The 144179-nt window shown below is 42.8% G+C and overlaps 1 long non-coding RNA gene across 1 annotated transcript; it reads right to left on the reverse strand.

Annotated features, from left to right (window-relative positions):
• Nucleotides 1–7261: 7261 nt before the first annotated feature.
• On the reverse strand, nt 7262–74053 carry LOC127210095 (uncharacterized). Its single transcript, XR_007833262.1, has 3 exons — nt 73924–74053; nt 7663–7816; nt 7262–7337 (listed from the first exon to the last, which is right to left on the reverse strand). It is a non-coding gene; the product is annotated as an uncharacterized LOC127210095 (long non-coding RNA).
• Between the last annotated feature and the right edge of the window lie 70126 nt (nt 74054–144179).

The following is a 144179-nucleotide window of genomic DNA, read 5'->3' on the forward strand; positions in this document are numbered from 1 at the left end:
AAGACAGAAACAAACTTTCCAAAGCTATAGGGAAGGGCTTTAATTCAGTTCACTGCACAGAAATTATCTTAAAAGTTAAATATTTTAAAGCATGAGATAATCAGCCCGTGATGAAGCCAGATTGTTCCACACATTTGGGAAGACGCTGATTGCTCACATGCTTTAGGAAGTTAGAAACACGTCTGATGGGTCAAGTCGTTCCTGCTGTAAGCTTTGATTATGTAGATTTGATGTTTTTAAACTTCCCACCACTTTTTTTGGAGTATCTCCCTAATAAATTCCTTTTCTCCTGAGATGGCACAGGCACTGACTTCAATCCTTAGGGACTACATGGTAGATTATAATCAACTCTAGCAAGTTGCCTTTGACAACATCCATGCACACATGCAGTGTGACATAGACATGTGCAACACACACACACATACACACACACTAAATAAATGTAATGAAAATTTTAAAAGAAATAAAATGTAAACTCATTTTCTGCCCCTTACAACCAAAACTGCTAAATGATGTTTGTTATTTTTTTAACATTGGTAAAACATAAAAAAAAGAAGAAGAAGAAAACTGAGCATCAGTGATGTAATTAATGAGAAACTTTAAATGAAATTTCAAATTCTGATTAATAGGAAGGAAAAGCCAGAAACTCAGAGTAAAAGGCTTTCCATAGAGGGAACATCAGCTCCTTGAAAACAGGACACACTTTCCTCATCCATGGCAATGGCTGAGCCCTTCACCACAGACGGGCTTCCAGTCCACGAACCAGCATTTGGTGGCCACAGTATGCACTGAAAGTCTAACACAAGGTAGGCTCTCTCTGGCGCCTGTGTGACTCTATAACTCACTGGAGTAGACACAGTAAATCATATTTCTGTTGCAGCGTATTTTCAAGGAACTTCAGAAAAGAGTTTTAAACTCCGTCTTGGGTTGGGTAATTTGCCAAGTAGAAGAGAGATGGGTTTGTTTGTGATTATTCACTTGTTTGTTTGCTTCCTGGGAGGAGGACTCAACTTCACAATTACGTTTGTCATGTGAAAAGGCCTATACATTCAGCAAGGACGGTACACTCTCCCTTGCCCCACTCAACACTCTCAGATTTTCACCCCATCCCTGTGCTGTCTATAGAGCTCTGCCACATTCACTTCCTTCTTCCCTTCCCAGATAACACATTCCTGGGCCAAGAGGATTCTGGCTTTGCTTTAAGTTTTGCAGGGAAGACATTGCGCCGTAGATTGAGTATAAAGGCTTCCCAAGGGTTGCTGGGCATTCTGAGTGTGGGTTGCACTTTCTTTTTTCTTTCTTTCTTTCTTTCTTTTTTATTTTTTCATTTGTTTTCTTTATTAATTCATTCATATTACATCTCAATAGTTATCCCATCCCTTGTATACTCCCATTCCTCCCTCCCTCCCATTTTCCCCTTATTCCCTTCCCCTATGACTGTGACTAAGGGGGACCTCCTCCCCCTGTATATGCTCATAGGGTATCAAGTCTCTTCTTGGTAGCCTGCTATCCTTCCTCTGAGTGCCACCAGGCCTCCCCATCCAGGGGACGTGGTCAAATATGGCTGCACTTTCAAGGCATAGTTTTCCACAAGAATGGGATAATAACCTGATTACAAAAGGAAACAAGACAAAGAAGAAAAAAGAGATTGAAATGGCTGGTTTCTTATGAGCTATCAAATCACATCCTGAAATCTATTTGTGATGCTTTCTTCTAGTGACAGAACAAAAATTTCTGCTCTTCGTCATCATTATTAAACTATATTTATTAACCTTTAGTTAGCATAAAGAGTGATGGGCTTTTTAAGACACACATACATGCATGCATAAATACATACATATATACATGCATACATACACATAGCCTTGTTCTCATGCAGCCCCCATGTCCCCACCCTCCTCTTGCAGATGCCCTTCTTCCTTCCCAATGGCCTCCTCTTCTGCTTTCATGCCACATGCATTCCATCACTCCACACACACAAGCTGGAGACCTCTTCCTTCCCTCTTCTGGTCCTCGCTCTACTATTACGACATACACACATATACACACACAAAAGCAGACACATTTGTAAGTTTAAATCTAGAGTTTGCAAATGAGATGAAACATGCTATTTATCTTTCTAAGCCTGACTTGTTTTTCTCTAACAAGTAATTTTTAGAAGTGTTATGGTAGTATGCCTGGATGATCACTAAAATCCTGTTATCTCTGAGAAAGAAAAAGAGAAGAAAGAATGAATCAGAGTCATGACTTAACTGAAAAAAAGCAACAATAAAATAATAAGAAAAGGAACAACAAATTCAATAGACTTTACCACTGGAACTTGGGTTTTAAAAATGTATAACACTTACACTCAAAGATAGATTAATATTTTGTTTAAATACAAAGAAATATAAAGCTCAAAATGTGGGGAGAGCCATGTCAAAGAAACCCCTTTCAGTTTTTTTGTTTTTGTTTTTTTTTTTGAAAGGGTGTCACTATGGAAGCAAGTGCTTTGATTCTTTTAAAATTCTGACAAAATGTACACAATGTAAAGATTGACCATCTTAGCCATCTATAAGTTGATGTGCACAGAGTACATGCACAGTTTACGGTGTCAAGCATATTCACTGTAACCAATCTGTTTTCATTCAGCTATGTGCCTGCCCATCCTCCCCTGCCTCTTGAAATTGCACCGTATATGGCTGCAATAGGGCTACACTCCAGGTCCACAGTTGTGGCATAACATAAAATCTGTTGCCTTCTTGCTGGCTTATTTCACTTAGCATAATGTCAGCAAGGCTCACCACAGTTTAGTGTGCATCAGAATTCCTACCCCCTTTAAGTCTGAATAACACCCCAATGCAAGGGCAGACCATATTTTATTAATCTGAAAATGGATCTGGGGTTGCCTCCACTTTCTTTGACTTCCCACTAAACACATTTAACCCGGGGGCTCTAGAGCTAGTTAGGTTGCCTGGTTCAGATCTCAAGGCCCCAAGGTAGTGTAGAAACCAAAAAGGTCTTACAAAAAAAAGTAATGAAGGAGGGCTGGTGGGCACAATACTGAATGAAGCAAATGAAAATGCTGGCAGTTCTAGGGTCCAAAGGGAATTTTTAGAGACCATAAACACATTCTAAGATAGATCTGGTCAGATATTTCTAGATCCTAAAATCAGAGACCATGTCTCTTATGAACTCAATGATGCCCAAACTACGGTATATAATAAGTAGATCAATGCCAACGATGAAGGAAATAAAATAATAAAAAAAAATCAGAAAGACCCTATTCACAGGGGATTCCTCCCACAAGCTCCACCACTCCTTATCCAGTTGAGCCCCAAGAAAGGCTGGAGAGTGAGAAGGATACAAAGGGAGGGAAGTCCCACATACAGGAGCCATCAGAACAAGTCCTGATGATGAGAGTGAAACATGGTCTTGAAACAGGAAATGACCCTGACGGGAAGGGAGCAAAAACCAATCAAGTGTCAACCAGAATAAACGAAAGTCTAGTAGAAGGTGCACATCATCTCCAACAAACCCACTCTAGTGAACTTTGAGCATCTTCCTCTATTGTTCTCCTCCATTCTTGAGACAGAGTATCTCATTAAATCTAGAACTTGCTCTTTCTAGCTGGACTTGCTAGCCAGAAAGAAAGCTCTGGGATTTAGAGGATGTACAGTTTAGAGCCTGACTATTAAGTGAGTGCTGGGGATCCATACTGAGATACCCATGCCACAAGTCCCTTTACCCATTGAGACATCTTCCCAGCCCCCAAGTGACATAATCTCCCAGGACCACCTTTGTCACAGCGACAATGTCGTCATGAAGCATGTAATTATACTTACTTCTAAGACCTACTTTGTCTTCCACTCCATGCTACTGGGTAGTTGTGTTTTATGATCTTGTGGAAGACCAGCAAAGACCTGCAAGGTTAGATGCCTCCAAACAGAAGCCCTGTCTCCAAGAAATTACTGGAAGAGCTGAGCCACAGAAATGATAAAGGGCAGAGTGGGCTCAGAACAGCACTGTGTAAGCAGTGGGGCAACGTGCCCACGAACAGAACATAAAAGGTGTTACATAGATATTTCTTCTCAACTGAAACATTCTCTCTTGGAGGAATGATAGGGCATCATAAGGGTTAAAACAAAGAAAAAACTAAGCCTGGGGAAACTTAGAAAGTCATAAAATTCCCAAGTCTCCCTCCATAAGGTTAGGTAAACAGTAAGCAATTGCTGAGGGAGAGGAGACTCTTCCGTGAAGATGACTGCTGCTTGTGCAGGAAACCACCAGGATGTGGCTTCAGAGTCATCACTCTTTCTCCGGTGGCTTTTTGGTGATGCAGCTACATATGAGTCACTACTGTCCTGTATGTGACCTGTCACCCTTTATTCCTGCAAGTCATTCCAATAAGCTCCTTGGTTTGCCAAGCAAGACTTGGAGGGGGGGATTCAAGTTTGTTTGTTCCGACATTGCTGTTTTACCTAGGATAAACAGATGCTTATTTATGTCTCCCCGGGGAGAAGACACAACAAAGTGTCAAGGGAACACGATTGACAGGAAGCTTGTTCGGGTGTGAGTTGTCCCTTCATCAACTTTTCCGTTCACTCACTCCTCCACTTGGCCCCGCCCAGGAGCTGTAGTCTGGTTGTCAGCTCCAAGCAATGCCAGTGACCGGATGCTTCCCTTTGTGGACTGCTGCGGAGGTGAGCTTTAAAGGGTAAGTGCTCCCTGAGGAGTTACAAGGTGTCAGCATCCCACAAGCTACAACATAACATCCCAGTGGGAAGAGTAGTGTGGACGTCAACAGCTGCAAACAAACATGAGTAGGGGAAGAATAGACAAGAGAAGAAATCGGAAGGTGGGAAGACAAGACCTAAGACCCGTGTGACCAGGAGCATGAAGGTGTGAACAGAGGTAGGGGCAACACTCAGAGAAAAGAGAATTTCTCTTCTTGGCAGGAAGAAGGGCATTATGGGAGTGGGAATTCAGGTGCAGGAAATATATCAGTGAGCCGTGGCAAGCACCGTGTGAGGATAAAAATGTGGCAGGGGACCATGTTAGGGCAAGCTCCAGGATGAAGGTATGTAGGACTTAGTTACGGTTGGATTGTGCAACGCCCTCATCAGCACCAGTATATTTGGACACTTGATCACCATCTCGTATTATCTGTGAGGTTGTGAGATCTTTTGGCTATAGAGTCTTGGTTTTGATCCCTAGGGGTAGGGATTATGGGATATACACCTCTCAGGTTCCTACCCCAGTTCTCTGCTTCCTGACTGCCTCTGTAATATAACCATCCAATTGACACTCCTATGGCCACAGCCATAGCATCTTCCACCACCATACCTTCCCCACCACAATAGACTGCATGCTGTGATCCATGTGCCAGCATCAACCCTTCCTCTCTTACGACGTTTGGACAGTTATTCCATCACCACCACAAGAGGAGTAATACAGGACTAAAGGATATTTCTGCTGTTAAACATGAATGTCCCAGTGCTATTAAACATCTGGCACAAGAATTAGCGCCTTCCACATGGGATTCCATGATGAGCAGCCATGTGCTATGTGGGACACCCACCCATCACTGCTGCCAGATGTTCAAGCCTGAGTCAGTAAAAGTGAGGAGCAGCAGCTGGCAACTTTCCCAAGTTAGCGCTCACCCAGCAGGCCCCCTAGCTCCTGAGCACTGTATCCTGTACCAGGTTTCGACAGAATTACAACTGCTATTCATGTCCGATGTATGCTCTACAGCCTGCCCTCCACAACCCGCGTACAACCCGTGTACAGCCCCAGGCTCGCTTTACAACACAGACAGCCTTGACTTTGCATCTCCCCACGTAGACTTTGGATCAGCTTTTGATTGCTTCCCCCTGTTGATTTTTCACCCTGGCTCCCTTCTTCTACTGTCATCTCAAGGCTTTAGCAGTTATGGCACACGTGGTTCTTAAATGACCGTGTTCTCTTTTACACCATCGAAGTTATTCTTGAAAAAAAAAAAAAAAATCCTAAGACTCAAGGCGAGAGCCGTTCTCTGCGCACCAATGCTTGGCCCTAATCAGTCTCCTTAGCCCTCACTTGCTACACAGAGAAAAATTTATGAAGACTCAATCTCCAATTATAGTGTTCGTATCACTCACTTTTCCTGAGGTTGTTTATATTTTTTTTTAATTATAAGCAGCTCAAATATGGTCCCACATTCTCTATCATCTTAGCACACTAATGTAAAATCAAGTCGTGTAACGTAACTTCCACTTTTTCTCCTAATCAGGGTACCAATGCTAGAACAAACCCAACCCCCCCCCCCCATTCTCAACAATGCAAAAGCATGCTGAAAGCTCTATTAACATCGGATACAGAGAAAACAGCACTTTTCAAAGACAAAGGTGTCTGCCAGGCACAGCTCACCTGTAATTTCTGTCTCTACCTTTCATTGGCATTTCTACAGAAAAATAAAAAAAGACCTCACTGCTGAAAACAGGAAGCATATGCACAATTTTCCATTCCCTCTCTCCCCAGCTCTTGTTTATGCTGAGGCAGATCTCCTGCAGCCCACACCGGCCGGCACACTGCTAGGAAGGTAAGAATGACCCTGGACTCCTAATTCTCCTGTCTCCATTTCTCAAGTTCTGGACTTAACATTTTTTTTTTCTTCATCTTGCCAGTTGTAATTATGTATTTTATAGCAAAGAGACCCCAAATTATTGGTTACAAGTACAAAACAAGCTATCAGGGATATTACATTTATCCAAGGCCTAAACCAACAGCGTAGATTCATAAGGAAGCTAGTCTCAAATAGTTCCAGTGAACACTCCTAGAAATGCGATGAGGAGGATGGAGCTCCCCAAACCATTTTCCTTTATCAATTATGTTGTAGCTTGATCAAAAACCACGGTGCCCGTTTGGTTGCAGAATGACAGTTTCATAAAGGTGGGCAATATTTTTATAGAGATTTATAAAGTTCTTTTCACTGCGCTGTTGGTTCACAAGTGCTCTAAGAAGACAGAATTTAAAAAAAAAAAAAAAAAGAGAGAGAGAAAGAAAGAATACCAAAAGAGTTTTGAAAGTGAAATAGAGATTGAAGCCGGCGGATGAGAGGATCCAAAGCAAAGCAGTTGAGCTACTTAAACAAATAGCTATCTTGAGATAAGTTTGCATTAATGTAGCTATTAAAGGTAAAATGAAGTGAACACGTTTTGTATATAGCTCGGATGTCCCGATGATGCAGACTATGTAAGGTTTGCTCTCTAAGTCACCTGGGACAAAAGACTCGCTTACCTGCAAGAAGAAGTGCTACATAAGTCCTTCACTGGCTAAAGATGGTCTTGGCTTCTTTCCATGTAATGGAAAACAGGACTCTAAAATGGTAAGAAGAAAAAAAAATAGTAGGTTACCCCTGTAAATTTCCATCCTTTAAATATAAGTGAGATTTAATAAGGGTAAAATATTTGTTATTTAGTACATAACACACAATTCATCTGAACGTCTTACCCACCCACCCACCCCCGCCAAGCAGCCAAGCAGGAGAGTACCCCCACTCCTTCTTTAAATAAGTAAAATGCAAATTTTTTTTTTTTTTTAACGAAACCGTCAATATTTAAAAGCGCGACAGCCTCGCTGAGGACGGAGGAAGGCAAAACACCGCACTTCCACGTGGAAAAGAACAAATCTAAACAAGCTAACCTGGGCAGAAAGAAAGGCGCACAGCTGCTCCGCTGCCACAGCTGCTTCTCCTTAGTGACTGCGCTGGAGTCTGGAGTCTCATTCACTTGGCTCCCAAGTCAGGGTCCAGAGGGAAAGTACCGCCCCCTTCTGCTAGCACAGCTCAGCGCCACCACTGGGGGGGAAAAATTCATGCAATGAAGAGTTAACAGTGAAAGAGAAAATTCCTCACCTGAGTTTTCCCGGAGAGGAGAAAATCCACATGCTGCAAGGGCTCCCTTTGGGAGTCGTATCGCAGCCCCCGCGCAGCACAGAGCCAGCCTGCTGCAGAGCCCAGAGGGGCATGCTAAGCTGGCAGGATAGCAGGGACGCCTGCAGCACAGCAGGCAGGACAGTAAGACCTTCGTCGCCTGCCTTGGAGCCCAGAATGCTGGAGAGGATGGACCAGGTGCTGTTGATCGTCACCAGGTTGCCCACGCCATCCGAGGGCAAGAACCTTTGCCCATCTTGCCCTCACTAAGGTGACGGTGGGGTGAGTTATGGATGGACCCCATGCTGCCGTTGACCAAATAGATTGTGTCAGCTGAGATACAAGCAGAATATGAAGATGTTCAGACCAAAGACTCCTTGTGAGAAAGCCAGTGAGAAAGATTCTGGAAAAAAAACACTTAAGGTCCTCATGTCAAGCCTGTATATACTGTTTTCAATTAACTAACTCGGGCCTCACTTCCCCAAGAGTTGTCCTTATTTTTATCCCACCTGTCCCATAATTCAACTAACTGACATAATATATCCATGTGTGTGTATACACTGCCATTTCCATTTCATGTGCAGGAATAATAAAATGTCCACTATGGTTTATACAAGGCCAAAGAAAAGATTGATAAGCCACTCAAATCTATAGATTGCTTGCTGGTCCACCCTGTGTCCATGGGGACAGCCTGCCAGCAACTAAGTTTGATTTTTTTTTTTCCTTTTGCTTTTTGTTTTTTCCTGACTCGTTGGTATTAACAAAGTCAGTAGGCACGCACAGCATATTTCTGTAGAAGTAGAGTCGGTTTTCTGTCCACACTCTCTCACCCAGGGTTGCTGTGGGCTTAACAATGAAAGTGGGTTGTCATCTTTTGGGGGCGGGAGTCGGGGGGGGGGGGCAAGTCTCCAGACCTCCAACTTGGACACTACTACAGCAGAGCAGCCTGCTTCCTCCTGCTCTCCCAGCCCACAGCCCCCTCTGCCAGCCTAATTAATCTATGTCTGCATGGAGCTGCAGTTGGCAGAGAGGCAGCAGTGTCACCGTGGAATAATCATTGGACCTGAATCTGAGTTGTTTTCCACCCCTGACAACAAATAGTGCTACATCCCAGCCTGCAGGCCAAGAGCTGAAATGGGTTTATAATTTGCCTTCCTAGCAATCTCTCATTCTCTCTTGGCCCCTTAAGTTTTCTTCTCTGTCTTTCAGCATGCAGGGACTAGCCTCAGAGACTCAGTCACCAGCATGGCCTTCATTGATACCCTTAATGCATATCCTGTGCCTCCTAAGTAAAAAGGTGGAAATCTGCATAATCTCAGACCACCACGCTGGTTTACATAATTAAAACAAATAGACTGTCAACTCGTAGCTCCGCAAGATCATTAATAAACTCAGTCACTCTCTCAGGCCAGCTGCTGGCACGGAAACCTGCCGTCATTTCAAATGCACACAGCCATCCACGTTCAGCCAGCTTTGAGACCCTGATACTAGGCAGGTTGGAGGGGAGGACAAACAGCTCAGCTCCTTCCTCTTTTCCTAATAAAAGAACTCATTAAAACTCTGCTCCTGGGCTCTGGGAAGTGTATGGTCTCCTTAGTAATTCCAAGCCTCTTGCTCCTCCAAAGAGGGAGTCTCCAGCGAGGAAGGAAAAGTACAACACAAGAATGCAGAATCTCCAGCAAAGCCAAGAGCAGTGACCAGGAAGGAAACAAAACAGCACAGTGAAAAAATTTCAGATTAACAGAGACTATGCAGAAGAGAGGGGGATGTGCTCAACCCAGACACAGGCGACAAACGTGCCCTCTGTCACACTACTGTCATGCTTAGGATTCCATCGAATAGCCACAAGACTGAGGATACGCGCATTAATATTTTCCATCTTTACTGTGAGGCAGACAAGGGTTAAGAAATCTGCATGGTTAATATATGGTAAAGCCAGGAATCTTTTTTTGTTTTTTTTAACTCTCAAAGACAAAACACTGAAGAAAAAAAAGCAAGCCTGCTTCTTTCCAATATTTGACACTGCCCATGAAGGCCCTGGCTGTGATTTAAATGTGAAATGCACCCCGCCCCTATCATAGACTGACATGTCTAAATACTTGGCCCCAGCTGTCAACTCTATTTTGGGAAGGTTATAGGATTTTTAGAAAGTAGGGATTCACTAGAGGAAGTGGATGCCTGTGTGGGGAACTTGAGGATTTATGGCCCAGTCCCGTTTCCTGTTCACTCTGCTTTCTTGGTGTAGATAAAATGTGACCTGCCAGCTGCTAGCGCCTGCACCATGGTTTCCCTGCCTGTTTCCATGATGCCCTGCTATGATGGACTATACACCTCTGGAACTATAAACCAAAACAAAACCCATCTCCCTTAAATTGCTTTTGTTGGGATGTTTTATCCCAGTAAGAAGAAAAGAAATGATGACATTAGTCTCTTGTGTGGGTCTTTAGTAGTGGAGACAGGGTCCATAGGCTAGTAGTTGCGGAGGAACAGTGATCAGGTGTGTATGCCACCAGCATCTAAAGACTGTCACTGAGGCCTTGAGAACACAGTCTTCCCTGGAGCTATCTGGTATTTCTCCCCAACCCCACTCCCCTCCCACCCACCCACCCACAACCAAACATAAGTAAACAAATGAAAATCTCAATGACAAAATCAAATCTTTGTATAAGTCTTTCTTAATATCAAAGAATAAGACAGTATGAATATGTGCTAGAAGTAAAAATGAAATCCAGTGACCGAGAAGTGTAGACACAAAGGCTTGCTTGTGCTGATAGTGGCAAGGAACCATCCCTTAGCCTTCGTAATTTTGTCTGGGTTTGGGTTCTCTTCCTCACCATCTGTAACCCACTGTGCTCTTGACAGGTCAGCACAGAAAGTAAGGATGAAGGAGGACCTGATGAGGCTTCACTTGATTAAGTGACGGTGAGGCAAAAGCTGGTGTACTTGAGTGGGGGCTGGGAGAAATCCACAGGAAAACTGCGAGTGCAGGATTTTACAGTTTTCCATCTGGGACTGTACAGATCAGGATATGCACTGCCTCCCTGGGAAAAAAAATAGAATATGCCAATCATTGATTACCACACTCCCCTCAAATAGTCCAGCTTTTAATCATGTTACATGAAGACTACTTAAGAATTGTGACCACAAATACATCAACAGCGATGCTATCTCCATAACCTAGAAGCCAGGCTACTCAATACATCATTCTTAAGACACGTCCAGGCCACGATTTGCTTCTGAAGAGCTTAAAAAACACAGCTTCATTGTAAGACTAAACCATCTGGTCTTCAACCCCATCAGAGACTCGAGAAGGAATAAAATTTAATTACCGAATGAACCGGAAATGCAGGTTAGCACTTCCAAAACTAAGAAATGACTGAGACAATTTACTGCTTACTGCCTGAACAATCACCCAAAACTCTGTGTAATGTTGGAGCATCCTCTTCAGCCTTCTGGCCCAATACACCTGACAGACGTATGTGCGAGGCAGAGCTATTGAGGACTAGCTTACCGTGTCTTTGCAGAGTTCTGCAGTTGACTCTGCCTTGGCGATAAGATGTTTTTAGATCAAGATAAATTTTTTAAGTTAATGGAGAGAAGATATGATAGATATTGATTTTCATTCAGAAATTTAGACCCAACAAAAGAGGAAAGATGTTTGCTTCAAGTTTGCCAAATACAAATAGCCAAATCACTATGAATGTAACATTTATATAGTTCCTGAAATTGTCTCGTGGTTCTTCCTGCTGTATGTAGTTTATTTTATTCATATGTAATAATATAAATGTATATGTTAAAAGAGAAACATAATAAAAAAATGTTCACGAGAAAAAACAAAAACAAAACACAGCTGCTTGCCCAAGACTGTGGAGATGCCTGAAGCTGTAAGGCTTCCTCACTTTCCTCAAATTAAACATTCACACATTCCATTCATCTAAGCCATCATGTGTGTCAAACCCTCTGATTGGTACAATAAGAAGGAAGGACTTCAAGGCCTCCCCCCCTAAACGTGGGCAATATAGCAGAGAAAACACACCGATAACCCACCCAGGAGTCCTACTGAGATTCCCATAATACACTTGTAGCTATGATCATATACTTTGAACCCTGAGCGACAACTTTTAAAATACGAATCAGTGGAGTTTTTTGCTCTTGGTACTGGGAGCCAGAGCTGGGGACAGGATCAGCACTGTGTCCAGCTTCTAAGTCTTTCTCAAAACTTTGTTTCAGAAAAGAAAAGCGCCCTTGGATGCTAAGCACTGCAAGAAGCAGGCTACCCTATTCTTAACTGCATTCCTTCCATGTTGAATAATTTCACTATAAATAGTGTGATTTGGGGGCACGACTGATTTCCAAAACCAATCCCCACCCCCAGAGGTTACTCTTTTGTTACTCTGTGAAATGGAAAAAAAAAAAAAAAAAACCAGGATGAACTTTGTGTCGCTAGTCCAGAAAGCACAGTTGTGCCTTGAGAAAATATCTTCTTCCTGATCCTTCCATTGCACTTATTTTCCTCATTGCAATGCCTCATTTTGATCAACGGAGATAATCTTGTGGAACACAATTATGCTGTTTAATCATCTGCTTTTCCTTTAATATATAGGATTGGGGCCCAGACAAATGGCTCAGCAGTTAGGAGCACTGTTGCCTGCCCCTGCGAAGGACGTGCACTCAGCTCCCAAGCACCTATCTGATAACTCCCAACCATTCACAACTCCAGTGTAGGGAATCTGATACCTTCTCCTGGCCTCTCAGGCACCAGGCGTGCATATGGTACACACACATATATATATGCAAGAAAAACATTCATTTACATGAAACAAAATAAATAAATCTAAAAGATTAAAAATAATAAAATGTGCGCTATCTTCATACTTTCAACATATGAATAAGGCACTAGTATGTAGAAAATGGAAGTGTTTCCAATCACATGACAATGAGAAACACAAATTTGGGGGGGTGGGGCTGGATGAGTCCCTAATTAAAGAGTAACTGACACCTTAGTCAGTTATAACTAGTTTTTGTGGGGAGTTTTGTTTGTTTTGTTTTGTTTTGTTTTGTTTTGTTTTTGAAGAAACTATGGCTCTCTGTTTGTGTTAGGTAAGACCAACACAATCTCCCTTTCAAATCAGTTAAGATAAAGATAAGTAAATGTTCCTTTTAAAGAGAGATGTCTCACAGTAGACAGTCTGCAATATTAGCTGTGCTCACATGTAACCACTCATTGAACTAGACATACTCTGCCAGAGAACCCTTCTGGGCTGACCCTGCTCAGCTTAACAGCATCCAAGATGTTAACGAGGCATGAACAGTGGCTGGCAAGGGGAGGGGAAATCTGTAACATTTAATCCAATCCAAAACAAGAGATCTGGCCTGTCCTCTTCTGTGGGTGACTGGGGCTTTAAGCAAGCCCCATTAGTGTCCAGTTCAAGATCTGTGAAATGAAGGCATGGGACAGCATCACTGATTCTCAGTGATGAAGCACGATCCTTGACTGTTGACCCCGCCCAGCTGAGGATTCTTGTGTAAGATTAGTTCCGGGGAGGGGACAAGCTGAAAGAAGAAGAGGGATGTGTGACAGTATCATGACTCAGTTGTAAAGACTAGGAACGAGAGGCTTGGGAAGAGTTCACGCTCCTGAACACTTAACATTATAGACCTTGTAAATATAAATATTTATTCAGATTTACTGACACAGAGAAGACAATCCTAACACATTCGTCCATTAACCAAATACACCTCTCATATTGTTTTCTCTATTTCACAAAGACAAGTCATCCCACAGAAGACACAATGATCAACAACAGCTCAGCTAGCGTGCAATGACCCAGGCAACAGAGACAACCCAAAGAAAACACAATACACAGTACACAATACACATGGAGGGCCAATACAGCAGGAGGCACAATGGGGAGAGGGTAATATGGGACTATGGTCAAAGTGTACCAGGCCTAGGCTTCAGAGGTTGCTCAGTTGACAAACTTGCCACAGAAGCATAAGGACTAGTTCAGATCCTCAGCACACACACAAAACCAAGAATACCTGCCTATAATCCCAGCCCTGGAGAGATGAAGACAGGAGGATCACTGTAACTTGCTGGCTTTGGGTTCCAAGAGAAACCCTATTTTTAAAAGTAAGGTAGATCTGGGTGTGGTGACACATGTTGGCAGATCTCTGAGAGTTTGAGGCTAGCCTGGTCTACAAAGTGAGCCCAGGGACAGCTATGGCTACACAGAGAAACCCTGTCTCAGGAAACAAAAAATAATAATAAGGTAGAAAGGTATTGAGGAAGATAGCCAACATTGACTTCTGCCACCCACAGATATCTGAACAGCCATACAAAAACAAGCATATAAAATTACAAAACAAACAATAAAAGTTGAGGCACTGTTTTACTTTTACCATTAGGTCATCCATCATGGAACACTGAGGAAGTCACTTGCGAACTACACCCTGGATCAGACAGATCACCCTCAAATCCCTCCCAGGACAAAAACACACACTTGCTTCTTATGGCTCCACACACAGTCTATATGCTAGCAGAATCCTTGCTGCATCTCTCAGGTCAGCATAGGCATCTCCACGGGCTCTGCTTTCCAGTCCCAGCATTCTCAGGTGTAAGCATGCAGGACAAGAGCCCAGTGCAGGAGTTTCAGATAGGATGGATGCAGTTTGTTTTCTCTGGTTTCTTTATGATTTCTTCTGATTCCATGCTACCAAGACTCTTCTACGGGCACTGAAGCTTGAATTATTACTGTATTCACAGGGCTGGTGAGGCAGATAGATGAAGAAATTCAACCTTTCAGCAAAGCTGAAAAGACTTATTTTGAGTGTCAATTTTTGCCATCATTCTAGATGTGGGCATGTCCCTGATGATAGCCAAAAAGAAAGAAAAATCACTACAGTAATATGCTTGCATCCTTATGAGCTATCATTAGTCTGAGAATGCATTCGGTTTTGCTGTACCTGTTTCCCAGTTTATTTCATGTTGTGCTCCAACTTCTAAAGGATTGAGAACACTCCATCCATGTTTTCAGAAATGGATTGTGACATTACAAAATATATATTTCATCATGAAAATACAAACCCTGTGTAAATGTTTATTTAATAGACTTTATTCAATTAATCCACTGGATTGGGCTGTTGGAAGGATTTAAAGGGAGTTGTGGAGTTTACACCAGAGATGCAGGGGAAAAATTGTCTCACGTTTCAAATAAATAAACAGTAATATCGCTTGTACATACGCATCATTTAACAAAACTGCACAGAAAATGCAAATGAATATTGCCATAGGGAATCTATAATTTCTGTATAGTGCTTACTATGTATAAAAGATAGCAATGAAATTATACGTAAGCACAGAGACCATGAATGTTAATCAATAAATTTTCAAATCATTAAAATGTGTTTTCAGCCCTGGCTAGATCCAACTAAAAAGAAGAGGTAAGAGAGATTCCCCAGAAAAGTCATTCTTTTAAAACAGCAACTAAATTGTGTTTAAACAATAGTCTTCACCAACAAAGTGTACAGAGTTTTGGGCCATTGAGATGGCTTTGTGGGTAAATGTTTTACTTCCAAACTTAGTGGCCTAAGTTTAATCCTCAGGATCCATTTGGTAGGAGGAAAAAACTGTCTCTCTGTAATTTGTCCTCTGACCCCCACTTGTATACGTGGCCTATAATATGTGGTCACCCACCCCTTCCAATAATACATGGACATAATAACTTTTTTTTTAAATACAGTACTAATTTCCTTAAAATTTGGGGCCTAAGTCATTTTAACTTCCCTCAAGATTAAAAAGATATAATTTATATTGAGTGCCTTCGATAAGGCAAGGCTCCATCTAAAGGATTGTTTCAAATAATTTCAACCAACAAATCTACAAAGTGGGGACAGATACAAAGCTGCAGTGTGCAGAACTCTGGAGTTCAGAGAGTTCAGATAACTAGCTTAGGGTCACCCGCTATTCCAGGGAGTATGACAACACGGTTGGATGCTGGAAATTAAGCTTCTGCCTTCTGGTGGACAAACAAAGAAAGCAAACATGGGATCCTGGCGCTGTATTTTATGACTTGCTGACTCATGCCTCTCGTGGCTTCAAGAGGCTCTTTGTGCATTAATGAGCCGCCAGCTCGACTTCAAAGCTGGAAGTTAGTCATCTGTATGGTTATAGAAGAAGAGGCCAGTAGTGGAGCCATCATGGAAGACTAGGGTGCTGCAGAGAGGCACGGAGGCAACAGAATGGGCAGAAATTCTCAGGGATGCCTTTGGCTGTGTCCTACCTAGTGACTGTAAATGTGGGCAAGCATTTCCATCCTTGGATCTGCTTTCTCCTTAGCAAAACTTTAAGGTCTTTGGACTAAGAGTTCAAGACTCCTTCAAGTCCTCCTCCAAGGAGTCCATCCCACATTTGTTACTTGAGTCAACAAGTAATGGTATCTCTACAACAACAATACATGCCAAAGCCTTCTCCGTTCCCCCAGAAACGTGGAGTTCTCCCATACTTCACATGATTCTTGTCATTTTTCAAAAGTAATCTGTTCCTAATGAACGCCTCAAAAGGAAGAGGGTACCCACCCAGGGACTGCCATGCCATCCTGGTACCCTACCAATGCTTCTCATTTCAAAAATCTCTCAAGTGTCCATTTAAACCTTCTGAGGATGAGAAAAAGGAATGTGAGACCTACCCCTTCCTCTCCCACATCCCAACCAGCAGCTCATCCTGTGCTCCCTGGTGCTTGGGTTGTGCTATGGTTACCTTGTATTTCCAGTCCTGTTGGGTCTCTCACATGTCTAATTCACTCTTTGCACTGAAAAAAATGCATTATTTTTTCCTTTTAAGTGGATGGATTTTGCAGCCCTTCAGAAAGGGAGAGAAAGGGGAGAAAGAGAGAGAGAGAGAGAGAGAGAGAGAGAGAGAGAGAGAGAGAGAGAGAGAGAGAAGATTGTAAAACATCTCAGCATGTAGAAAGCCTTTCCTTTTATCATGGAAAAAAAAAAAAAAAAAGAAGGATATAAAGCTTGAGGGGAAAAACAGCAGCAGCTGACTTGGAGCTTGTTCTCTGAGAACAACTTCTCTCATGAATTTTCATTTCACTATTTTGGGGATTTAGCCAAACCGAAAAATTATTCTTGGAAAAAGCATTTCTTCTGTGTGGTAACTACTTTCACGATACATGGATTGCTCCAACTCCAAAGTCACAAGGAGCATAGTCTCTGAGCATAATGTCTTGTAAACACTGCTTTTATCTCTGAACATTCGGTTTACGAGTTTGCATTCCTTGATGGACTTAGTCAGCAATTATGAAACTATTATGAACTAACCCTTAAAATGTAGATCCCACCTTTCCTGCAGTAAAGCAGTGATTTACAGTTCACTGCCAACCTTTATCACTGTGTGACCATGTTTCATGTGTCCGGCATTCACCATGGGCACACTATTTTCTAATTTTTTGCTTGACTTCTCTACGTATCTACTTAGGCCATATATCTGTCACTTTCAAAGGAGCAATAACCCAATGTGTTGCTAAAAGACTGTTTAATTAACCATCTTTCAGTGAGTTGTTTCCAGGCTTTATTATAACCCAGTCAAGCATTTTTAAGTAAATAAATCTTATGTTTTTGTTGAGCTATTTCCTTGGGCAACAAACTGAAATGTGGAATTAACAGCTTAAAAACCATAATCAGCTCTGTGGCTTATTACAAATCGCCAGGTGGTTCGTTCTCTCTCTCTCCCTCTCTCTCTCCCTCCCTCCCTCTCTCTCTCTCTCTCTCTCTCAAAAAAAAAAAAAAAAATACTAGCAATTAACAATGTCATCAGTAAAATTTGTCTTCCCTTTCCTTCATAGTCTCTTTAACACTGAGGTTTCTAGGTTTTATTGACTGTGGAGTGATTTCAAAAGAGTGATGGAAGTCTTTTGAGTTCCTTGAAACTGACTCCTGCCTGTGTCTTTTTAAAAGTTTCTTTTTAAAAGTACCAATCAGCCAACTATCAGGTGCCTTCTGCACTCTATCCCTCACTCAGTACTATCAAGGACTTTACTAAGTAAGCTTTAGACATTCTTCTTTTACCAGCTGAGATTCACCGGGTTAAATAATGGGCCTGAGACTCCAAGGCTATTGGGGGCTGCCATGTTACCACCCACTTTTTGTGGGTTTCCCGTCGTGCCATCCAGCCTCAAATACAACCTTTCAACATCTTGACAATTTAGTTTTTACACAAATCTGTAAAGCATGCCTCCACAGCTTATCTCAGGGGCATTTTACATATTTTGTAAGTACATATCCACCATATGGATTGGGACACAGGACATTGGGTCAGCTCACAATCTTTTATCCTGCTTTTTAAAAACATGTATCAGAATGGTTGGAGAGATGGCTCAGCATTCAATAGACACAGCACTTATGTCAGGGGGTCTACTACTGCTTGTAATGATAGCTTCAGGGAGATCTGATGAGCATGGCCTCTGAGGGCACCTGTACTCACCTGCACACAAACACATACACATACACACACACACACACACACACACACAAACACATACACATGCACACACACACACATGTACACACACACAAACACATGCATATACACACTCACACACTTCAAAATAAAAGTACATATAATTATATTTTAATATATTTATAAAATATATATTATACATAGCAGCATAATATATTGTATAACATGTATACATATATGTGTATATGTATATATGTATTTTATATTATATATAAAAGTACATATACAGTATGGCATTTGTGTTTCTTGTTCTATATGAAGCTTGACCCTGAAGCTATTCCAATACATACTTAATGAATTTTTCATCACAGAAGATTAAAACTAGAAGTGATGTGATAAGTGACACATATGTCCAAAACTCTTAAACTTTGTGATGAGAAACTGAGTCCAAGAAATAAAAAGATTGATAAGAGGTCTGGCAAGTCAGTGAAATGTCCACCTTATCAGCTGTCCTTGCTGGATCTTCACTGGTTACTGTCCATTATCAATATAATAGAGAACTCAGTGAAAAAGACTGAAGGGTAAAAAACAGAGACAGAGGTGGGCCAGGGCATCCATAATTATTGTTTTTATTTTAGAGTCTTCAAGTAAACAATGGGTCAATGTGCTCTACCAACGATACATGGTTTGCTCAAACTCAAAAATCACAAGCTTTATAATCTCTGTTTTATCCTCTACCTATACAGTTTTTGTGTTTTACATGCCATTTTCCTAAACAGTTTTATCCCTGAACATATAATTTATGCATTTGCATTTCTTAATGGATTTATGTAATAATCATGATGCTATTATGAACCAAATATCAAAGTGTAGAGCCTACCTTTCTTATATTAAAGAAGCAATTTACAATTCACTGTGAACCTTTATTGTGACATAAACATGATTTATGCATTCAGCATTCACTATGGGTACAAAGGGTTATTTGGTGGAGCAATGTCATCTGTTTTGTTTTGGGTTATTGTTGGGAGATGGTCTGATGTATTCTGATGCTAATAACTGCTTGCTGTTTGTGTGACCCACCTTTTGTCTAATAAAAAGCCATCCCACCTGTGCAGGGCAAGAGATGGGTGGGGCTAGGAGAGAGAGGAATTCTGGGAAGAAAAAAGACTGCCAAGAGGAGAAAGGAGAGAGACCTGAGGAGAGGAGAGGAAAGCTGCCATGGGCTAGCCAGTGGCATGGATGGAGAACCCAGCCCAGATGAAGAACATTAGCAAGTATTTGAGATTATGGACGGGAGGTAGCTTGAGAGAGGTTATTGGAAGCAGATGGCATGGGATTGAGACAGGGATCCCATGCCTGCCCCACTATGGGAGGTAGTTTAGAGGATTGATATCTGCTCTGCCCCAGGTTAACTAAGGCTATTTTAAAGTATAACAAATGTCTGTGTCCTGATTGATTGCTAGCTGGGCCTACAGGTAATACAGATAATTTAAAAAACAATAGGTTATTTTTTGTTTGGTTTTGGTGTGTGTTTGTTTATTTGTATGAGACAGAGATTCTCCATGTAATAGTCCTAGCTGTCCTGGACTCACTTTGTAGACCAGGCTTGCCTCAAACTCACGATGATTCACTTGCCTCTGTCTCCCAAGTGCTGGGATTAAAGGCATGTGCCACCACGCCCAGCAAACAATGTGTATTTAAGATGGCCTTCATAGATACTACTTCTTATATTGTGCATTGTGACCCCACATGAGGTTATGATATTGAGCATAGGAGCCACAAAAATTTGGCAACTATAAAACATTTTGTGATATATAATGACCAAAAATTAACTCTAAATCAACCCCAAAGTGAATCTGAAGTGTCCCCGGCATTGCCCCTTTGCCCACCAGTGTAGAATCACATGACCGCACTGCAACCTTGTTCTGAGCACAGGACAGGAGCAGGTTTGTAAGATGGATTCCTTCAAGACCAACATTACCACCAAATCCTGCCTGGATCACCTCAGCTGGATTCAAGATTACAGGATGATATGAATTGAAGTGTTTTTACTGTATATATATCAAGCTCTTTTTTTTTTTTTTTTTTTTTTTGCTCATGTGGAAACATTATGGTTTAATTATCTTAATTTTAATGTTTTCCTATTGTCATTTCTCAGCATGTAAGCATCAAACTAATATATCTCCAGATCATATGTGTTAGTCTTAGATGTCTGATTTTAAAAACTGCTGTTTGAGGAGCTGAATTAAGGCTCATGAAAAATATTGATAAAATAAATTTTGCTTGAGACTCGAAAAAGGATTTCATACTACCATCATTTTTAACTGTGTTTATGCAAAGCATTGTTCTCAGTACTGTCAATTATTGAAAGTATCAATCAACTGAAAAGTGTTCAAGACTCTCCATGTCCCACGGTACCAAAGATCCATCAAAGATCCGATGTGCTATTTAATACAAGCAAGCACTTCCATCTAATTTTGGAAAATCATATAGTCTACCAAAAAAATGCTTTAAACCATATTTCTTTATGATTAATTACCAATAACATTTGGCTTGCATGCCTATGTTAGACAGCTATTTACCTGGAGCCATGTAAAAGTTTATTGAGTGTAAAGAAAACCTAAGTAAGAAAATTTTAAGAAGCCCTGATATATAGCACTTTTTTTTCCACATAAAAAAAAAATGTCAACAGTTTTAAATCAAATGAGTTTTGCCCTTAAGAGCAGACTTCTTGTAAGAACTGGTGCTTACTCCAACAATGCCCCACTGCTCCTGGTTTCTTTTGCACCCCCTTTTTGAGATTAACCTTCAGAGATAATATGAGTCAATACAATTTTTATTTGTTTTATAGGGTAAGACAGGGTCTCATGTAGCCCTGTCTGGCCTCAAATTCACTGTGCAGCAACGGCTAGCCATGGAATGCTGATCCCTCTGCCGTTACTCCAAAATACTATAGGTAGGCACTACCACATCCAACTGCATGTTTCTGTATTAAAAGAATAAAATTGGTACCATCACATCGAACATCAGATGTGTACCTTCCACATTACCAAAAAAGGAACACAAATATAGTCTAGATAACAAGCAGGAAACACGTAAAGTAAAAACGGTTTATTAAAAACCAAGCTCTTAGCCATAATAAGTATGTGCAGGTTAATGCCCCTGTCAAAGACAGGGCATCCTGGTGCTATTATTTATGCTTTTTATAAGAGATGCTTACAACCACATGTCTTGGAAACATAGAGAAAAAAACAGAAAAAAAAATCTATCTAGAAAAACATGAACGACCAGAAGAATATTTGGGTGACAATATTTATATTGAATAAAGCAGAATTTGAGACAGAAGCATAAGATGAAGAACGCATGAAAAATGTCAACTTTGCTAAAAGTTCCAATTTTTTTTAATTAAAAAAAAGTTTGTCTTGCCAGGCATGATGGTGCATACCTTTAATCCCAGCCCTGGGAGGTAGAGGCAAGCAAATCACTATGAGTTTGTCTTAAATTGGCCAGTGTGTTTTCTTATGTGAAAGCTAAAAAATATTGATTTACTTCTGTTTATTTTCAGTGTTTACAACAGCATGTACAATACCTGTCCAAGCTTAAGCCACTCGCAACCCAGCATGGAGAGGGTAGTTGAACACAAAGTTTCACCCCTACCAAGGAGGTTTTGGAAATTGTTAGCTGCTGGAAGACATAAGCCCTAATAAGTGGGCATACTCTAGTAGTGGGCCACCCACCCAAAAATATTTGGGCAGCACAAAGTTGGCCTTTATGGGATGGGGACACAAAGGTAGGTAAGGAGTTGGATCTTGGAAGAGATGTCGGGGAAGAGGGTGAGCATAATTAAGACACACTGTATGAAATTCTCCAAGAACTAATAAAATATGCAGGCATAATAAAATATTTAATAAAATGGCAATGTATTCATTACATGATATTAAGTTAAATAGGTAAACGTATAAGGCACACAAAACCTAATTTCATCTTACTACAATATGCACATGATATGAGACAGTCTCTTTGCTTTACTGCTAAGGGGCGGTTCATGTTTCCTATGGTTTTTATTTACATACGGTATTTAATACTATGTATTCACAATACTGGCTTTTGCCTGAAATATTTTTTCCTATATAGAAGATATATATATATATATATATATATATATATATATATAATTATATATTATATTATGAGGTTCTATAAATGTAATATTGAATAAGGTTCATTTATTTTTATTTGCTTTCAACTCACGAAGTTTTCTTCAAACTGGAAAAAGGGCATTTCAAAGTAATATTCTATTTAAATTAAGGTATATTTTGGTTATCCATTATGCTAATTTTCTCTACTAAGGAACGGGGGTTATCAGAAGTCTAAAACAAATTAAAGATAACCTTAGAAGACACAGGCTCTCCAAAATGATTGCAGAATCCAGAGATGGAGGTGAGACAAATCTACCCGCAAAGAACTCACACGGTAATTTCAGAAAAGTCACTGGGCAAGTATTTTCCATTGTCCTCAAGCTCTCAACTCTTAAATTCTTAAAATGAGATTTATACAGATTATTATGAACAGGAAATAATCAGATCTTTCAGCGGCCTCGATAACACACATATGTTGAAATATGTTAAGAATGACAGTAAAGATGAGCATGAACTCTGTGGTAGGTATGTAGACCTGAAAGATCTTTGATGATCCTGACATCTAAGTTCCCACTCTCTTGGACGGCATGGTCCAGAAGACTGGCATACCCAGGTTCTCAGCAGATACTTTTTCCTGGCACAGCTGCACCTGTAATTACTCTTGACATTTCTCCCTTCTGTTGCATTTCATAATGTAATTATCACCGCCATCCATTTTCTTCCACAGAACTCCTCACCTCTCAGACAGACATTTTTTTAGGGTGGACATTGTGATTGAACAGGCAAACCTCATCCCTTATTCATCCCACAGAAATGTACTGAGTATGTCCAATAATGTCACCTCTCTGGCAAGGTTGTGCTCAGTCATTCCACCACCACCACCCCACCCAAGCTCATGGAGTACCTCCCTGGTGCAGAAAATAAAGAAAAAGAAAACACCACTATCCCTACAGTGTTCAATGTAGAAGACCAAGGTCCTTGAAAAGGCATGAGTACGGAAAGGGCACTGATCTTGATCATGCTGACCCAGCACGAGAGCAGTCGGCAGACAAAGGGAAGTACAGATGAGGGAAGAAAGAGGAGGTGGGGAATGAGGGCTCTAGGCAGGGAGCTGGCGATAAAAAGCAGAGATCTGAGAAGTCATGATGGGTAGAGCCTGGGACCTGTAAGGCACCCAGTGTGACTGGAGTTCCAGACACCCGTGGGGACTAGAAGTTGAAAAACAAACATGCAGAGAAGGAAGCACATCTTCATGTAAGCAGAGCCTCTTAGTGTGGAACCAAGGAAGAAGGGAGGGCCTGCCTTGAGGAGCCCAAGTATTAGGGATAAGAAGGAGATTAAACTCAGTGTAGTGGCCTTGGTCATGTGCTGACGATGATCTGGAGAAAGGGGAACAATCCTACATTACTGGTGGGAGTGCAAACTTGTACAACCACTTTGGAAATCAATCTGGTGCTTTCTCGGGAAATTGGGGACAATTCTTCCTCAAGACCCAGCCATACCATTCCTGGGCATATACCCAAAAGATGTTCCACCCTACAACAAGGATATCTGCTCAACTATGTTCATAGTAGCTTTATTCATAAGAGCCAGAATCTGGAAACACTAGATATCCCTCAACTGAAGAATGGATAAAGAAACTGTGCATTTACACAATGCAATATTACTTGGCTATTAAAATCAAGGAAATCTTGAAATTTGGAGGCAAATGGATAGAACTAGAAAAAATTATTCTGAGTGAGGCAACCCAGACCCAGAAAGACACATATGCTATATACTCACTCATAAGCCGATACTAGCCACATAATACATGATAACCACACTACAACACAGAGACTGGTGTACCAACCAAGGACCTAGGCCCTCTACTCAGATGTAGCACATAGGCAGGACAATCTCCTTGTGGGTCCCACAATATGGGAGGTAGGGACTACTTCTGATATGGACTTTGGCCCCTCAACATTCACTTCCGCCTGGCAACATTCACTTCCCCCAGTCCACAGCGGAAGAGGGTACAGGTGGTACAGATGAGATTTGATAGGCTGAAGGTAGAGGTTAGGAGAGAAGGATTACACTTTCTAAGGACAAGGGGAAGGAGGGAGAGAGTAGGAGGGAGGGAGGATGGGATAGGGAGGCAATGAGGGAAGGGGCTCCAATCAGAATGTAAAGAATTCACATTTCAGAGCAAGCAGGTAACTTATATTGCTAATCCCACTACATGGGAATAGCTCTGCTGAGACAACAAAGTCTATGCATAGACAATGTTCCTTGTTGGTCACAGAATCCCTGTGACTTATTATTAGATGCCATTCTTCATACGGCATGAATCAAGATTTACAGATGTCTTTCTTCTGCTCATAAAAAGAACAGAACCAATTGTTCTGTGCATCCTTCAAACCTCATATATTTATAATTTTAGGACTGTATAATGCTTGTGAGAATTTGTATATTTTCAGAACAAAAGAACTGGACACTGACGCTGCATCAGACCTGACAAGATTCATTTCTCTCAGCATGCTGGACACCGACATCCTACATCCTTCATAGTCCAGCCCCAAGCACTTCAATTGCTCGTCTTCATCAGAACAGGACAGCTCCCAAGACAGCTTCAAAGAAAGCTTTGGATCCCAATTGGTCCAGCACTTCAGACTGTCCCACACAGGACTTGTATTAATCCTGGGATTTCACAACATTTAAAAACTGGACCACAAATGCTATTCCTAGCTTGTTTGACCATTTCCCCAATTTTATTTGTGCCCCTACAAAGGTATTATTTGCCCCAAATGAGCTGGAAGAAACCTTAAGATAACAACGCCCCATTTCCCTTAAGGGAGGTTTTTGGTGGGTAGGTTTTTGGTTGCTCATTTTAGCTACAGAGGTTTATTTTCATTGGGAGTTGGTTATAAGCTATTATTGGTCTTATTCGGAGAGAAAGCAAGGTTGGACTCAGGGATGTCTCTTCCTTTATCTTTCTATTGTAGGTATGGAGATAAGGGCTGAAAAGAAAGAAGGGGGAATATAGAACTATATAGGGGTGATAGAACAAAAAAATAGATTATTGAATCTACTCAACGTAAGGCCTTGATTGTTACTCACAAATAAGGTTATTTTGAACTCATTGTTATAGAATTTTGTATATTACACAAAATAAGTTTAATTTTGCTATATTGGTATAAAATTAAAATTTAAGACCATTCTTCACACACATTAGATATATTTCTACTCTAATATGAGGTATTGTACCCATACAAGTCAATTGTAACACAAGGTTTACTCCCGATGCTTTGAAAGTGCTATTGCAGGCTGTTTAGGATGATTAAGTAACACAAGTTAGTCGTTAGTTGATCAAATCATGGTCATGTCAATTACTAGTATATTTTTATCACAAGAATATACATCCCATGTTTTACTGATAGATATACTTCTACAAATAGTTAAGGTAAAATAGATAAGGTCTTCCAAAACTGCAGAGGCCTACAGAATATGACATTTAAAGATTTTTAAAATTATGTTTAAGATTCTTTGAAAACAAGACAGGTTAACTCCTGACAACGCCTAGGCTACCTCAGTGAAGGTGATGAGCATCAAAGAACCTCATTTTGGAGATGGCTTCAAATGTGGCAAACAAGCCACTGGGGAAAATGTCCTGGTTTCAGCTACAGGCAGAATTCTGCCTAAAAACGGGCAAGCTTGGATTCAGGGAAAGTCAACAGCTACCCTGCCAAGATATGGTAAGCAAGTCCCCAATAGTTCCTGCCTCAAAAATATGTCTGTCAGATATAGTGGGCGAGAAGGCTGAAGATGATGCTCCAATGCAATGGAGAGTTTTGGGTGACTGTTCAGGCAGCAAATTGTCTCTGCCATTTTTTTCATTTGGAAGCTGCTAATCTGCACTTTCGGTTTACTCAGGTAATTAATTTTTATTCCTTCTCAAATCTCCAATAGGGTTGAGGACCAGATAGCTTAGTTCTACAATTTAGATTAGTTGTTTAGAGGTTAAGATGTTTTTAGGTCTAGATGGATGTTTTAAGTTGATAGAGATGAGATATGATAGATATTGATTTACATTCAGAATTTTAGGCTCACCAAGCTAGGATAGATGTTTTCTTCAAGGTTGCCAAATTCAAATAGCCAAAACATTATGAATATGACATTTTTATAATTCCTAATTGTTTTGTACTTCTTCTTGCTGTATGTAGTTTATTGTATATATGTGCAACAAGATAAATGTGTATGTAAAAAGGAAAAGTAATAATAAAAAGGAAAAATAAATAAATTCATATCATATAGTATGGAGTATTTCTAGGGCTGAAAAGAAATCAAGTCTTGGTTTTTAAAATATTAATTTTTGTTTTGATAATACTCTGTTGTGGGCAAGAAGCAAATCAGCAACACCCAGGGAAGTAAGAGTGTCTGCAGATGTTCCCTTTCAGTTCCTACCAGAGTCATTAGGAGGGAGCACAGGCACCTCAGATGGAGGGTACAAGACAGTCTTGTACCCAAGTCAGCCAGAAGAACCTTAGGAAGCAAGAGCTTCAAGAAGGAGGTCATTACATTAATTAGAAATGCTTTTTTTTTTTTTTACAAAGGACAGAGAACAATGCATGTGGCATTATAAGGAGACAAGCAGAGAGACTCTTAAAGAGGTAAAGATTCTCTGAAAAGATGGAAGCCTTGTAGCTTTTATAGGAATAAGGAGAGGAAAAGTTCAAAATGTAAGAAAACGCTCTTCAAGAAATTGGTAAAGACACTATTGCCATATTTAAGGCAGGAATAATTGTTAAGCTTTGACCTAAACTTCTTGAGAACTCCATATATAAAATAACAAGCCATCTACCTGTAGTTTCATGGGAATGAGAGTGGCAGTGTCATGGTAGATGCGTACCAGCCAGATCATCAGTGAAGGAAACATGAATATCCATAGGCACTCATATAACCAATGTGTTGCATACAACTTTTAACTAACAAATATGTAATATCTTTATATTAAATTTGAATATCCTTTTGGTTCTTTAGGTTTTTGCCACATTCTATTGACAATAAATTTAGAGAAATTTTAATCTAGGAACATGGCTACTCTGGTAAGGGATCACATCCACAGACCTTCTAGATCCACATGACCTAGGTCTATGCAGACATGCTCTGAATTACAGTGTGATGTGGCTGGAATGCAGACACACTCTAGATTACAGTACGATCTGCTTGAAATAGAGACATGCCCTTAGTACACACCTTTAATCCCAAACAACAAAGGTAATATTAGTTTAAAGACAAAAACATCCATGTTTGAAAGTGACGTCTAATTGAAGGACAGATAAAGAGACAAATCAGAGAAAGATTTGACAAAATATAGGATTTGACAAGATATGGTATACACCCAATTCTGGTGAGAACAAGATAAGAAAGAGAAGCTATTTAAGAGCAGCGTGCATGCATGCGTGCACATGTGAGCGTGTGCGCATGCACACGCACACACACATGCACACAGAGAGGGGGGAGAGGGAGGGAAGGGGAGAGAGAGAGAGAGAGAGAGAGAGAGAGAGAGAGAGAGAGAGAAGAAGAAGAAGAAGAAGAAGAAGAAGAAGAAGAAGAAGAAGAAGAAGAAGAAGAAGAAGTTGTTTTTACCAAGAGTTTCTTAGTGGGACAGTTTAACAGAGACAGAACTAGAGGACTAGCCAGGGAATGAGAAGGAGCCATGAGATTAAAGCATATTGCCAGAACTGGTTTGAGGTCAGGCAGAGCAGCTCAGTTAGAAGCCATGAGAAGTGAGTATGAACCTGCTTAGAGAAGAGCTTAAACCAGAACAGCTGGGCTGAGCCAGCCAGTTAGAGTTCAGAAAGAGCAGGAAAGGATCGAGACTGTCTCTCACCTCCTCTCATCACTGGAGGACATAAAAACAACCTTTACAAGGAAACCCATGGTTGAAATTAGTGTAGGAGCAGGGTCGCACCATGGATGCTTGCTGATATCTTCCTTCATATTGACACTAAAATGTCATTCACCCAAGGTTTCAAAAGTGACCCTCCTAAGCCTGATTGTTTTCTACTATGAAAAGATTGTCCAACGGAGTGCTTCTACAGTTCATTACATAATGCTGCAAACAGGTGACACGATTCACTTTAACCTTCAATCTTCACCATCTTTTTTAAGTCTAGATGACAGAACAATAAATCAAACTTGATGTATAGTCAATGCTACGGTGAGGTAAATAGTCCGTTGTGGCCAATTCTGAGCTATAGCACAACCACTGGGCTTGTGGGAAACGCATAGTAGCATGCCTTTGTGCAGAATTTCCTCCAAGCACCTCACTGCTGGACATTTATTGATACCCAGTCCCCTCAGGTCCTCATTCACATCATGAGGACAGATGTACTCCTGTGTCCTGAACTGCATGAAACATAGTCTACTGTTATTTAGAGATCTTTAATATCCATGTATAGATACTGGAAAGTAACTCAAATGTTGTTGTTGTTGTTATTTTTATTATTATTATTATTATTATTATTATTATTATTATTATTATTATTAAAAAACTTTGCTACAGCTACAAGAAATTCTGTCATTCAGTGCTACAAATTAGCATGATTTTTAAGATTTATTTTTATTTCATGTATAGGAATATTTCTTCACCTGTACTTATGTGCACTCACGTGTGTGTGTGTGTGTGTGTGTGTGTGTGTGTGTGTGTGTGTGTGCCTGGTGCTTCTGGAAAGCCAGAAGAGGGTATTAGATCCCCTGTAAAGAAAGTTCTAGTCAGTTATGAACCAACATGAGGCTACTGGGAACAAAATCCTCGTCTTCTGAGGAAGCAGCCAGTGTTCTTAATTGCTGAGCCAGCTCCCCAACTTCTAAAATAGCTCTTAATGTTGACCATTTTATAAAGGTGCCAAAAGCTGTAATATGTACCACCTGCTCACCTGTCACAGGAACAATGCAAGCATACTCATCCCAGAAAAAAGAAACGACCATATTATGTATCAAATCTATTCACTAAAAAAGTAGCACCTAATACATTAGATTGTGAGCTCTTTAGGGCACAGAGCATATTCCATAAATCTTGTATGTGAAAAAACACAACACTTTCCCTATACTAAGTATGTTGTTATATGTGAATAAGTCAACTTATTCATCTTAAATGTTCATCAGAGTTATCAGACAAAAATACATGACAGCACAATTAACTGGTTCTGGGATGAGTGTATTTAGCTAAAACAACTACTGATACATTTCATTTTTATTTCTAAATTTTTTCATCAAACTGTGAACGTTTAATTGCATTGTCTGGAACTTCCATCCCAAGGTTAATAAAACCACATTTGGGGATTAAAAAACAATAGACAGGAAATAAGAATTTGAGAATTTAATTTAAAGTTTAAAAAAGAAAAGAAAAAAATCATAAGAGCGTGTGAAAAGAAGCCACAGTTTTTAAGATTTATAAACCATATTTTTGAGAAGTTCACACATAGGCGCACTGTATTTACATCATTTTACAGAACGCATAGAATACTTATAGCAACTGTCTATTTGTAGGGTCAGAGTGATTTCTATGAATCTCTAAAGACTTCAACTTTATACACAGGGGGGTTCACTCTGAACTCAGTAGAATTAAGCCAAAAATCAATTAATAGAAAGATAAATGGGTGTCCCCAGGTGGTGGGCATTAACCAGTAAAGTTTTAAATAATTCATGAGTCTACACTATTTATTTAGAACTTGGGGACAATAAAAACAGAAGCCCTTTCAAAAGGGAACATTTGAGCCAAGAAGAGTCTCACTGGATGATTACTGCTCTGTGGTAACCTGAAATGCACTCTGTCATTAAAGGACAGTTCACTTGCACAAGAAGGGAACTTGAGGACAGGTAGAATGGCTTACTGGGTGAAGGTATTTGACGTGCAAACCTGGATGTCTTAATTTGGCACCTAGAATCCACATAAAGGTAGAAAAAGGGAACCAATTTCACACACTTGTTCTCTGACCTTCACACATTCACCATGGTATGCGCACTCCCACGCACAATAGTCATGTGTAACGTTTTCAAAGTAAAGCAGTGATTTCTACCTAGTCCTTGATCTAAGAGGTCATTTGAGGCAAATGGTGAAATATTTTAAATCTGGGCCCTGGAAAACTACCTCATTGAATGCAAAAATACTCTGTTTCACAGTGAAAAGCAGTGTCAGTGGGCATATGTGGCAGACCCTTTGCCTTTCCCTCTAGTGTCTAGCTCTACCCTCCCAATGGTAGGACGTTCACCCCTTGTAGACTATGGGGACTACCTTCTCACTAGTCTAGACCCTCCGAGATTCTGTATTTATATCCTTTGCCACATCTGTTTCTGACAATCCTTCTTGGGACTTGAGTCTGGTGAAAACACCTTCTCCGTTATTTGAAATTATACATGTAATACTCACACAAAAAATTGTGCCAACCAAAAATGAAACTCTCCTCAAGTTCTCGCTTTCTATTCAGTTGCTTATATCCTTCCACAACTTTCTACAGACTGTAAATCAAGGAGGTAGTTTTTAAGAAATGCAACTTTCTTCTTCTTCTTCTTCTTCTTCTTCTTCTTCTTCTTCTTCTTCTTCTTCTTCTTCTTCTTCTTCTTCTTCTTCTTGGAATAATTAATGCTGAGTGCTGTAACACATGCACCCAAACCCCAGAGCTTTAAAACAAGAAAGGTTTAGCACAACCTAATAGTTCCTGGAGTCTGAAGTTCCCTCCCAGTGGTGACTCACTCAGGACACTACCCTGCCGTCATCTGGGGTTATCACTATCCTCTTGCTGTGATACCATCCAGGCAGCAGAAACAGAGGAGCACCACAGGAAATATAATCCCTCAATCAGTTCAGACTGGAAGTGACACGTCAGCGCCACTCAACTCTGACTGGCCTGAACAAATCATTTGACACTACATAAGCACAGTGGATCTGAGAAGTCCCCTTTAACTGGTGAAGACACTTAAGTTTCAGAAAAATTAAGAAATGTGAGCTAGGACACTGCTGCTCAGTGGATGACAAAGGAGTCACACCCTGGAAGCCCAGTTCCAGAGACCTTGATCTTAACCAAGAAGTATTTGTTTATTCATCTGTTTATAGATAGAATCTCACTATAAGCTAAGGCTGGGTTCAAACTCTTCATCCTCCTGCCTCAGCCTCTTGAGTGCCAGAATCACATTTGTGTACTATCAAGCCTACAATAAAGTGATGGTATTTGTTTGTTTAGAAAACACAAAGAAAAATTAGGACTAAGAAGCAATCATATAGAAGGAAAGAGAGAGAGAGAGAAAGGGAGAGAGAGAGAGAGAGACAGACAGACAGACAGACATTACAAAATTCTGGAATGAACTAATCAGGGCATGCAAGAGCTGGGAAGCAACCATTCTGGAACATTCTGCATCTGTTTATTCCACAGGAAGGCCACAGAGTGCATTATGATCAGCAACCAGCAATTCTAAGAGGCAGACGAGTGCTGACAGAAGTAAGGACCATTTCAAAGGGATGCTCGCAGCTTCTCTTTGAATAGGTCAGAGTAATTGGGGCTATTTAATCTAGGAAAAGTGAAGAAGGGGTTTAATTGCTACCCTTTGTGACAGCTTTTGAGAGCATGTCCAGAGGATATAGAACAAGTGACAGAAACCGAAATGAAAAAAAAAAAAAAAAAAAAGACATTAAAAAGTGTTTTTATAACCTTCTAAGCAAGGATGAAACTGGGACACATTACACTGTTCCTTTTGAGAAAGTGAGAAGGAGAAACGGAGTAGGGGTGGACACAGAATGAAGCCTACATTGAGCAAGGCACTGGGTTCAATGGCCGACATTGAAATTAAAAAAAAAAAAAAAAAAAAGGAAAGAATGAAATTATTAAACCATCTGGGAAGGCACATCACATGCCAAGCTAGGCCCCACATAAGGTGTGTCACGTGTGTTAGCTATTCCTTCCCTGTAGCTAAATGCAAAGCAGATGTGGTCATTCTCACTTTATAGTTAAGGAATGTGAGGCGAGGTCTGCCTAAGGCAACTCAGTCACTCACCATGGAGGGGGACAGCAGAGTTCAAACCTCTCTTATCTGCTTTTACCTCCCAGATCTTTCCACATGCTAAGATGCTATAAAATTTGGAGAATAGAGGATTTGCAGAGGCCTCTGCCTATTAGCATTGACCAGATCAAATAATAAAATATGGTCCTTTCAAGCCACAGGCATATCTGTCCCAGGTAGGCCCTTGTAAGAGGAACCCAGTTTGGTCCAGCAAGTTAACCTTCGCTTCTACCATATCATCCTTCCTAGAACATTCCTGAAGAGGATGACAAATGGGATTAGATGAAAGAAAAGAGGAAGAAATGCATGCTTCCTTTCTTACAGAGAGAAGCACTGGGTTTGCCCAGAAGCCTAGGGACAAAGTAGACCCTGCATAAGAGTGGAAGGAGACCCAGGCTACGGGGGAGCCCAGCCTCCAGAGATTTCACAAACAAAACCAGACCAATGCAGAGAAAGCAACGGGGCAATAAATTTCCCAGTCCCAGCCAATAGGGTCCAAAAAAGAGCACTGGCTCCCAGACTCACTTCTTGCAGGCAGTTATAGATAGTGATGGTTAAGACACCAGAAAAGGTGTGCGACCAAAGTTCTCTAAGGCGGGGGGGGGGGGTATTCTTATGAAATTGTATTTGTGGAAACTGAAACTGGATCATATAATTTTGCTGCATTTTTAAATGAAAAATAGACTGAGCAGGAACAACAAAGGCGCATACCCAAGTACCTCCCTTGGGTTTCATCATTTTTTTTTCCCCACTGGCCTGAGGCATTTGTTGCAATTGATGAGCCAATATCAATTCATTATTAACAAATTTCCATACTCTGATCTAGGACTCTATAGCAGAAATGTGGGCTTTGCAAGGACAGATGCCCACAATGACTGTTAGCATCACTGCCCTACAACTGCCCTGTGCGTCCCACCACTACTCTTTTTACCACCAAATGTTTTAGTCCAAATAGTCTTGTTTTTTAGGCCAGAATCACACAAGTAGGTTTTTATGTTGGCTTCTGTCACTTAGAAAATGTATATGTTTTTAAGTTTCCCCTATATCCTTTTCATAGTTCTTTCTTGCATAAATTTTTCCCAAAGAGCAGTTTTAAATTGTTAGATAAATTGAACAGAAAACATAGAATATTCACCTATTCCTTCTCACACATACCTTCCCATTACATAAATCTCTCATTAGTGTGGTATTTTTTTATAGTAGGCATATCAATATTGATGTGTTCTTATTTTAAATGTGTACAGTTTATTTCAGGGCTCAAGAGGTTTGACAAATATAGGGTTACAGGTTTAATTATTCTTTTTTATCACTAACTAAAATTCCACTGAAGGAGTATGTTGCTACTTGTTTATCCACTCTCCTACTGAAGAACGGTTTGGGTGCTGCCAATTTTGGTAATTATGAATTATGTGCTATAAGCACTCATAAGCGATCTTGGGGGGTAGGCATATTGTTAACATGTTTGTATAACTATCAAGGATGACATTTTACTGGTTCAGGCTGTGTTTGGTTTTGTAAAACAAAGTAACTGCCAAATTAGACATGGATGGTAGTGCACGCCTATAATCCAAGCACTTGGAAGTGGAGACAGGGGAACCAGGAGTTGAAGGGCATCCTTGGCTCCTTGGCTATATATTGAGTTCAAGTCCAGTCTGGGTTACATGAGACTTGAGAGAGAGAGAGAGAGAGAGAGAGAGAGAGAGAGAGAGAGAGAGAGAGAGAGAGACAGAGACAGAGACAGAGACAGAGACACAGAGAGAAGAAGGAGGAGGAGGGGGGGAGGAAGAGAAGGAGAAGAAGAAGGAGGAGAAAGAAGAAGAGGAGGAGGAGGAGATAGGAGCGGGGAGGAATTATCTTTGGAATCAGCTGAACACTTTTCCATCACTTCCAGCTATGAATGAGAACATATCCTACCCCACATCCACAAAGAACTTAGCACTGCCAGTACTTTATATTTCCTCCATTCTAATAGGGTTATAGTGGTATCTTATTTTACGTAAGTGCATCTATACTAGTTCAACTGTCTAAAGAAAATATTTTAAATTCATCCCATAATTACCCTTCTTAGAAGCCCCATCTCTGCTGAGAGAACGAAACAATTTAAAGCAATTAATTTCTATGGCTAAAGGCAGGGTCGCTATTATATTGTACCTGAAATATGGTTCACTTCAAGGAGCCAGATCAAATTTGTCCTTCCACGCCTGACACCCTAAAGAGCTTTCAAAGCCAGCAGATACCTAAGGCACAGAGATGAAAACTGGCCTCACAAAAGGCACCTGCACTGACACTTCTGGATTTGATTTTGTTTTACAAAGCTCTTCACTCAGATTTAAGCAAGCATTTGTGGTGCCCTAAATTACTTCGTGCTATTTCTAGGACACAGAAAGATGTGGAGCCGAGCGCTGTGGAGGGGTGGGGGAGGGGCTGGGGCTTTCCCTTCCTCTACTGCCTTACCCACATTCTCCCTAACACCTTCTTTTTTTTTTTTTTTTTTTTTTTTTTAAATTAAAGCAACAAAATAATGGGAAGAACACTTTGCTATGTATCATCACACCTGCTGTGGCTAAAATCTCAAAAAGGGTTGCAGTCTTAGTGGTCCTCAGCTACACTTCACACCTGCATGTTTGCATGATGGTTTTCATCTTCATTAACTCCACAAAGACTCGGGCAATAACATGCAAAAAAAAAAAAAAGTTCTTGAAAAGCAGCCACTCCATTTGATGTTTTTTTTTTTTTTTTACAAATGTGAACTTTCCATCATTATGACTTCATGTCTGTGAGACTTAACATGATCAAAAGTCACATAACACATCTACTCTGAAAAAAAAAAAAAACTACTGGCAAAGTTCTTGCCGTCGTAAATGGCTTGTTTTAATGTGCCCATTCTCAGACCAGCAAAATCAAAGCCTATAAAACAAGTCTTTCTCCTTAAACGCGTATCTGCTGTTTATGATGGCTCCCCGAAAGGCTTTGGAACTGCTCCATAATTAGGTGGCAAAGATGCCTGAAAGCTTTTCCAGACCAAATGGCAAAGTATTTAAAGGAAGCACAAAAGAGTGGCCAGCAGAAATAAGCACAGCATTTGGAATAGCTTGTCTTTGCTTCTGAGGGCTGCATTTGTGGAGCGCCTTCCATTGCTTCTGTCTTTAACTGCTGTAAAGAACCTAAAAAACGTGTCTAGCCATCCCTGTGTGTCACGTTGCAGCTTCCTTCAGTATAGGAAGCTTCCAGTAAAACAAAGCACTGGAGCCCCACAGCACTAAGGAAATTCTCAGCAGCTGCTTCAAGTAGGCCCCACCTCCTAATACTCCAAATAAATTCATCAGTTTCACTGATTAGGCCAGGGCCTTGACGATTTCCTAAGTTCCTCAATGGTTCACCTTTAAACACTGCTACACAGGGAAACAACCTCTCACATATGAGTCTCTGGCACCTCTCAATAGATCACAGCTTGAGAATGAGCCTCTGACAATCCACGCTGTAGCAGAGGTGAATTATAACCACCATGACTAGGCTGGAGAGTGTAGAAGAGCTGCAAACAAAAGAAGGCTGAGAGCCCACAGCCATCACCCTTCAGAGCTGAGAAGACAAGAAAGAGTTTTGCCCGGCACTTTCCAAAGGCCCTTTTGCACCTTCCATACTTTTCATCCTCAGATCTCAGACTTCTAATGCCCACATCCATGAGACTTTTACGCCCATGCATTTACTTCATATGTGTTTAGAATGTGTGTGATTGCATATGTACCCGGGCACATGTGTCAAGGTCAGAGGGACAACTGACAGAGGGGGGGGGCCAGTCCTCTACTGTGGAGGACCTGGGAGCTGAACCCCGGGTTGGTGATCTTGAAGGGAAGTGCCTTAACCCACTGAGCCGCCATCTCCCTGGCTGAGAAAAGCGCACTTTCATTGTCTACTCCGCTCTGGTTGCGGCAGTTCGCTGTGGCAGCCTTGTCAAATGGGCTCTGCAGCCAGGGTTTGGCATTCTGTTACCTGAACACATTTTAAATGGGAGTTAACTGTCCCTGGGAAGGGGACCCATGCTGTGATTTAGTGAGTCATACCCACGGGACAACACACACAGGGAGGGCAACTTCCTGTTTGTCCCTGTACTTCCGCAAGCCGAAACAGAGCCTCTAGAGATACCGCTAAAAAGCTCGACATGGGAATGTGACCCGTGGAAGCCCGCCCCTTCAGGAAGAAGTGTTTTATTTTTACTTTTAGTGACTACAAAAACAACCCAGGACGCTTATGATTTCGCCTTAAAATTAAAACATACTTTTGATGCTTTATGTCATATTTGGTTAGTATCCCTAAAACTACTGTTACTCATGTCCGTATGAAACACCTTTGTACTGACATTCGTCGCTGCTGTGGACTCAATCAGTCCATTTCCCCAAGTTCACACGTGAAGCCTTGACTCCCCTGTGAGACAGAATTGGGACCTCAGGCGTGCCGGAACCTTAAATGAGGTCATGAGGGTGGAGCGCCCAGGAAGGGGTCAGAGCCTTTGTGAGGAAGGACACTTTGATCTGGGCAGTGGTTCTCAACAGTCCTAATGCTACGACCCTGTAGTAGCGTTCTTCACGTTACGGTGACCCTGAAGCATAAAGTTATTTTCACTGCTACGTCATAACTGTAATTTTGCAACTGTGGTGAACTGTAACGTAAATATGTTTGGAGATGAAGGTTTGCCAAAGGGGTTGTGACCCACAGGTTGAGAACCGCTGATCTGGAAGCCTTCAGCGCTACGAAGAAATGTGTGTTCTTCGTTTAAGTCACTCGATGTATAGTATTTTGTTTGGGCTGACTAGGACAACCATCATATGTAAATGAGTAAGTTTACGTATGCAATTTAGTGACAGGGCTATAAGTCATCATCTGCATAATGACTGAAAGCTCTGGCAACGAAATGTTTCAAGTTCTACAAATGTTTACATGATTGCATTTGAGTAACGCAAAAGTGGCTCTGCTCTTTTGCATTAGATAATAAAAAAAAAAAAATCAGATTACTTTGCATTTCATGGCAAGGCGGTGTCTCTCTTGGCTGGCTGACTGACAAGTGGGAACAGGAGAGGAGAAAAGAGCCCTCCTGTCCTCTCCAGAATCCAGGAGCTGTGACTAAGCACCTGCCTGACCCCCAAGGTCATCAATGCCTGTGTAACGCAAGGCCTGTTGGAGTTCAGGGCTGCAGATGCTTCTCTGCCTGGCTTCCCTGGTGCCTATTTTTGCCTCTAACATCTCCAGATGTTACCAGTGCTGCTAGCTTTTGAGGGCAAGCTCTACTGGCCTGCTGCCCTAGGGAAATCAGTGTGTCTGAAGAGAGCTGATCTGACTCTCTTCACAATGTGCAGTTTGCCTGCTGGTGTCAGGAGTTGGGGGTTGGGGGAAGGGGGAAAGGAGGGTTATGTGGAGATGAATCCAGCTTGCTTCTCAGTCCCACTTCCCTGTGATCTCTGATCTCTGGTGTCACCAGGTAGACAGAGCACTTGAGAATCTCTGAAACCATCTCTACCGGTCTTGATATTTTGGGGTTACTCCAAAAAGAGGGGCTTTTTAAGTTCTTTTTCATTTTCTTTTCTTTTCTTTTTTTTTTTTTTTTAAGTTCTTTGTTCCATTTTAAGTTCTATGTCTCTAAAGTATTGACAGATCCCTTATGACCCAACTGATGTGTGTACATGCATATGCATGTGCGGACATATGTATGCATGTGTGTACGTGTGCGCAAGAAGGCCAAAGGTCAACACTGCATGTCTTCCGCAGTCACTCTCTGTCTTATTTTTGAGACATGATGTGCCATTGGCCTGGAGCCCACCAATTCCAGTAGGCTTCTCATCCAGCCAACCCCAGGGCTATCTCTGAGTCCCCAGCGCTGGGGTTACAGGTACCTGCTGCCCACATGGCTTTTCTCATGGGTTCTGCAAATTGATCTTGGCTCTGCATGTTTATGAACCAAGAGCTTTACCTACTCGGCCATCCCCCAGTGCCATGGTTTACAGGTGTCATACACTTGTTTTTGTTTTCCCAAAAGCCACAGCCACAGCGTCTGAAGTAAACTCGTGTTACATGCACACAGCCGATAGAGATCCCCTCACCTTGAGGGCTTGGCAGAATTCTTCTAGAATTCTCTGTTGATCAAATGTAACCAGAGTCTCTCTTTTCAGAGTTTCCTATGGCTCTTCCTTCATTGTAAAATGATTTGTGTCTATGCTGTCGTCAGCTGATCAGAATCCTGGAGACAATATTGCCGGTTTGTCATTTGTTATGACATGGCTCATGTTGTCTGCTCTCATAGCCTTCAGGGGAGTGATCTTTCCTAAGGGTTTCTTTTCCAGGCCAACAGAGAAACCAAACCACCTCCTTTCCCACAAAAAAAAAAAAAAAAAAAAAAAAAAAAAAAAAAAGTCTTCCTTCTATCTATTTAGAGTTAGCAATTTTAGTGTTTTACTAATAGCAGCAATTGTTCTTTTTTATTTACCATATGCAGCTGATAGGACTCTTATGACTTTTCTTTTTAGTTTATGATAATGTGGTTTTTTTTTTTTTTTTTTTTTTGGCATGGTAATGTCATAAGCCTTATTTTCCCTTCTGTTGGGTCTTGATTATTCCCCCAACAGGCTGATATTTAAAATAAAAGCATTTAGAACTTTATGTTAGCATAACGGTCTGTGTGGTGCGTAGAAGGGAAATAAGCCTGCAGACACTGTTAATATTATCCTGCACACATTAAGCCTAATGCAGCTCGTCTAGCTAGCATCCTCCCTTCAGGGCTGATCTGATGGTGAAGCCAAACCTTGGTTTTTCAAAGGGTAAAATAAATAAGAGGATGGGCAATTCAGAGTCAGCTTATCACTGTTAGGGCAGGGCTAACTTGCAAGGGTCGTTTGCATCTGACAGAAAAGATAACAACCAAAGAATTATACCCACTGTGTAAGAGTCAACTCAAAGTTAAGCCTGTCAATGTTCTCACTATTTTTTGCTATGTTTGTCTTTATTGCTTTGTCAGTGACCTGTAGTAAGTACATATCCAAGGGCTACAACGTGATGTTTTGATTCGTCTGTACATTGTGTACAATTTTTTTTTTTAGTATTTACCTTATTTTTGAGATTATAATTACATCATTCTCCTATCCTTTCCTCCTTCTAAGCCTCTCATGTACTCCCTGTCCCTGCTGTCTTTCAAATCCATAGCCTTTGGTTTCTCTTTAATTGCTCTTACACACACACACACACACACACACACACACACACATACACTTAGACACACAGGCGTACCGCATGCTTGCTTAGTGCACAGATACAACCTGCTCGGTCTGCATGACACTCATACGCATATGTTTTCAGGGCTGACCATTAGGTATCAAATAACAAATTGATGTGCTCTTCCGTGGGGGAGACTATTTCTCCAGCTCTCAGCATCCTTAGTTGCCTGTCGTTCCTTGTCTAGGGTTGAGGCCTCTTGGTCATCCCCTCATCTATGCCTTGTTCAGCTCGTAGTTGGGTGATTGTGTTGGTGAGACTTCATGGATGCAGCTTCTGACACCACTAGGAAACACAGTCTCACAGCAAACTCCCTGATTCTCTGGCACTTAAAAATTTCTCCCCTCTTTCTTGCACAGTGATCCCGGATCCTTAGGTACAGGAGTTATATTGTAAATGTAACAAGTCGGTCAATCAAAACTGAGCAGACACCTGAGCCAACAAGCCTCAAAAAAAGACCCTTTCTCAAATCTATTACATCACCATTTACACTTAGGAGATAAAAAAAAAATCTTCCTAAGTATCAACTAATGGTGAATGGATAAAAAATGTAGTATATGTGTACACAATAGAAAGCCACTTGGCCATAAAAAGGGATGGCATTCTGTCATTTGTGATGACATGGACAGACCGGAAGACATGACATTGTCATTGTTGAATGACAAACACACCAGAAACCAGGTGCTTGCTACAAATGTTAGCTAAATTACCAAGAGGAAGCTTATCTATGTTATCGGTTTAAAACAGCAGGCGGACGCTAGAGAGGGTCACAGGAAGTGGCTGTGGCTGGGGCTCGCTGGCTAGCGTGGGCTTCTAGAAGGAAGCTGGAGGAGAAGGTACAGGAAACCTTGGCTGGCAGCCTAAGCTGTCAGTTCCTGGGTCCTAAAGATCATACCACCAGGATTCAGGTCATAGCCGCCCAGCTTTAGCATGTGCTGAGCCACACGCAGGCCCCTTCCCTGCCTCTCTGTGTGGCTGCATCCACCCAGCCTGCAGGTTTCAGCTACGAAAGGTATCCCTGGGCCAACTTCTGCTGGAACTGTAACCAGGAGTCCCAAGGGCTGGGCAGAAAATGAAATCAGATTAGACCATCCGAAGGGAAGAAGAGGAAGAGGCCTCCTCCAGTTGACAGCCCCCACCGATACCTCTTAACTTGTCTCTAGGTTCAAACACACCTCAGACCCACCCTTCTGTTTTCTGTCCTGTAAGGTTTTTAATCTCTGTTGCCTCATTGTGCTAATTGAGTATGGTATGCAATAGCACACAGAAAGTTATCATACCTTATGGTAAATCATTAACTAGAGGGACGGAGACAATAGAGGGAAGGACAATGAAGCTGAAAGGAGCGTTTGAACTGTAGCTATGACAGAAATCCAAATGGACAAAAGAAGTGGACTGTCCGTAGCTTGGCATGGTTACTCAAGTGAAAGGATGGAAGAGGAAGGCTACTGAGAAGCTACTTCTGCAAGCCAAGAGGTCCAGGGTGAATCAATCAATCCCAGCACAAAGGAGGCCCACCAGGCCTCTGGGAAGATAGTGTGTAAATCCTTTAGGGCTATTCACACTTCTGTAGACCACAGGCTGGCGTGAAAGCACTAAAAGACTTAGGTAATTTCCAAGGTCAGTCAAAACCACCACTTACAATTTAACGAAAGCTTTTCATACTACAAATGCCCACCTTCTCTCTCCACTTTTTATAGTTCAGCAATCAAGCAGGCTGTGATGGCAGTCCATTCCCCAATAAGTTATCTCTGACTCTTTAGGACTCTAAAAAGGAAAAATAAATGAAAGCAAATGGAAATGTTTTCTTAGCCTCTGGAAAAGACTAAAATTAAAGAGACCCCGCTATTCAGTAATGAAATTGTTCTGCTTAAATGAAATCTCATTTTCAGGAGGACCAACTACAGAATGGCCATCAGTAACAGGATTTATGTCCAAATGGAGAGCAGGAGCAAGGTGTGGCACACGTGCCGTTGGTTAATAATGGCTACCTTGAGACAATGGGGATAGGCATGGCCAAAAGTCCGAGTCTGAGAAAAATTTACTGCCTTTAAAAAAATTTTTTTAATCACAAACTACCATAGAAACATTTTTCCTTCCTAATCCCATTAATTCATTGCACAGAAAGAAACCTATGCCAGGAAGAAAGAGGTCAAAGGGCTGTTAAACCTATGACATTACAACTGAAGGAAAGTGTTGGCTATACTGCCAAGAACACCCTAGAAGCCCAGGTCTCTAACTCCTGTCTAAGTGAGAGTCGCTGTGAAGGTTCCAGGAGAAGAAATGCACCTAAGATGTGGAGCTTGGGAGAGTCTCAAATCAGGAGACAAAGAGTAAGTACGGCCCCATAGTTCTTTGGCAGACAGCAAGCCGAGGCTGCTAACAACAAAACTGACCATTTCTTCCCCTTTCCTTTCCACCTCAAGGAAAGGGCTTCTTTACTGAAATCATAGGCAACCCATAACTGCTTGACCTACATAAACAAAGGGAAAAATAAGAAGTATGCCCTTGCAGTGCCACATGCACATATTACGGGGACAATGATCCCTGGAATACTTTTAAAATGTGATTTTAAGGGACCTGTAGAGATGGCTCAGTGCTTAAGAACTCCTGTTGCTCTTGCAGAGGTCCCAGGTTCCTCTCTCAGGCTCTACATGGCATTAATTACCTCCTGTAATGCCACTTCTAGGGCACCTAGTGCCCTCTTCTACCCTACATGGGCACCAGGCAGACATGTGGTGCACATGCATGCCTGCACGCAGGCAGGCAGGCAAAACACCCATACACATAAAATAAATATAATCTCTCAAATAAAACAGAATTTCAAGAAGAGTGTAAAGGAAAATGGATGATGGAAGCTAATCAAGCTAACCCAAATTCCACACTGCTGCCTAGTAAGAAGCTTGTGCCAATGATGTTAATGTTCTTGTTGCAATTTATATGGCATAGACTTTTGCGAAGGGACATAAATGAATGGGCCAAAATCATTTTTACGGGGTCTAATTTTTACACGAGGAGAAGCTATCTTGTAGTAGCACGGATGGTGAAGCCTTGCAAACCCACACAATGCCAGCTCAGAAGGCAGATGTCAGTACTGACACCATCATGTCTGTCCATACTCCACGTCTCTCAGAGTACCAGCAGATGCATCACTTCGCATCACCATCGTAGCCATAGTTCCCATAGGGACGTTATCCCAGAGATGGTCTAATACCTGCAACACTAAGAGGGTGATAGAAATTGGTGCTATTAAACTGGCTTCTTTAAGCCCAAGCCTGGTACTGATATTATTTATCACTCTCACTGAAGTCAGGCTACTCTAAGAAAAGGAGTGTTCCATGGCTTCTTAAGATCAAAGAATTTCCCCTACTCAGATCGAGCCAATGGACAGGACATTCTCCACAGTTGAGTGGAGAGTGGGGTCTGACTCTGGTGCCCCATATTTGACCACGTCCCCTGGATGGAGAGGCCTGGTGGCACTCAGAGGAAGGATAGCAGGCTACCAAGAAGAGACTTGATACCCTATGAGCATATACAGGGGGAGGAGGTCCCCCTCAGTCACAGTCATAGGGGAGGGGAGTAGGGGGGAAAAGGGAGGGAGGGAGGAATGGGAGGATACAAGGGATGAGATAACAACTGAGATATAATATAAATAAATCAATGAAATATATTTTAAAAAATGATCAAGGAATTTGAAAACTCAGACTTCGCGGCGTGTGTGTGTGTGTGTGTGTGTGTGTGTGTGTGTGTGTGTGTATGTGTATGTGTGTTCATGCATACATTTGGATACCAAAAGCCAACATCCAATGTCTTTTTTGGTTGCCGTTGATCTTACTTTTTGAGACAGGGTTTTTCATGTGTTGTCTGTGTTGGCTGGCTAGCAAGTCCCATGAGTTTGCCTGTCTGTATCTCCCCATCACTGGGGTTCCACGCATGACAGTGCCACACCAGATTTTTTTATTTAGGTGCTTGGTATCTGAATGTAAATCTTCGCTCATAGTGAAACTGGGTCCTCATGTTTGTCTAATACCCACTTTATCAGCGGGGTCATCTTCCCAGCCCTGGGCCTCCCTTTTGTCATCTATAAAATAAGAGTCACTGCACAGTGACATTGTATAACACGTAATAGCCAATGTCGTTGTTGCACGCCAGCTTTTAGTGTTCCTCTCCTTTCCTGCACACAGAGGATCACATCCCCATACCCACTGAGTGTACCTTCTGTCTGGTTATGACCACTGAAATGGGAACTGGTGTTTGGTGTGCTACGAGATGCAGGCAATGACAAGTCTTGCCCTGGGCTTACAAACAGAGCCACAATGAGATTGATGCCACCTTCAGTCCTCTTGTCTAGTCTGTTGAGTGCAGAGACATGGGAACAGAGGGACAGGGGCTGCAGCATGGCCTGCCATGTCCCAACTAATGTACTTCAGGTCTTTGGGGGAAATAAAATGCCGTTATATAAGATGTCCTTGGCCTAAGGCTCTGCTGGGGAAAACAAAAACAAAGACATAGACAGAGTTCTTGGGCAGCCACCAATTCACAGATGTTGCCCCTGCAGTGTCCAAGTTTGGGGACTAATGTCATAATCCCAAGGTGCCAACTTTATTGTCCATTAGTTCTTTCGCCAAACATGGACCGAGTGTCCATCATGGGCAGGACATAGTACAAGGAGCTGATGAGCTAATGATGAAGTAACTCTTACGGTCCAGGTGATGCCTTTCCAAGAATATAGGTACACTACCTGAGAGAGTCCAGGTACACCTCCTCATAAAAACACAGGACTATATGTCCTAGTGACTGGGAAGCAAGGAGGTGGGGTATTATAGCATCCACCAGAAGTTACCAAGGCCTCTGCTCTGTCCACATGACTCGCTGGACAACCTACCTGCTAATGAGAACATCCAGTGCTCAGGGCACTGGGGCCAAAGAACAAAGATGCACAAGGATTCTAGTTCCTACCGATGGCATTTTAGCAGGCTGATGCCTACTTAGCATCAACACCTTATCTCACATGCTACTGCACTTGTTAGCTGTAGAATAACAGAGTATGAAATAATACTTCTATATCTAGCCAACTTATGAAATATATATACTTATATACATTAACTATGTGTTAAAACTGTTATATTAATGTGCTATTCAGTGATTATTATTTATGTTCAATAAACTTGACTGCCTTAGAAAGGGAAAAGAAAAGGTTTATCTGGAAGAAAAAAGAAAGGAACCTAATGTATATGACCCAAACACGTGAAATCTCCCAATTTTAAATGGCCATTTTCTCCCTCCTTCCTGAAACTTTTTCTAAATAGGAAACCCCACCCCTAAAAAAATATAAACAAAAAAACCTCTTTAGAATTGAGTGACTAGAACGGTCTTGACTGAATAGCAAACTGTAGCCAGACACATTCTTGATGAGATAGGTGATTCCTGGAGAAAGCCACTTTCCATGCACTGGGTGAAATAATTACATATGGAAAATGTACATACTTGGACTCAAGACTCAAAATCAGTCCCCAACTGCATCAGAAAATCCCTATTAATTTTAGTCAGATTCCAACAGAACCGAGCAGTGAAGGGCTGCCACGTTTCTCAGCACTTGTTCTGTCGCCCTGGAATCTAATTTAATCCCAGCATCTTTGCTTTAGATAAACATTTTGCCGAGGAGTTTCACGTTTTTGCATGACTTGTAGGCTCTCAATTCTATTGGCCAGACTCTACAAAGCTTTATACTCATTTAAAAAAAAAAAAAAAGACTATGAAACTTCAAGAAAAATGCTTTCAATATATCAGAAAGTAAACATGGGGGTTTAAGATAGAAGCTTTGGCTGTTTTCCTTCCATGTTGTCCAAATGGCTGTTGCAATGCAACGGTCTCTGAGACACAGGAGAGCAAGATGAAAACCCCAGTGTTAAGCAAGATCATTCCCTGCTTCTCTCTTACATCTCCCCCCACCCCGTCCCCACCGTGGGGTTCTTCAAAAGGTAGAGCTGTTGTGGTTGGTAATGGCTACCTTCTTTGTTTTCTCTATCTTTTATCCTAATGCTCCCTCTCAACAAGATCTTGAAAAAAAAAGTCTTCAAGATCCCTCAGGACGCTCACAGTAACCCCTCTCTCAGATCCTCCTTTTATATACACATGTTATTCCTGTCCCTTGGAGTCTGGGGTTTTGTCTAATGATAACATTAAGCACAATTAATGGAAGTTAATTGGATACTATGCCAGATCGCATCAAAAATTTTTGAGTGCTTCAGTATAGTAAGACAGTGTCTGTGCACAACCCTGCTCTGGATTGGCTGCGGCAGGCAGAGCTGGGGGAAGCTGTACGGAGAGTCCTTCCATCTGGACAGCTGCTGACGAACAGCTGTGCAGCTGCACAGGGCAGGTGATGAAAATCAGATTTTCCACACGAGTCGGCAGGCCCCCTTCAAAATGGAAGACACTCGTAAAGAATTTTACAATGTGCACTCAAGGTATTTTTTAAAATATATATATATATAGAAAGATAATTTAAAATATTGAGAAGAAAATATAGGTGCAAAGAAAGGAAACCTGAAGGCATTCACGTACCCATATCTTCTCAAAGATTGACTTAAATGTGTTACACAAGCAGCGAACACCCTCCTGGACCAGGTACTGAAAAGGTAGAACATAAATAGACGTGATGACTGTAGTCATTTCTCACCTCCGAAAAAGCAATCTGCACCTACAGCATTGCTCCAAGGACCTTGGGCCTTGAACAAACTGTTTCTGAAGAGGGCTTGAGAAAGCCTGCTGTGGTAGCAGAAAACTGTGATCCTAGCATTCAGGAAGCTGAGAGACAAGAATTATAAGGCCAAAACCAGCCTACGTTGTCTAGTGAAACCCTGCCTCAAGCTCCAGTGCACCCAAGAAAAGAAAAGGAGCAGAGAGTGGACTATTTCAGGCATCCTGTTTAAGGTTCCGTGGCATATTCTCCCCTGGTGTACTGTGCAGCCCTTTTAAAGAGTGGGAAAGCATCCATGGATATCACCGGACACATGTTCCTCTATTGAGGCTGGGGAAAGTGGTCCAGTTAGGGGGAAGGGACCCAAAGGCAGGCAACAGAGTCAGACACAGGCCCTGTTCCTGCTGTTAGAGATGCCACTTGAGGACCATGCTGTACATGTGGGGGAAGAGGGGAGGGCCTAGGCTTGTCCTATGCACACTCTTTAGTTGGTGGTTCAGTCTCTGGGAGTCCCTATGGTCCATATTAGTTGATGTTTTGTAGATTTTTCTTGTGATGTCCTTGACTTCTCCAGCTCTTTCCATCCTTCTTTCCCTTCTTCCATAGTATCCCCCTGAGCTCTGCCTACTGTTTGGCTGTGTGTCTCTGCATCTGTTTTCATCAGCTCCTGGGTAAAGCCACACAGATGACTGTTGTGCTAGGCTCCTGTCTGCGAGTATTGCAGAATATTATTAATAGCATCAGTGGTGAGCTCGCTCTCTCTCATGGCATGGGACTCAAGATGGAGGTCTTCCCTTTTCTGAGAAGATGAGAGAGGTGCATAAGGGGAGGGGAGGGGAGAGGAGGGGAAATAAAGGGACTAGGAGGAAAAGAGGGAGGGAAGTTCCAGGTGAAATGTAAAGTAATTAATGAATTAAAAAAAAAAAAAGAAGTGTGAAAGTCAGTCTTTGTATGAAGGCCTTTTGCTGGCAGCATGTATCCCATAGGCTGCCTCTGCCACATTCCTAAGCCAAGCACACTGGCCATGCAACCAGACAAAATTACTCAAATAGACAAAACCAAGGGCCCTCTACTGAAAATGACAGTAGAGAGACAGTAGAATAGAGTTCAAGTCTGCCCCTAGTTAACGGGCTTGTTTTACACAATGATAACAAAAATTCCAGAGCTGCTTGTGTTTCTTTTTTAATGTTGCCTTTGACTTACAGTAAGAAAAATGAGGTAAAGGGTGATACAGATAAAGAACTCGGCAAACTATTCTAATCACTATACAGATGATGTTTAAGGTTGAAATAGGTTCTGGAAAAAATCAGAAGAGGAAATAACCCCCCCACACACACACACACAAAACCATTGATAATGTTATAATAATTAAGAGTTTGAATGGGCTGAAAGATGGTTCAATTGGCAAAGTGCTCCTAACAAAAGTATGAAGACCAGAGTTTGCTCCCAAGAATCCACATTTAAAAAAAAAAAAAAAAAAAGGCAGGACCTCCAGATGACTTAGCAATTCATTATGAGGACCAGAGTGTGGATGCAGGAACCAATGTAATAATCCAGGAGTCCTGCAAACACCTGTGGCTTCAGCTCTGAGGACTCTGATGCCTTCCATGTCCTCCACACGTGAACACGCTCCTGTTTGTGCATGCACACTTGCATATATACTTAGACACACACTAATTAAATTTTACTTAAACAAGAAAAGCATAGTGGCAAACATCTATAATCCCAGTGGTCAGGAGCCGGAAACAGGCAGAGTCCTGGGACTCACTATTCAGCCTAGAATACTCAGTAAGCTCCAGGCCTGGGGGACACCCTGGCTCCAAAACACAAGGCCAATGGAAACTGAGGAGCAACACACACACATACACACATACACACACACACATGCACACACACATACACACACATGTGCAAACACACACATACACACACGCACACACATATACACACATACACACATGCACACATGCACACACACACCTACACACACACACACTCACACACACATACACTCACACACACAAACACATACACACATGCGCGTATATTACCAGTGGCCATGATTTTTGATCTCACAATTTGCCCTCAAAAAGATGGCTGAGTGGGTAAACAATTAATAACCTGAGTTTGATTCCCAAAACCCACACAAAAGTAGAAGGAAAGAATCAACCTCACAAAGTTGTCTTCCGAGCTCCACATATACACATCATACACGCACAATAATAAATACAAGTTTTAAATCTAAATCAAGTAACGTGGATGTATACAAAGGTATACATGCATTAAGATATACAGTGGGCCACGACACATAAATTTGGAGTTGAACACAAAGCTCTGACGAATGGAATGGCAAATAAATTATGACGAATTCATGTCACAATATTCTTCATCAGTCTTTAAATTATGTCTAGCAAAAGTGGGACTTTTTTTTTTTTTTTTTTACTGGTTTTATATTATTATTGTGGTGTATACTTGTATTTGTATGGTATGAGTTTGAGTGCAGGGGCACACATGCTATGCATATGTGTAGAGGTTAGAAGGCAATTTGTGGTTTCTCTCCCTCTTCTGTAGGTGGCAGGGACACTCGGGTCACCAAGCATCAGTCAGGCTTGCACAGCAATGCCTTTTACCTGCCCTACTAAGACATCTTCCCTGCACAGGAAACCGTGAGTATGTGTGTATTCACATACAGGATTTAAAATAAATATACCAAAATGATCAATAGTGCTCATCACTATAATTTTCATAGAAGAGAGATAATAGATAACTATAATTTTATTATTATTTAAATGGCTTTCGGTGTTTCCAATTATCACCAATACCTAATTTCTTTTTTATTTATTTTATTTTAATACTTAATTTCTTAGTCGGGAAAATAAAACCGGAAAAACAACCCTTAACCTCTAATAAAAAGAAAATAGAAAGAGAAAAAAAATGTTGATGTTCACTAAGCCAAAACTCATTCTGAACACAACTGATAATGGCCTCTGGCGTGTAATGTGAGACTTCACGCTGAAGATTAAAAATCATTATAGGGTGTAGAGAGGTAGCTCACTTGGTAAGGTGCTTGCCGTGCAAACATGAGGACCTGTGTTTGACACCAGCACTAATATTAAAGCCAGGTGTGGCAGCTCACACCTATAATCTAAGTTCTGGAAAGGCAGGGACTAGTGGAGCTTAGACTTCCTGGCCAGCCACGCCTAGCCAAGTTGGCGAGCTCCAGGTTTAATGAGAGACACCATCTCAAAGCATAACATAAAGAGAGGTTGAGGAAGACACCTATCAACCTCTGACCTCTATGGGCACATATACACACATGAACACACATGGGCACATGCAATACACACATTATGGTATCTTATAAAACTAAAACTTGCCCTAAATTCTTCACAATCTTATCCACACATGAGCCATCCAGGTCTTCAAAATATACTGGCATAACACCAGTCCAATGCTGATACAGGTTTAAGAATAACCATCCAGTGTGTACACAAATTGTAGGATCCAATAAATGTTCTGTAAGCAGAAAAGCCAGATTCATTAAAAGGAACTTGATCAATAGCCTTGATCTGGACATTATTAGATTGTTAGAGTAAAACACTATAATTAATGGAGGCCTGCCCTCATTAGGGCAGGAAGTTGGAAAACAGGGCTTGCCGGTCACTTGCTTCTAATACAATAAACAAAGGAAACAGTGTACTGAGATTGTTAACAAATCAACTGGGAGAAATAAGTTACCCGAGGGAGCATGAGGCAAGAGTGCTCAGATACCACAGCAGGGAGTAACTCAGAAACCTGTAAATTAAGACATAAAGGAGACGGTTCAGCTGAAGGCAACCAAAAGGATAAAACACACGTATGTACCAAATAGCTTCGCCACAGACCAGCTTAGAATGTCACAAAGACTGGGAGTGGAACCTGCCCAGCGCAGCTCTGCAGAAGCTGTGTGAAATCATTAACCACCCAGAGTGTTCCTCTCCTCCTCCTCCACTGTCAAACTCAGAAAGAGCTTACTGCGAAGGGACGGTGTAGAGTGAGATGGTTAGATTCAGGACACCTGGTTCAAAGCCTGACGATGAAAGTTTTAGGTTTCCGTTCTGTGGCTGTTTCCAATGGCTCGCAGCAGCACCGTCCAGAGTGAGCGGGAACACTGGAGAGGCTCATGAAACTCACAAACCTCCTTCCTGAGGCTATGCGAGCGATAAAATATTGCTGCAGGAGAGGAGTTCCTTAGGGATGCTGGGAAGATCCCAGCTCCTATAAGGAACCCAAATGAACTCACTGCTTCACCATGCTGGAGTTAGGAAAATCACTTCTTTGATCGTGCTGTTGACCTCTTAAGAGTCAAGGGAAATAGTCTCATGAAAAGCAACGGAAAACTCTCTGAACTACCCATAGCTCTGTGAAGAAAGGCTTGTTAGTCATCAGAGTCCCTGATGCTCTGAGCACTGCTCTCCCTTTCCTGCCCCAGTGGGAAGCCCGGGGAAAGGCCTTGCTTTGTGCTGGAGGAAGGTTGGAAGAGCTAAAAAAAGAAATGATGTGTCAGCAACCTGAGTGATGGCGTGGATTGGCACAGGGATAGCTCCCAGTACAGTGAGTGTCCGGATCATGTCCACGTGGATGGGGCACAGGGATAGCTCCCAGTACAGTGAGTGTCCGGATCATGTCCATGGTGCCTTGAGCCCTTCTCTGCACAGAACTGGGCGTCAAAGAACAAAACCGATCCTCTCAAGGCAAGATCAGTGCCACCATAGAAGTGTGTCAGAGCGGGGGAGTGTGTCGGAGAAAAATGCAATAAAACTTCTAAATAAAAGGACAAAGAAATTCAGTGAGAAATTCAGTGAGAACTCAGCACATTTAGAACAAGCCTATTGAACATGACTTTAAAAGAGATGTCGAAGACAAAGAGGGAAGAAAATTGGCAGCGCTGGGAAGAATTAATGACGACAAAAATCAATATTACTCAGTAACAAGATAAGAGAAAAATGCTAGAAACACAGCATAAGTGCATGTACTAAGTGAGTGCCATATGGTGTGCATCACAATGTTGAGAGCATCGGACAATGGCCTTGCAGGAAGGAGCAGGCGTGCCAGGTTCGAGCCATCACCAGATGCTGATGAGAGACGCTGTGAGGTACCAGTGATTACTGGAAAGTGAAAGGGCAGTTCTGACAACTTGTCCATGAGTCTACAGAGAAGTAATAAAGACAATTTATAGAGCTACTGAGGAGCAATAGCAACATTAAAATGGATCATAATTAACACGAAGGCTAGTTGAACTTGGAGTAACCATGAATTCTTACGTTGAGGGAAATTGTATGTAACAAGTGTGGTGGTGACTTCCATTACTGTGTGAGGCCCCTCTGTGACTGGCTGAGAGTGAGGGCATGGGTGTGGGTTTCAGTTGTCCCTTACATGCCACTTGAATCTTCTAATGCTGTTTTATCTGTAAAATATATATGAACGCATAAATATCTGTACCTATATGTATATAGAATGTATGGATATATGATGCATGTGACTGTTCATAGTTAATTGACCAAAGGCTGAGCACGCAGCAAGAGCTACATGCCAGCTATTTGATACGTTGTAACAGCATCCACTGTTTTGAGCAGATTCTAAAGGGGGAAAGACAAGGCTTCCCACTGCCCGTTGAGATACCGTCAAACTTCTAAAGAATACATGACCACAACGTTGGCAAATACTGTTTGCTGCTCGGTCCTTCAGAGAATACACAGACGGTTTCTTTTGGTCCTTAAAATGGTAAGTGCAGGCAGGGATGCAAGGAATTTATTTAGCTTACCCCAAGCATCTAGGAACCATTGTGTAAGGACTTATCTAAGGAGGTAAGACAGTCACCTAGGCTGAGAACAACACCCCCCCACACACAACGCCCACTGTGCTTGCTACACGCACAGGACATCCAAGCTCAGCCTCACAGGCCAGGTGTTCTGAAGCAGCCGGGACAGTCCCAGTAGGTGCACAGGTGTCAGCCACCACACAGCTTTCACCCCGACAGTGTATCGCAATCAGCACACTTAATAGCCAACAAGGATTTTTGGATCAATGTCACTGACCAAAAACGTCCAAGTGTTGACTTCCTCTTAGAAAGCTAATTTTAGGTTTTTCATTTTTCAATTCCGCAGCTCATTGGTATACGCAAACACAGCCTGTGAGCACTTGCCACGGTGACTTAAAATGTGCATTTCATTACAAATCCTAATTCTCAGCAGAGACCAGAGTTATGTTTCAGGAGGAGAACTCTATAAAACACAGCGTCTGAATTGTTGAAGACTGCAAAAGATGTAAGGAAGGGTCGAAAGTATTTCAGACTGCTCAAAAAGTACTAATGACAGTCTTAAAGTAGAATATGCTGAAAGCGACATGTCATCTTCTTTGAGAGATGTTATGGCTATGTGAAAAATGGAGAAAGCTGGCCGCCCACATCCAAGCGCGTTCTCTATGGTCAGTTTGGGAAGCAGTGAGAACTGTACAATGGGACATTTGTGTGAAAGACTGGGAAACGCTCTCTCAGAGACTGGCCCGATCGACAGCTCTGCTCAGCCAAGTTCAAGGGGCACAGAGAGGCCAGGCTCTGATGCAAACTAAACGAAACGCACTGTTGTTCATGCTCTCTTCCCAAACTCTTTGCTTTGTCCCCATAGCTCAAGAATTCTTGGCAGATGGTGACTACGTCACAGGAATTCCCATAGAAATCTGCTGTCCCTCTTAACACCTCACGGAAAAGCACCATCCTCCCACCTCTCCCCACTAACTAACTGCTGCAGAGAACCTAGAAACCCTGATCAAATTTCCAAATAAGTGTTTTTGTTACACCTAAAAAAAAAAAAAAAAAAAAAAAAAAAAAAAAAAAAAAAAAAAAAACAACTGAGTTTTTGAAAATTAAGGTTGAAATAAGACCACCAAAAGTGAACACTTTTTTCATTTTTGTTGCTGAAGCAGATTGTTTTGTAGAGGAGCAACTCATAAACAGTCCTCGAAACCTGAGCCTGTGCTGCGACCATTTCCTGATTTGATTTCATTTCTAGAAGCTCGCTGTCAGACACTGCACTGTGTGGCTCACAGCTTACCTCCAGGGCTTCATAATGCCATAAGAATGAGAGAAACCTGGCTGGCCATGAGGTGAAAGCTGGCTATGTGACTATATAAATGAAATAAATTTATAGAAGCATTTTAATCATAAAACTAAATAAATATATACCAATTTTTATATAATAAACAAATAAATTTGCCCATAAAGCTGAATGCTATGGAGCCCAAAAAAAAAAGGGAAAAGAGAAATGAGGCAGCTCACTCCATAAGACAAGAAATCTTGTGCTCAAGAGAAAAACCTCATGTTGCTGGGTTTCTAAAAGCAATATATTTAAATATATACAACTCGCTATTATGTAAGAAGACGATAAGGATGTAAATAAATAACCACACTGACTTATTTAAATTTAAGTCTCACTAAGTACCCCAAACTGGTCTGGAATTTACCCTAGACTGGTCTCAAACTACTATACAAATTCGAAATAAGTTAGTCTTTGCTAACTGTTGCATGCCAAGAATCGCCCTTCAGTGTGTCACACAAACTATCTCATTTGTTCAGCTCGGCAGCTCTAATATTCCTACTTTTCAGGTGGCAAAATGGAGGCACAGTGAGGTCTAATAGCTTTTCCACACAGCCACCTTCGGGGGTTCAAACTCTTGCCTGGTCTCAGAGCCCCTCACCCAACCCTACCCCAACCCTCCCCCAACCCTCCCCTCCCCCATCTTACCCCCACCCCACCCCCCCCACCCCATCCCCCACCTCCATCTCAGCACAGACTACACAGCACTTTCTAGTGCAGGAAGTGGGGTGCAGTTCAGTGGTCCCTTGACACGCATGAGATCCCGATGTAGGTCCTTAGTGGCAGAGAAAGGAAACAGAGGAAGACAGGAGGGAAAGCCAGCCCGAAGGAGAGGAGGCCATACAGCATGGATGGAAGGTGGAGGGGGAAGTCTAACTTTTACCCAAATCTTTGGAGTTCTGTCACAAGTATAAGCTGCTCAAAGATAAATAATCTACTCATTTGTCATTGTTTTGCTTGAATGAACTGTCAAGAAGGACAGTTCAAATAGTGCTATGCATGAATTTTTCATGCATTTTTTTTTTTTAGAAATGTAGTTTATTCCCGTATTTACTTGTATAACTAAGCCCTCAGTTTTTTGGGGACTTGAAAATGAAAAATACAATTCATTGTATACAGAATCCACAGTTAGGAGCATGAGAAATTTCCAAAGCAATCCGAAGAAATGATAAACTGTATGCACTGATGCAAACATATACATACATGCATATATACACATGCATGCACATATACACTCATACACATATGTGCACAAAGATGTACATACGCATACATATGTACATACACACATGTTACAAACATGCATACATACACACACATTATGGCTATGGCTACTGGTGAGGGTTGAGGCTGTTTGCCCACTATGGGTTAATCAGGACAGTAGAAGCTTTTGACTCTATTTCTACATAAAGGAAGAAATTAAATGCATTCCGGGTAGTGAAAAGAATAAAAGCATATTACCCCATCTCTTGACTGTGATCCATTACTGACAACAACAGAGAGATATGGCATAGCTTTCTGATATTAAATATTTATTCTAAAATACAGGAGCTATGTCATTAGAATATATGAAGCACACATAGGGTGCCACAGGGTTGTGATGTGCGTGTGCTGTTCTGAAACACAAGGTCCATAGCTCAGAACGGTGCTCGTGAGGCCATGACATGAGCCATCACTGGGGACACTGTTCAAACACACGGACTCAGGAGGCCTGAGCAGGTCACCATGACACTGCACTTGGAACAAGCACCCTATAACAATGAAACCAGTGGCGTCCAAGCCACAGTTAATTTCAGACATAGTCAAGTTGACAACCAAAAAGAGCCATCACAGTGGCTGTAATTGGGACTGCCTGACATGCTTGCATGACGACTCCTCCTCCTTCCCTCTAGGGGAATTTTGCTTCCCCATGAGAAACCAGCCTAGACGGTTCATATAAAATGAGGCCCAGTCGCCTCCCACAGCGACAGAAGCACTCATCCTGAGCAGCAAGTTCTGAAATCCCTGGCGTGCCCCTCTCACAAAACCTTCCTTGTTCAGCACTCCTGATGGCTTCGAGAGGGTATGAGAAGCCCCACACCGTGACAGGAACCTGAGTCACTAAGTCAGCAACCGTCACCGGACGTAATGCTTTCCAGCTGTTTCTCCAAATAAAAATATGAGTAACAGAACCCAACATGTTCATCACTTCCCTACAAGACACGGTCTGCTAATACAGTAATGAACTCTGAACTAAAGACAGGAGGGCAAAGCCGTTACATATACTAAATGTTTAACGCTGAAATGGGACCTGTTTATGTTGTAAATTCATGCTGGATAGAGAGAAAATGTGACGCCACAAAAGCCTAAGCCTAATCACAATGGCCTCACCCATTCAGGGTTGGGCAACCAGGATGACTTATTTTGCCTCTCTTTCTGTCTTTAAAAGGAAAATGTGCGCACTCTTTTGGATTTTTGAGACAGGGTTTCTCTGCTTCAGCTCTGGCTATCCTGGAACTCACTCGGTAGACCAGGCTGGCCTCAAACCCAGAGACCCGCTTGCCTCTGCCTCCCAAGTCCTGGGATTAAAGGCGTGTACTACCACACCCAGCTGCAGTGCACAGTCTTAACTGCTGGACCATCTCTCCAGCCCCAAGGCAGAGCTTTTAAAAAAAAAAAAAAATGGTTCCTATAGTTCCTCTGGAAAAAAATCTAAAAATCACCTGAGTGTGAAGAGTTGGAAAGGACTAAAAAAATATGACACGTATCCATTCTGCTAACAAACTGAATAAAATATATATAGTAAGAATCAAACTATTTCAGGGTGGTATTTTTTTTATAAGACAGTATGGCTCCATCTTTTTGGAAAATCATGATTTGTAGAAATCATTGTCTTTTGAATTGGAGTTTCCTCTACAGCACCCATCACTGCCTGTATCAGGAGAAGACAGACATTTTGGAAAACAACTCCTCTGCAGGCAGTAATATCTCTCATGCCAGCCCTGCCATAGTCCAACATCACCAGCAGCAGCTACAGCTCACTCTGCCGACCTTCCTGAACCATGCCCTTAAGACCTAAAGAACCTTCATTCATGTACCATCCCAATTGCTGTTCTGTTTTCATTCTTTGCTCAGTCTAAGTCCCTCCATTTAATTATTAGTCAAAAATATGCCAGCTATCTCCTCAAGGTAATAAGGATACAGAAATATAAATTAAGCATGCAATCCTGAGACTGGAGATCAAAGAAAGAAAGAGAAACTAGCAAGAAAGTAACAACTTGGCAGAATGTGCTGACTCCCAAGGGAGTAGCACATTGGACTTAGGGTTGAAAAGTTTACCATCACACTCAGAAGATAGAGTATCTGAGTTAGCCTTGGAGGGTTTGGCAGAGTGAAAGGAGTTATAGTTACATCATGTGAGGATAAATTGTTATTCATCCAAGATACGTTCACTTCACAACCATCTGAGATTTTAATGTCGTTATGAGAAATCTCTAGCCAATACCGTGAACATATTATAAATGAGACTGCCTTTTCCAAAATTTGCACACCACCAAACTAGTGGTACTGCTGTTCCCTAGAGGCTCAAGGAATTTTGACTGTCTCTAACCTTGTGAAGAAGTACACGGTCAGGGTGACACCTTAAACATCTATAATCAAAAGTTGACTCACAGGGCAGGCCTCGAGTACAACTCTCAGCAAGTCCCTATGTGCCCTGACAACCTCAAGACAAAATTTGTTGTTTATCTCTCCTCCCCCTCCCTTTCTTGTGCCCCGCCTTCCCTCTCCATCCCCACTTAAAACTCCCACTCCTTTCCTCCCCTTTTCTCTTCATACCACCTGTGTCCTCCCTCCCTTAAGCCTTTTCTTCTTCCCCTGCCTCTTTTCTAGCTCCCTGGCTTCTGCTGGTTCTCCAAGCTTAGATCACACAAATCTAAGGTTTGAAGTCAGGAGGCATCTATGAGACACAGCGTGTGCCTTTTGTTTTTCTGGCTCTGGATTATCTTACTCATTATAATTTTACAAAGAGCCTTGTCTGTTTGTTGGGCTTTGAGGAAGGGGGTGTCAAACCCAGTCTGTAGTATATACTCTACTATTGCCCAACACCACCAGCCCCTCAAAATCTGCTTTAAAGTGTCCTAATGTTGTGAATGCCCCCAAGAAACCCAGAAGTAACAAATACCTACTCACCACGGAAGACTTACATCAAGCTAGAGGTCACAAAGGCCCACAGACAGATATTCCAGAAACACAGTTTGTTCTTTCAAAGACACAAAGTACATAAAAGCAAAACCCAGCAGAAATCACATGAAAAAAAAACATATCCCATATCATCTATGACTTTAAATATTGGAATTATCAGAGTCAAATGTGAATTTTTTATCATTAATCTTTTGGTTAACATCCAAAGAAACGAGTCTCACTGTGGCATTTTCCTATCTATGTCTCATAATCTTTTTCTCTTATGTGCCTCCTTTGGTTCTGTCTCAGCACCCCATCACCTTGATGGCAGCCTTCTTGCGCCAAGTACTCTATCCTCTGCTTTTGTCACATGAGATCTATTACCTTCTCTGCTTCTCCCTTTACCTCTTCTTCCTCTTCCATAGTCATCCTTCTGCTTTCATGACATTTATGAGAGAAAACACATAACACTTGTCTTTCAGAGTCTTGTGATCTCTAATTACTCCTATTCCCACAAATGGCATAACTCCATTCTTCTTAAGACATCTGAATAAAATTCTACTGTACATATAGATCTCATACATATATTCTTTTTCCATTCACCTGTTGATGGACAACAAGGCTAGGTCTGTGTATGAGTGACCACAAATTGTGCAGCAGCAAGCATGGATGTGCAAGTACCTCTATGGTGTGGCTCCTTTTGCCAGATGCTCTAGAGTGGTGTATCTGGATCATACAGTAGATCTAGTTTGAGGGATTGTTTTTTCTCTAGAAAACTCCATACTAAGTTCTATAACAGAAATTCCAGTTTACATGTGTTGAAAGAAACAAAATTAAACATTTTAAATGGATATGGGATATAAAACCATTAAGATTAAAGTTTTCAAAATTAAGCAAAACATTTTAAATAGCTGCAAGATTTAAAATAAAAGCATCTACATTGATTGAAGTTTAAGACATCATGGATGTGTTTATTAACAAACAAACCACAGCTGAACAGATAATCAGGGAAATTTAAGACATTATTGTAGAAGCAATCTAAAATAAAGCAGAGAACAATACAGGTGGGAAATTGATTGAGAAAGGCTAGATGCATAAGATGTTGAAAATCAGTAGAGCCAATTGGATTTCAATGAAAAAAAAAAATACCTAAAAGAATAAATCTGATGTAACTCATGAAGAAATGACACCTGATGAAAGAAGCCAACTCAGAGTAGTAAAATCCTGAGCCTCAGTACATTAACCTGGAACATGGGATGCTGCCCACATCTAACATCATTGAGATACCGCAGAATACAAAAGACAAATAAGTCTTTTAGGGAACCTGAATGAAAAGATGAGTTACTTTTAAAGACATTACTAGTTGATTTCTGACGTCAAAATCCAATGGGAAATACATCAATTGCAGCAAAAAGAAAGAGTGCCAAGCTGCATCAAACTATATCTTGAGAACAGGACAAGATACTATCTGATAAAAAAAAAATTGTCTCCCATGTTCTAGGCATTGGGGCAGTAAGGAGAGGGGGGCCACACTAGGAAAGGAAGTGCATGTAGCAGCAAGGAGGAGAAATTAGAACTGATCCTCCGAATCCATAGGTTTTGTGTCTGTCTTTAAACTAACTACAAATTAAAAATATACAAGACAAAACTGTAACTCTACTGAAATTGTCAACACAAAGTCTTTTTGGTCATTGTGTTCTTATGCATATTACAGACCGTCAGCTGTTTATAGTGCATTCCATCATATAAAGTACTATAAGGTGACTGAAACCTACAGATGGCCAAAGGAAGATGGTGGAAATACTTCGGTTACATATATCAAACCACTTAAACGAGGGTCTTGAGCACACTCATAGATTTGATGGTCTCTGGGAGTCTTGGAGCTAATCTGTCCAAGATACTCAGAGACTGCTGTATATGGTTCTTTAGACGCAAGGTCAAGGACCTCATATTGATGCTGATGTTTAGGCACTGAATAGATGGCCTGCAACACGGCTGTGGTATAACTAGCTGCTCCTCAAATTACCTTCCAACCTTAATCCTTATTTATGCAGAAAAGTGACAGAACTGTGACTAATTATTGTTCTAAGCTGAATACTTATACCCTTTCCAAATTCACACGTTGAAACCCTAATCTTCAATGTAAAGATTTTTTTCTTTTTTGGTGCTAAGAGGTAATTCAGTTTAGATGAGGCCCTATGAACTAGTCCCCTTATAAGAAGAGATTATAGGAGGAGGCTGAATCTCCCAAGTGCCAAGGCAAGACCATTTGAACACACAAGTAGCAGGAAGCTATCAGCAGTCTTCACGAGGGACCAAATAGGCCAGCACCTTAGGTAAGTGCTTCACAGCCTCCAAACTGTGCTTAAGCCGTTTCATCTTTGACAGTTTGTTGCAGCAGAGTGGACTAATATAGTTATAGTTCTCTTAATAGCACTTCATTTGTTGTTTTGGCTTGGTTGGGTTTGTTTGTCTCAGGGTCCAATGTAGTCCAGGCTGATCTGGAACTTTCTATGTGGTCAAGGTTGACTTGATTTCCTCATTGTCCTTCCTCTACCACACAAGTGCCATAAATTCAGGTGTGCATCACCACACTCGGTTCACAATACTTTTTTAAATAAGTTTATGTTCTAGGCAGCAGTTGCCAAGAAAAATCAAGAAAAGGAGTCATTGAGAACCAACTCAGCCAGACTCTTCTTGGGCTCCCCTGGCTGTCTGGGTGCCCTTATTCTCTGCTTGTGCCCGCAGGACCAAGCATTCTCACTGCCAATTCGAGCTCTTACAAAGCCTTCTGTGACAAATTGGACTTCCAACAAATTGAATGTTCTCTAGGGATAAACAATTAGTCATACGATTTCCCAGAACTTGTATCCCTGTACTTGTAGTGACTCTAAAAATATTTGAACAAAATCTTCCTCGATGGTCAAAATTACTATAAAAGTCTTTTTTTTTTTTCAACAAAATTGGGTACTGGTTTTAAGACTATGTTTTCCTTTTTCATAATAAGAGTATCACTTCCATACACATGCAAGCACAAATACATACACAATCATACTCACAGGCACACACACACACACACACACAAATACACACACACTCATACATGCACACACACACACATACACACACACCAAGCTCATCTATATCTTAGTGGTGGGCTGATGACTGGCAGGATCTTCAGCTTCTCCTGTAGTAGCTAGCTTGCTGGCACCTGCTCAATATGTTGCTTACAGAATTGTCTTCCTAGCCATGGCACCAGAAGCAACATGACCCTCCAGCAGTGCATGTCCAAGATGGGACCCACCAAGTGCCTACCAAAGTCATTCTCTTGCCTGAGATGACAATAAACTATGGTAAAAAATAAAATAATAATGCTCACATTTGCTGAATGTTAGTCAAATATTTGACTCAGTCTAAGTGCAGTCAACTTGATGGAATGCTTTAACAGCCAACACTATGGCAGGCACTGTTATTGTCCCTCTACTATAGATGGAGAACTTGACTCACAAAGGCATTACATGATTTACCCAGTCTTACAGCTGGGATGTAGCCAGGTGACGGCTGAGGGACTGGTCAATCTGTTGATCTCTGAAGTTCATCTTCCTACAGATAATTCTATGTGCTCATCTTTAAAGGACCCACTGTGTTCCTACACATCCTGCTGTAAGGCTGAAGAGAAATGAGGTATAAAGGTTCAATAGATCTAAGAGTCTAGTCTGAGCACCAGGGAACTTGGGGTTACAGGCCTAGTTATTAACTGTCCAACCTACAGGCAAATTACTTAATCCTCCTAAGCCTGAATTTCTTCATCTGCAAATTGGAGATAATTACAACCTTCAATTATGGCTGATGAGAGGCAGAAGCAGGGTTCAACTGCAATATCTTTCTGTAACACTACGATGGCACATCCTCCTGAAGATTACAATCTTTCAAAATTGTGGGAAAAGAAAATGCCTCCCAGTTTCTTCCTGACCAGGGAGGGGTAACCATATTCCAAAAAGAATATCCTGGTCTCATTATACTCAAAATGTCTGACATTCTGAATTAATTGATATGCCACATACAGAGTATACTAAGTGTTGAAGGAAGGCCCTCCTCCTGCTGTTGGCGGGCTCTAGGTAGCTAAAGGCAATTCTATCCTCCCATTATACTCAACGTCAATTGCGATGGCCCCAGAAATGAGAATTAGGAGCCAACATCAGTGAATATTCCCCCAGTTCTTGTTTCAGCATGCAGGAAAATAGCAGGGTCTTACATAGAGTGTACTTCCCCACACTGTGGTGCAATGTCCTCATCCCCCAGGGAGCACACACAGCCCACTGTATTAATCAGAAACTGTAGACCATTGAGTATCGTTCCATTGGCTATGTAGAGCCTGGAAAATGTGTAGAGACTCTGTTTAGAGAGTATGGAAATGAGTGGCCAAATAGAAAGTCCCTCCTGATATCTATCAGCAAGCCCAGAGTCTCAATAAAATGAGGCAAAATGTCTCCTGAGTGCTTGCCAGGAAGCACCAGAAACAGTTGTTTATAAAGTGAAAATTCAAAGTGGAAAAATGACCTCGCATCTAAGGAATGCAGCTGTCAGATAATATTTGTGGGAGAGCCAGGGCCATGGCTCATGCTTCAGTCAGGACTTTCCAAGAAGCCTTCTGAATACCTCTCAGGCTGTTACAGAGACACTTCTAAGCCACCCATGGCTTGAACTGTAAAGGGTCCACTGGTGTTCATACTCCATTCTCATGTTACACTCATCATAACAAAAAAATAATGTGATAAACACATGGAATATTCTGTTAGCAAGAGAAATTCTATATGGTTACCCGTTTCCATGAAACCAAAAGAGAGGTGCATCTACACCTCAACCAGAAGTCATGGATCTGCCACTCACCAATGGACGCACAAATGTGTCTTGACTTCTCAATGTTCAGGTCAGTCAGTTCCAGGCCTCTTTGTGGAATGGATCTCTTTATAAGTCACTTAAAGGTCTGCACTTCATCCTATGTCTCAAGGTCTAATAAGCAAATCCTCACTTCCCTTCCTAGCTTTCACGCTGGGATTAGAGGTTAGGTGTTTTGAGGTTGCCCCCCATAGATCAACCGTGTCTACTGTTACTTAAACCTGACCTTCTCAAGCTGGGTGCAGTGGTGCACACCTACAATCTCAGCAGTCTATGAGGCAAAGGCAGGTGAATCTCTGTGAGTTCGAGTCCAGCCTGGTTTACAAAGCAAGTCCAGGACAGCCAGGGCTACACAGAGAAACTCTGTCTCAAAACAAAACAAAACAAAACAAATAAATAAAACTGACCTTGTCCATTCTTCCCAGGCCCAGCTCTTGCTGAGATTCATGAACCCAAACAATTGCAGCAGCATCACCTTACTGCCTTGGTATTCTTGCTGATTTAGAAGCCAAAGCTGGTGGGTCAGGTGTGACACTGAGGTTAAAAAGCTTTGCATCATCCTAACTAGTTAGCAGCTAGGACTGCCCTGGATGATACCACCTCCAATGAGAAAGCCTATTAGTGGGCTCTGAGTTTCTCCTTCCTGATAGAAAACCTTGAGTCATAAAGAAAACAGCTGCATTTGCAGGTGGCCGCTGAAGTGCGTGCAGTAAACACATCTGCAGACCTTTGTCCGGTCTCCACCCTTCAGTGGCAATGGCACATGCTAACCATATTCTTCATTGGGTCCATTACCATCCGCTGTGAGAAAATGGGAGCTGACAAGGCTGTCCATGTGGAGCATGGGAGCTGCCCTGTCAACCTCCTCCCAATTAATGTCTTACACACACACACACACACCTCCTAGAGCCATGACCACTCCCAAGAATTTGGTGACCACAGAGGCACAAATTCTAGTGTTGGGCACACCTATTTTGATGAAAGGAAAGACATTCCAGTCCTACTGGTGCCTAGGAACAGAAGCACAGAACAAAGGGATGTGATGTCTGCATCTGTTAAGGTTCTTGTGACTCATAGCTGCTTCCTCCACACAGCCACATCAGCATCTTAAAAAGAGAATGGTAGTCCTGAGGAAAGACACCCCCTTCCCCCCCCCCCCCCGCCATATCCAGGACTGAAGAGCAGGGTTGTACCTACTGTATCTTAAGCTTATCTTCTAGTAAATGTCAACCAATGCTGGCAAAGCTGCTGGAAACAAACAAACAAACAACAACAACAACAAAAAAAAAACCCTTACCCATTGCTAGCTGGGGTATTAACTGGTGCAACCAAGTGTGGAAATTTGTATAGAAGTTTCTTTTTTAAAACTGAAACTGAAACTGCCACATGCCCCAGCTTACTACTGCTGGGTATAGTTCCGAACGACTTTTAAGACCTACCACAGGGTCTTTGTGCCTCCATGTTTATTACAGAATTACTTACTCACAATAGGTAAGAAATGGAACCCGGCAAAATGTCTATCCACACACAAATTTTTTTTTTTAATGTGGTACATACGCATAGTGGAATTTTGTTAAGCTGTGAAGAAAATGACATCATGACATTTGCAGAAAATTGAATGGAACTGGAAATCATTACGTTAACTAAGCCAGATTCCAGAGAACAATTCCACAGGCTTCCTCTGGGGGGCATCCTAGAGCTTGGACGTTATAAATAACTGTATCTGTGGGTCATGAAACAGGAAAGCTGGGGGAGGGGATTGTAAAGTTGGGGGAGTAATAGAACGCCTGTGACGTGAAAGCACAGGGGTTATTGGGGAAGGAGGGGGGCCAGCAGGAGGGGGCTGCGACACTGGAGGGGACAGGGGAAGGAGGGTGATCTACAGGAACAAAGAATATATGCAAATGTTGTAATGAACCCCATTACTTTGTATGCTAATTTTAAAAACTAGTAATAAAAAGCTTGTTTTATGCTGTAGTTTAAGGATAAGATGTTATTTCTTTTTTTCAAGTTTCCTTTGGGTGTTTTTTTTTTTTTTTTTTTTTCTTTAATTTTCCCATCTTTAAAACTCTAAAGCCAAAAATCACTGAAAATCACTCACTACAAGTAAATATATTTAGAGCAAATCTTAAAATTTTAAAATAGTCGATGACTAAACACCCTAAATTTTCTTTCTCTCTCAATGAGGGGTTCCTATATTGGGTTCCCTTCCAAGTGGCACAGCACGCACGTGTGCAGGCTGCAGAGAGACAGGCCTGCCTGCCGAGGGGAAAAGCTTCCTTGACATGCCAGGCATATGTGCCTGGGGATGGACGGCCACACTTCCCTATGCTTCCCCAGCTCTATCCCTGAGTAAAAGGACAAAGCCCGGTTCCTTGGGGCAGAGGAAGGGAGTGTAGGGTACCTTGTATTACGTGAAACTCTTGGGGGAAATTGTGATGCTGTGTTTTCTTACGTGAGAGATTTCAGTTCTCCAGGAAGGCATCTGAGGCATGAGAACTGATTAAACACAACTCACAAAGGTTCTTCCTCTTCCCTCTCCTTCTCCCTCTCCTCCTCCCCCATTCCTTTTCTCCTCTTCCAGTCCTCCTCTTTCCCTTCCCCCTCCTCTTCCTCCTCCACTTTTCCCTCTTCCTCCTTTTTCCTCCTCCTATTTAATTCTCCCTCCTTTTTCTCCATGTCCCCCTCCTCTCCCATAATTCTTCCCCTTCCTCCTCCTCACTCTTCTTCTCTATCATTTCTCCCTCCTTCTGCCTGCTTCTCCTCCTATTCCCCCTACTCCTCATCCTCCTCTCCTTCCTACCATGAGTCAGTTCTCTCCTCCTGAGTTGGATGATAATGGTCCTCACATAACTTCCAGACACGGATTTGAGCAGATTCTGGCAGTATTAACATGATAGGTAAATGTCACTCCCTATACAAGATGAGGAATGACAACTCTCATCACAGGGACTCCACTGCCAGGCCACAAGCTGTATCCTGCCAGGTGTTGGCACAGTGGCCCAGGCTGGGTGCTCTGAAGTGAAATAATTTTGCTCCAGTAGTTCTTGATACCGATCTCCTCATCCCCAAAGTAACTCACACTGGCATTTCCTCTTGAAAACATTTTTTTTCAAAGCTGTAAATCTAGAAGCCGAATGAAGATTTTGCTGGTTTTATAGGACTGCGAGATAAAGAAATAGCATTTTTACTCAGCTTCAAATCACCGTGGTAGATAAATTTGAGTATTTGTGGAAATAAAAGGCATTTATTTGCAAAATATTCACTGCTGAATTGAGCTTTTAGAAAATGGTTCTTTCGTGCTCTTAATATAGTATTTTTAAGTATAAGATGTGTATTTATAAGCAGTTTGCTTCCTAAGACAACATGCAGAAAATCATTCAAACGAAAGAAAGGAAGACAAGGGTCTCAAACATGGATATTTGCTCCTTCCTCACAGCCCATCTTGGAGTCCCCGAGTCTGACTTCTTCCAGACTTCACAACTGAACTGCACCCTCAGGGCAGAACCACAGTCTAGAACAGAATTCCACATGCTATCAGAACCAAGGATGAACTGGTAACCTAATAAAGCACAGCTCTCGCCTAGATCATCCCCAGTACTCCGACGCATCTCATAAAGCAGTGTGTTTGTGCTTGTGTCGTTGGTGATCATAATAATTTTCAGGAAGAAAGAGCATACCCACTGACTAACCAAACCCGAGACTTCAACTTCTCCACACTTTACCCCTCACCAGGACAAGGTTAACAGCATCTATACTCACAATACCACATTCTGGATCTTTCCAAGACTTATTTCTCTACTTTTCATCTTTCTGGCTGGAGATTCCCTTTTTAGACTATTTTTTCATGACAGCTCTTGTGTGGCAGTGCCCACTTAGGTTATTTTGCCTCCTTCAAAGGTTATTTTACCTCCAGAGTCATTCCAAGTTGCTTAACCAACTATAACTCTATGGCCTTTAAGTCTTCCCTTTGTCCCTGTCTGTACCAGGAAGTGCTTGCTGCCATCTGAGGCTCCTGGAATCAGGTCTCCACACTGGAGGCAGAGATAGTGCCTTAGGACTCTTTTTTAGCTCCAAAGCCCTCCTTACTAGCTGTCTGCAGCCACAGAAAAGTGCTGGGGATCAGGTGGGAAGGCGGATCGCTGTGAGTTCGAGGCCAGCCTGGTCTACAAAGTGAGTCCAGGATGGCCAAGGCTACACAGAGAAACCCTGTCTTGAAAAACCAAAAAAAAAAAAAAAAAAGTGTCCCCTTTGTCACTCTTAACTCACAGTAAGGGAACAGAACCCCAGAAAAGTTCAATAACATGCTCCGGTTCTCATGAAAAAAGAATTTTTAATTTCTTCTACTTCTCTGTATTCTACTCAGCTGTTTCACCCAATATGCCAACACGTTCTTTCCAAAGTGTGTTGATCTCCAACCAGCCTTGGAATATTACGAATGTGGTGACTTAAGTTTTGATCAATACGATGAGAGAGCAGCAATGAGTGACAATGAATGACTTACATCTGTGACACCTCCCCTGAGCCATGTATGATTGATGGAGCAAGGGGGCAAGGCCCTTCATGCAGCACAGCCACTAAATGACAGTAAGGAAAAGGCATTTGAAACCCAAAACCTAATGTCTGCCCCTCAAATGAGGAGCATTTTCAAAAAGCTGAACAGATCATTTACTGCTCCATCAGACAGAATGTGTAGATCTCGGGCCATAAATCACGGTAACTCAGAGGCCAGAGCATGGAGCGGAATATTATTCTAGCCATATATTTTCATTACACGAGCATAAAGCATCGGCAGGAATTCAAACGCAACAAAACATGTGAGAAAAGTATTAAGCTCTATAAGTGATCATGGGTTTTTTCCCCATCGAACTAAATATTTAAAACAAATGTAATTAAAGTGCAGATCAAGGCTAAGATCTTAAGATGAAAGTGGTTAAGTGGAACTGAAGAATTTACAATTTAAAATATTAGAATCGGAAGGTGGAGGCACTGTGAGAGAGAAAGACTGACCAGTGTGTAAACATGCTAATCTACACAAGGAAAGGCGGTTTGACAAGTACAGGCTTCTATTTTTATTAAAACAAGCAAACAGCAAACATGGCGGGATTAGAATGTCGCCGTTAATTTTTATTACTTTATTTATTTATTCATTTGTGTGTACCAAAGCTCTCGTGCGCGGGTCAGAGAATGGCTTATCTCCTTCTACCACGTGGGGTCTGGGGACCAGAGTCAGGGCATCAAGCTAGGTGACCATAATCCTTAACCTACTAGGCCATTGCTTGCCCTCAGCATCTCTTTTTTAAGGTTAATTGCCCTCCTCCCTCTGCCCCTTCAGTGTCAAGGCTTCTCCAGAATCACCCTGAGATGGACTTTGAGGTCAATCACATCCCAGTTTGTTTCTCTACTCACTGAGTCCCCATCTCAGACACACACACACACACACACACACACACACACACACACCACCACACACACACCACGCCACACACACACACACACAACACACAACACATACACACACCCCATATACACGCACATACCACACCACACACACACACACACACACACACACACACACACACACACCACCACACACACACCACGCCACACACACACACACACACAACACACAACACATACACACACCCCATATACACGCACATACCACACCACACACACAACACACACACACATACCACACACCACACCACACACACACACACACACACCACACACCACACCACACACACACACACACACACCCCACACCACACACACCCCACGCCACACACACACACACAACACACAACACATACACACACCCCATATACACACACATACCACACCACACACACACCACACACACACACACCACACACACACACACACACACACCACACACCACACACACACACACACACACACCACACACCACACACACACACACACACACACCACACACCACACACCACACCCACAACCACACACACACACCACACACCCCCACACCACACACACACCACCCACACACACACACACAACACACAACACATACACACACCCCATATACACACACACCACACCACACACACACCACACACACCACACCACAACACACACACACATACCACACACACACACACACACACACACACACCACACCACACCACACACACACACACAATACACAATTCTAGAAAGATAATCAAAAATTTGCCATGAGTGCCCTCATTGTTTTTCTGAGTATACTTCAGAATTAAATTTTTTTTTTTAAAAAAAGAAAGAAAGTGAAGAACAAGTTCAAGTTTTAAATAGTACAAGAGAATTTAGACCGATTCATGACTTTATGAATAAATCACAACACAGAGACTTACTTAGTTCTACACATCTAAACGGCTAGTCTACTTAAAATAATGTAATCATTATAAGTAACCCCTGAAACGAATACCCTACTGAAATACTATGAAAACTCTAATAATAATAATTAACATTAATACTAATAAGGTGTATAAAGTTGCGGTGGCCATGTTTAGACTTTCCTCGAAGTATTTAAAATTCATATGGGTGATGATTTGTTGGTTATGAAACAACTTGTGCACAGTAAAGTAAACGCAAGCAGCATGAAAATCAGGATGCTGGCTGCACGTCTACAGTATATTGAGCATATTGACAAAATTCTGAAAATTGCCACACAGTCCCAGCTCTAGTGCACTTCTTAGAGCCTGGATCAAGGACTCTAGTAAAACCATGTTGGTTACTTACTACATAGCTTTGATTAAAAAAAAAAAAAACAGTCACTTAAGATTTACCCTTCTTTTCTCAATAGTTGTTTGAAGAAATATGAAGATCCAGGGTCTGGTCCAAACATGCCGTTAGGATTGCAGAAGGCAAGGAGGTGGAACATAAGGGTGTTTCCTCCAGCCTGAAAGCCTTCCTTCCACATGGTCTCCTAAGCCTGATAAAATCACTTGGGAAAGGAATTTCCATGAAGGATGATCCAGGTCACATGGCCTATGGGAATATTTGTGAGGGGTTGTCTCGATTTCCATGAGTGACGTGGAGAGACCCAGCCCACTGTGGGCAGTACTACTTGCTGCCGTGGGACTTTATACTGTATAATAATAGAAAAGGCTTGAGTACTGGGCAAGTGTGCATTCATGACATCAGATACAATATACCCAGTTATTTCCAGCACCTGCTGCTGTGACTTCCCTAACGTGATGGCATGCAGCCTGGGAGATAAAGTAAGCCCTTCTATCCCCTAACTTGCTTTTGATTAAGGTATTTTATCACAGCAACAGGAATGAAACTAGGACACCTGCCTTTTCATCTCCCACCACTCATCTGCCTGCTCCCTGAAGTCCTGCACATAAGCAGCAGGCTGCCTCACACAAGCCTCTCTTCCTATCCTTTCTTGAACTCCTTACCTTCACGTGGGATCCTATGCTTCCTCCCTTCTGCAGTCTAAACCTACTAACAGCTTCCTAATTCTTTCTCCATTACAATGTTGGAAATAGTCAAAAATAGTTCTTTCTTGCTTGTATTGTTCATGGGCCGCTTTTGGCTGACTCCCACAATTTCTTTCACCTGCCTGCTGCAGCAATAAACAGCAGAATCTCAATAAGCCTTTATTGAATTGAGGACTCTGATATGTAATATTCTTCTTCCTCAAAATCAATCTATGCCTCTGAACAAAACGATACAATTTTAACAGGAGGTTACAGCAGCCAGGTTGGATCTTGAATATTTCACTTTAGTTTATTAGTGTTTTAAATATTAATAAATACCTGACATTAAATATATATGGGTATACATATATAATGTCTCTGAAGGCACTCAGGTCACTCTCAACTGCTCTAATGCCACTTGTGAAGGGTCAGAAAAAATGTCTATTTTCTAAATGGGAATCTCAGTATTCATTAATTGAAACATGTAGAATTAACTCTGAGACTTTAGGGGCCTCTGCACTACTGAAGACAAGAAAAGCAAAAAATAGAAAGCTTCTTCTTAAACAGCTTGTCATGTGCTCGCAGGGAAAAAAAATTAAAAGGTAACACACGAGACAAGAAAAGCATATGTTCGCTAAACGTTTCTATGGTTGGCTTCTGGCTTAAAATAGACAGCCAGATTCCTTAGGCTGCCGTTGCTGGTAGCTTTTTGGCCACTTTAGCTAGTGCATTGGTAAACACGGCTGCCTTGCAGCTGGGGGCATCACACTGAGAGCCAGGTACATTCCACAGCTGCCAGAAAATTTTGAGAGAAGATGAGGCCATTTTTAGCACAGAAAGTCATGAAAAAAGAGCAAACTACAAAGTTGCATTTGAAGAAAATACAGAAATTAAAACCCTCAGAAGAAGGCAGAGACAAGGATGGGTCAGACCTTAGCATCATCAGCACAGAATCCAGAATGAGCCCGTGGACACGGGAAGGACATGATGGAGGAGATGGGTGAAGAGGACAAAGGCCGATTTAAGACCCAGTGGTTAGCGAAGCCCAGAAGCCAGACCTGACACAACAGTCACCAAGATCTCTCTACATCCATGCAGAAGGATTGGACTCTGCCCTCTTCAGTCATACATTCTGCCATTACTCAAAGATGACCGCTTTTGGTCTCTATGAGGAACTCACGGGTACCCTTTCTTTCCTCTAATTACAGAGGAAATCCACGTTTATCATAGAAAAGTGTAAAATTCAGAAAAATGAAAGTATGGCCAGTCATATTATAGCTTAAGCACATTTCTGCCATTACTTTGCTCATCGTTGTTTATTCTAAGCTGGTATGTATAGGACCTCAGCTGCTCTTAGTTCTTGGGGAGTCACTGTGAATGGGATATATAAAAATCTCTGCCCCTAGTAATGTATCCAGGAGATATAGATGGTAAGAAATAATAGAAACGAGTAAACTTGGCAGCATGTTTGAAGGCAATAAAAACTGCAAGAAGATTGAGAGCCAGGCAGGACAGGTGGACTAGGGGGAGAGGTGCAAGAGTCGGGGAAGGCAGGCATTGACTACCACAGTATTTACAGTGGGTCAAACCAAGAGCACATCATTAGCAAACTGATATATTTTATATCATCCTCTTAATTTTTGCATTAAAATATGATGAACACATTCCCCAAGCCAAATCATTCACAGTATGATTTTTGGTGACTATGGAGAATTCCAATTCATAAGCACACTATGTTATTTAAGTGTTCTGTTCCATGAGGCAATTAGATTTCTCTTGTTCTTAAATATGTGTATATGCACATGCGCATGTGTGTGTGTCTGTGTGTGTGTGTGTGTGTGTGTGTGTGTGTGTGTGTGTGTGTGAAGTGAGAAAAATAAAGACATGAGGCTGCACAGAATCAGGATCACGGTGTTAAATATATCAATACCTCAATACACAAGTGAGAATTTTCTCAAATGTGTGCCAATTCAGTCTCTCTCTCTCTCTCTCTCTCTCTCTCTCTCTCTCTCTCTCTCTCTCTCTCTCTCTCTCTCTCTCTCTCTCTCTCTCTCTCTCTCTCTCTCTCTCTCTCTCCTGTCAAGGTTCTCAAGCACCCACACAGGACAATCTTTTTATGAGCCTCACAGAAGTGCTCTGGCCTCCTCATCACTCTACCATAAACTTCTTTACATAGCAGAAATAGTCTGTATGGTAGAGGAGTCTTCCCTAAACGCCTACGTGGTATGGAGACTGGTACAAAGGGGAACAAGCAGTAACTACCCACTGGATTGATAAATAACAACAACAAAAAATTACAGGGTATTCATGAAGAACTCTGCCTTCCATGCAGCCTTAGAGATGCCTGGAAATGTTTCCCTCCCACTAAGCTTCCTTCTCCAAAGAGGAGTGAGTCATATCTCAGACATATTTAGCACCATCTTTACAAGGTGGCAATGCATCTCTTCATGCCTTTAAGATACTCGAAACCATCACGCAATTGGACAGCTAAAGAATACTATTAACTACGATAGGGATATAAAGTGAGTACATAAATAAATGAATTTTAAAAACACATCAATAAAACAGCTGTCTGTGTTTGCACACACCTTAATCCTGGTATTTGGGAGGTAGAGGTGGTTTTCTATAAGTTCAATGCCAGCCTAATCTACATAGTGAGTTCTAGTTCAGCCTAGGCTATGTGTCTAACGCCAACACTAGCACCAACACACACACACACACACACATACACATTGTGTCTGCATTGAACATACAAAAAATTACTATCAACATCTGTGCAAATGTTAAACAGCTTGTAGAGACAATGCAGAAAATACTTTCATTGTTCCTTTTTCTAGGCATCTGCAGGTGATGATGACATAATGCTTTGGTCTTTTTGACATCTTTAAAGTTTATAAACTACTCAAATTCTAGCCATAGCATGATTAAGCTTCTGACCTTATTTTTAAAAGAAACACAATATATTGCCAAAAAAGAAGTGGGAGGGGAGACCAAATAGGACTAGTACAAAGCTTGGCAAACAAGAAATTGGCTGAACTCCAAAAAGAAAAATATATATCAACAGAATACAGCATTTACTTATCATATAAGATGGTTCATTATTAGCACATGCTATGGAATAATAATAGTGTCTCTGTTGAGGCAATAGGAGATGCTGAGCTGTGAGCACTGTCTTTCATCTTCTGACATCATCAAAACCCTCCAGTCCAGTGCTAATTGGAAGTAAAAGCTGTTTGAAAATATTTCTTCCTCTCCAGGGCAGCCATAAGGGGAGCAGGAAGCAAATATCCTCTTGACCTTTCAAGCATGAGAACACAGACCCTGGGAGGACAACTGTCCTTTCTATGGTTGATCCAGCCAGTTGGTCACTTCACACACTCATTGCATATGGACTCAGCATCTGACTCCAAGTCTTTTAGCCATGTATCTGTGTATCTACTGCATCTGTGATGGTTAATATTGATTGCCAACTGGATAGGATTAGAATTGCCATGGAAACAATCTCTTGAATGTGTCAGGGAGGTGGTTTCTAGATTACGGTAACTGAAGAGGAAAGACCCATTATAAATATGAGTTGCACCATAGGCTGGGGTTCTAACTCGAATCAAAAAGAGAAAGTGTGCTAAGCACCAGGATTAATTTCTCGTCGTTTCTCACTTATAAATACCATGTGACATGTTACAATTACTCCCCTGTCTTGATGGACCCTCAAACTATGAGCAAAATCCCTACATTATCAGGGATTTTTGTCATAGCACTGGAAAAAATAATGAAGACAACATCTTCACAACCAACCTGGTTATGCTGCAGAGTCAATGAAGTGAAGATTTGGGGATTCCAGCTACAGGAATGACTGTTGAAAGCTTCTTATATTGAGGACTGTACATCCACATGGAAACTCCTCAGTCCATCGTTGATGGTCAAGGAACCTATTCACAATAAAACAGCTATGAGTAAGAAGGGTTTCTGGACGCAAGGAACAGGTAGGAACAACTTTGGCTCTGTGAGTAAGAGACAATGACTGCATCCTTGTAATGTACAATGTGGTCCATACTGGCTTCATTATTGCTTTGCCACACCTCCTCAGACTTTGATACAAGAGTGAAATCTGGGTATTCCTATCTTTAGTTTTCATATCTATCATTAAAAATGGCTTGATGTGACCCACACATCCACGTTCAAGTACGCAAGAGCAAGAAATTAGTTCATCTGCTTCCACTGGCGTGATAATATTGGGGATTACAAAAGCAGGCCCATGGTTCTAGCTCTAAGAATACTTGCTTTCATTTATTTGCCCTTCCTCTACTACAGTGTTTTGAAAAACAATAGAGTAACTATACCATCATCTTTTTGGTTAAGAATATATCATTTGTCTTTCGGTTCACTCATTCACCAAGTATGTACTGTCTATGGTGTGCTAGGTACTCTTCAAGGAACATAAGCTATAGCATTGAAGAAATAAACTCAAATAGCTTCTTATGAAAGAGTTAATAACAGGAAGCAGACAATGTATACAATGCAAGTTTACAAGGGCTATGAATATACTTACAAGTAAGACAAAAAAGAGAGTAAGAAAGATAGTGTCTCTGTAGAGATGTTTGAGCAGAGATAGAAGATAGATAAAAGGGAGAGTCCTACTGATAGCTGGTGGAGCATCCTTAGAAACAGTGAGAGGAGCAACAAGGACAAAGACTGGCAGGGACAGTGTAAGGGAGACAAAGAATGGCTAGAGATTGGTGACCCAAGTCAAATGAGTCATCAGAGAAATGGGAAATGTGGCAACAGAGATGGTTAGAGATCTCTTACAATTGCTGCAAGGCATAAGAGATAATGACAAGGAAATAGTAAGATGTCAACTATGTCACTCAGGCAATAACGGGTATGGATTCCATTTAATGGAGTGGGTCTTAAGTCAAATCAGATATTGGTTGGTTACTCCCAAAAGCTTGTTCCAGCATCGTCATAGCATATCTTGCAGGCGGGACAGATTTGTTGATCAAAAAGTCTGTGGCTGGGTTGGTGTACACATTTCTCTTTTGGTAGCATCCAGAGTACCTTCCTGTACCAAAGACACTAAAACAGGGTGAAGGCTCTATTTCGCCACTAGCTTCACATCTCGGTGTTCACTGAATTGTGTAGGTGTTGTCTTCAGCAACTGGGCCTTGTTGACACAGGGGATTTAGGCAGGATTCCTCTGTAGGGAATGATAAAGTTTACAAATTGTCTAAGAACGCATTTTATTTCCGTAATGTTTGTTTGTCTGTTTATAGATTTCATTTACATATAGGTACAAATGCGTGTGTGTGTGTGTGTGTATGTGTGTGTGTGTGTGTGTGTGTGTGTGTGCTTTACCTACACGTGTGTATATGTACCACATGTGTGCTTAATGCCCATTGAAGCCAGAAGAGGACATCGGATTCCCTGGACCTGGAGTTATGCGTCATTGCAAGTTGTCATGTGGGTGCTGAGAACCAAACCCAGGTCCACTGCAAGAGCAGCAAGTGCTCTTAACCATCTCTGACCCTATCTCATCAAATACTTAAGAAGGGCAGTAGCACTCTATAAAGCTTGATCTCATTTCTTGCTCGTGGCTGAGCAGTGACTGGTTATATCTGGAGGACGTTGACACCAATAAGGCACTCGATAGAAAGGGTAAGTGACATCAAGGAAGATTCCTCTACTTCAGCTTAGAGACAGAGGGACCAAGACAAATGCTACAAAAATATATATCAAGATAAAAGCCTGATGTTAGGATTCCATGGCAACAGAGACATTTCACAGTTATGTCTTATACTCTAACAAATCAAAATTGAAAAAAGAAAAAATTCTATATTTTTGATCCATGAAGGAAAGCACATCAGAACATAACACACATTGCCCTGGAGGAGCAGCCAATTCCTCCAAATGACTGAGGAGGTTCCAGAGAGGGCAAGGAAGCCTGTGGGAGAGCAGAGAGACTCCTGGCAGTAAACAAGAAGCCCTGGTTACAACAACATCTCCAACAATGATGGAAGCCACAGCATTTAGTGATACCTATCAAAGGCAAGTTTAGAGCTGGGAGTTATCCATTTCTCTTGTCATGTGAACCTGAGAAAAGGATTAAACAAGCCTTCTCATTATACCTATGTTACGGAGTAGGAAACAACCACATAAATGTTATGCAATTGGTAGGATGGAAAATGAACTCCATTAAGCTTGAAAGAAAGGATGTTGTCATTCCTGGCCTGGTGTGTGTGTGTGTGTGTGTGTGTGTGTGTGTGTGTGTGTGTGTGTGTGTGTGTGCTCAAAAGTGCTACAAAGCTATAAAAATGTAGCTATTTCACCCCATATGAAGATGAATTTCATTTTAATACACTGACAAAAATGGCAAGACTCTCATCAAATGACCCAGAAGCCATATTTAAACTCAAATTCTATTTCTGATTTCACCACCCTTCACTGACTTCGCCTTTCACTCTAACCTCACACACAGACAGGCTGAGCATCAGCGCTGTGCATCCCTCTGTGTGGTTCAAGGCCTTCATGGTCCCCGCTCTACCTCTCTGTGCTATTGACCCACAAACAAGAGTTCCTGCAGACCATTCGGGAGACCCAACTTACACTCTTGGATTCTGATAGTAATAAAGAAAGGCAGAGTGGAGTTAGGAAGCTGGGTTCCAAGGTGATTTTATTTGACTTTCTGTGTTTTCTGGTCTTTGTTTCATCACATGTAAATATGAGAGAGGTGACTTAAAATCTCAGGTCTTTGGAGCTGGAAGAGGTCTCACCAACGCAAAGAAGAGTCAGTGCAGCGCTGAAACCTGAGTATGCCAAGTACCTTTGCAGATGCTAAAATACTCTTAAAATAAGAGCACAATAGCAAGTTTGTTTCATTCCAGAGCTTACTCATAAATCAAGTATTTGAAACTAAACTTGCACCTTCTCCAAGGAAAGTGTTTTTAGAGATAGTTTCCATGAGAACCCGCAGAACTCTTTCTCTCATTCAAGGCTCTAAATACAGCAGGGACAACTAGCAAGCCAAGCATCCCCTACCTCCTGGTAAAGACCCCTGCTGCCCATGCCAGGGAGCCTGGAGAAAGAAACATTCAGGCAAAGAAAATCTAGAAAATGAAAATGGAAACTGAGGGATAAGATGGAAATGCCTGGCATAGAAAGTAGAAGCAGAGAATGACAGGTGTACAAAACAGAGTGGAGAGATGAGCAGAAAGAGAGAGAGGGAGGACCTTCTATCCTTGGTACTGCCCCCATCTTTTCACCACAACAGAACTCCATCAGCAACATCGCTGGATGAACGTTATAGGGCTCAGGAAGAGACACAGAAGAGAGAGGCAAATGAAAGATGCTGGTTGTAGCCTCTGGGTCAACATGAGGTAAGTGGTAAGTTTGTAAGTATACAACCCAAATCCAGAGTCATTAAAAAGTTGTTTCTGGAATCAGTTTGCCACATTCTGCTGTTCCCAAATCTGGGGCACAGGACCTTACTATAGTTGGCATCTTACTTCCCTGGACATTGCTCCAACTTGCCACCTGCTCTCTCCACTCACACAGACACATTCGTCTCTCTGTCTTAGGCTGCCCATGGCTCTAGACAACACGCATCATGGGTCCCATTGATACCTCCTCTGCCATATTCTATCCATATACAGAACTTCCAGGATGAGCTCAGCAGATTGCACTGAATCATCTAGAGCACAACGCCCTCTGTGATGCTTGTTACAGTGCCTGACAGTTCTTTTAAGCATAAGCCACATTATCAATTTGGATAAGGAAGCCATCTGTAGCCAGGTGTACACATACATGAGACCTGTGGTTACAGATACATACACATACCCTTCCCCACACAAACACAGGGAGATTTTGGACAAACAACTGAAGGAGGCTGGTGAACCTAAATTTGAACCTGGCTTCCCAGGTCATTAGGGACATGTTTATTAACATAGACCCATAGAACCTGATTTGTGGATTGTTTGAGGTAACTTGAGAATAGTTACACAGACATGACATAAGAATAGCCCCAGGGCCAGCAGTTGTCATAGATGAGCCCATCTCTGAGTAGTACGCCAAGAAAGCTTGCAATAGGGTCTCAGACTTTCTTCCCTCTCCAAGGACTCTGCTTAACTAGAAATAAACTGTCAAAGGTACCCAGCAGTGCCATACCCATTTGGGAAAATGTCACAGTGCTCCACATCCACACTGGAGATCCAGAAGAATACTGCTGTCACTGCCTCAGACCTGGGCTCACCTTTCTGTGCCTTCCTTGGTACTCTGGTCCCAAAGTCCATAGAAGTACTCACTAAGACACCTGGGGTTGAGAACTCACACATCCACTGTATTTCTTAAATTTAAAAGTGCATTCAAGTGAGAACAGCTTAAACCTTGGGTAAATCACAAATGCTGATTCGTTTATTCTGTGTGGTTCAGGTCTATACCAACAACACAACCTTGAGTGTGGCAGCCTAGCCCAGAGTGTGACTATTTGCCCCCATGTGGTTCATACAGCCTTTTCTGAAGGCATAGGTAAGGATGGGCACAAGAGTACTCTGCAGCTGAATGCAGGAGGCCTCCCATGTCCACTGCAGAAGGCTGCCAGGCAAACACACACACCTCAAAGAAATCTCTAGCATGTGAGTTTTCCTGTGAACATCACACAGTGAAATACTGGTAGAGCTTTTCTACCACAAAAGCAGCATCTCTCAGGATGCCCCCGGGGAAGCAGCTGTCAAATTCAATGAGACATCAAGTTTCAGAGTCAGACCAACTTGTCTGGCTCTCGGTAATTTTAGCAATTTCCTCAGCGTGTGCAACTCCACCTTGACTTACCCTGCTTTCCCCAATCATAAGCACCGTGAGGAGGAGTCAACAAGCCCATTGGCAATGGCCACTTGTGATGGTTGCAAGATTTCATATCCAGAAACTACTCCAAAAATGGGTTTCAAAAAATAGAAAGAAAAAAAAAGTTTTTTGAAAGGCCTGATTGTTGACCAATTATTAAAAGTATTGGGTTTGGTGAGGTATTGAGTTCTTTCAAAAGTAGACTTTCTAGGGGCAGAGAAATAGTTTAGTAGTAGAGCCCTTGCCTAGCATGTGCCAGGCACTGGGTTTAATCCTGTACCATAATACATACATGTGTACATCTATGCATACATGTATAAATACATCATTTCCATATATATAAGCATATTCACCTTTAAAAGACTATGGGGGAAAGGTATATGATGCCTTTCATAACAAACATCAAAATAACTACATGAAATTGAACATGTCCCAATCATAATAATTTTGACACGAAAACAAAAAGAGCATGCCGACACAGGCAACAAAAAATAGAGAAGAGAGACATACCATACTTCTGAGGAAATAATTTAATAGTATACAGATCTCACATATTTATAAGTTTTTATATTTAACAAAAAAAAAAAAAAAAGAATATGAAGCCAATTAGAGCCCAATAGAACCTCCCTTCTAGAACGTGGCGTCATCCTAGGTTAGGATCTGAGAGAAAAGTTAAAGCTTTTTCCAAAAGAAAAATGTAAAAGCTACCAAGAGAGATGCTCACTCTCATCAGATATAAAAATACATAATAAAGGTCAATGATTTGATCCAGGTTGAAGCACAAGTTCAAGGCCAAGCTGAGCTACAAAGTGAATGCCAGGCAACCTAGACTTCAGAGTGAGGCACTGTGTCAAAGACCAGAACAAACAAACAAAGCAAAGCAAAAAGTATACTTAAAAGTTAAGTGATTGGTGGGGGGGGGGGGGCTGGAGAGATAGCTCAGTGGTGATATGCACTGGCAGTTCTTCCAGAGGACCCGGCTTCAACTCCCAGCACGCACAAGGCAACTTACAACTGTCTGCAACTCCAATTCCCAAGGATCTGGCCGCCTCACATAGGTAAGCAGGCAGAACACCAATATACATAAAAATAAATAAATCATTTCAAAAGTTTCTTTTAAAATGTTTGGTGATTAGGTAATGGCTTAGAAATAAATGGGAAGATCAATGGGACAGAAATAAAAAATCAAGAAGCAAATCCAAGAAATGATTTCAAAGTAATGGAGAAAGCTGGGTGAGTTAACAAATGGCATTGGAATGGCCAGGTAAAACAAGATAAGAAACCATATGGTAGAAACCACTACTCTAAACTATCATGAAATTATTACGTAGTTCACTGTAGCTCTAAGAAACCCAGAGTAAGAAATGGGAATATTATGACAAGAAAATGCCAGTCAATACTTATGGTATCATCTGTTTCATACAAGTTGGGAAGTGATTCTCCCTAATTCTAGAGCTTCTCATTATTCCATCCATCCCAGGTGTACCCTGCAGGCTCCAGCTGTTGGCCCCTGAAGGCTCCAGCTGTTGGCTCCTGCAGGCTCCAGCTGTTGACCCCTGCAGGCTCCAGCTGTTGGCCCCTACAGGCTCCAGCTGTTGGCCCCTGCAGGCTCCAGCTGTTGGCTCCTGCAGGCTCTAGCTGTTGACCACTGCAAGCTCTAGCTGTTGGCCCCTGCAGGTTCCAGCTGTTGGCCCCTGTAGGCTCCAGCTGTTGGCCCCTACAGGCTCCAGCTGTTGGCCCCTGCAGGTTCCAGCTGTTGGCCCCTGCAGGCTCCAGCTGTTGGCCCCTGCAGGTTCCAGCTGTTGACCCCTGCAGGTTCCAGCTGTTGGCCATTTGCTTGCAGTGCCCCTTCTGAATGTGCAGGCTTCTGAAAAGAAGAGGGAAACCCAGGTTCTTGTCTAAGAGACTATTTTAAGTACGTTCTCTTGAACAATTGCCTAAGAAAGTACTGAGTAGAAAATGAAGGCCCAGAATCTCCAAACTTCAAGTATTTCTTTTTTTTTCTTTTGTTTCCATTTTATTATTTTATTCATATTACATCTCAATTGTTAGCCCTTCCCCTGTTTCCTCACATTCTCCCCTCCCCTATGTCTGTGATTGAGGGAGACCTCCTCCCCCTATATATGCTCTTAGACTATCAAGTCTCTTCTTGGTAACTTGCTATCCTTCCTCTGAGTGCCGCCAGGTTTCCCCATCCAGGGGACGTGGTCAGAAAAGGGGCACCAGAGTTCGTGTGAGAGTCAGATCTCACTCTCCACTCAACGCTGGAGAATATCATGTTCGTCGGCTAGGTCTTGGTAGGGGTTCGAAGTTTAATGCCTATATTCTCCTTGGCTGGTGCCTTAGTTTGAGGAGGACCCCAAGACCCAGATCTGCCTGTCATAAAGTTCTTCTTGTAGGTTTCCAGGACCCCTGTGGGTCCTACTATTTCCTTATTCTTCCATGCTACTCTCGCCTAAAGTCTCAATAGGATGTCCTCTCCTCTGTCCCTTGGAATGGTTTTAGTTTCTCGTTGCTTAATCTAGTTTCATAGTTTGCATCTTTATTTTTTAAGTGTGTGTGGGAGAGGTGGTGGTGGGGAGGGTTGTCATGGGTGCATGCACTGAGGCCAGAGCAGAATTTTCCAGAGTGAGTTCTCTCCTCTACTGTGGCTCTGGAGATAGAGATGAAATTCAGGCCATTAGCTTTTCATGGCAAGCGCTTTGCTCACTTTAACTCTTGCCAACCCCTCGTATTCCTGTTTATTTTTATTTGTCTGGTTGTCTGTTTAAGAGATCAATTTGTCTAAGCTGAGTACCCCACAAACTGGTTCCATATCTGCCCCTACATGTCTTGTATGCAGCCTGCCTGACTGGCAGGAGCATCGTCTGAAGTGGGCTTCAGTAAGTACCCATTAACTAATTCTGCATGTATAGCGTGCACTTGGTGTGGCAGCTCGGAGCACAAGCTTTGAATTCAAGTTCCAGCCACTGTGACATAAGCCTAGAATCCTAATACTCTGAAAAGCCTAGACAAGAGGATCACAGGCTTAAAACTAGCCTGGGAAACAGTGGGATTCTCAAAGTGTGAGTGAAAGAAAGAAGAACAGGGTGGCATGGGGTGGGCGGAGGTGAGTAGGGTGAGGCAGAGAAGGGCAGGGCATGGGCAGGTAGGTTGGAAGTTAGGATAACTTAAGATACCATATGGAAACAGGCTAAGAAGATCATCTACTGCTGAGCATCACAAGAAGAAGAAGAAGAAGAAGAAGAAGAAGAAGAAGAAGAAGAAGAAGAAGAAGAAGAAGAAGAAGAAGAAGAAGAAGAAGAAGAAAAAGAAGAAGAAGAAGAAGAAAAACACATATTACTAGTCAGAGAAAAAGCCAAAAGCAAACAATTTGGAGTACATTTTCTAGTGGGTGTATACTGCTTTCCCATCACCAGTAAGTCAAGAAAGTGTAATCAAGCCATCCTAAGTTGGGGACTACCATTGCTGAGCTCAGTGTGGTCTCTAATGGAGATATGACATAAAGATCTTCAAGCCATAAAACCGGGTCATATGTGGCCCCAGCAGCTCTGAACAATCGATTGTGGTACCCAGCACCGCTGCTCCTCTGCAACCCTTCTCTGCTCAGAGTCTCTGAATCTGGTGGCGTGTTACTTCTGGGGGGCGGGTATTTCACTGTAAGGCTGCCTTTGAAACACTGGTCAGTAGGAGAGGAAGGAGGTCATTTTAGAGGCAGGAAGTATGAGGTTTATAGCTCTGCATCTCCTAGCTAACAGTCAGATGCCCTGAAGCAACTCACCTGACGGCACTGAGGTAATGTGAGGATCCATAATACTTGGTAATGATGTCTATCCATGCTCATTCATCAGAGGCACCGTGTGCATGCCTGCCCTGTGCAAGCGGTGCCGCGGGCCTTAAATCTACAGTGATGCAGGCCTGTGTTGCCATGCCACAAAGGCAAGGGCACAACCTGCTCTATCTCCAGGGGACCAACTTTGGTTACTGTGAAGCTGAAACGCAGCACTGAGCTTCGCACTCACCCAGGTGGCTAACAAAGACGATCAGACAAAAGGGACCAAAGAGAGAGCCGGCAAGCTAGAGACAACAGCAAAGTATTCTATCGCGGCCAGGACTCCTTTGAGAATAAGGAATGGAACTAAACTTAGCCAGTTCTGGCGCCATTTTGAATAGTGAAGTCATCCTGGTGGTCAGAATAGGCATGAGGGGCATGGTAACATTTCTTTCCCTCTCACGACTCCACACACACCTAGTTAGCTTAACTCTTGTACTTGGCACAAAGATTTCCACCTGAGAGACGATCGTACAGAACTCATAAGCCAGCATACTAGTGCTATGGTGTACATCTGAAATTTCTTCCCTGGTCCATAGCTGGTAGTGCTACATGGAGAGGCCAGAGAAGCTTTAGGACATTCAGCCTGGCTGGAGATGTTGGTCATGAAGGGCTGATGTAATAAGTCTGGCTCGAGCAGCAGGTTTTCTATTTCACCACACCTGACCCACCAGGAGAAACTGCAATCTCCTGGAGACAGTGAGGCAAGCTAATGCCCCACTCCCTTAAGTTGTTTTGGTCACAGTGACAAGGAAACTAACAAGTAGAAAACACAAATACCTTTCTTCAAATGCTGTTTCATGTTAGTATTACTAATATGGCTGGATACATTGTGATCTCCGGGGCCTCTGTATACTATTACCTACCTTGTGACTTTTGGTCTAGTAGAGTAAAGTAGACATGCTTGGAGGGCTCCAAATAACCATGAACTTAAATGCCCACCCTAAGCACCCCTTGACAAGTTCCTCAACAGAACATTTAATCACCATCTTTCTCTGTTTATGATGAATGAAACATACATATCGTGTCTATTAAGTGGAAAAACTTGAGAAAGGCATGCACGATTCAGGGCTCAGCCCTTGTACTAATTAGAAGTTTTGCTTTAGAAATGCAAGCTGCAAGTTCCTCCCAACAAATGCCTACTAAAAATATTACATATGTGCAGATCACGGCAGTAATCTTCATGCACAGCGCTACCTAGATGTGGCACAAATTATTGAACGATGAAATTAACTAAGCTGAAATTCTTTCTGTAGCAGTTAATTAGCACAAATTATGAGCTATATTTTACCCTCTCCACATTATATGCTCTATACCATTACCATACCCATTTTCCATGTGTCAGAGAAAAGAAGTACCACTCTCTAGATATTTATTCTAACCAGTGATTTTTTCATTTCTTGGAAAGGAAGAAAACAACTACACAGAGAGGGTAGAGTTATTATTCTATTACAGCTGTAAATCATAAAGAGAAAAGTGTACTTTCAAGTCACTGATACTTGCAAGCTAATTTCTTGTTTAAGTAAAACTCATGGGGAAATGACTGGAGGAGATACTGTGTGGTCCTGAAAGGAAAGCTAAAGTCTATGGTGAAACTTGAACTGACCAGCAAGACTATAAACAATCACCTCCTGAATGGCCGCCATTCACTGTTGCTGACAACTTTGGCATGTTTAAAGCATGTTGGAGGAAACACAAGAGTGAGGAACCTTACAAACTACTCCACAACATCCCTCTAAGCCACAATGTGCCTTCTTTTGTAGGTGACCAGTTGATGCTGAATAAGAAAACAGTTCTGATTGGCTGCCCGTCCTGGGGACAGGATGGCGGGAAGAAGCTGTTCCCATATGGGTGCCACTGCGGATGCTCTTATTATCTACCGACTTTAACGTAAAATCTTCTCAGCTAACTGAGAAACAAGATGGTAGGCAATACTCTGAGCTACACTGAGATTCCATGGCTGTGCAGAAAACCATTGTTTAAGTATCTTGTATATGGCATTTTTAACAATGTATACTTTGGAAATTGTAGGGGAAATTTGGAAATTTGGGTCACATAGGAGAATGGGAAAAAATACCATGTTCTACTTCGTACTCACTTCATTCTTACTCTCTTTACAAAAAGGAAGAGGAAAGAGGAAAGAGTACTGATGTGCTCTTGCTCGCCAACTTCATGTAACTGTTCTTATCTCTTCGCTGCAGCTAAACTTTAATTGTTTTTGTTTTTAATCTGTGGGAGTGAGGTGTGTGTGTGTGTGTGTGTGTGTGTGTATGAGTGTGTTCATAAGTGTGTCCAGGTATGCACAGATCATACACACCTAGACCCATTAAACTACAAAAGCGATACTAGACAGCTTCCAAGTCCAAACAGGCCGTAGTGTGTATCTAGCAGCTGATTTTTCAGGATAGACCCTGTCCAGGCCCATGGGGCATTGGTGGGTGACTATTTGGTCCTCTGTCAGTCCTTCCTGGGCTTCTAGGCTGAATATGGTACAGACCAGACACACGAGTGATCGTCTAAGAAATGGAGCCTAGCACCCCTGTTGAGTTTCCCAGGCTACTATGTTAAGAACCCAAACCTTTGAAGCCACACCATGCCCTAACTACCGGTTGAGCTCAATCCCTGAAGTCAGTGTGAAGCCATTGTTTGGGAGAGGTGGGCTATGCATCAGTAAGAACTGCTGTAGACCACTGTGACACTGAAAGGAAGGACATGCCAAGAGTTTTCTATGTGCCAAACTGCTGAATAGGATTTGTGGAAGGACACTGATTTAAACAGACTCCTTCAGGAAGGCACCTACTGACCAAACTAAAACTGAGACACTTGGGCTGCTCAACTTCCATGTCACCAAATCTACACTAGCTTGTTTTTTTCTGACCTTCAGAGAATCCAGGAGAGATGACAGATCAACTCCCAAACAGGCCGGTCATAGCATGCAGGAAAGTCAAAATGGCCCAATTTTGCAGTCCAGCTCTTGCCTCTTTGTATTGTGTTGTTTCCTTGCTCCTGCTCATCACAGTGCTTTATAAAAACCAACTGGTGAACCGGGCGTGGTGGCGCACGCCTTTAATCCCAGCACTCGGGAGGCAGAGGCAGGCAGATCGCTGTGAGTTCGAGGTCAGCCTGGTCTACAAAGTGAGTCCAGGATGGCCAAGGCTACACAGAGAAAACCTGTCTCGAAAAACAAAAACAAAAAAACAAAAAACAAAAAAAACCCAACTGGTGTTGTACTCCGCCCAGGAGAGATCACCTTTCCTTCCTCTATAGATGAAATGCTTCCAACTCACAAGTCGCTGATGGTCCACTCAAAGTACACTGTTGTACTCACAAAAACGTGTGGGTTATGGTTTGGTTCTTTCTGTTTTGTTTTTTGTGGGGAGTGGGTTCTGGAAGTGCGCTTGACACTTTAAGTGTGTGTGTGTGTGTGTGTGTGTGTGTGTGTGTGTGTGTGTGTGGTGGTCAAAGAACAACTTGCAAGAGTGTGTCCTCTCCTTCGTTCTACCACGTGTACCCCAGGATCAAATTCAATTTACTAGCTCACTTGGCAGCAAGCTCCTTTAACTGCTGAATCATCTTGCCATACCTGTTTCCGGATCTTTTTAATTTTTTTTTTAGTTATTTAATCACTTTACAGCCTGATTCTAGCTCCCCCTCCTGGTCCCACCCTCATCTACCCTCCCCCCCATCCCCACTTTTTCTTCTTCTCAGAGAAAGGAAGGCCTCTAAAGTGTACCAACCCACCCTGGTACCTCAGGTGTCAGCTGGTCTAAGCACCATCCTCTCCAAACGAGGCCAGACAAGGCAGCCCAGCTAGGGGAAAGGGATCCAGAGGCAGGCAACAGAGTCAGAGACAGCCCCTACTCCCATTGTTAAGGGACCCACACTATGACCAAGCTGGACATCTGTTACATATGTGTAGGGGGGTCTAGGTCCGGCTTATGCAAGCTTTCTGTGATTTAGTCTCTGTGAGCCCCCACGGGCCCAGGTTGGTTTACTCTGTAGGTCTTCTTGTGGTGAGAGAACCAACCCCCGACAATGTTCATGAAACTCTGCTATGCTCGCAGACAGGAACCTAGCATAACTATCTTCTGCGAGGCTTCATCCATCATCGGCAGCTGATGGAAACAGATGCAGAGACCCACAGCCATACAATAGGCAGAGCTCAGGGAGTTTTGTGGAAGAGCAGGAAGAAGGATTGAAGGAGGTAGAGGAGTCAAGGAAACAACAAGAAGACCTGTTTCCAGGTTTTTTTTTAAATCTTATTATAATTTATTACACATTACACATCTCAATTGTAATCCCCTCGCTCTTATCTTCCTGTTTCCACCCTCCCTCCCTTTTCCACTCTATTCTCCTCCCCTAGACTTCTGAAAGGTGGGATCCTCTTCCCCCACTGGCTGACCACAGCCTATCAGGTTTTCTTTCTGGATTTTTAAGAAAGGGCCTCACTAACCAACTCAAGCTAGCCTTAAACTCAGAGTCCTTGGCATCCACTGCCTCTCCCACTTCTCACCCTCCCCTCCCCCACACCTCCCACTCCTCACCCTCCCCTTCCCCCAATTCCCACTCCTCATCCTCCCCTCCCCTCACCTCCCACTCTCAACCCTCCCCTCCCCACACCTCCCACTCCTCACCCTCCCCTCCCCTCACCTCCCACTCCTCACCCTCCCCTCCCCACACCTCCTTCTCCTGACCCTCCCCTCCCCTCACCTCCCACTCCTCACCCTCCCCTCCCAACACCTCCCATTCCTCACCCTCCCCTCCCCACACTTCCCACTCCTCACCCTCTCCTCCCCTCACCTCCCACTCTCAACCCTCCTCTCACCACACCTCCCACTCCTGACCTTCCCCTCCCCATACCTCCTACTCCTCACCCTCCCCTCCCCACACCTCCCACTCCTGACCCTCACCTCACCTCACCTCCCACTCCTCACCCTCCCCTCCCCACACCTCCCACTCCTCACCCTCCCCTCTCCTCTTGTGCTACTATATTCCTGGAATTATAGTGTATACCACCACCCCGTCTTGAAATTTTGATTTTAAGAAAACCAACAATAAATATAATAATAAAAGTAATAAATACAATACTGTACATTGTACTCAACTAGAAAAGTACAGGTATAAACTTAACAGACTATTAATGGTACCTTGTAGCTAAAGTTGCAAGTACTTATTTCTAAAGGAGTTCCCAATATTGATTAGGCAATTAGTACATTAAGACTTTGGGAGCTTGCTGGGCGTGGTGGCGCACGCCTTTAATCCCAGCACTCGGGAGGCAGAGGCAGGCGGATCGCTGTGAGTTCGAGGCCAGCCTGGTCTACAAAGTGAGTCCAGGGTGGCCAAGGCTACACAGAGAAACCCTGTCTCAAAAAAAAAAAAAAAAAAAAAGACTTTGGGAGCTTGTTCTCAGAACATGTATGCTTGTAATCTTGTAATCTTGTTTTTTCCAGAGGCAACTGAATTTATAGCCATGGAAAGCTGCTTTTAAATGTTGCTATCCAGGAAGACAGAGGAGACAGCTCCCCACGTAAAATGCTTGCTGCTTATACATAAAGACCTGGGCTCAGATCCCCAGCTGGGCTGTGTGGGGTGAAAGAGCCAGGCAGATTCCCAGGGCTTGATAGCAAGCTAGGCTAGCAAAAAATGGCAAGCTTCAGGTACAGAGAGAGATCTTATCTCAAAAAAATTAAGGTGGAGCTGAAGAAATGGCTCAGCAAGTAAAGACTGTTAACACCGTGCCTGGTGACTTGAGTTCCTTCCTAGAACCTACATGGTTGAAGGGAAGGACAGACTCCTGTATGTTGTCCTTGGACTTCCATATGTACATGTGTACAGATGAATAATAAATAAATAAATAAATAAATGTGAAAAGCAAACATAAGGTGGGCAGTGATAGGTAAAAAACAGCACGAGTCAAGCGCTGGCCTACACACACACACACACACACACACACACACACACACAGGCAAGCACACCTGCACACACATCACATGCACACAAACATTATCACCCAGCTAAAATCCTCTATGGTTCATTGATTTCTATAATTTACTCTAGGTTCCAGAACACAGATTTTTCTACTTTCCATCTTAATTTTCTGTTTCTACGAAGCAAGTAAGATAGAAGCTTCTGCAAGTATGATACTATTAAATAGTAAAACAGCTCCCCTAACTCAAAATTTGGCTAGAGTTTACAAAAATGAAAATCTAGAAACCATATATTAAGCTGATTTCCCCCTCTGTAAACAAAGCTCACTTGTAAAAAACTACATGTGCTATTCAAATGTGCTTGATCATAATAGAGGTGTTTAAAAATACATGGCTGGAATTCACATTTGCAGTTTGCAGATGGAACAATAAAGACACTCTGGATTAATAATTAATGCGTGACTGAAATTCACGGAGAAGAAAGTAGCAAGCCGTAAGAGCTGCCCTTTTTATCTGCCAAGTCTTAGATCATCCTTTTTCGATGGGCACTGTGGAAAATTAGGTAGAGTTCGTTAGTTAGAAATCTGAGGTGAAAGATGAAGGGACGTTGCTTCCTCTGTCAAGCTCACTGGTTTGAGTACAGTAGCCCTCAAAGTAAACAACTGGCTTATTCATCATCGCATTGGCTTAACTCTGGAACCAGATGCGACAGGGACTCTGTGAGTAGGAGTATACAGGGCTGATTGTGAAGACAAATGGTCCATATCGCATGCGTGAAGTAGTCCCAGGTGTCCATGCCAGCACTGAGAAGTCCCCAAAGAGCTCAGCCAGCCATGCATGAAATCTCCTCCTCATTGCAGGTGAGCGGGACTTCCCCACCTCACAGTGTCCGTCAGCCCAATGGGCATCAGTTAGCAGGGGCATTTGCACCAAAAAGCCAAGGCCTGCTATATGAAAAGTACCAGCTCCTTAGATGTATTCTGAACCAAAGAATACAAAAAAAAAAAAAAAAAAAAAAAGTAGTATATTGATACAATGGAGTATCCCTCAGCTGTTAAAAACAATGACATCATGAAATTTGCAGGCATATAGATGGAACTAGAAAAGATCATCCCGAGCGAGGTAACCCAGACCCAGAAAGACACACATGGTATGTACTCACTTGTAAGTGGATTATTAGGCGTTAAGTACAGGATAATCATATTATAATCCACAACCTCAGAGAAGCTAAGTCACAAAGCTAAAGGGGGGACACATGGATCTCACTAGGAAGGGAGCATAGAATAGATTTTGTGGGTGTGCTGGGGGTGGGGGATGGGAACAGAAGGAATCAGGTTGGGGTGGGAGGGATGAAGGAAGAAAGTACTAGAAGAGATGAGTAGAAGTGTGGCGGGGAGAGAATTTGGAGCGCTGATGTAGAAAGCCAGAGCACTGGGAACTTCCTAGAGTCTACCCTGGTGACCCTAGCAAAGTCTCCCAGCAATGGGTAGATATGAAGCCTGAACTGGCCATCTTCTATAACCAGGCAAGTCCAGCAATGGCACAGGGACACCAACCCAGCCACAAAACCTTCGACCTACAATCTGTCCTGCCTGCAAGATGGCACAAAACTTAGGGGATTGGCCAACCAATGACTGGTCCAATGCCCATGCCATAAGATGGAGCCCGCTCCTGAGACTGCCTGGATGACCAGGAACCAGAAGCAGGACAGACCAGAGACCCAGGATAAAACCAAATACCACTGACAAAAAGGGGGAGGAAGGTCAATGAAATGAGTCTTTTTTAAAATTTTTATTTAGTTAATTTATTCAGATTACAACTCAATTGTTATTCCCTCACTTGTATCCTCTCGTTCCTCCTTCCCTCCCGCTTTCACCCTATTCCCCTCCCCTAGGTCTGTGAAAGAAGGGGACCTCCTTCCCCACCATATGGTCACAGCCTATCAAGTCCCATCTTGGTAGCCTGCTTTATCCTTCCTCTGAGTGCCACCAGGCCTCCCCACCAAGGGGAAGTGGTCAAATATGGGGCACCAGAGTTCATGTCAGAGTCAGTCCCCACTCTCCACACAACTGTGGAGAATGTGCTGTCCATTGGCTAGATCTGAGTAGGGGTTCAGTGTTTACTGCATGTATTGTCCTTGGTTGGTGCAGTAGTTTGAGCAGATCCCCGTGGGTCCAGATCCACCCAATGAAATGATTCTTAATGATACTCTGTTATGCTCATTGATTGGTGCCTAGCCCAACTGCCATCAGAGATGAGCCATCGAGCAACTAATGGTAGGTAACAGGTGCAGAGACTCACAGCCAACCACTGAGCAGAGCCAGGGAAACCCTACAGAAGAGGCAAAGGAAGTATTGTAGGAGGCAGAAATGTTGAGAATACCACAAGAACACAGCCCACAGAATCAACCAAGCAGGGCTCATAGGGGCTCACAGAGACTGTAGTGACAAACATTGACCCTGCATGACTGTGAGCTCGGTCCTCTGCGCATACTTTATGATTGTATAGCTTGGCATTTTTGTGGGACTCCCAACTATGGGCGTGGGGGTGTCTCTGACTCTTAGCTATGCTTAAGATGCTTTTCATCTTATTGAGTTGCCTCATCCAGCCTTGATATGAGAGCGTGTGCCTAGTCTTATTGTTTCTTGTCAGGCCATGTTTGGTGGACATCGCTGGGAGGCATACTTTTTTTAAAAAGGGAAATAGAGGAGGAGTGGATCTGGAGTGGAGAAGAGAGGAAGGACTGGGAGGAGTGGAGGGAGGAGAAACTGCGGTCAAGATGCAATATGTGTGCAGAAGAATGAAAGTTTTAAAAAGTGTAACCTAGTCTCATTTCTTAAAAGACAATCACTTAGGGGTAAGACCAAACCACAAATTCCACAGGAGTCCCAGGGGTGGTGGCCACCCAGTCCTGCAAAACAATAGTCCTGATGGTGGTCCAGGCCTACCAGCCAAACACAGATGACTGAGGGTAATACCAACACCCAATAGTGGTCCTCCATTACTGCTCCCCAGCCATGTAGCTATGACCTGGTAGCTTGGCTTCTGGAAGCCTCAGCTGTGGTAGGATAGAGTCTGGAACACAGTGACTAGCCAAGGTGCTTGTGTAGTGACTCTCTAAAGTATATCCCTTGAGCAGCAATGACATCTGGGAACCATAGGAAATGCAAATGTCTAGGCCCGGCTGACAAATGCTGAGTCACAAATGGAATGTGAGGAGTTGAGGGTCAGAGCCACCCCACTGGCATCTCAGCAGGCTCACTGGGTGAATCACATAAGAGCTTGAGACCTACCAAGTGAGGGAACCCTTGTTACAGGCAGCTCACTTCATCTCTTCTCTGCAATGCAGATAACACACTGTTCTCCTTATGATGTGTGCAGTGCCCATGATACAGCAGTAAGACGGCCGGCATGATAACGGCAGTGGTTCATGTGGCAGTTTTCCTATCCAGACCATCTGGATGGGGGACAAGAACCAGAAGATGCCCAAGCGCATGGTTTAGAGTTTATTTGACTAACTCAGAAACAAAAAAAGTGTCACTTGTGTAGCCATTTTAAGTCACTGAAACATTAAAATGAATTTCTTTTCAGAGAAAGAGTTTTCTTTTACATTTGTCATAGTAGAATTTTCTATCGCTCCCTCTAGAAAATTTCAGTCACTTAAAATGGATCAGGGAGTCAGCTCTGAGAAGAGGATGTTAACAGAAATACCTGGGTTCTGAAAAGAGCCCACCACTCTAAAATCTGGCTCGCCTTCTAACTGGACTGAGAATACAGGCAGCCACCTAGCACAGGCAGACCTCTGTATAGATAGGACTCAAGTCTATGTCTTGGAAACCCCAATGGATGCCATGTACAGTGTCTTAATACTAGAATGTTCTACGATGCTACTGCCTCCCATCAGTATACTTGCCAAGAGTCTGTTCAGCCCTGCCCCTACCCAGTGCTTATACACTGGTCATGTGCCTGTTCCCTCTTTACCCTTTACCTAAAATCCACCAAACTCAATCATCCACTAACTCCAGCTATATTCAGTAGAAGATTGGAAGATGGCACGTGGGAGGACACCAGGCTACCTTCTGCCCATCCCTGCTGTAAGCATTCTCACCAGTGTTGGTACTAAGCTTTGAGTGTGATGTCTAGGTATAGGAAACTTCCTCCTCGGTGTATTTACCAAGAGGCAGGCTACCACCTCTAAGAGGAGAGTCTTTCTATGTCCTCGAGAATGAATCAATACCCATCTCTCTCCCACCTTCTGGTTTATCACCATGAGATGCTAGCTCCTTGAGCTTAGGTTTCCCCGACGCCAAGGCCATTAACTAAACCATGTCCACTATAAGTTACCCAAGGATGAAAGAGACTAAGACATGTGCCTTTGTGCTTTCTGTGGCTCTGCTTTTATCAGACGGCTTCTCTCGGTGGTTCCAGGCCCTTCTGGGAGCTGCCACAGACATCCTGATCTTCTCTGATTATGCCAACACTCCTTCTTTGTTCCATCAGTTCCATCAGTGGTATTGGGAGTCCAAGTTGTTAATCTCTGAGTGCCCTCATTGCCTTTCTAGTTGGCTTCTCATGTTTTCCAAGGGTCTTCGTAACTAAGTCCTTGTTTTAAAGTGCTTGTCTGATTCTTCAGGCCATGACTCATGAGACTCCATGTCTTTAGTCTTGACCATGCCCTATCTGAGGCCTACCCAGCTGACTCAGCTCCCCACCAAAGGCTTTTCTTGACTCCGCCTCCTTTTCTACGGCACCCTCCCTCCCCCCCCCACCCCCCGCCCACCACGTTCACATCTAGATCTTTAGCTGACACACTTACAAGCATCCAGAGACTGGACCAGGCAACTATGTTCCAATACCAGCTCTAGCCCTGACCACTTCTCCTCCCATTCTTCTAAGACTAACTTGTACCTGCCGTTCATTTCACCTTGAAATAGGTACAGGCCATTAACTGAGTGTCTGAGATGATCCGGCAAAAAGGGAAAATTTAAATCCCTAAGTAACTGGCCCCATACTCACCTGCTATTTTCACAACTCTACCTCCTTTTGGCTACAGAGACACAACAGATGCACAAAGGAGAGCCAGAATACAGTGTTCCAGAAAGTGACTATGGTTTGGGCCGCTGCCCACGTGAGTGAAGTGAGGACAGTGTAATGACAGCCCTTCCTCAACGTTTCTTGTTTTGTAGGCAGACTGGCCTCCATGCTGTGCCTTGCATTGAGAAAGAAATCCCTGACTTACCCTTAACAACCAATATTAGAGCATTTGACTCTTTTAATCCATGTTTTAAAAAGTAAAATAAATAAATAAATAAATAAGCTGCATATAAAAATATCCTGGTATTGCTGAGTTGGGATCGGAGCCAATGTGTAAGGGCAAAGATGCCCCTAAGAGTACAGCAATATGTTCATACATGTTTTATTCTGCAGTGAGGCAGTTAGTTCTCATGAGAACTTACAGACTAGAAAACAGCATGGGTTTCTGTAAATGTTAAGTAAATTGCACCTAGTGATTAACGGTTTCAATGTGGGCTTTTGAACCCTTCCATTGCTGCTCAGCTATTCTCAGTCTGCCCTTACAGAAACTCAGGCAGCTATCTTAAGAAAAAGCACATTAATGAAAATTTAAAAAAATAAATAAAACAAAAGAAAGAAAAAAGCCAGATACAGATTTACAGGTCCCTTTCCAAAGGTATCCATTGTACAAGTGTATAAGTTGCTGAGGAGTTTGTGCCAAGATGCCTGGGCAGCAAAGATGGCACACAGTAATTACAAAGGGCCCCAAGATGCCACAGAAGTGCGCTGAGGTCAGCATGGCTTGCTTGTTGTTTCTCTGGCCACTTACATTTGTATGCCAAGAAAGTCTATCATTTTAACATTATCCATGGTGACCCAGAACCCCAGCAAAATCTATCTATACATGCACCAGTGTGAACTGCAGGCCATTTTAAAGAGACATAGTTAGTTTTGCTAAAATTGCACACTTAATTTCAAGTTTCCACACAAGTGGCAGTAATTTGAATCACTGTGCTTTAATTTTGACTTCTGTTATTTCTTCCCATCCATGGGTCTGGAATAGGAACTCAACAGTACCAACATCCCTATTATACGCAGTTTTTTAATTTTTTTCTTTAACTGAAAACAAACAACAGAAAAATAGCTTGAGTTACCTGGTTCCTTTCTCTGCTTCGCCACGACTCCTTCCTCTTGGCCTCAGTTTCTCCTTATAAGGTGAGGAAGTTAGACTGACTTGCTGGCCAGTCAGCATAGCCTACCTAGAGAGTTCTAGACCAATGAGAGACCCTGTCTCAAAAAACAAGATAGGAGGCCCCCAAGGAACAACAATCTACCTTACCTCTGGTTGCCACAAGCTTCTGTACACAAGTACAATAGCATACACAAGAGTATAAACACAACAAATACAAACAAACAAACAAACAACACACTTAATTCCACAGTAACCTAAGAAATACAGATTTAACTCAGGGTATGATTAAACCATGATAGAACAACTGGTATTTAGACTCAGTATTTTTAAAGGCTATGCTGCAGTTTGGGGTAGAGATTGTGAATTACAATGTCAAGACAGAAATAGAGAAGAAATGAGCTTCCACACAATATAACACACCATATCTTATATTTAAAAATATGTGAAGTCAAAAGGTTTTTCTCTCACTTAAGAAAATTTGGGAATATTTCTAAATGACTTTCCTGCCAACATTTGAGGTATCAAAAAAAAAAAAAAAATAACCCCACATTCTTCTTCACAAGACCTCATCCTGTCATAAAGCCATTAGCAATAATGGAAAATGATGGCATTGTTATGCTTCATTTATAGTTTCTTTTTAATAAAATGAAAAATGAATGGGAAAACACTCCGAATACAAAATTGTAACGATCTTAAAGATACAAGGCCGGTAGTAAAAATATGTGTGTAGACCCAGATTTTGTTTTCAATGTGCTCAAAGTACTGCCAATGGCAAATGTTAAGTTTTCTTTTCTCTAAGATACCACAAATTTAGGCAGGTTATGACCCAAGTCGCTGTCATAGGGAATTTGGAAATTTCACAATATGAAATGAGTTTGTCCCTGATCCAAATTACAGTTTACACAATGTGACAGAAAACCCATGTGTAACTTAGTAAAACAAGATACTGCATAGCCTCTTTTTAATACCTTTTCTTAATCTGACTGACTATTCATTCTAGGGAATTCAATTAGGAACAGATGAGTTACAGTTAGAGGGAAATTGTGTCATTTGTTAGGTGGATGACCATATCACCTGAGCTTGTAGACTGAATATCAAAATCTAGGCTACTATTAGGTATTTATGTATAAAAAGAGCAAACCATTTCATGAAATAAGTTGATGAACTACAAAAGATCCTAAACATAATGTTTTATATTATAGGACCAATGAAGAATGCTCTTTTGGGGTGGACAACATCTCGCTTCACTGGGGTTCAAAGTTAGTGTTCCCTGTCGTGAGACTTTAAATGTTCAACTTGGTGGCACACACCTTTAATCCCAGCACTCAGGAGGCAGAGGCAGGTGGATCACTGTGAGTTAGAGGCCAGCCTCATCTACAAAGTGAATCCAGGACAGCCAAGACTACACAGAGAAACCATGTCTTGAACAACCAAAAAAAAAAAAAAAATCTCCCTTTTTGTTTCTGATTTGTAATCTGAATAAATTAATAAAATTGAATTTAAAAAAAGAAAAAAACAAAAAATAAAATTAAAATAAATAAATAAAAGCCACTCTTAGCTGGCAGCCCACTCCCCAAAGAGGTGACTACTGTTGATAAGCTACTGTTTTAGACCATTATGAAATTCTTCCACTAGTCATTCATCCACCTGATGACCACGTCCCCTCAGACATTCCTCCTAGGGATACTTGGGTGTGCTACATGCCACACGTTCTATGAAATCTGGGGAAACGGAAGACAAGCGTGGTGCCCACACCAAGGCTATGAGAATAAATTGAAGTTGGGTGCTTCTCTAGGGTTAACGGCTCACTAGGAAAGAGTGACATTTTTTTTTCTTTTTTTTTTATTTATTATTAATTTATTCTTGTTACATCTCAATGTTTATCCCATCCCTTGTATCCTCCCATTCCTCCCCCCCCCCCATTTTCCCATTATTCCCCTCCCCTATGACTGTTCCTGAGGGGGATTACGTCCCCCTGTATATTCTCATAGGGTAGCAAGTCTCTTCTTGGCTACCTGCTGTCCTTCCTCTTGAGAGTGACATTTAAGATGTAGCCAGCGCAGAGCATATGAAACACCATGATGCATCCAGCCATTTTACCCATATGTGTTGAAAGCAGGCTCTTGAAGAAAATATTTAACATCTGTGTTCATCGTAGGGCTACCACAATGTTAAAAGGTGAATAAAAGCTATAATAGACATACGACAAAATACTACTCAGCCTTACAAAGGAAAGGTATTATGACACAAGCTACACACTGGGTTAGCCCTGGGTATATTATACTAAATAAAATAAGCCAGTCAATAAAAGGCAAGTACTAGGAGAGCCCACCTACAAAAGACATCATAAACAAAAAGACAAAAAGTAGAGTGGGAGTGGCCAGGACCTGGGGTGGGAAAGTGGGAATTTTTGCTGAATGGAGACATAGTTTCAGCTTTGCAGGCTGGAACCTTCTAGAGATTGGGCAGTAGCAGCCCCTGCACAGCATTGTCACAGTATGTTACAGAACTCTCCACTAACCTGGTAAGTGCTAGGTAGAGTTTCTCCTTTTAAATAGTAAATGAGGCAAATCAAGTCTCCCCCTTATAAAAACCATCGATAGCACATCTGAGCTTAGAAACCAACCTTTCTACTTGTGAGTTGCATTCTACTCTGACTGAACTTGAGGCTAGCAAGTCATGACCCCAGGGTGTTCTTTTGTCTACAAATCACCCTCCTCCTCTACATCTCAAGATGGTTCATGAAGTACATGTGCCTGCTGCTGATCCTGATGACCTGAGTCTGATGCCCCAGGCCTCACGAGGTGGAAAGAATCCACTCCCAAAAGTTGGTGTGCACATAACCCTCTTCCACATGTATGTTTACATAGGCACAAACATGCGGGGGGAAAAATAAATGTTATATTTCAAAAAACAGAATTCCTCGAAACATGAAGGTAGATTTGCCACAGTGAAGTCAGTAGTTGCTGTTACAATGACATTTATTCTCCCTTTGAGTGACAGAGCATTTCTATTTCTGAAAGGAACAAAACTCCTGGAGAAAAACCCTTTCCAACATCAATTGGAAATGGGACTGGCTAATGAAAAATCAGTAAAAGTCTTTCAATTGTGTTTCCAAAAAAAAAAAGAAATTTTACTAAGAATGGATTCAGTTTGCAAGAGCCCTTCTGACCCTCCATCCTGCTTCCTTTTCCACCACTGCCCCAGGGAGCTGGAGCCAGCACAGCTATCTTGAGCCCATACACAAAGGAGCCCAGGAGAATTCCAATTGCCCTGGCATCCTTAAAACACTAAAACAGTGAAGCCAAACTTGTCTTGTTGAGAAAACAATTCCTCAGGAGTAAACAAGTGAATAGTAGTAGAGGGTCTATTATTCTAAGCTAAATACAAATTTCCACAGGAGAATATGGACAATACTGAGAAGATCCTGCATCTTATGAAGAGACATAAGTAGATGACAGTGGAAGAAGGAGGAGGACGAGGAGAAAGAGAAGTATTAATAGTGGTGGAAGATGATAATGATATTGATATCCCAGATGCTATGAATGGGGGCTAGAAAAGCTAAGAAATTTGTCCAAGACATTATGATAACTAACGGATGAAACTGGGCTTTCTATCTGGGCAGTATGGAACCAGAGCCCTTATTTTTAGGGACTACATGTCAACAATATCAAACACAAAACTAATACACACTACATAAGCTACTACTACTCACACACACTGAGATGTACACACACACACACACACACACACACACACACATACACACACACATCTAATCTTTTTTTTTTTTATATTTTGTTTAATTTTAATTTATGTGCGTTGGTGTGAGGGTGTCAGATTTTGGAGTTACAGACAGACAGTTATGAGCTACCATGTGGGTGCTGGGAATTGAACCTGGGTCCTTTGGAAAAATAGGCAGTGCTCTTGACCACTGAACCATCTCTCCAGCCCCCACATCTAATCTTGATGTCACTTTGTTGACACGTCCCAATGCTGAATAACCATTTCTTTTCATTTTCTTCTATTCCCTAAATGGTCAATGACTACTTTGATCTGAGCCCGGGCACCTCCCCTCAACATGAAGAGGAAGGCATAAGTCTGAGAGCACATTGCACATTGGTTGCAAGTAAACTCAGACATGGAAATTGGTTGTTTTTTTTTTTTTTTTTAAGCAAATAAAAACAGTTCACTCTACCTTAATCATATAGGACCTTCACAAATAAATACAAACATGCTGGAATGACACCTGGGGAGTCATTTGTATCTTTTTTTCTTTGACTATGAACTCATCAGCCCTACTCCACTTAACAATTAGCTCGTTGAAATCAAGGAGGATGCTGCCTCATGCTCTACAGGGATTCTGCCAGAGTGCTGAGAGCTATCACCCTTGCGGTACACAACAGAAGCTTGGCTCTGTGCATATCTCTGCTGTCAAAGCATAAATTCCTCTACCTCCTCCACGGAAGTGTTACTTCCTAAGAGGAAAGAGGCAGTGTCGACAAATGAATCCTTGGGGAGCAGTTGGGGCACTGCAATGCAGGCAGCCACAGAGCTGAGGAATGCTGGTGCTAAAATCAGAGGCTGAATGAAAGACACTGAATCAGTTTTAAAGTGGTATCTTTTCCCAGCCTGGAGTCCACAAAACACCCAGAAGCACCTCAGTTTAGTCTTGGAGGATACATTTTTAACCTGCAAGGGTAAACAGCTGTCAGCAGTGGGCAGTAGGCCATACTGGAGTTGAGGTCTTTCCTGGGTTATGAAAGCCCAGCAATCATTGTGTGACCAATTTCCCCTTCCTCTCAACACAATAACAGCCCACAGGCTAAAAATATGCCATGCGAGGAAAGCATGCAACCCTAAGGCTGTATGAGACATAGGAAGGAGGAAGCAGGAGAAATCTTATGAGTACCAAAGAGCCCAGTCAATACTAAGTCACCGATGATTTCATGAATGACCCAAAATAATCCAAGTCTGGAGACCAGTATATAGCTCAAGAGAAAAACCACCAAAAGGTTAAATGGGATTCGAAAACAACAGTGTCAATGAAAACATTGGTGCTGAGTCCAGGAAATAAATCTTGGCTGGTTGGCAAATCAAGTTATTCTATGTCCAAAAATACTGTATAATTAATTATGCAGTGAATAGCAAATTGCAATGTTTTGTCCAAATGAATAACTGTAGACTCAGGGACCCAATAAAACCCCAGCAGGCTATCTGCCTGCCTGTTATTTCCTTTAACATTGCCCAGTATAAAACAATGACACATGCGTGCAATTGGGCAGAAGCAGGAGGAGCATGCGTCGTTGAAGGCATGTATCACAGGTGGAGTCATTTCAACTTTAGACAGTGATCAAAGTCAGATAAGTGAATAGAGAAATGGCTCAGTAGTTAAAGTTCCTGCTGAGCAAGCATGAGTTCAAAGCCCTAGCACTCATCTAAAACTCGGGCACAGAAGTATGTCTGTAGCCTCAGTAGTGCAGAGTGGAAACAGGCAGAGCGTATCGTTAGCCAGCCTCATCAAACTCATGAGCTCCATGGAGAGCAACTTTGAGAGGCATCTGCTGTCAAACGCCGACTTCCACATGTGTTCACACACCCACATGAACACATAGGCTGCACACACACACACACACACACACACACACACACACACACACACACACACACAATTGCCCACAGAATGGGGATCATTCTGGTTTATGTGTTGGGGGCAGGTTTCTGTTAATAATGGTGCTGATATTATTAGTACAAATGTGACTGTCGCAATGTGCAAAGTCACCCTCTCAAGTGCCACCTGCAAATAAAACCAATGACGGAGAACTAAATAAGCTTAACTAATGTGATTCTATAGATCTCAAAGTTATCTTAAAACCATATGAGATAATAAAAATTTTCATAGATCATGTGATGGTCTAATTTGACCCAATCTGGAACCAACTAGATGGCAAGCAGTTGACATTCTTGTGGGGGATTGTTTTGTTTTGTTTTATTTTTTTCCAGACAAGGTTTCTCTGTGTAGTCACAAATTGACAGAGATCTGCCTGCCCCTGCCTCCCTAAGTGTGAGGAAGTTTTCTTGATAAAATTATTTGAAGTGGGAAGACTTAAATGTGGGTGGCATATTCCAATGACATCTTGGGTAAAGGAAGATGAGAAAAGAAAACTGTGCTTTTTCCTTTCTTGCCTCCACTGTCAATGGCACTTTGTTCTGCATTTGCCCTTGCTCCTACATTCCTTTGCTGATACCAGATGCCAGCTTCTTCAGGCTTCTAGTATAGACTGAATACCAGCAGCTCTCCAGGAATCTTCTAGACCTTCAGCACTGGATTGGGACTGCTAAGGCATCCACCTGGCCTTGTAGAGTAAGCAAGTACTAGATTCTTGGCTTGTTCAGTGTGCAACAGCCATTGATAGACCACCCAGACTATACTATGTAAACCAATCTAAGTAACATTCCTGTTAATTGTCTATTCCTCCCATCAGTGCTATTCCTCTAAGAACCCTAACGCAGAGTGTGGTACCAGAAGTGGGGTAGCTGCCCTGATGAACTACGGCTTTGGCATTATTTTTGATAAAAGAATAAAGAAGTCTTTGACTCATTGGGCTAGAAAGACTTTTAAATGCAGGAAGAAGGGTTAATAGAATAGTCTAATGGGAGCTGGAAGACAGTAGTGCTGAGAGAAAGACCTGTGGACCCCTGACTCATGATGTTTCAAAGAGGATCAAGGACTCTAATAGGATCTTAGATAGGAGCCATTCGTGTGATATGTTAGCCAACAGTCAGCCTTCATTCTGTCCGTATCTCGAGATCCTAAATGAAGATGAATTTAACTATAGTGGACTGTTTTGATCGGCAGGAGAAATTTTAAAGCAGAATGGTATTGAAGCTGGTGCTGAAGAAGAAATTATAATTCATGGACAGGCCAGCATCATTGTCAAGAAGACTTCTACACTGTGGCAATAGGCCTGTGCCTCCTCAGGATCACCACACAAAAGCCGATGCAGCTGTGGTCCTGGGAAAGAGGGCTGCATCGCTCAACCTTGAAGCACAAGTTGGCAATATCATAAGAGTTGCCCATGTAGTATTGGTTTTGGTGGCATGAAGGATGCAAGATTAAGGTGGTCATGAAGAACAGCTGAGACCAGGCACTTTGTGGCAGAGCTGAAGTCTCTCTGCAAAGAGATCCTGAAAGGCCACTGTATAACGCTGTGTAGATGAGGCCTAAGCTGCAGCAGGCAGAATATCAGAGATGCCAGGACCATGGGACAGCTACCAAAAAGAACTTCAGCTACGAAATAGAGCCAACCTAAGCTTAAGAGAGAAGTCGTGTGAGCTCTAGGAGTCTAGCTGGAGGAGTGTGGCTACCCCAAGTATTTGTAGCCCAGTTTATATTACAGCCCCAAATACTCAGAATGCAGCTACAGGTTTTGATGTTTACCCTGCCAGAGTTTGGTTTTACATTGGTGCGATTTTTTTGTCCTGAATTTTTTCCCTCTTAAAATAGGAATGTCTACTCTGTGTTATTACATGTTAAAAGCATACACATTTTTATTTTATGCGAGAGCTCACAGTGAAAAGACCTTGGACTTTTAAAGTATTAGAATTTTGTAAGATTATGAAGTTGTAAGTTGTGCAATATTTAAAGTTATGAGACAAATGTGAGACTTTGGGGATAAGGGTGAAAGGGTAAAAGGCTTAAAGTGAAGGGTTTGTGCGTCCCATTGGCAAGGAGTGGAACTGTAATGGTTCCTTTAAATTGCCAACTTGTCACAGCGTAGAATGAGTTAGGAAGAGCGTCTCAGTGAAGGACTGTCTATATCGGGTTGGCCCTTGGGCATGTCTGTGGAGAGTTTTCTTAACAGATTAATTGAAATGGGGAGACCCACCCTGATTACTTATAACACCAATCTGTGGGCTGGACCCTGGGCTGAGTGAAAAGGAAAGAAACTACTGTCATGAGGAAGCATGCAAGCACTCACTTTGTTCTCTCTCTGCTCTTGACTGTGGATGTAACTAGCTAATTCAAGTCCTTACTTCTTTGACTTTCCCTTGGAGATGGACTATAGTGTGGAACTATGGGCTAAACTGAACCATTCCTCCCATAAGATGCTTTTGTTGGACTATTTTAATCACCACAACAGAAAGAGAAATAATACATCTCCATACTGGGAAATGATGAGCAAAGCACAGGAAGTAGTTGAGGAGGAGGAAGGATGAAGGTCACTTTGGTCCTGAAGTCAAGCTCAGTAGTCACAGTCCTCTCTCTGACTTTTCTGGGGTTTTGTTTTGTTTTGTTTTTTGGTACTGGACACTGAGCCTTGGAGTTCACATATGCTAGGCAAGTGTTTTACCGTGAAGTTATTATTAACCTAGCCTTTATTTTCAGATTTTAATGGTTGAATTATGCAACGCTTACTCCATGCAAGGTACATGCACATGAGTTATGAAGCTTCGTCACCCCACCAAACTTCATTTTTATATTTGGTCCCCAAAGCAAACAATGTTGAAGGGGCCTGGGCCACATGGCTTCATTGTCATGAAGAGATGCATGCTTTCCTCATACAAGTGAGCTACTTCTCTTGAGAGAGGTTCAGCTATGAACACATCAGATTGAAAGACACCAAGGTAGCTCAGCTGGCAAAGATGCTTGCCACAATGCCCATCAACCTGAAAGCAATCCCAGGCACTCACCGGACTCCCAAAAGTTGTCCTCTGATGTCCACCGAAGCATTATGGCACTTAGCACGTATAATGAACAAACAAATAGGTAAAAATTTAAAAGCATGGCCTTATAAATATGAGGCCCCCTCAGATCTTTTGTGGCCCCTTCTGCCCTTCGCATATTATAATCCAGCTTGTGACCTTCATCAGAATCAAGGGAAATGACAACACCATGACCTTTAACTTCATAGAATCAAGAACTAAACTAAAATACCTTCCTTTATAATACACTTGTAGTATTTTGTGATTGAAACAGACAAGGAATGAAACCAAGGACTCCTATCTAGTCCATCATCCACACACACTCCCCATGCCTCATTTCAGCTGGAGCAACATCGATTCCATCCCATCACTGACTCCCATCCAGGCGATGCATTGTCATCTCTAGCAGGAAGGCTCTTTGAAACTCATCCACGGAATGGTGACTAATCAAGATTGTGAAAGGAACCTCTTGTGTATATTATGGATGCAACACCTGTCAATTAAAAACCTATGGTCTATGGCCGAGGCAAGAGATATGCATGGCATCCTGCTGGCAGAAGGGATTCTGAGTTAGAGCCAGGTGCACAGGATTCAGCTGGCAAAATATGAAAAGGATGAACACATGGTGCCTGAGCTCAGGTAACCAGCCACGTGGCAGAACGTAGATTAGAATAACTGGGCTGCTGTAAGTTATAAGAGAACTGGAGACGAGCCTAGCTATATGGTCTAGGTATTTGTAAAAATATTAATTGAGTCTCATGTGTCGTTATTCTGGGAGCTTGGGAAAAACGCATATTACACATGACATTAGAATCTTTTTCTGAAACTCAGTTATATGGAATATACCATGACTGGGATACTCACATCAGAAAATGGAAGGTAGAAGGCGTCCTTAAAATAAAAATCAAAAAAAAAAAAAAAAAAAGTGAAGTAAAGCTTAGCAGTTCCACTTCCTCAACTGACAATGCTGCTACCCACTGAGTCACATCACAATTGCATCTAGGGGTGTGTATAGATGAGCAGTTGCATTGACAATCATGCAGAGGAAGGAATTAGGAAAGCTACACCCTTCATGTTAGCCACAAGCAATATAAAATATCTAGGAGTTACTCTAACCAAGCAAGTGAAGGACTTGTTTGAAAAAAAAAAACTTTACCTCCCTGAAGAAAGAGATTGAAGACGACATGAGAAGATGGAAGGATCTCTCTTGTTTGTTGAGCGGGAGAACTAACATAGTAAAAATGGCCATCCTACCAAAAGCAATTTACAGATTCAATGCAATCCCTATCAAAATACTTACACATTTTTAAAAGACATTGAAAGTTCAATTCTTAACTTCATATGGAAAAACAAAAATCCCAGAATAGCTAAAACAATCCCGTACAATAAAAGATCCTCCAGAGGAATCTCCATTCCTGATCTCAAGCTAAATCAACAAGCTAGAGCAACAGTAATTAAAACAGCATGGTACTGGCATGGCAATAGGCTGGTTGATCAATGGAATCAAATCAAAGACCCAAAAATGAATCCACACACATATGGTCACTTGATTTTTGACAAAGAATCCAAATCTATTCAATGGAAAAACAATAGTATCTTCAACAAATGGTGCTGGTCTAACTGGATGTCTACATGTAGAAAAATGCAATTAAACCCATATTTGTCACCATGCACAAAACTCAAGTCCAAGTGGATTAAAGACCTTAACATAAAACCAGAGACACTAAATCAGTTAGAAGAAAAAGTGGGGAAGACCTTTGAGCTCATTGGCACAGAGATAACTTTCTGAAGAGAACACCAACAGCTCAGGCCCTAAGATCAACCATTAATAAATGGGACCTCATGAGGCTGAGAAGCTTCTGTAAGGCAGGAGACACTGTCAACAGAACAAAGAGAGAGCCTACAGACTGGGAAAAGATCTTCACTAACCCTACATCTGACAAAGGTCTAATATCCAAAATATATAAAGAACTCAAGAAATTAAACACTACCAAACCAAACAACCCAATTAACAAATGGGGCTCAGAATTAAACAGAGAATTCTCAACAGAGGAATATTGAATGACTGAGAAACACTTAAAGAAATGCTCAACCTCCTTAGTCATTAGAGAAATGCAAATCAAAACAACTCTGAGATTCCATCTTACACCCATCAGAATGGCTAAGATAAAAAATTCGAGTGACACCACATGCTGGTGAGGATGTGGAGAAAGAGGAACACTCCTTCATTGCTGGTGGGAATGCAAACTAGTACAGCCACTTTGGAAATCTATCTGGCACTTTCTCAGAAAACTGGGAATAGGGCTTCCTCAAGACCCAGCTATTCCACTCTTTAGAATATACTCAAAAAATGCCCCACCACACAACAGGGACATATGCTCAACCATGTTCATAGCAGCCTTATTCATAATAGCCAGAACCTGGAAATAGCCTAAATGTCTTTCAGTTGAAGAACGGATAAAAGAAATTGTGGTACATTTACACTATGGAATACTACTCAGCTACAAAAAAGAAGGAAATCCAAAAATTTATGAACAAATGGATGGAATTAGAAACGATCATGCTGAGTGAGTTAACCCAGGAGCAGAAAGACTCACGTGGTATATACTCCCTTAGCCCAAAAGGCATGTCCCATGACAGTCTTCACTTACCAGGAGATAGGGACAGATGTGAGGACATCCACTGGGACTCTATGTAAGACAAATATAGGAGATGGGAAAATAGAAGCATCCAACAGATCTTAGAAACCTACAAAAAGAACATCACAACAGGTGGATCAGGGCCCAGGGGTGTCTGCTCAAACTATTGCACTAACCAAGGACAATACAAATAGTAAACACTGAACCCTACTCTGATCTAGCTAATGGACAGGACATTCTCCACAGTTATGTGGAGAGCAAGGACTAACTCTGACATGAACTTTGGTGTCCCATACTTGACGACCTTCCCATGGTGGGGAGCCCTGGTGGCACTCACAGAAAGAATAGGCAGGATACCAAGATGAGACTTGATAGCCTGTGACCATAAAGTGGGGGAGGAGATGCCCCTCGATCATGGACCTAGGGGAGGGGAATAGGGTGGGAGTGGGAAAGAGGGAAGAATGGGAGGATACAAGTGATGGGTGAACAATTGAGTTGTAATCTGAATAAAGTAATTAATAAAAAATGAAGAAAAAAAAAAGTACTAAGTGAGTCCCTATAGGCTGAAGAGGGTATGACATTGGCTCAGGAAGGTCTTCCTTCTTTCCTTCTCCTCTGCTTCCATTTCCACTCACTGGTCTCTCCTTTGCACGTTTTCAAAGCAAGGGAAGCATACTGGCCCATGGAGAGTGGGCACAGCAGTAACCCTGACTGGCGTGCCAGGCAAGGCCCCCTCCATTCTCATGATGTCCCAAACAAAGGTATAAAATCTCATCCCATCACCTACCACATAAAACAGGTTCAGATACGATATTTAGCTGCTCTGGACTTCTTTCTTCATCTATGGCTGCTCATCTCCATCCCACAAGAAAGACCGAGTGGAGATACAGGAATAGACTTAAAGCTAACCATGCATGCTGCTTGCATGCCTATAATCTCAGGACTCAGGAGCCTGGGGCAGGGGGATTACAAATTCAAGAGAAACACTGCCTGGGTGGGAGGAAAGGCGAGTGTTCTTGCATTCATATTTGGCTATATTTTTGTTGTCGGTGTTTTCCTAAGGTGCATATGAGCACACGTATGCCCTGTGTTTGTGATAGGATCTCTCACTGAACCTGGAGTTCATCAATTTGACTAGACAAACTGCTCAGTAATTCCCAGGCATCTTCTTGTACCTATCTCTCCTGGGCTAGGACTGTGGGCACATGCCACCATGCCCAGCTTTTTTTACATGGGTGCAAGGAATCCAAACCCAGGAGTCATGCCTACACCTCAGACACTTTACTGTCTAAGCCATCTGCTTGGTCCTATTTTCAACATTTTTTAAGATACTGGCAGCAAGTTAAGGAAACAGAGTGAGGGCTGGATTCAAGGAGATGCTGTCTTGTGTTCTAATTAAAAGTTTGCAGACAAGTAGGTATCTTTTGTTGGTTTGTTTATTGAGACAGGGTTTTTCTGTATAGTCTTCGGTTCTCCTGGACTAGATTTGTAGACCAATCTGTCCTCGACCTCACAGTGATTTGTCTGTCTCTGCTTCCCTGAGCGATGGGATTAGAGGCATGCGCCACCATGCCCAACGAAGTAGATGTATTTTTAAGGAGAGAAGTTAACTCCATCTTTAAGTATCCGGAAGAGAACTTCACCTTCTGCTCAGTGGCCATTAAAGAAACTTGATGTTAAAAAAAAAAAAAAAAAAAAAGAAACTTGATGTTATTAATCATTTTCACATAACAAATATTTACTTATATAATCATGGTCCTTTATCCAGAGATGCATCCCAGAAACGCCATACAGGGCGAGTCCATTCTTGTAGAAACATCATAGTGTGTACTTACACACAATGAGACAGCTACATCACGAGTGGCAGAATTCTATGACGTCATCACACAGCGTCTTTCATCACTAGTGGCAGAATTCTATGACGTCATCACACAGCGTCTTTCATCACTAGTGGCAGAATTCTATGACGTCATCACACAGCGTCTTTCATCACTAGTGGCAGAATTCTATGACGTCATCACACAGCGTCTTTCATCACTAGTGGCAGAATTCTATGACGTCATCACACAGCGTCTTTCATCCTCTCACAGATCCTTTAGTGGCCCATAACTATACCTGTCATGCTAAGCACCGTCCTCAGAGCCAGGAGGCCAGTGACAGGAAACAAGGCCTTGCTTTCAAGGGCTCATGTTCTGGTAAGAGGAGGAACAAACAACTAACAACCAAACAGGACCTGGTGAGATGCCTCGGGCAGAAAAACACTTGCCTAGTTCAGGCTCTATCTCAAAAAGTTCCTGTCCCTTTCAAATATTCCCCGACCCTGCACTGAAACGATCATGACTTTGACTCCTATTTATAATCTTCCCAGTACTAGAGTTTTTAAAAATTTTGTCTGTCAATTTCTTTTCAGGTGTGTGTGTGTGTGCGTGTGTGTGTGTCCATGCATGTGTGTCCTAGAGTAAGGGAAGTCAAGTGTCCTTGCAGCTGAGAAACACCTGCTGAACTCATAATGCAGGAAGGCCAGGAGGGCTGGGTGCTTAAAGCACAGTTTCCCAGTGTAGGCTTAATGTTCTCACTAAGACGGCACTGGACCTTCAAAGCTCAGTCTGCATTGGAACACTCAGAAATGACGATCAGGAGGGCTTTGACGTGGGGACTATTCAGGCTATCTATGTATTTGGAATGTTGAGCTTAGGTGTCAGCCCATAGAGGCTAGGGGATAGCCTGGGGTAGTTCAGAGTGAAGGTTTTCCATTTTCAAAGACCCCCCTTCAGAGAATATTCACTCAGGCCAGCAACTAGGCCAAACATATGCTCATGGCTTGGTTAGGTCCATAGTTGAGTCAATCACCAGCATTTCACTGTTACGATACAGCCTGTGAGGAGCCTGTGTGTAGTCCCCATAGCTTTGATTCTCCCTCATTTAGAAATACTTCTAGGAAAATATCCTAATAAACCAGCTTGATCTATGTCCCTGGAAATGATCTGTTACTTCCGATTTAAAATATTTTTAAAAGCCCCAAGAAAAGCTATAAATTAATGTAATTATCTCTGTCACTCTATAAAATGCATAATTAAAAATTAACACAGCCTGACTATATCCAGGGGGTGGGATGGGCAGGGTTTATAATCCATGTATTGGGAAATAATCTCTCACTGAGAGTCCATTCAGCAAAGCAGCTGCAGCCCAACCGCTGGTTTACTTTATGGCACATATCATCAGACTGTAAGACCATCTGTAGGAAGGATGGCTCTCGTAAAAGACATGGATCACCTTAGCAATGATGCACTTGAAGACAGGAAGCACACCAAGCTTGCCACCCACCGAGGAGGAGGAGGGCGGAAGAGAGGAGGGAGGGGGAGCATGGGGTCCAGTTATCTGGGGGTAATTTATTCCTTTTCTTTTTCAAACACTTTGGAGCAGAAAGAACACAACACTCATATTTATTAAGCCCAGGGAAGGGGACGTGAGTACCTGTTGTTTTTCTCTCTGGGCTCGTCTGTAGGAAAAAAAAATCCAAGAAATGAGAACGTTTGGAGGGCGGGGGAATGCTTCATTTAACATTTCTTGCAAAAATGTGTTAAATCGGGTGGGAGGCCTATAATTACTTCTTCACAGTGCTGTTTGCCAGTTGGAGAAGCAATCCTCCTGAACTCATCATCAGGGTTTGCTCTGTTTTATTAATACTGGAGAACCAACTCGAGTGCTGTTAGATGCTTTCGGGGTTGTCTCTTGCCCACCTCCCTCCCTTCCTCTGCTGCTGCTATCAGGTGGCATCTGGCTCCCAGAACTACATCTAGAAAAATAGAGGATGAGGATACTCTGCCCGTCTTTAAGTAGAACTGTCTGTGTGGCCTCTGCTTTTCTCAGGCCTCTGTCAGTGTCCATTTCTTTCTTAATGGATGTTTTTTGCCATGAACATGTTCCAGAAGGTAGCCAAATTCTTAGTTCTTATATGACTGTAAAGGACAGCTGACAGTCTGTCTAACCCCAATACGAGGTAAACTGTCATCCAGTAACACAACTGAGTTATGCTCCGGGGAATTAAAAAAAAAAAAGAGAGAGAGAGAGATGGAAGCTCTAAGTTTGAAAAGCCATATTTTTATCCAAATATGTTTATCAGTCAATTTTATAGCCGTCATGGCTATTTCTCTCCTTTGGGAAGGTGGGGCCGGGAAGAAGTAGAGGAGGCTGAGGAAGACACTCTAAGGACCTCAGTAAGAAGTTGCCCAGCAGATGCCTGCTATGATGAAATCCAGTAGATTGCATCCTGTGTGCTGACTGACAAGAAGTGGTGTGCGCTGTGGCTTCTATTTAAAGAAACGAACCCTGCCAAATAAGGCTTAACTTTCTCTGGAAGCCTTCATAGCATAAACCCCAAATCAGCAATACTAGCATACTTTTTAAAAAATTCATATTTTTTTTTCAGAATCTTAATTGCCAAATGTGTCATAAGCTATAAAAAGAGTGAACATGGAAGAGAAAATGCTGCCTAGCGCCCTGCAGACTAAGTGGCTGGTATGCGGAGTCCTGAGAGGCTTCTTGAAGCTGACTCCAGGTGGACCACACTGACTGCTTGTAGACCAGGCTAACAAACGTGCACACACACGGGGATCGCTTTCCTGTTCTTTGTCGTGGAGGCACCATATTCTTCAATCTAGAAAAGGGTATGTTAACCACGTGTAGTGTTATTGACCTGGCAGACATTGTCATGGCACTCACTTTCCCAAAGGCTCAGCTCTTAACCCTGATGGGGGCATCAGCCCCCTGGGATGGGGAGGAAGCTGAAAGCACAAGGACAGAGAAGGAACAAGGGTCTGAGTTCAAATGCTTAAGGGTCTGAGTTCAAATGCCCACAGCCACGTACAAAGCCGGGTGCCTCAGTGAACCTTTGTGATCCCGTAGGTGGGCAAGCAGACACAGGAGGATCTTTCTGCCTCACTAGCCAAGCCTGTCTTTAACCAAATTTTGGAACACCAAGTTCAGTGAGAGACTACATATCAAAAAAAATAAGGTGAATAACTGTTGAGAAAGACACTTAATGTTCACCTCTGACTTATACACGTGTATACATACATGTGAAGAGGAATCTGTGCACACATGTGCATAGGCGCGTGCGCACGCACACACACACACACACACACACACACACACACACACATATTTAAACTATTTAAAATGCATAGAGTGAGGTGGGTAAGTTTGCAGATGGCTAAATAGTCTGGGTGTTGTCAGGTAAACAAAGTAACATGATTTAAAACCTTCCTTATTCCTCACCTTCAGGTCTTTCCTGTATGCCCAGACCATTGCCTGAGTGCTTGTCCTTTGCACAGGCTTCGTCCTGTCTGGAAGAGAGTAAAAATATGTTTCCCCTCGCCTAAGAGAATGTAAGGTCTTCCTAGTAAGTAAAGCATGGTTTATTATTATGTAACTATTATATAGTCTTACCTTGTATCTTAAGCAATTTATTCTGTAATAATTCTAGGCTTTCCTTTTAAAGGATTAATATTTCCCATTCTCAGGTTCTTATACTCTCATCCCACTCCAAGACCCAAATAGCACTGAAAATAAAGATTAACCTAACCCTGCTTACGGCATTCATCATCAGAACACAGTCATAATTATCAGCAATTAAGGGCCAACAGCCCTGCATTAAATCCTTCACTCTCCTCTCAGCAGCTGTGAGTCCTCAAGCAAGTGACTGGAACTTCTCAGCTTCAGAGAGGATAAACTGAGGGAAAATTAATAATCCACAGGATTACTGTAAAGATTAATTGAGATAATGCACACACTAAGCACAGTGCAGGAGTCTGTTTTTTGTATAAGCATCATTTAAAAATAATTGCTTTGGGCAGAGAGAAGAAAAAGGAGAGAGAAGGAGAGTGTTCACTGAGTCAGTCCTGTGTACCGTGCTCAGTTTTCCTACACTGTCTACCTATGTTAAGATATATAACTTAAAAGGTTACCAAGAGAGATGGAAGCCCAGGGATGTTCTAAGGCTGTGAATGTCTGCCAGGCCCCGAGACTCTGCTCTGTGAAGGCACATACACTTTTAATTTAAATTTAGGGTGTTTTGGTTGGTTGGGTTTTCGTTTGGGGTTTTAGCTTTGCTTTGTTTCTTAGACAGAGCCTCATATATCCCAAGCTGGCCTCAAACGCACTAAGTAGTTGAGGATGACCTTGAATTGGATGCATCACCACACAGTTTCTGTGGTATTAGGGACCACACCAGGACTTTATGCCAATCAACACTCTGCCAACTGAGAACTACATCCCAAGCCCCGTAGTTTGGACAACTACCTCACTACCACTGACAGACGCTCACTCCCCTTGTGCTCTTACACTGTGTGGTCTGGGAATGAGGCTTGGACCAAACAGCAAACATTCTTAACTCAGGCCCCTGGTCCCAAGAACACAAGCCCCTGAGCCAGTTCAGCAAGAGCCCCAAGTAACTTATTCAGTGACTGCGCTGTTTCAATGTGTTTTTCAGCGCTAGTCAGATCCCGCCTGTTATGAGACAGGCATCAAGTATCCCTACGACCACAAAGCCAAACAAGCGCCCCCATTCATGTATAAGCCAGCACCACACACCCATCCCAGGGCTTGGGCTTCAGAGATGGATGCCTGCACGCCTTCCCTCTTGGAGCCCTAAAGCTCACTGCTGAGGGTTCTACTCTGTCATTCTAAAGGCCTAAGGAAACATGCTTCCTATCTTGTATTTATTGTCCTGTTTACAGACTAGAAGCACAATTCTGAAGTTAAAATCCAGTGTGAAGGCTTCCCACACTGCCACATAAAATGCAGGGCTTGTCGGGGGGCGTGATGGCACAAGCCTTTAATCCCAGCACTCAGGAGGCAGAGGCAGGTGGATCGCTGTGAGTTCGAGGCCAGCCTGGTCTACAAAGGGAGTCCAGGACAGCCAAGGCTACACAGAGAGCCCTGTCTCAAAAAACAAAAATAAATAAATAAATAATAAATAAAATAAAATGCAGGGCCACTGGGGCTCAAGAACAAGACAGTAAACACACTTCTTTTTCTTTTCTTCCTGCAATCAGCCTGCTGTTTCTCTATGAAGCAATCATTAGTATATAGGATATTTAGTAATCTGCAAAAGCAACTGTTCCAATCCTGTCACTGTATCTACCTGCTAACATCCAGACTATTTTGCCATCTCCAAACTTACCTAATTTCCTCCCGTGACTCGCCACCCACCTTGCCCATACTTGTGACCACACAGAACCTATCTTAGTTAAGTTTCTGCTGCTGTAATAAATTCCATGACCAAAAGAAACCTGAGGGGGAAGGGGATTGTTTCACATCGCTGACTATGGATAGTCCATCATCGAGAGAGTTCAGGGTGGGAACTCAAGGCCGGAACCTGGAGGGAGGCAGGCCTGGATCAGAGGCCCGAGAGGACACTGCTTATTAGCTTGCTCCTCAAGGCTTTTTCCAGTTTGCTTTCTCATACATCCAGGATAACCAGCCCAGGAACAGCACTGTCAAGAATGGCCTGTGCTCTCCCACGTAGATCATTAATCAAGAAAATGCCCAACACATTTGCATTTGCCTACAAGCACTTTTTTTTTTTTTTTCAGTTGAGGTTTCCTCTTCCCAAACATCTTTAGCCTGTGCCAGGGTATAAAAAAAAAAAGTGAAACAATAATAATGAAAATATATATTTATATCACATCGTCTCTGCCCCCTAAGTGTCCCTGGCCCTCCCTATGAGCCTCTTCAGACTACCATGAACTTGTTGTATCTCTTGGATTCCTAGAGTCCAAACTTCCATATCTGAAGCTCACCTTACATATGGTCTGGCTATGATCTGGCTTTTTCTCTCATCCTGCAAAATGTCTTGGGTTTAAGAAGAGCACGGTATCTTTTGGGTGATTTCTCTAAGCAGGATTCTTTTCTCTACCTGATAACTGCTTTTAAAAAAAAAAAAAAAAGCAGAGCATTTTGCTTGCATCTTACTCCCAGGAGTGCAAAGGACCTGGCAGTACATATTTGTAAATGGATCTCAACTTCAGTCCTGGCTCATATCATAGCTTCCCACATTATTTTCTTTTTGAATCACACGTCTTTCTGACTTAATATATTTGTTCTGGCTATGTTGCTTGTGTTTTTATTTGGATGGAGGGAGGCAGGAGGAGAAAGGGCCATTCATTCCTAATCATTCTTGGCATAGACAGCCTTTTAGTCCCCGGATGCACAGTTGGCAAGAAAGGTCTCCACATGTTGTTGGGGCTTTTATTGCTTAAAGAGGTGCCTAGAAGTGTGTACAAGTTCTCTGGATGCCGCCATCATGACTAGCCAGGACTCACCTGGCCCTCAGTATTGCCTGTGTACAACAACAGTGAAGCTTGTCGTTCAAGTCATATGCATTCATTTGAGTCATTTGTGTGTGGGCACGTGCTATACAATGCTAGAAGCCCACATGGTGTTTTGCTTCCTTCTTTACCAAGAAAAATGAATCTTTGCTCCAGGCAACAATATATCCTTTAAAAAAATAAAATATACAAGGGAGTTAGGAAGATGGTTGAGTGGGTCAAGCACTTGAGGACTCCAGTCCAGAGCCACAGCGTCGATGTAAAAACAAGGTGGGCATGACAGCACACCTGTAGCCCAGTGCTTGGGAGGTGAAGATTATCATGACCTCTAGAGAAGACCAATAGCCAGGTTAGAAAAATCAGCCCGCTCTGGCTTCAAGAGAGAGACCATGACTCAAAGTATAAGGTGGAGAGCAATCAAGAAGCGCCCTTTGTCAACCCCTAGCATCCACACACGTACACATACACACATATATGTGAATGGATCCACACATGCTTGTACATACACACACACACACACACACACACACACGAAGTGCCGTTCGTCAACCCCTGGCAACCACACGTATGTGGGAAAGACTGTAAGCTTTGTCACAGGTAAAAGCAATCTTGGTGGGCTTTACCCTTGGGCACCCCATGGATAAACCCTTGTGATAGGCTGAGTGGAGCCATCCTGGGCCTGGATTTCAGGAAGCAGACCTGGGGTCTCCACCTGGACTATTGTTTTTCTAATCAACCCTCAATGGGAGAAGGAGACCGCCCTTTGCATGTGACACAGGCAGACAGAGAGGAGAGAACAGCAGCAGGTTCAGACCAGGCTTGAGTGCGTGTGGATCAGCGAACAGGCTGGATGAGCACGCAGGCCAGAGACACGTAAGGATCCATCCTGAGGAACGGATACCGGAAGTTTCACTCTTTTTTCCCTTTAACCTTTTTTCCCTTTTGTGTAAGCTAGTTGGGTTGTATGATAAAGTTTAATTGTTAAGAAACAGAGCCTACACATGTACACATACACACATATATGTGAATGTTCCACACATGCTTGTACCTACACACACACACATACACCATAAACATAGGCAAAAGCGTAAAACTAAATGAAGCAGTAACAACAAGGAACACCCCGTTTCTGTAGATGAGGATGGTCCATCATGGAGGACGGTCACGTGCCACACTTCTGACCAGTGAACAATCTGCCGAAACCTCCTATTTAGGACCTTCAAAAAAAGGCCATTGTTCTAATAAATGTTGAACACCGTTTATCCAAAACTTTGAAATCTAAAGTGCTCCAAAATCCTAAAGCTCTTTAAACTATAAACTGATGCCACATTTCCCCACCAGACCTGTGTGACAGGTCACAGTCCAAACACAGGCTTAAAATAATGTAGTCATTATTCTGGATAAAGAAGCAATCGCCCAGGCCCTTGTGACTGCAATATATCTTTTCTGAATATCTCCAGAGTCCCTGTACATACACATATATGCCCCTCCACAAACAGTAATAAAATGCCAAGTGTTCAGGCCCATAAGAGAACAGCAGGCTCTTTGCAATTACCCCCATACAAAACCAGGCTCTATGTGCATTGCTTGCAGTATTGTTTTGGTTTGGTTTGATTTTGAGTTTGTTTAGTCCCTACTCTAGGATGTAAAGATGTTACTGAGAACTTGGTAGGGCAGACGGCTCACAAATATTACAGGCTGAATTCAGATATCTGGTACCCACATAAAAGCTAGGTGTGGTCACGCACTTTTATAACCTGAGTGCTACAGAGGCAAAGACAGGTAGATTCTCAGGGCAAAGCTCACCGGTCAACCAATCTAGTCAATTAGTGAACTCCGGGTTCAGTGACAAACCCTATCTGAAGGGATAAGACAGAGGGCTGACAAGATTGCTCAGTGAGTAAAGATGCTTGCTGCCAAAACTGACAATCTGAGCTCAATCCCCAGGATTTATGTGATCGAAAGAGATATCTAATTCTCACAAGCTGTCCACTGACCTTTACACACACACACACACACACACAGTGTGCATTCACATAATAAATAAATAAATGTAATTTTAAAATAAGGTTGAAAGATGGTAGAATTGACACTCAGCAGCAACCTCTGACCTTCACATCACACATGCCCACTAACACACACAGCACAAATACAAACACAAAGGGATTACTTAAATTAACAAAATATACAATTATCCTAAAATCTAAAACAAACTAAATTGGAAACACTTCTAGTCTCAAACACTTTGGATAAAGGATGCTCGCGCTATTATAAAAAGGACACAGGAGCTGGGCTATATGTCCTCACGTCATGGTCTCCCCTTCTCACTGCCTGGGAGACGGATGGAATGACAGGAGGACAAGAGTCATTTTTGTAAACCTGGGGATAACAGAAGTTGAAGGGCAAACAGATAAAGGATGCTGGGACCTTGGTGATGCTGAAGAACTGCTTCACTGGTGCCAGGCCACCACCTCAGTGTCCCCTATAGCCAGGGGGGGGGGGTCAAGAACCAGCCCTGGATTTACTTCCAGCAGTTTAGATGTAGCATTGTACACAAGCAACCTCCTTCCCTAGCAATGTCAGGGGTCGGTGTCTAGTAATAAGAAAGACAAATAAGACGTGATCCAAGTCTATAGCAGTTGTCACTTATGACAGGAGGTAGGAAGCTCAAGAATAATTTTCATAATTCTATGTGTAATATGACAGGTGTATGAGCCATAGCTGGAGTGCTCAGGGGAGACTAGAAGAGGGAGAAATGATGTGCAGTTAAAAGCATCTAAATTGGTCCGTGTGGCACTAAGATGCCACATTTGTCCCACCCGGAGAGACACTGTGTAGTCCAAGAGCATAAATGTCTATAGGTAGAACAGAACAAAATGTACATTTTAGTGGTGGGGGGTTAGGGAGTAGGGTGGTGGGGGAGCAGGGGAGGCACTGTCAAACAGTAGGCACCATTTTATGCATGGGGCTGGGGACTGTGTCATTTTGGCTCCCTCTCCCTGACACTCCTCTCCTTTACTCTCAAACAATGTCCCAAACATGTGTTCTTGGCGCTCTAAGAGGAAAAGCTTTCCTCTGTCTCTCCCTGGGGGATAGGGATGCTGTTGGCTTATGCCTTAAGGTACCCTAGGCAAACCAGCATTACACAGCAAGGTTAGAGTATAGCAAGTTTAAAGCATTCAAGCAAACCTTTGGTGAGGAGTCTGGACCTGGGGCCTATCCTTCAGATGATAGCAGCCACTGTGAGTAGAGTGCCATCCAGCCTGCAGGCCTCAATCCCTCATCTCCTGCAATAGGAGGGCCGGCACAGCCAAGAAAGCACGTGAGGTGCTTTAAAGCAGCTTTTCTGGCCCACAATAGGCCAGGGTGAGAAAGGCAGGTCATTAGATACATCAATCAAACAATGTAGCCAGCCTTTTCCCACTCTGCTGGTAATTCTGCCCCCTATAAAATTCCTCATTGGGTTATTCATCCAAGGCTAGCACCCAAGAGCCACGCAGAGGATATCCACCATGTCTTCCTCTTGTAAGAAATAGATCATTACGGCCCATTTTCATTATGAGGCATATTAGGAGCTCATTAGAGAACCATCCATAAGCAGGGGTGGGGTGGGGGGAGAGTGGCTGTAGAGCCCTGTCTAGCCTAGCTGGCAGCTCGTGCCTGCTTGTGTAAGTGCTCTCGGCTCATCATAGGGTTGAAATGTTACAGGCAATCTGATTGTACGAGCACAATATCAGAAAATGAGGGAATCGCAAGCCCCAGGATGTTCGATAGATAAGCCTTTGTGTCCTGAACCAACAGGACGCAAAACCTGGAGAGAGGGCGTATACCTCCCTGAGAACTCAGCCAATGGGAAGTTCAGGGGGACGGGGACATGCCGTCAGGCATTAAAATGCTTTGGTTTGTTCCAAATCAGCATACCAGCCATTTTTGCCTTTTGTCTAGGCTGACCCCCCTAACTTCTTCAGATCCTAAAATAAATCCTCCATCTCTCCTTCACCACTCTGAGGCTCCAGGACTCTTATTATGAAGTGAAGGTCACGGCCTTGCCTTGCCAACTGATGGGACTAATAAAAGCTGCTGCTGGCTGCTGCTTACCTGCAGACTTCTTTCCCTCTTACACTGCAAGTCTCCAGCTCACCAGTCCCTTCAGATAAAGGAGCCAAACTTGATGTTCCGCCGAAACCACACAGGCTTCAAAGAAGCCGCCCGTGCCACCAGAGCCCCCACACAGCTTCGTATAATGTCATGTCGTGGCTCTGGGAAGTTTGGGTTGTTTTCACCAGACCAGGCCCCCAGAGTACCAGGGTGCCAACGCCTCCACCCACTTCAGAAATATGAGCATCATTGACAGCCTTTGCGCCACCAACCCTGGCTGCTTGGTCTTCCCTATAAACAACGCCCTGGAGATCATGTCCTCTGGATGTACTGATCATACGTGAGTTCCTTCTAGAATCTGAAGCCTTCTGCCCTATCCTGATCCATGGACTTTGGTCAACATATATGGAAGTCATCTTTCTCACTGCAAAAATCAATAACTGCAAAAGATAAAAATGCTTTATTCTTAAATGAATGAACTGCAATAAATCCAGTGAATCTGATATCTAATCTAAGAGAGTAAATGTGAAAAGATAGCCACATCTTTTCATCAAACCCATAGTCAAGAAATATCATGCAATGCATGAAAAACACATTTCTGTCTAACGAGATTGGCAACACATATAAATTAATACATGCAAATTAGTCTTGCCTACTTCTTTTGCATAAAGTCAATATTTCCATAAGGCATTAAATATAGCCCTTAGCATATTAAACTCAAAAGAAAAAGTAATGGCTATAGAAACAAATTTCTTGGCACATGTGAGTTGTAAAAATACATATTAAAATTGTTATAGTTAACTGTCTGCACATGCTGGGTACCAGTGCAGAGTAACTCCTGGATGCAAACAAAGATAGGAATTTTATATTGATTTTTCTTACCCATAATTTAAAGTAGATTAATTGAGTCTGCCTTAAGTTTAGTTCAATGAAAGCAATTTGCTTACCTTTCAAATGGGTTTTAAATGAGTTTTTATTTACCTACTTGTTTCCTAATTAGATGTGAAAAGAACATAAAAACCAAGAAAGCAGCAAGAGCAATCCAGCCTTGGGCAGCTCTGCTAACTAGGGCTCTGTTAACTATTCTTTTCCCAGGGAACACACAGCGCAGTGCCTGGGACAAAGAAGGTCTTCATCAATAGCTTGCATAAATAAATAAATCGTTTGGTTAACTGGTTGCAATGTCTTAAGATGCCTTTATGTAATTAAAATAATAATAGCAGGTGTCAACATTTGGCCATTGACTGGTGAAGAAGCAAGGTCTGGCAAAGTTCAACTTTCAGGCTCAGAATAAAGTGAGTGTCTGAGTTGGGTTTGTATTGCTGGGATTAAACATCAGAACCAAACACAACGGAGGGGAAAAGGGTTTATTTCATCTTACCTTTACAAGTCACCCTCCATCACTACAGGAGATCCAAGCAACAATTTAAGGCAGGGACCTGGAAGTAGAAGCCACAGAGGACCAGCTGCTTACTAGCTTTCTCCTCCTGGGGTAATGATTCTACCATTGTATACAGCTCAGCATGACCTTCCCAGGGATGGCACCACCCATGGTGAGCTGAGCCCTCCCAATCAATCATTAGTCAAGAAAATGCTCTCCAGGTTTGCCACAGGCCAGTCTGATGGAGGCATCTTCTCAAATGAGGTTCCCACTTCCCAAAAGATGCTGACTTGCGTCAAGTCCATAAAAAACAAAACAAAACAGCAGCAACAACAACAAAACCAATCAGTACAGTGGGTGGCAGAACCCAAATACAAATGCTGGTATAGCTACAAAGCTCTCCAACCCCATCTGGACAGCACCGCGACAGCCTAGTGCCCAAGGCTGATACTAAGACAGTGTGCAGATACACATCTGTGTCTACCTGATATAATCTAGTTTCCTGCCTAGTACCAGGCTCCCATGGTCCTGAGGGATTTCTCACACTCAAGCAACAAGGTAGAACACTGTCCCTTTGCTCTCAACAATACGAAATTGTCTCTCAGAGACTCATGTCTGGGCTCCACAGAAACGCTTCTCCTATGTGGTAAATAATATTAGAGAGGCTATTCTCCCACTGCAACATGGGAAGCCAAATAAACATCAGACCATTTCTTGGGAAATATGAATAAGAATAGGCGTAGCCATTTCACAGATCTCCTCAAAGCAGCTAGACTATTTGGGTTTCGTCAGCTGTAGCTATCTGCCTCCGGCTTTGACTCCCAGGACAGAAATTAGATGGGAAAATCCTAGCCTCTGAAGACTGAATTACTTTCATCATCTCTACTGTCAAGCAAACCTCTTCTGTGTACATGTCCATCTTGTAGACAACCTTGTCCATCTATGTGTATATCTGTTTATGTGCATAGCCAATCAATTAGGTTATTCTCAACTCTATGTTCTGGAACCTTCCATCATTAAAGGGAGTGGTGTTCTGGATCAGACTCTGATGCAAAGGCTGAATTAAGAGTATAATTTAAGATCAAGGACTAGATGGCTGGGCGCAGTGGCGCACGCCTTTGATCCCAGCACGTGGGAGGCAGAGGCAGGCAGATCGTTGTGAGTTCGAGGCCAGCCTGGTCTACAAAGCGAGTCCAGGACAGCCAAGGCTACACAGAGAAACCCTGTCTGGGGGAAAAAAAAAAAGATCAAGGACTAGGAAGATAGCTCAACTGGTAAAGCAGCTACTATACAAGCTTGAAAACTTGAGTTCAAGACTCAGCACTCACATAAAAAGCCCTGCACAGTGGTACACACTTGTAATTCTGACCACTGGAGAGGCAGAGAAAAGAGCTGCCTGTAGTGACCTCTGCCCAGCCAGCCTTGACAAATGTGAGAGGCTCAAACAATCTGCCTCAACAGCACAGGGTGGAGCATTCTTCAGGAATGGCACTATAGGTTGACATCTGGCCTCCACTTGGACAAATGTGCACACGTACCCAAATGCACATATGCACACGTACCCAAATGCACATATGCACACATGTACCCAAATACATACCTTCACTTGCACACACATAAATATGCATCCATTCACACACACGGTTGAAAGCCAATCACATTTCTCTTACTTTCAAGGCCTGATAGTTGGGGTTGTGGGGGTCTCTTGATATGATTCTTAAAAGCTGAAAACAACACCATGTGTGTATTTAACATTTTTAACATGCAAACAATATGGGAGTGGCCCAAACCAGCAAAATTGTTAAAGTGACAACCATTAGAAAGGTGCCATTATTGCTTAGTTCACTGAGAAAGGTCTTGCTTTTATGCTCTCTGAATGCAAGTACTCTACTGCAATAGTGTAAGGAAATGTTCTTCTGTAAACCACAAGACTAGGTGACAGTTATTTCTCAGGTCATCAAGAGTAGACAATGAAATGGGACATAGAAAGCTGTCACCACTGAATGAATGCCACCAAGGAAAAGAAAAAGTATGAAGGTGTGGAAGAAAGTGAGCCAACACGCATGCTCTTTGATGTACGAGCACAGAAGTCACAGTCAGCTCCTTGAACACTAGAGCTTTCTTTTTGGGGGGAAAAAAAAAAAGTACCTCCTCTGAGAAGTTTATAATTATTTTAATGATACCATTGCATCATTGAATAGTACCTTACATGAGAAAATTCTAAAAAAAAAAAAAAGTCCAAGTGGCTATATTAAGAGCTGTAAACAGTCCTGGCTCCAAATGTAAGTGAAAATATAAACACTTAGTTTGAAATAGATCTCTAACCTACACTTTCTCTTGTAACCAGTCTATCTTTAACAGACAGACATTTTTCAAGCAATAGGACTTAATTACCATCTCTGCTGGGGGAAGGTCTCAAATCTCCCATTTAAAAAAACTGTACAATTTTTTTTTTTTTTTTAGCTATTTGTGCCTAATGAAGGACTTTACTGTGCAGCAAGGCTTGCCTTGACCTCACAAAGCTCCTGTCTCAGCTTCCTGTGTGCTAGAATTATAGGCTCACCTGACACAAAATAGGGTTTCTGCAGAAAGTCTCTATGCCTGCCTGGCACTTCCTACTCACCTGACCAAGAGCTGCCCAAGGATCCAAGAGAGCCACTATCCAACAGCACATCTGTAGGGAATTCTGTAAGCTGGAAAGCTACACACACACAATCTTTTTTTTTTTTTTTAAGATTTATTTATTATTATGTATACAGTGCTCTGCCCACACATACACCTGCAGGTCAGAAGAGGGCATCAGATCACATCATAGATGGTTGTGAGCCATTATGTGGTTGCTGGGAATTGAACTCAGGACCTCTGGAAGAGCAGTCAGTGCTCTTAACCTCTGAGCCATCTCTCCAGCCCCCACAATCTTCTAATGAAGGAGGTCAGATGTCCAAGGTGGGACTCACTCTCTGAGCTAGAGTCTAAAGGAGGAACGCATCCATTCCTTTGCCTTTCCCAGATCCTAGAGACTGCCTGCGCTTCTTGGCCAATGACTTATCTCCCCTAGCCCAAAGGCAGCAGAGATAGGTTAAATTTTTCTCACCCTGGACACAGCACTACAGTTCTTTGAATTCATCATCACTTGTCTTCTTTTGACTCTTTTTAGAAGTCTTCTGATTACCCACCCTCCCTCGTTCCCACCCTGTCATACCTTGAAAGATTCTTTTGACATCAAAAGTAATATTACACATTCTGAGAATTATAATGTGGCCATCGCTGAGGGGGGGGGTGGGAAGCGGGGGTTCTGCCCTCCACAAAACTGACATCTAATAAATAAGTGTTCGAAAAATCTAGTAAAGGAGCTGTGCGTTCAAACCAAGCCACAGGGACAGCTCTGCTCTGATATTCCAGGTCTTATAGGCTTGTGGCTTTAGGGTCCAGAAATAAATTGTCCCATGTGCTGCATGTCTGTGTGTCATGACTTTTGGGAAGGTTATAGGGCTAGTCCAAGTACTCAGGTGGGATACGGAGAGGACCATGTGTCTGTGGTACCCAACATTGCATTTTTTAGCTCACAATGGGTAGCTCTCTAAACCCAATCTGCATGAACAGAAGAGCGAACTCTGTCTCCTTGTCTGTGCCTGTGCAAACCTGGGTATCCGTCTTGAACACTAACCTTGGTCTTGCCCATGCCTCCATCTCTGTTTGCTTCTGTGTATTTTGACCTTGACTGCTCCTTCATCCAAGTGACTGCTTTAGACAAGAAATGATTTCAGAGTCCTCACCCAGCAAGATGGAGAACTCCCCATTTGTCACGGTGCAGAATGCCAAGGCACTAAGCTATAGGCAGTTCCTTGTCAGTGCAGCCTACCTGCCATTCAAGTTGGAGATGGGTCACTTCCAGAGTGCAAGCTCTCCAAACCAGTGCCTACTGCCTGTCCAAAACAGAAGGGGGCTGCTGGAAGGCAGCTTGATGCAAGCCTAAAACGATGCACCATAATCTCTGAATTTATTAAGGCTCATGGCGGGGGGGGGGGGTGGGGGGTGCGGACAGGGGAGGGGCAGTATTGGGTTCATAGAAAAATTGAGAAGAAAGTATGAAGATTTCCAATGTATCTCTTATCCCAGGCAACATATGCCCAACCTCCTCCATTATCATCAGCCCTGTCTTTTGACAACTGATGAACACACTCTGACACATTTTAACCAACCAAACTGCCTACGTGATACTAAGATTTAGTCTCAGCACAATGCTGACACCGTATGGGTGCCTATGGTTTATATTGTCACTCATCGATCTGTGAGATAAAGGCTTCTGGTGCCCAGTGTGGCATTATTAGGAGGTGAAGTCTATTTGTAGGAGGTGGGCCTCATGGATATTCTTGGGTTCTTGATGTCCTTGAAGGGGTTATGAGGCCCTAGTGCCTTTCTGGCTAATCTGTACTCCTGCCATGATACACTGTTTCATTACAGGACTCCAGTGTTTTGTTATAATGACAGAAAGATGACTAATGCATTAAGTTGTGATCTATCTATCATCTCTCTGTCTATCATCTGTCTATCATCATCTATCTCTCTCTCTCTCTCTCTCTCTCTCTGTGTGTGTGTGTGTGTGTGTGTGTGTGTGTGTGTGTGTGTGTGTGTGTGTGCACTTTGGCTCATAGTTTCAGAGGTGTCAGTCCATCACTGTGGGAAAGGAATGGACCTGGAGGAGCTCAGTTCCTGGCAGCAGAACAGTGTGGTGAAGTTCTCACATAGTGGTGGACCAGGAAGCAAGGAGTGACTGGAATCATAGGCCAGCTCTTAAGATGCAAAGTCATATCCCCAGTGACCCACTACCTCCACCTAGGCTTCACCTACTACAGATTCTGCTACCTCAGCAGCAACGACCAGCAAGAAATGGAGTACCCAGGCTGGAGAGATGGCTCAGTGGTTAAGAGCACTGACTGCTCTTCCAGAGGTCCCAAGTTCAATTCCCAGCAACCACATGGTGGCTCATAACCATTTATAATGTGATTTGATGCTCTCTTCTGGCCCACAGGTATACATGCAGACAGCACTATATACATAATAAAAAATAAATAAAATCTTAAAAGAAGGAAAGAAAGAAAGAAAGAAAGAAAGAAAGAAAGAAAGAAAGAAAGAAAGAAAAAGAAGTGGAGTACCCAAAACACAAGCCTGGGAGAAACACCTCAGCTTCAAGCTGGAGCACTGAAGGAACACACAGGGAAAATGTGAGAACTTGGAGCTTCTGACAAAATATTGGTAATTCTGCCCAAGATGCCTGCAAGTTAGGAAGCAGAAAAGGCACATGAATTTCAAATGCACTGTAAATGATTGAAATTTAATGATAAATGGACTTTTTTTTCAACAGAATATAAAATTATTAGAGACTGGAGAAGTAGTTCAGCAGTTAGGAGCACTTGTTGCTCCTACAGACAAAGCAAACCCAGTTTCCAGACCTGTAAGCCCAGCTCCAGAGGAATCCAATGCCCTCTTCGGACTTCCATGGACACCTGTACACACATGCACATATTACATACACACACAGCTAGACAGACAGACAGATAAATTGGAATCATCCATTCAACCTAACATTATAAAGCCACTTCCATGAAGGTGATAGAATACTTTCTTTTGGGAGAGAGAGGCTTTTCCCTTTGTGTACGTTTAGGATGTGCAGCATGATATTTGATATATTATATATTGTGGAGTGATTAAATCAGGATAACCATATTTTCTGGGTCAGAAAAATGGCTTGGTGTGTAAAGGTACTTTCTGTGCAAGCCTGGTGACCAAGCTAGATCTCCCAAAGCCATGTAAAGGCAGAAGGAGAACTCATTTAATGCCACAAGCATGTCCTCTGGACTCTATGAATATGTACACACACAAACACATCATGAGTGCATGAAAAATTTTTAATTATTAAGAGATAACCAACATTTTTATCACTGTATTGTTTATCATATGATTGTCTATAAGAAAATTTGCCACCTAGTCTCTTAGGAATTTTCAAATATAATATTGTTTTTAGTTATAGTCACTGTGTGAAACCAGTTTGGAGCAGTATGAACCATGCAGTATCATGTGGAAAATATAAAAGATGAAAAGGAAAATACAATGTTCACTGGGACTGCAAGTGTCTCAGGTCCATTAGGTGGAAACCACGGGGTGGGGAGCCAGTGCTGACTCCCTTGGGCACTGGGGTGATCTTTTACCAACCTAACTATATTCTCCTTTCCTCATACATAGCAGAGACTGCTGGTTACCCACTCCACTCCCCTTTTCTTAGTACCATGGCTGGACGGTTTTTCCCATCTTTCCTTGCAGGTAGGTTGTGGTACTGCAACTAAGGTGGGTGTAACCAAGTCCTCTTTACTATGTTTTTTGCATTTTAAAATTTTTATTAATTTATTCATATTACATCTCAATTGTTATCCCATCTCTTGTTTTTTAATTTTTTTAATGCTCTTAAAATATAGTTTATTAATTTATTCATATTACATCTCAATTGTTATCCCATCTCTTGTATCCTCCCATTCCTCCCCCCTCCGGCTTTCCCCCTACTCCCCTCCCCTATGATTATGACTGAGGGGGACCTCCTCCCCCCAGTATATGCTCATAGGGTATCAAGTCTCTTCTTGGTAGCCTGCTTTCCTTCCTCTGAGTGCCACCAGGCCTCCCCATCCACAGGACATGGTCAAATATGGGGCACCAGAGTTCATGTGAAAGTCAGTCTCCACTCTCCACTCAACTGTGAAGAATATCCTGTCTATTGGCTAGGTCTGGCTAGGGGTTTGAAGTTTACGGCCTGTATTGTCCTTGGCTGGTGCCATAGTTTGAGCAGGACCCCTGGGCCCAGATCTGCCCGTCATAATGTTGTTCTTGTAGGTTTCTAGGACCCTCTGGATCCTTCTATTTTCCTATTTGCCCATGCTTCTCTCACCTAGAGTCTCAATAGGATGTCCTCCCCTCTGTCCCACTTTCCTGGTTAGTGAAGACTTTCATGGAACATGCCCCTTGGGCTAGTATGCAGATATAAGTGAGTATATACCATTTGACTCTTTCTGCTTCTGGGTTAACTCACTCATTATGATCATTTCTAATTCAATCCATTTGTCCACAGATTTCTGGAATTCCTTGTTTTTAACCGCTCAGTAGTATTCCATAGTGTAAATGTACCACATCGAGTCCTCTTTAATAGAACGTGGTAGAAAGTGCTGTGTGAAAAGTCCAGGAGGCCTGAGGGAATCGGTTTCTTCCCTCTTCCTACAGGTGAAACCCATTTATAGCTGTCATGTGGCTCCCTGAAGGTGCGAAACACACTGCCCTGCCTGCCTCTGCATTCCTGGAACAACTCCTTTACCCTTCATGCTCCTCACACCAAATAAAAGGGAAATTAATGTGTATTTCCTCAAGACACTAAAAATGTATAGAGTCTCTTTGTTGTAACACCCTGGCTTTGTCCCTAACAGAAAAGAAGTTAGAGGCCATCCAGGCCTTCTGGATGTACTCTGGGAGTTCGTGTCACATGTTGATTAAAGAGTCCACACCTAGGGACCAAACCCTGTTAAAGATGCACTCCACCAGCCGGGCGTGGTGGCGCACGCCTTTAATCCCAGCACTCGGGAGGCAGAGGCAGGCGGATCGCTGTGAGTTCGAGGCCAGCCTGGTCTACAAAGTGAGTCCAGGATGGCCAAGGCTACACAGAGAAACCCTGTCTCAAAAAACCAAAAAAAAAAAGAAAAAGAAAAAAAAAAGATGCACTCCACCACTGCCCAGACACATCACCTAGGTGACTGACTTAGCCGTTGATTGCCTCGGTTTCCTCCTCGGGAGACATATGTATTGTAACAGGGGGGAAAAATGAATACACACTCAAGTCAGCCCTGAAAACAATTGGCGCACAAAGACCAAGGCTACGCACATGGGTTTGTGCTGCCAGTGTTAGTGATACGACCACAAAAGGATGCATCTGACACATCCAAAGATGTCCTCACACTCGCTGGTGGCAGCTAAACCCAGAATTTCGCCCGGCCTCGGGTCCTGTGAGTTTAGGTCTGACTTTTTAATCTTATTTTCACAGGCCCGTTCTAATCGGAGCACACACGCCCTCACTGCTTTAGGCACCACTAGCTAGTTCCACAGCTCAGCCCACGGTTTGTGCCTTGGTAGAATAAAGTTACTGTTCATTCACTGAAGAGGCACGTCACCGCTGCATAAAAAGGTGGCTTGTTAATTCATTTCTCGCGTGTTAATACTTTCTTAGAATTCTTACCAGAAGTCCTGCGGTGCTTTTAGGTGTGTATTGCTGCACTACGGAAAGAAGAAAAAAATATATCTTCTCCCCTAGGAGACTTACCTTGCTCACCAGTGAGTATCCTGGGCCTTTCGAGGTGACACAAGAAGGAATGGAAGTGTGAGCAATCACCTCCAAGAAGCAGCCTGACTGCTCACGAACCCTGAGTTACAGAGTAGGTTCCTAAAAGAATTTTCCTTTAGCTGTTTCCCTTTTGTTCTGTTTCATTCTTAGCTGAGAAACTTCCCAAAGGCCATGAATACGATGTCATCTCGTTTCCTCTCACAAAGCATCCCATAGATTTTTTTTCCCACCACAGTACAAGCCAGTTAAATATGACTCGCTGTGCGTCCTTTGAAATCTACCACTGTGGCCAAGCCAGCTGATGACATCTTTTGAAAAGCAAGGCCTTTCGCTATCATAAGCCATGGAAGTTAAACAACCTGGAACTCGGAGCAGGGGGTGGGGGGACTCAGGGCTCACTCTAGTGTATTTATTCATTTGCTGGCTTGCTTCTTCCACAACCGCGTGGACATTTGAGGACACCGCTTTTGTGGGGAATTAATTGTTTTACCTTCTCCTCACTCGCTTCATCGTTGCTCAGGTCTCTTCGGGGATAGAATTTAAGCTCAACTGGGGGAATGTAAGGTCAAATAGGGGACGCTTCTTCTGAGTTGAGCCAACCAGACTCAGAAAGTAGTGCCTGACTTGTAAAAGTAGTGCCTTTGCTGTGTCCAGGTGTGTTCAGGCACAGGTCGGGCAACCTGGGATGCTGTGGAGACTTTCAGTACCAGATGACCAGCTAGGCTAGAAACAGACTCCATCCAAATTGGAAGAGCCCCAGACCTTGTCACCACACATCATAGGCATTTCACTCGATTCATTACAGTGTCTGGTTACAGGCGTCAAGGGCATAGGATGAAGACTGAGAAGAGCGAGTTGCCCCCTTCCTCGGCCTCCGCCTTGGCCACACAGACACTACTATGGGGATGCCCAGGTTCACACTTTGCCTTACTTAGAAGAGAGAGCAGGCCAGAGTCCCAGGAAGAGCCAGCTCGCTGACAGCAAGGCGTCCATGCCAGGTGGAGAAGCAGCCTTATCTCCATTTCTCCAACACTCATCAGCACAAGGCAGGAGAAAGAGTGGGGAGTAAAGGAACAGGGAACAGAAAGTAGCCCCGAGATCTGTTCTATACTCCACACTGGCCATTAGCCAAGGACTTCAACACAGCTAAGGGAACCAGGGGTTATTCCCTTCTCTGAGCAATACCTCCAAGAAGGCTAAAGCACGTAGACGACACGTGCTTAAAGCCAAGACCTGCGTGACCTTTGAGTTGAGTCACGTCAGCCCCTTTCTCCCATCCCCAAACCTGAACAATGAGCCTCATAAACCACTGTACAGTTTTCTCTACAAAAGGGGGAGGGGCTTCTTTAAGATAAGGGGGGCGAGTAACCTGGTTCACATCTTTTTACTGTACACTTAAGCTCTGCTTAATCTATGAAGCTGGTTGTAAGATGTGTTGAGTGAACACTACTTCAAAAGTCAGAAAATCCTACAGCTAAGCACATCCTTCTGTCTCCACACCCACGCTTAAATCCGAAGTGCGTTCTGTGTCATTGTCTTATCCGTACTTAGTGAATCCTACTACGTTTTGTATTGACTAAGTGAAATTCCTCTCTGCGGCATTGTCAAAATCCTCAGCTGGGCCTGCCAACTTAAGTCTGTGATCCCAGCACTTGAGCGGCTACAACAAAAGGGTAACTATGAGTTGAAGGCCAACCTACGCTTAAAGAATGAGACCCTGACGTGGCGAAAAATAAATGAAATAAAAATAAATAATCCCGCCAGACAGACAGGCTTGAAAGGACGGTAGGGCTTTACTGAGATTACAGGTGAGAGGGCTGGGCTGTATCTCCTGAAGATATCAGGATAAGAGAGGGTAATATGCCTCCTGCTGTTGCTTCTGTGGACAGGAGGGGCGGAAGTACAAAAGAAGGAATGTCCATGGGGCTAATCAAATTGATCAGCCTTCAAAGTCTTCAAAATCCTGCTGAGTCACACAAAATGGCAAGATCTCTGGCTGGCACACAGGGCACCAAAGGTACAGCGCATCACTGAGAAATACAAAGTCTCTTTTGCACACACATGCGCACACATACACATGTACACATACATAAGCATGCGCATGCGTGCACACACACACACATAGTCTTCATGGATTCCTTCTTCAGAATCTCACTATAGTCACCCCTGAATCTCAACTCCCTGAACCAACGAAAGCACTATGGTGGTGAGCACAGAGGGAATCCTGGGAGTTAGGTCACATGACCCATAGGCCATCCCTGCCTGGCTAATGGCGGGGGGGTTGGGGGTGAGGGGGTAGTTTTAAGCAGGGAAATGTGCTGCCCACAGAATTTGCACACCTGCATGCATCCAATCAAGCTGCCAGTGAAGTAACTTACACCGGGTGACTGAACACATTCTGCTGGGTTAAACCTGTGTGCGCTAAGATCAGAACTGGAAGACTTAAGCAGGCTTCTATTCTGAACAGACTTCTTTAAAAAATCAACTCGAAGATGACAAAACAAGTCAACCGTCTAAGGTGAGCTCACAGGAAGGAATAAGTAGGTCATTGTGCTCAGCTGAGTGCCGTCTCTTCATGCACAGAAAGACATGGATGTTTCCCAGTGAAGCAAACAGCCCGGACCCCAGAGCTGGAGCGAAATGATGGTTAGTGGTCCATAGCTGTCTTCCCAGAGCCACGTGTGCCTTAACACTGTCCTCGTGTTTAGTTGGCCAACGACACTGACACACTTCTCCTTTGTCCCATCACTTAAAAATCTTGCAAACCAGAATGCAAGCAGCACAGGCTGAGCTTCTCCCCCAAGCCCCGAGCCACTGTCCTCCAGTCAGGCCGAAGCTACTTTTGCCAACCCTGCATGCTCTGTGCTACCAGAATAGCTGGTAAATAAATGTCCAGGGAGGTGGAGCAGGTGCAGCATGGTGCATTGGTGAATGGAGAAGCGATTCTGGCAGAAATCTCCCAGAATGACATAAGTCTCCTCCACAGGGATGTGGAGAAGATCCCCTATGAAGGTGGTTTAGAGCCCTTTTTACAAAAGAAAGAAAGGGCTGGAGAGATAGCTCAGTGGTTAAGAGCACTGCCTGCTCTTCCAAAGGACCCAGGTTCAGTTCCCAGTACCCGCATGACAGCTCACAACTGTCTGTATCTTCAAGATCTGACACCCTCACACCAACACACATAAATTAAAATTAAATAAATAAAAAATATTTAAAAAGAAAAGAAAAGAAAGAAAGAACTGGTGAGGTATTAGAGACATTACTCGGCAGTTAAACGCCCAGGCTCCTCTTCCAGAGGTCCTGGATTCAATTCCAAGCACACCCAGGTGGCTCACATGCCAGTTCCATGTGATCCAATGCCCTCTTCTGGCCTCTGTAGGTATTGCATGCCCATGCTGCATAGACATACTTACTCATAAGCATAAAACAAAATAAAATAAAATAATTTTTAAAGGGGTAAAGTTGTTTTGTTTCAAGCAAGGACTTACTTTGTTAATAAATTTGTTTTGTTTTACTTATTTTGTTTTTTTTTTTTTTAGAAACATCTTAGATAGATAGATAGTTGTTACTAAAATTAAATTTTATATTAAGGACTAGCCAGCTAGAGATACACCTCTATTATAGACTTTGCCAGGCACACACAAGGCCTTGGGGTGATCCCCAGTACCACAAAATGATACAACTAGGAAGTAGCTGAGTGGTCAGGCTATGCTGAAACTCTGTTCCGGCATCTTAGTTGTGTCTGGTATTGGGGTCTTGATCGCAATGATGTGTGGACAGTATATAGAAAACAAGACTGTTTCTGGAAATACGTTATTCGCGTAAGATGCTTTCGTACATACAGTCAATTCTAAGCTTTCTGAGTTAAAAGAATCAGGTAAGGTAAGTGAACTCACATTCTGAATCTACTATCTTGATTCAGTTCTGTTAGCGTACAGGCGGGCGCTCCCAGTGGCCTGCATTTCATGGTCCTATCCACCCTTGGAGTCATTGCTTGCAGCTGCTGCCCCTTGTGTACCCGTTAAGAGGACCCCACCAACCTCCCTAGATCTCGTACTCTCTCAGTTTCCCTCTGTCTCTCCGGCTCTCTTTCTAGGTTCCCCCACCCCCTTTTCCCACAATGCACCTCTTTTACACCAGATATGCTGCAGTGGCATAGTCATCATTATTATAACAACTTCCTTCCTTTTTTAGAAATTAATATGCTGAAGCTGGCTTGGCTTCTGATAGATTAGTGCGATGCTTAATTGTATTCCTCGAGCTGTCTTTGATGGGTTTACCAACAGGAAAAATCTGCACTCGAAAAAACGCTATTTTTAATTTCCTGTTATCTGCAGGGGTGAAGAGTTCTTAACAGGATTCTTGCAACAAAATACATCCACTTAAAATCAATAAATGTCGGCTATGGTTAAACTTCATTTATCAGCTGCCATAAAGCACATCCGAGAAACAATGGCTGAATTCAGAAACCGTCTCTTGAAGGCAAGAATGCACGAACAAACTCTGACTCACTGGTAATTGACCTTTCACTTGATATTAGGTCTTCTCCAATGACTGAAATTTGAAATAAAAAGCAGCTGTGCCTTCATGAGGCTTCTTCCCAACACGAAATGGCATTGCAGCTCGGTGTGTGTGTGTGTGTGTGTGTGTGTGTGTGTGTGTGTGTGTGTGTGTGTTGTGAGTGTGCGCATGCATGCATGTGGGCAGAGTATGCATGTCCGTGAGTGTGCATTGTATAAATGTGTACTGGAGTGTGTGTGCATGTGTGTGTGCATTTGTGTTGTGAGTGTGCGCATGCATGCCTATGGGGAGAGTGTGCATTGTGTGTGAGTATGCACTGTATGGGTGTGTATTCAAGCGTGTGTGGGCATGCGTCTGTGAGTGTGCATTATGTGAGTGTGTGTGAGAGTGTGTGTACATATGTATGTGTGATGTGTATGTGTGTGTGTGTGTGTGTATGTGTGTGTGTATGTGTGTGTGTGTGTGTGTGTGTGTGTGTGTGTGTGTGTGTGGTGTCTTAAAAAAAAACAGATGAAATAGTATTAAGCTTCATATTCTTATAATAAACCTGGAAAGAAAGAACGGAAACTTTTTTTTTGGCAAATGTGGTCAGAGGCGCCATAATATAATGGCTCTGTAAATTATGTGATAGGTTTTGATGGCCAGTCAGCTTTGCCTATGGAGTGAGCCCCAGGCTGATGAAAGATGCTGTCTCAAATAGGAAGGCTGTCCTCCAATCATCACGCAAGCACGCATGCACATGTGCATGGATGCACGAGTAATGAAATAATTCTTCAATGTATCTTATAACTTTGATATGTTTGCTATTGTCAATTGGTCCATTTTAAAAGTAGAATAAGTAGCCATTCCAAATATATTTTGGAAACTAGGCAGATAAAAATGTAAACCAGCAAGTGTAAGGCTTATACTTTCAAATGGTTCTATTTCCAAAGTACCCCATTCTTCTATGTTGGAGACCACTCCAACAGTGTTGAAAAGAGAAGATTGTATGAGACCAGTATCTAAGTGGATAAAGAATAGAAAATTGGGATAAAAAATGAATATTCAACTATCCATGTAACTCAGAATTTTGTACATGGCCTCTGAAACACTTTTATGACAGATATCCATGAGTGTGAGCTAAATATACATAATATTATATGTGTATTTTTTTTTCATGTCAGGGTTTCTCTGTAGCCTTGGTTGCACTTGCTTTGTAGACCAGGCTGGCCTCAAACTCACAGAGCTCAGTCTGCCTCTGGCCCTGCCTCCCTGAGTGCGAACCACCATGCCCCAGCTCACATCTGTATATTCTAAGCCCATAACTTTACCTAGCACCTTGGACATTTGGCACATGCTTCTTGCAATATGATTCCATTCCATGATCACATCTACGGCCCCCCCCCACATGTCACACATTGTCGATGGAAAATTTTATTTAAATGTAAAAGAGTTTCCATTATTTCCCACTTCAAGACCCTATACTTTCCATTAGAGAGGATAAATCAATTCCCTCTCTAGGATAACTACCAAATCAAACCCCATTGTCTCAAACCCTCAGTTCGGAGGCAGCAGCTGGGTGACACATGAAGTTGGATGCCAATATGGATTATCACTAACCTCCTCCCATAGTCCCTAAGACAGAATTTTAATCAAAGGGTAACAATGGCGCTGCACAATGCCCTGTGTGCACTGAGCAGCCTACACTCTTCTGCTCACAGAGAAGCATCATCCTGTGCTAAATTATGCATGCTGTGTGATGCACCTGCATGCACACTGACCTTCAGCAGCAATATGAGATGATGCGCGAATCCCACACTGTGCTTCCTTCCTGTGAGCAAAGACTGAGCTTTATTTGTTGTCACTAATGGCCATCAGTGTTCAATTTATTTCAATGTACCTGCAAGTATATGGGGAGGAACCTCAGCTATCACCCTAGACATCTCTTGCATCGGCATAACTGTGTGCATGCCCCAAATCTGAAGGGCACAGCCAAGCCATGCAGGGGGCCTGGATGTCTCCAAAAACCTCCCTATAGTCAATTCCACTGAGAAACCAGGGATCCACGGCCACCTGTCCACCCCTGGCACTACTTTGGCCTGGGCACAAGCTGATGGCAGGACGTCAGAACCTTAAGTCCCTGAAATTCAGCTTCCAAAGTCCCTTCCAGCTCACCGTCAACATGTTTACATCAAAAGGAAAGTCACAGGCTCTGCCCCACACAGGAAAGCCACACCTTGATAGCAACTGTTAAACTAAATGAAACTTGGCCTAAAGCTACCTCCATAGTGTGAATCACTATGTCGCCATGGCAACTTCCTATTTAAACAACCCACAACCGAACTTAAGGGTGATTCCAGCAGCAAATAGCTGAGTCTCAGAAATCATAGTGCCTGAGATTCAGCCACCTACAGGCTGCCAAACAATCAGGCCGTACTTAAATAAGAAACTGAACGTGGCCTCTTTCCTTTAGCTACAGGCACAATTGTCCCCACCACCACCATCGCTGGGTTGAGCTCTCTGAACTGATCCAGGGTGCTAGTCAATTCTAAATAATTCTTTGTTCAGAAAAACCCCACGAAATTTAACCTTTCTACACCTTGCCTTTCAACACAGGGGAGAGTTAGGAAACGAGCCCCTCTCTCTCTCTCTGAGTGTTACTTTTGACTCAATGTCTAAGAGGTCACAAGGATGTCTGAGGAAGAAGAAAGCACCGAATCCCATTGCCAATAATATGGCAGACTAGAGAGCCAAAAATAATCTGTATAAAGTGTCTAGTTACTGAATTTCTTTTTTAAAATGATATATGCACACATGTGCATATAATATGTATATTTTGAATGTGTATCTAAATTATGGTATCAGTACAAGGAAAAAAAAAAAAGGAAGATCCTCAAAACAACAGGAAAGCCAAGATCCAAAGGGATTGGCATGTGCCGATCTTACAGCCTAGACATTTATTTTAGTGAGCCAGGCAGGTGGGACAGGAGACAGGACCTTTGTCATACACTGGGTCTAAAGGTTGCTAGAGGGACCCTATGCATAGAACCCTCACTAAGAGATGCAGGGTTAAGAACTGAACTATAAATATGACCTAAATGGAAAAAGTAGAATACTACACAGCTCGACTATGGCTCTTGGCATAAAAGTGAGAAGATACTTCCCCCCCCCCCACGCCTAACTAGAGGGTTTCTTCAGTGATACACTGACACTGACCTAGTGTGGCTCCAAATACCAAAGAGTTTGCTTTGAAGGACTTTTGAAAGTCATAGTGCAGTTTTGTGTTATAATAAAGAATCTGAGAATGGGTAATTACAAAGGAAAGAGTTCACCTACAGTTTGGGAGGCTGAAAGTGCAAGATCAGGATGCCACATATGCTCTGCCTCTCGTGGGTACCACCTTGGCTGGTCTACAATATGACAGAGAGACAGAAAGGAAAGGCCAAATGTAGGATTCAAGTATGTGTATGGGGTGATCCTATGTATTGGGGGACCTTGTCTGAGGACAATCCACACCCGTTCAGTGAGAACACTATTTACATTATCTGAAAGCATGCCCCCAGTGATCTAATCACCTCCCTAGGCCCTACCTCTCAAACCAATGTCACCAGTCTAAAGACAGGTTTCCAACACTGACCCTTCGGGGAACATCCTCAGAACACACTGCAATCAAAGGAGAATGGTAGAATGCCGGATTCCTCCAAGAACTCGTTTTTAAGTTCTTTCTGAACTTAGCATTCTCAATGTAGTCCTCAAAAGCATTTCAGGGCTGGAAAGATGGCTCAGTCGGGCAAAGGCTTCCTTCAAAAGCATGAACACTTGAGTTCAGATTCCAAGAACCCTGGAAAAGCTGGGTAGGCAGAGGTAGAAGTCCTAAAGCTTGCTAGTCAGCCACTCTAGTCAATCAGCAAGCTCCAGGCTCAGCTGGAGACTGTGCCTCAGAAAATAAGATAGAGAAGCCACTGAGGAAGACATTTGACCTTGACCTCTAACCTCCATATGCACACACAAGCATACACACATACGCACATAAACACATATGTGCATGTATATACACCACACACACAAACACATACATATACACATAAGCACATACGTACACATAGACACATGCACACAAAAATCTCAAAAATAATATTAGTGTGATCAAACATTCAAATTAAAATACCACAGAACTCTTAAGGGGAAATGTTGCAACGAGCAAGAAACAGAAAAAAATTGCAAAATCATTCACAAACTTTATAGGAATCAGAATCACAGGGGGAAAAGCGTGTTTAGCCACTTAGACATACAATTTTGTGACCAAAAAAAAAGTGTCCAAAAAATTCAAAAGAACAAAAAAGACACAGCTAGCAATTTCACATAAAAAATCATTAGCCGCTGGGCGTGGTGGCGCACGCCTTTAATCCCAGCACTCGGGAGGCAGAGGAAGGCGGATCGCTGTGAGTTCGAGGCCAGCCTGGTCTACAAAGTGAGTCCAGGACAGCCAAGGCTACACAGAGAAACCCTGTCTCGAAAAACCCAAAAAAAAAAAAAAAAAAAAAATCATTAGCCACAGAAAAACCTTAAGACAATTTGTCATTACAAGTATAAAAACTTTGAGTGTGTGTGTGTGTGTGTGTGTGTGTGTGTGTGTGTGAAATGAACAACAAAGAAAAGTCTGCTATTTAGAAATAATTAAAACAAAATAAATATATATTATAGAAATCATGTTGGGTAAACAAAATGCAGTACAAGAAAAATTTATTGAACTCTTGTCAACTATTTGTTTGTTTGTTTGTTTTAGGCAGGGTTTCTTTGTGTAACAATTTTGGCTGTCCTGGAACTCACTTTGTAGACCAGGCTGGCCTTGAACTTACAAAGATCCTTCTGCCTCTGCCACCCTCCCCGCCATCCCAAGCCCCCGAGTGCTGGGACTAAAGGTATGCACCACCACTGACCGGCCTTATTTATCAACTTTTAATGAATATTTTCCATTCCATCTTCAGGTCAGAATGGTATTGGGATGAAGGCATTTTACCTTCCCCATAAGCAAACACTTTTAAGACAAAATAATTATGCTTGAGAGCTAAAGAGCATACAACAGCAAATTCTTCATTTCTCTTCATAAAAAATAATTATAGGGCAAAATATTTTGATTCAGCTAAACATAGAGAAGAATTAAAATTTCCATACCAAGATTCAGAAACTAGAGCCCACTTGCTTTTATAAATAGTTTTATTAGAATGCACCCAGGGCCTTTCCCTAGCTTACTAGCCCCTTCTATTCTCAGAAGATATCTCTTTCTCTCTCTCTCTCTCTCTCTCTCTCTCTCTCTCTCTCTCTCTCTCTCTCTCTCTCATCTCATTATGTAGCTCTGGTTGTCCAGGCTGGCCTCTAACACAGAGAGATCCACTGCCTTGCTGTGATTAAAGGCATGCATCACCATGTCCAGATACTTTTTTTTTTTAAAGATTCATTTATTTATTATTATGTATACAGCACTCTGCCTGTATGTACATCTGCAGGCAGAGGAGGACATCAGATCACATTATAGATGGTTGTGAGCCACCATGTGGTTGCTGGGAATTGAACTCATGACCTCTGGAAGAGCAGACAGTGCTCTTAACTGCTGAGCCATCTCTCCAGCCCCCACCCAGATACTTTTAAAATAAACTGTTTCTACTTCTAGTTTAAAAAGAAAAATTTCTGAAAACAAGAAATGTGGAAATGTAGAAATACACTAAGGAATGAAGAGAAAAATCTATAGTGTGGAGGGAAGGCACAGTGAAGCAGCTGAGTGTATTGGTGGGTCAAGAAGCTGATTGCATGGGTCAGAAGAGGAGCCGACTGTAACTCTCAAAACTCACTCCCAACAACCCACTTCTGCCAACCAGGCCATGTGTCATAAAATAGCTGAGATCAAAATCACAAGCCTGTGAGGGACAGTTCACATTAAAAAATCATAGGACGTTTGCTGCTAACAGACTCTCAATATAAGAACCTCTAGATAATATATCAGAAGTATATACATCCCAGAATGTCTAAAATGCAAGACCAGTGAGTAAACACACACATACACACACACACACACACACACACACACACACACACACACAGTGGCAAATACATCTGACTGTTCGCTATAAAATATAAAAGCACCTCACTTTGTAAAACACAAAGCACTGTTACATGATAAACGACCAGGGGTCATTTTGTCTAATATCATATTAATTTTTAGGAAGGGGCACCAAAATGAGGTCCAGTGTGGTGGCTCACACTTGTAACCCCAGCACTTGGGACAATGGTGGCTCACACTTGTAACCCCAGCACTTGGGACGATGGTGGCTCACACTTGTAACCCCAGCACTTGGGACGATGGTGGCTCACACTTGGGACGATGGTGGCTCACACTTGTAACCCTAGCACTTGGGACGATGGTGGCTCACACTTGTAACCCCAGCACTTGGGACGATGGTGGCTCACACTTGTAACCCCAGCACTTGGGACGATGGTGGCTCACACTTGGGACAATGGTGGCTCACACTTGTAACCCCAGCACTTGGGACGATGGTGGCTCACACTTGGGACGATGGTGGCTCACACTTGTAACCCCAGCACTTGGGACGATGGTGGCTCACACTTGTAACCCCAGCACTTGGGACGATGGTGGCTCACACTTGTAACCCAGCACTTGGAACGATGGTGGCTCACACTTGGGACGATGGTGGCTCACACTTGTAACCCCAGCACTTGGGACGATGGTGGCTCACACTTGGGACAATGGTGGCTCACACTTGTAACCCTAGCACTTGGGACGATGGTGGCTCACATTTGTAACCCTAGCACTTGGGACGATGGTGGCTCACACTTGTAACCCCAGCACTTGGGACGATGGTGGCTCACACTTGGGACAATGGTGGCTCACACTTGTAACCCCAGCACTTGGGACGATGGTGGCTCACACTTGGGACAATGGTGGCTCACACTTGTAACCCCAGCACTTGGGACGATGGTGGCTCACACTTGGGACAATGGTGGCTCACACTTGTAACCCCAGCACTTGGGACGATGGTGGCTCACACTTGTAACCCCAGCACTTGGGACGATGGTGGCTCACACTTGTAACCCAGCACTTGGAACGATGGTGGCTCACACTTGGGACGATGGTGGCTCACACTTGTAACCCCAGCACTTGGGACAATGGTGGCTCACACTTGGGACAATGGTGGCTCACACTTGTAACCCTAGCACTTGGGACGATGGTGGCTCACATTTGTAACCCTAGCACTTGGGACGATGGTGGCTCACACTTGTAACCCCAGCACTTGGGACAATGGTGGCTGACACTTGTAACCCCAACACTTGGGAGGAAGAGGCAGTAGGACTGCCAGGTCAGTGTGAACACTGTCTGCACAGCAAGTCCTGGGCTAATCAGGCCATGTCACAAATCCCTATTTTAAAAAGAAGAGGAGGGGACATGAGGTTCCGGGAGGGTTGATACTGGTTAATGATTAACTTCATTAACTTAAATGCATGTGGAAAAGAGTCTATGAGATAAACTGAAGAGAAGGAGAGTAAAAGATTTAACTTCTGAAAGTGGTACAATGAAAGGAGGGAATGAGGAAAGAGGAACAGAAAGGGGGAGAGTATAAAAGGAGAAAGGAGAAGAGAAATTGAATCTGATGAAATCTCTCAATATAAGGAAATTCCCGTTATGAATCCTGATTTCAGCAGACAGTTCTTGAGATAACTAAGAAAAGTATAAACCTGGTAAGGTTATCATCAGGCAATTTTTAAAGGGTAGTTATTAAAATTTTAACTATTAAAATTGCATGGTAGGTACATGTAGTTAGTTATTAAGTTAAAAAATACCTTTACTTTGGGCAGCGGGTTTCCCCCGTTGATAAGCAAGGAAAGGCTTCAAAAGCAGCGAAATCCTCCAGCCACTGGGAAGTAATAGAAAGTCCCCAAAGTTGCCGTGTCACAAAATATAGCAAGCAGAAAGCTGAACGTGTAGACTCACCTTCCAAGAAGTCTAAGACAGTAAAGCCTGGGACCTCAACTCCTCACCGGGCCAGGTCTATAGAGGCAGGGGGTAGTGTCCTCCTTTTCCGCCCACTTCCTTCTCCATCCCATAGTTGCTGCACTAGTCCTTTCGGGTGTGGAGAAAGGCCTCTTGACGAATGTCCTAAGTTGAGTGACGGAGGTTACTGGATGCTTCTGGTATGTTACACCAGGATCGCAGCGTTCGGCTGGGCTCACCACTCTCCAGGCTCAAGGTCACCCGTTTCCTAGGCAATCCTCTAGCTAGATGTGACCATGTGACTGAACTCTGGTGAATGGGGTATGGCGGAAAGGTTGGGTAGGCTATCCTAAAGGCCTCCTGCAGAGGGAGGAGGAGGCGTGGCCTTCCTCTGTTCCTCCTTTCCTCTGGAGCCTGGGGTGTGGTGTGAATGCTGGAGCAGCTTCCTCTGAGACTGCCACAGTTAGGGCGCAGTGAAAGCGGGGGTTTTTGTACCTGAAAGCTCTTTGAAGAGACTCTCCCTGGATGACTCTGTTACTTCTATATAAGAGGGAAATGAACTTCTATTTTACGTTGTTCCTGTGTTGATATGAGTGCAGGCTTAATCCTCATCTCTGTAAAAGCCTTCACGTTCTCCAGAGCAGCACATACTTAAACCACGGTTGTCTCTGTCTCTCCTGGGTGCTTTGTAGGATCTCTCCCTGGGCTCCTTTGACCCACATCCCTGGGATGTGGTGATACACTCAGGCTTTCCCTTTGTTCCATCTCACCCCATCCCCTCCTTTCCTGAAATTTACTCCACTGTCCTCTGTACTTGTAGCCCCTGGGCAGAGGTGTTAGCTGCAGGCTTGCTCTATCACCATACAAGGCCAGGTCTGATTCACAGGAAGGAGAAGACAGGAGAGGAGAGGAAAGGGCAGGGGAGGGGAGGGGAAAGGAGGGGAGGGGAGGGGAGGGGAGGGGAGGGGAGGGGGGGGAACACAACAAGTCATGCCAGCACACTAGCCCAGCTGCTCCTTTATTCTGCCACCAGAACACTGGGCGCCTAGCATGGGGGACACTGAACCTGCTGTCCATGAAGCCTCCGGGCTGCAATCTCTGCAGGTCCAGAGAGATTTTTTCCAACAGCTTCCTCAGGAAGACAGAATGGCAGAGCCTCACAGCCCAGGCTTCTCCACACAAATCCCTGTACAAATCCACACTGGTGCCTCTTATGCCCTCAGAATATGGGAGATTCCGGTGGACTGTGAAGCTGGGGTTCACTTTTTTTTTTTTCTTTTAACTCTCCATTTTTGTCTTTCTTGCAACTTACTTTAGTAACTTCTTACTATTCTATCTTAGGGTGTTAGTCAAACACCCCATTTCAGCCGCTGTCTCAGAAACAGCGAATTCCTCAGTGAATACACGGAAGGTGTACATCTGGGGTAGAGCACTGAAGAAAATCCAGCCAGCAGTTAGCAGTGCTGAAAGATCTATAACCTTACAGCAGTGAGACAGCTCCTGGCATACAGCAAACCAAACATAAATGCTTGCTATTGCTCGTGCTTTGCACACAAGAGAATAGGATGGAGTGTAGCAGGGCATAGTGGCAAAGTAAGTTACTTTCAGAGTTCGTGAATGGCAGCTGGTCCAACCCAGAGATACACTACACCTCAGAGCTCATGTGTTTACGCACCGTGCTATATACACAGACAGGTCCTTGTTAAGGTAAGTTGGCCCATGCGTCTTCTGGGTCCTTCTCTCCAACCTCAGGCTAGCTATGCAGAACTAGTAAGTAAGCTCGCAGGCTGCAAAAAGCAAGCGAGACCCTGAGATTCTTGACATGGAAGCCCAGTTCTCCAGCCAGGCTCTGACACTGCCCGGCTGCAGCCAGATTTCCCTGGGATCACTGCCTGACAGCTGTTGCCGCTCATTTAACTGGCTACAGAGCACTGAGATGCTCCAAGGCTGCGCTGGGATTTTGAATCACTGAGTTCCGGTTCCCAGAAATCTGCCAATTAGCAAATACAAAAATGCATATTCTTCTGCAAGCGCAGATAGATTCAAATGATATGGACCCTGTCTTCAGTTGGCCTTAGGCAGCATTCTTGCCCTCAGAAACCTTCCGGGCTCCCCAGGTTACTAAGACACTATGTGTTAGTGCTTGGGGAATGATAAGTGGTCCTCGCATCCCGCTCTGCCAAGGATCTCCTGAGAGTGCAGGTGTAGAGGGCTCCAGGTCTGTTCCTACCTCCAGCACCCATGAGGTCCTCAGTGTGCCATGCTTCCTCTGAGCATCCACCTCTCCATTAGTAAAGTAGAAGATTCAGAGTAGGTGGTCCATTTCTGTCCATTTTTTTTTTAAATCTAGAGCCAAATCTCACTTTGATCTGACCATATTCAAAACCAACTGGAAATAAATTTTGACTTTAAGAAGACATACACACTGATTCCTGTATTCCTAAGTGGAACGTAATGCTGCCACTGGCTGTAATTGTGACAGGATACAGGCACTTTCAAAAACCCCCAGCATGCACTGCAGCGACCACTGAGAGGCAGAACCTATTAGTCTGATAACCAGGCATTACATGAAACTTGTGGCTTAAAAGCTTTTCTCTCTGAGCATAGCAAGCCATAAGCTGGGCCTGATCTATTTCAGACCCAGCAGCTTTATATTACGCATGTGTATGTACGCCTGTATATGTGCATAGGTCCGCAGACAACTACAGATTTTTTCCCCTGAATTTTAAATAAGAAATAAGACCAAGTGTGTTGGCACAAGTGTACAATCCCAGAACTCCAGGGGAAAAGCTGGAAGAACAGGAATTCAATGTCATCCTTGGCTACATAGCAAGTTCAAGCCCAGCCTGGACTACATAAGACTCTGTCAATCAATTAATATTAATTATAATCAATTAATTAATTAGTTAATGACTTGGAGATGGCCCAGTGGATGAAGTGTTTGCCATGCAAGCAAGAGGACTGAAGTTTGGACCTCCAGAAACTATGTAAAATCCAGGTGGTTAGGTCAGCTTCCTGTAGTCTCAGCTAAAGGGAGGAAGAATCAGAAAATTCCTAGAGTAAACTGGCTAGCCAAACTAGCCAAAAATGGTGAGTTCCAAGTTCTGCAAGAGACTCTGTCTTAATAAATTTATAAGGTGACAAGCAATTGAAAAAGACACTTGACATCAATCTGGGGTCTCCACAAGCACACACACGCACGCAAACACACACACATACACACAC

The sequence above is a fragment of the Acomys russatus genome, chromosome 27, assembly GCF_903995435.1.
Source record: "Acomys russatus chromosome 27, mAcoRus1.1, whole genome shotgun sequence".
In the NCBI taxonomy this organism is placed as follows: Eukaryota; Metazoa; Chordata; class Mammalia; order Rodentia; family Muridae; genus Acomys; species Acomys russatus.